Source organism: Acinonyx jubatus, chromosome E3 (assembly GCF_027475565.1).
Source record: "Acinonyx jubatus isolate Ajub_Pintada_27869175 chromosome E3, VMU_Ajub_asm_v1.0, whole genome shotgun sequence".
Classification (NCBI taxonomy): domain Eukaryota; kingdom Metazoa; phylum Chordata; class Mammalia; order Carnivora; family Felidae; genus Acinonyx; species Acinonyx jubatus.
Window position 1 is genome coordinate 23917169 of NC_069398.1, and position 144179 is coordinate 24061347.

The window sequence follows — 144179 nt, forward strand, 5'->3', positions numbered from 1 at the left end:
TAAAAGACAACTTGGGCTTTTTGTGCAGTTGTGGAAACAGCTAGGTTTCTTCCCCACTGTTTGACATTTTCCATGCTTGTTGCTAAATCTTTGACAGAAGCATTAGCTGGGCTGAAGAATAATAGTGTTGTAAGAAAGCTGATAATGGCCTAGAAAAAAAAAGTATGTATAATACATACCTTGACATTGAATCGCTGAATACTTTAATAAGTAATGCACACAAACGGAGGCCTTTTGTGTTGACATAAAATGTAAGCTCTACCTTTCTTCTCATTGAGAGGCATAAAGAACGGGCGAGGAAAATAGATGGAAGAAATTCAAATATTTTCCTTGGGGGACTTTGATGTGCCAATGTGTTATATACCAAGAGGTTCTTTTTAATTTCCTTAAGTGTTACAGAGAGAATGAGAACCAGAGAGAGAGGAGATAGAGTGTGTGTTGCATTTCTTGATGTTTTCCAGAAACCAGTTCCAGATGTGAGAATCTCCTGGTAGCATGGCTTTCAGAAGCCAGGGGGACTCGATAAGCTTGCTCGTAGTGACCACCACCAGAGCCAAAGGGACCCAGAGCCTTTGACCAAGAGCCAGGGCGAGGGCCAGAGGGAGTTCATATGACCTGAGATGGTCATATGACCTCTCGGGTGGTGCCCCTGGGCAGGACACAGGATCACAGACAGAGCCTTCAAGGTGGGGAGTGCGAATTAAAAGTAGTTGAATGTGTGAAGAAGGTTTCGGTGACCCCTGTAAATTTTTGACTTAGATCTTTGGGGGAAAAAAAATCTTATCCATTTCCCTTGTAAAGACAACCCTACTAGAATGTCAAATGATAAACTTGAAACCTCTTTATTTCTTTCTCTTATTTTCAAACCTTCTCCGGGAAAGCTGTTAATGCCTGTACTCCCTTCCTCCTGTCTTCTGCATATCCTTGGAGCAGCTATTGAAATACTTCTTCCTTGGGGCTATTTCTCCAGTCTATGGCACGAGACTCTGACCCCCAGTATGCCTACTTGCCTCCTGCAGATTATACTTAACCTTGACCAGAAATTGATTCAGTTAGGGTGTATTTTTGGCTGCAGGTAGTGGAAATCAAGGCTCACAGTGGTTTTAACAATACAGATACTTACTTGTCTCTCCTAATAAGAGGTCTGCTGTTCGTTCTGTGGTTGGACCAATGACTCTCTAATGCCGTTAAGATCTTAGGCTCTTTCTCGTCATCTCTGGTTATGGGCATTTGGGCCTTGCACTTAACACATCACGGTCAGCATGCTGTAGTCCTTTACATTCAAGAAGGGAAGCATGGGTCTGGGTGACAAAAAAGGATCCTCCCTTTATCAAGGAGGGAAAAAACTATTTCCCAGAAGCCCATCAACAGGCTGGCTTGCCAATCTCAGCGTCCAGTGCTAGATCACAGGCTATCCCTAGCTGCAAGAAGGACTGCCAAAGTTAGCGTCTTGCCAAGGGAAATAGAATTGTCCGCAATTAACTTGGACTCATGATGATTCATTGCCTGGAATTCGATAGGTCCTGCTGGCAAGAATAACACTGAGGGTGTGTAGGCAACCAGTGTCTATCTGTGTGTGGATTGTACAAAATTTTTTAATGTTTATTTTTGAGAGAGAGAGAGAGAGAGAGAGAGAGAGAGAGTGGGAGATGGGCAGAGAGAGAGGGAGACACAGAACCTGAAGCAGGCTCTGGGCTCTGAGCTGTCAGCACAGAGCCTGATGCGGGGCTGGAACTCACGAACTATGAGATCACGACCTGAGCCGAAGTCAAAAGCTTAACCGACTGAGCCACCCAGGCGGTACATTTTTATTCTGCCACAGACATTTATCTTACTCTGCAGTGTAGATATGTCCCTGGGCAGTGGCTGTAAATATTTACACATGAAATAATTATTGTTTCACTGATTTTTATGGAAAAAAACTTAGGTACGTTTATATGGAAAGTGTTTGGCCCAAGATTATACCAAATCGCATGCTTAACATGGTGATAATACAGATATTGAAATTCAAAACTCTACAGGTAATTTCCACATTTGGGCAATAGATGTGTTCCAGGAAAGTGCCCCTGAGGTGACTTTATGTAAAGTGAATCCTACATTTCCTTTAACCGTTATTATGAAATTAGAGACCTATTCCCGTTGGAAAACACTGCTCTGTAGTGGGTAGATATAGCTGAAAAATGATAGCGGGTCAGGTTTCTATATGGTGGCCCAGCTCTGAAATGGGGCTTTGTATCAGAATCACCTGTTGGGGTTTTTGAAAACTACGAAATTCCCAGACTTCTCTTCAACTTGGTGGAATCACGATCCCTGAGAAGAGAGCCTGGGAAACGGTGGCTTTCCGAAGCTTTCCAAGTGACATTGATACATACATAGGCAGGCTTAGGAGTCATTGCCATAGACTCAGGCCCGTAGAATTATGGAACTTAATTCTAGAGGAAATTCAACCCTCTAGAATATGATGTCTGTGCTCGTGCCAGGATATCACCCTAGTGGGGAAGGGATTTGACATATTTCATATGGTGCCTCCAGAATTTTATGGTAGTTTCCAAAACTACTGCTCGCCTTCATATCTCTCACTCATCTCTTTGATCAGAATGTAAGATTGCTATAAAAGTCATCAGATTCCTGATTCTTAGAACCTCTTCCTTTGGGCCAGAGCCGTACATGGCCTTCCAGAACATCATCTTGCATGATGATGGCCTTGCATGGCCTTGCATCATCTAATTCACTGGGAACTACGAATAGCAAAAGCAATCTTAAATCCGAGGATCTTAGGACATTTTATTTTTGTGTTAACAGTTTTGTTCAAAACTTTGTAAAATGAGCATATTTGCATTTGGAAGTTGTTGGTGACAGACCCATGAAGCTAGCATATTGTAAGAGAGAAGGGAAGGGTGCTAAAATTTCATTCATCAGATGAACTTCTGGGGGAATGCTCTTATTTATTTATTTATTTATTTATTTATTTATTTATTTATATTTTAGAGAGAGAGACTGCACGTGAGTGGGGTAGGGGCAGAGGGAGAGAGAGAGAGAGAGAGAGAGAGAGAGAGAGAATCTTAAGGAGGCTCCATGCTCAGTGTGGAGACTGGTGCAGGGCTTGATCCCACGATGCTGGGATCATGACCTGAGCCAAAATCAAGAGTCAGAAGCTCGATTGACAGAGTCACCCAGGTGCCCTGGGGATTGCTCATTGTCTACTGGATCCTGTTCCCCATGCTGCAATAAGGAGGGTCGTGGAAAGGTTTGGAGACTCGGGGAGTAGAGAACTATTAACAGTTCGTTAAAATATAGTGTGGTAATAGCCAATATTCAAGGAATGTACAATGCCCAGTGATAGTCTGGAAGAGGAGGAGATTGATTTCTTTGGGGATAAGGATGAGAGGGGGCTTTATACACCAGATGTGACTTCTGAGTTGAATCTGATGATGAGTAGAAATTCAAAAAGAGGACAGGGAGGACTGACATGCCATGTCTATGCAAACAACAGGTGCAAAGGCCTCCCTGGGGCTCCCTGGGGAACTTGAAGTGTCATGGGATATGACAGAAGGTGGAAATGGCAGTGGAGGGGCCAGTTTGGGAAAGACATATGTGATAGGTTAAGGCGTTTGGGCATCATCCCATACACAGTGGGGACATGTGAAAGAACTTCCAGCAGGGGAGTTCATGGAAGTGACATCGGTGGGGGAACATTCTGAAGACAGGAAATTGCTGAGGGGTTATTGCAATAGTTTGGTGAACCAAGGTAAGAGATTTTCATGGGGTAGAAATAATAGGGAGAAGGAAGAGGGAAGGAGCCAGTTGGTGTTTAAGAGGTTGCACTGACAGGACCTGGTGACCGATTGGGTGTAAAAGATGTGAAGGAGGAATAGTGGAGAGCAATCTTCATGTTTTACATATTGAGGACAGAGCCTAAGAGAAACATTTTATTTTATTTTGTTGGGGACTACAGTGAGTTTAGTGCTAGCCCTGGACTTGAGGTCCTTAAAAGATGTAGGGGTGAAATGTCTATAGGCAAGAGAGACCTTTCTGGGGCTATGGTCTTGAGATACATCATTTTTATGTTGATGTATTGATGTCCAACGGTGAGTATGGAGAGACCTGAGACCACAAACTAGGGGGCTCTGAACACTTAAGAAGTGTATTTGTCAGCTTTTGCTGCGTAACAACCCATTCCAAAATTAGCATTTGTTGTTTCTTATGGTTAGTGGTTTGGCTGGGTCGTTCTTAGAATGGGCCAGCTGGCTGTTCTATGATGGCCAACCTTACAGGTCTGGCGGTCGGCTCCGTGTCGGCTGGGCTACTAAGATGATCTGGCCGCATGTCTCTCATCATCCCGCAGGCTAGCCCAGGCTTGTTTGCACGGTGGTGATTTAAAGATTCCCAAGAGGAACAAAAGAGGAAAAAGCTCCAGTGCACACTTTTCAGGTGTCTGCTTCAAGATGCCACATTTCCTCCGTGTTGTTTGTCAAAACAAGCCACTTGGCAAGCCCAAAGCCAGTGTGGGAAGGGACATAGATATAGAAAGGGGAATTGCTATGGCTATCTTTGCCAACACTCTCTCACGTGAGCGTGACAGGTGGGAATGGAACCCGTGAATATCTGAGCGTCTACTTTGTGCCTGGTGCTGTGCCACACAATTTAGAGAAATTCACAGACACAAGGAAATCAGTTCAAAGTCATATTTACTAAGTGAGTGAGCTGTCATTCAAATCTTGCTCCATCCAGGTCTAAAGTTGATGCTTGATTGTACCCTCACGGTCTCTATTTAATCAACATAAGCTCCTTGCATCAGCAAAACTTCACCGTGCTGAGAATTCCCTTTGCTGCCCCTGCAACAAACACATAAGCCGAAAAGAACAAAGCGACCCTTTAAAACGTTCAGATGAGAGGTTGTGTGCTTGTGTTTGACCATTTGTTCTTGATTATGACGAAGGCTAATTGTTTATCTTACGGCTGTTGGGATATTAGGACCGTAAGTGCTGCTAGCACATTCTGGGGTTTGGCACATTTGGCTCGGAATGACTTACAGGGAGTGTTCGCTTGCCTTTGAAAGGTGTTTATTTTTCCTCATTAAGTCTGTGTGCAATCTATTGTTTCTGCAAATGCCGATTGCTTCCTTCAGGCTTGCTTTCAAGAGGAGTGCCCTGGACCAGGGGCTTTACCTTATCCTCACTCCCCTCACGTCACCGAATCTATTTTCCATGGTCAGCCTTAGCTCTTAGCAGAGACTCTGCATGTGGGATTTTTATTGTATGAGCGAGTGTAATATGCGAGGATCATCAGAACGCCCTGGGCAAATTGTTGCTTCCCACTGTAACTCCTTTCCTGGGTTATGAAACAAGAAGAGTTGACAGATGACGTACATGTAAGTTCGTACTCTCAGGGCTAATTGTGATTTGTGATCCTTGCTTCTCGGTCCCGGGAGAAGGTCAAGGGTCCAGGTTAGCTTATAGCACAAAAATCTGTGTGATCCTGGACCTGAATGTTTCTCTAGCATCATTTTCCACCACCGCCCTTCATGGCCATGCCATAACGCTAGCTATTTCCTCAGAGCCCATGTGCTCTCCTGTCCTCACTCTGCACTCGTGGTTCTTTTTCCTGGAGGGCTCTTCTCCTTTACAGTGATCTTTCCTTGTCCTGGAAATGCCAGCTCAAACTTCAGAAGTAGCAGCCTCTGTGAAGGCTTCCATAATCTGTAGCCCTGCACCCAGGCTCCCGACAGTACTGGGGACTCTTCTCTCTGTCCTCCGATGTCCTGCAACTATCTGTAGCAAAACAGGATCACCCTGTGTTACAATTTTGTGTCTTGTCTTTGGACTGGGAATTCCGACGTGGCTTGCTTCTCCGTGTCTCTAGCTCCCTAGTACAGTGCTTGGCGCATAAATGATGCTCAATACATGATGAGAGATTGACTAGCTTCCCCCATCCTATCCTGCACAGTCTCCAACTCATCTAGCATTGTTAAAACTAAAAAAAATTTTAAAAATATTTTTGATAGAGAGAGAGAGAGAGAGACAGAGCATGAGTGGGGGAGGGGCAGAGAGAGAGGGAGACACAGAATCTGAAGCAGGCTCCAGGCCCTGAGCTGTCAGCCCAGAGCCTGATGTGGGGCTCGAACTCACGAACTGTAAGATCATGACCTGAGCCGAAGTTGGATGCTCAACCAACTGCGCCACACAGGCGCCCCCCAGCTAGCATTTTTTTAAAAAGTAAGCTTCATGCCCAGCATGGAGCCCAATGCAGGGCTTGAACTCAGGACCCTGAGATCAAGACCTGAGCTGAGATCAAGAGTTGGATGCTCAACCGACTGAACCACCCACGTGTCCCTCACTCACCCAACATTTTCTGACAGTGGTGCTGACCTCCATCTTATAGGCTGGGAGGATATATTATAATTGCTGCTGCCCCTGTAAATATTAGGGGTAATGTCTTTAGGCTTAGCAGTTTGGTGGGGCATCTCCAGCTTCTGGGTGCCCATTATCAAATCCCAGGACAATTCTAGCTCTCCGTACCTGTGCTTTCACTGACCTCTGGTTTGTGTGACTTGAGGTCCTTGGAACTTTCTAGTCTTTGCGGAGAATGATCAACTATTGTTCTGGTTTCTGACACCTCAGATGGGCTGAGGAGTAGTTTAGTCAGGGAATGTGCCAGATCGGTTGAGGGGAAGAAAACCAGAAGGCGGGGGATAACTTAGAGGGATCTCACCGAAGTCCAGGAAGGTTTCACGCTTGGGTCACTGGGAGGATGGAGGTGGTGTCATTTGTAGAAATGCCTGCCTAACACAGGAATAGGATCAGGTTTGGGAGGTAAGGTGATAAATGTTCGATCACGCCAAGTTTGAAGTGAGTGTGGGACACCACTGTGGAGTTGTTCAGTAGGAAATCAACATGGAGACCTGAGGCTGGGGAGAAATAGCTCAGACTCATAGTGAGAAAGACAGCGTTTACTAAACTTGAGAGGGTGGATGGGATTGCCAAGCGAGAAGCTACAGACACAAGGAGAGGCTGCCGAATGGATACGTTGGAGAACATCTAGGCTAATCGTGATTCAGAAGGATGGAGAAAGATGTAAGGGTCCTGAGAGAATATAAAACCATTAAAATTTATGGAGTATAGTTTGTTGAGAGCTGGTTTGGAGACTCGTATAGATCTTAAATGAAGAATAGAATATGTCTTATGGAATGATACCCTCCTGAACTACGTAGAGCATTTGCAGGTTTACACATGAAGGCAGGTGGTCTGACCCAGCAAATCTGATTAGTCGAATCAGCTCAGATCGTAGGTAAGGAGACAGATTTTGCATGGGAGTGGGGACAATTTCAATAAGATGGGATAAATTAAGAGTGTCTATTGATGCAGAGAATCACAGGGGGTTTTTAATCCTGGCAGAATTCTTGACTGCATTTTTAAATAATGTGGGTTTTTTTGTTTTGTTTTTTTGTTTTTGTTTGTTTGTTTGTCTTACTCCTGAGTCTCTCACCAGGAGCAAAAGGTATTTTTCTGGTTTACAAGTGCAATAACCAGACCCAAATGGGATGAACTCTGTACTTGAATTAACTAATTAATTAAATAATTAATTAATTTTTGGTGTTCACTCAGGCCTCAGAGAGAGGCTGCTTTATTGGAAGCTGTTCTGTTTTTGTTTGAAATAAGCAATTAGCACTCAGACGGCCCATTGGGAGTTCTTATTTATGTATTGTGGTCACATGTACACAACATTTACAATTGGAACCATCTGTAAAATTTTAGCCAGCTTTCATTTTAATTTCAGTATAGGTAACATACAGTGCTATAGTAGGTTTAGGTGCCGTTTTAACCATTTTTGAGTGTACAATTTTGTGGGATTGAGTACATGCACAATGTTATGCAACCATCACCACTATCCATTTCCAGAAGTTTTTCATGGTCCCAAACAGAAAGTCTGTAGCCATTAAACATTAACTCCCCATCTACCTCTCCCCCCAGCTCCTGGAACCACTCTTCTACTCTGTCTCTATGCATTTACCTAGTCTAAGTACCCCTTCTGGGTGGAATCACACATAGTTATCCTTTGGTGTCTGGCTTCCTTCACTTAGCACATCCTTCGGGAATTCTTGACAGCTCTCTGGAATTTGGCTATCCCCATGTCTTCGATACGGATTTCTGGAGTATGTGACATAACTCCTCAATTATTTTCTCAGAGGTCTTGGCTCTGACCTCTCTTGAAATGGCAAATGGAAGTTTCTCTCCAAAGAAGCCACTTGGCACATTTTAAACTTGTTTTTCATGTTTATTTATTTTTGAGAGAGAGAGAGAGAGCATGCCTGCCCGTGCATGAGTGGGGGAGGGGCAAAGAGAGAGGGAGACAGAATCTGAAGCAGGCTTCAGGCTCCGAGCTGTCAGCACAGAGCCTGATGCGGGGCTCGAACTCATAAACTGTGAGATCATGACCCGAGCCCAAACTAAGAGTCAAACACTTAACCTGCTGAGCCACCCAGGCACCCCAATTCTTCTTTTTTTAAAGTACAAAATCAGTTCTTTCTTTTTTTAAAACTTTTCAATGTTGTTATTTTATTTTTGAGAGAGAGAGAGAGACAGAGTGTGAGCGGGGGAGGGGCAGAGAGAGACAGGGAGACACAGAATCTGAAGCAGGTTCCAGGCTCCAAGCTGTCAGCACAGAGCCTGAGGTGGGGCTCGAACTCATGATCCACAAGATCATGACCTGAGCCGAAGTCGGACACTCAACCGACTGAGCCACCCAGGTGCCACTACTACTTTGCAAATGTTAAACACAACTTCCATTTGCAACAGTTGTGTGACGGTAGTCCTGGGGGTAGTTTCAACTTTGGCCAAAGCCCTGCAGTGGTGGACTTGTGGTTCTACTGATCCAGCACGCAGGCACCATGCCCCATGCGGCCCTCCCCATGAAGGGGACCCTGGAAACCCTTCGTTATGTGCTAGAGCGCACGTGGGCTTCCTTATCCTGAGTAATTGCGACCCTGTCGTGTGAGCACTTGTCACATGTCAAAACACTTCTTCATTTTAATGGCTTCAATAAAATTTTTTTGCAAGCCCCAATTTTTTTTATTATTAGATTCCACAGACATAAAATTACTCTGCCAAATTGCTAGAAAAGTTCCTAAATGCTTATTTCCCAATTTCCGTAATTATCTCGTCTTGGTGGCCCAGCAGTGCATCATCCCCAGACCACACCCTGCGTTGTCCCCCATAGGGAGCATCACACGTGTGGGCAGGTTCCTGGGAAGCACACGTTGTGGATGTTTTGAAATCTCGGAGCAACATTTCCTCTGATGGGCTCTTTACCCCTTACGTGGGAAGGGATTGCTTTGCCTGAACTAATCTCTAGCTACTCCCCCGCGCCCGAGGAAGACGCTGTCCTCGGATTGTTCTGCATCGGACGGTTAGGGACTCTGATGAGAGGTCGGGAGACACCAAGGGCTGGGATTCTTGTTTTTGGAGGTTGCAGTTGTCAGATGTGGTTCTCTCAAGGCACTGCTGTGGGGTTCTGTTGTGTTCCTTCCCAGTGTGACTCACCAGCATGCCACTGAGAAATCACCTGGGCTACCTTGCCGGCTTTAAATGGCTCAGTTCTGCAACGCATAGACCAACTCCCAGCCATTTTGGGGGGTCTTTTAAATAATATTTAAATCTCTGAATGATTCCTGGTACTAATAATTGGGTATGTTCAGTAATTCAGCAACTTAATTCAGTGTCGAGTCTCAAGTGACAGGTCAGTCTCACGGGAGGCTGGGAGCATGAGAAATCTTATCGAGGTCTACGTCTGGACTCCAGAGATAGGCACTACCCTAGTACACTTCTGCGTAGAAGGTCATGATGAAAGCCAAAAGATGGCCTCTTAGCCTGTGAATCTCAGAAGGCAGGCCCTTCAAACACCCTAGCGGAGCAAAAGGTGGTGTGGTGTTACGCACCAAAAATGGGTGCTGGCTTTAGGACCTGGCTTCTGTCCTTTCTCTGCCATTCATAATCTATGTGAGTTTGAGCACGTACTTAACCTCTCCAAGCCTCGTGGATTAAAAATGTTAGGAGGATTAAATGAGAGTGTCTATAGAGCTTGGGACCTGGCGTATAGCAAGCCCTTGCGTGTTGGTTTCTGTCCCCTCTGTGATTTCTCTGCCGTAGTCTCAGAAAGCAGCTTTTGAATGCTCAGGTTATAGGTGGAAAGCGTATTCAATTGCTTCACAGTTGTGGTTGAGAACACATTTGTACTGCACACTGTTGTCCTTTTTTATTTTTTCTCCTGGAGCGTGCTGGACTCCTTTTTCTCCTGGACTACAAGTCCTTGTCTCTTAAAGAGATTGTGTGTGGTAGTAATAAACAGGCTTTTAGCAAAATGGTTCTTTAATCCTGTGCAAGCATATTCTGGACTCACAATAAAAATGCAGATGAAAACAAAAATGAACTAACGCCTTTTAGGTACTGGTTGGGCCACAATCCAGAGTTTGATAGCATGTTGGGTTAGGAAGGGTACTAGACAGCAGGGCACTGGGGGTAGGGGAGAGTAAATTGGGATGTTTACGGGGAACAATTTAGTAATGTCTATCAAAATCCCAGGTGCATATTTTACTTCTAGAAACGTAGTCATGCTTGCTTATATGCAAAATCAAGTATTCACCATATCTATCCAGCTATGATGTCATCTTCAAGGTATGTTTTTAAAAATTATTTTTATTTTAATATTTTTTATTTATTTTTGAGAGAGAGAGAGAGGGAGCGTGTGAGCGGGTGAGGGGCGGAGAGAGGGAGACACAGAATCCGAAGCAGGCTCCAGGCTCTGAGCTGTCAGCACAGAGCCCAATACGGGGCTCAAACTCCCAAGCCGTGAGATCATGACCTGAGCCAAAGTCAGACACCACTCAGGTGCCCCTTCAAGATATGTTTTTAAGTGAAAGATCAAATGGAGAGGAATGTGTATAGCTTGCTTTGTATATACCGTATTTATGTGAAATAAAAGGGAAATATTCATGTATCCAAAAACAAGTGTATCAGGCTGATCTTGACATATTTATCTGTGGAAACACAAAGGAAATGAAATAGGGCAACGGTGTCTGCAGGAAGGTGCAAAAACACGCAGTCTTCTCTGTAGGAGTGAAACGTGAGTCTTCGTAGCTCTTTTCTTCGGTGTGTTGCATGCGGCCAGGATGAGTCTGTTTTGTGGCTCTACTCTCAGCACCAAGGACAGGGTCTCTCCCAGTAAACACTGGTGAATGAATGAATGAATGAATGAATGAATGAATGAATGAAGAAACTTGACCTCTTTCCTGAGCTTGCAACTGGATGAATCCTGCCAGTAGGAACCAGGGAGGCACCGTACTGCTGTATTCACCTAATGTTCACTGCAAATTGTCTGGAAGGTCTCCAGTGTGGTGGTAGAGAAGCAGGAAGAGTGCCCATGTAACCTGGAACCATGAGACGCGATTATTGATGGCTGCAAAGACCCAGCAATATTATACAAAAGAACCTAATGCTGGGAACCATTTGAAAGGGTAACTTACATGGAAAACTTCCTGTGATCATGTCAGTTATTAGTAATTTCATAAAAAAGTTTGTAGGGGCACCTGGGTGGCTCAGTCAGTTGAGCATCTGACTCTTGATTTTGGCTCAGGTCATGGTCCCACGGTCATGGGATTGAGCCCCACATCAGGCTCTGTGCTGAATGTGGAGCCTGCTTGGGATTCTCTCTCTTCCTCTGCCCCTCTCCCCTGCTCTCTCTCTCACTCTAAAAAAAAAAAAAAAATTATAAATGTCTGTGATAGAAAATAAGGATAAGTGAAAAACAATAATTAACAATCCCATTAGCCAGGTATAGCCACTGTTAATATTCTGGGATGCATTCTTCTAGTCTCCACTTATAACACATGCACATACACACATACTCCCATTTTGTTAATCAGAAATTTTTCAGATGTCAGAGATTTTAATTAAATTAAGTCCTTTAATTTTTAAAACTGAAGTACAGGTGATACATAATGTCACATTAGTTTCAGGTGTGTGATATAGTGATTCAACAAGTGTATACCTTATGCTGTGCTCAACACAAGTGTACCTATGATCTGTCACCATACGACACTGTTACAATATCATTGATCATCTCCCCTATGTGGTGCCTTTTGCCTCCATGACTTATTCATTCAAGACTGGAAGCCTGTATCTCCCACTCACCTTCACCCATTTTGCTCATTGCCCCATTTCCTCCCCTTCACACAACCACCCATTTGTTCTCTGTATTTATGGGTCTGTTTCTGCCTTTGTGTTTTGCTTTGTTGTTCAGATTCCACATATAAGTGAAATCATATGGTATTTGTCTTTCTCTGTCAGACTTATTTCACAAAGCCTCTAGGTCCATCTGTGTCTTTCTTTGCAAATGGCAGGATCTCATTATTTTTTATGGTTGGGTAATATTCCATTATATGTATGGGTATGTGTGTATATGTGTACATATATACATCTCACATCTTTTTTTCATGTCTTTTTGCTTTTTTGTTTATTCATTTATTTATTTACAGAGAGAAAGACAGAAAGAGATGCAGAGAGGAGGAGTGAGAGAATCCCAAGCAGGCTCTGAACTGTCAGCCCAGAGCCTGACATGGAGCTCAGTCCCATGAACCCTGAGATCATGATCTGAGCCAAAATCAAGAGTTGGATGCTCAACTGACTGAGCCACCCAGGCGCCCTTGTCATGCTCTTTTTTGATTATTCCTGTTAACGTTAAGATGAATTCTCCTACAATCATGCAGAATGACTTTCAGTTCTCTGAAATGTCCCATCCTTTTCCTTTGTGGCTTCTTCTGGACTTCTCTGTGCCTTGAAGGTCTCCCCAAATCTTGGTTTCTCTCACCACTTGGTTCCTTTGTATTCTTTAGACCTTAGCTCTCGAATGTCATTTCCACAAAGAAGGCTCACCTAGCTGTCCCTTCAATTAGATGTCCCTTCTCTGCACTTTGGTTACACTTTGTGCAGACTTCAGTATCTTACTTAGCACATCCGTTGTGTACTGTCATTTTTGGCTTCCTTGTTTCTTTCTCCTACCAGACTGTAATCTTAAATAAGGAACAACGTCCTATTTAAACTAAGTTTGCGAGGACTGAGCAAATAGTAGATGTTGCATAAATGTTGGATGAATTGAGCAAAAACATAGAAGGCTTTCACATACTTTCCCTTGTTTAGCAGGCTTCTCCTAATACTTCCATTTGGGTGAAGAAAACACATCTTATGAGTCACCGTTGGATGTTCTCTGCCCGATCATCAACTCCTCTTCATGGCAGCTGAGGAGCTATCTGACTGGTAGTCTGGAAAGAATAACCTGGACAAGCTGAGCTGAGCCTGGCTCTCCTATTTCCTTTTGGGAGTGACCTGTCTACTGAGAGTCTGGGATTTCCTCTACTCCTCAAGCCCTAAGCCTTAATTTGACATCCCCCCAGCGTGTGGACACCTGCCCCAGCCCAGAGTGGCCTGAGACTGAGCAACCCGTCTGCCTCCTTCTGGGGCTCAGGTGGAAGCCCAGTTTGTCTCTCATTCCACTCTGTCGTCTCACCTGGCTTCCCTCGGGAACAAAGGTGAAAATTCTGGTCTCGATCGTCCTCTTGGTTTTGTTTTTCTATTTATTTAAGGACCTGGGTGGGGAAGAGACATAATATTTATAGAGGTGCCCTAGGGAACGCCTATAGTTGATTTGACCATTATTCCCTTTTAATTGATGGAAACCGAGACTCTGAGGGGTCAGTTGACAGGTCGTAGGTCATGTTTACTGGGACCTGATCTCAGGTACTCTGACGCTCCATACTCACGCTGTTTTGTTTTCTTTCTCTCAGTTTTCCTCCTACTATGTGGACTTGGAAGTGGTAGCCCGAATTGCCACACAGGCTGGAGGGAGGAACTCAGGAATCGTAAAGTCCCTTCCGAGTGTGCGTCTACAACGCACCTCCTGGGCCGGCATCTGACTGTCCATTTCTTTGTTATCCTTCCCATGGGGCACATGCTGAAGCGTTCAGTAAACGTACGCTTACCACCAGCCCGATTGTTTAGCATGCGAAGCCCTCAAGAACAGACACAGGCTGTGTAAACATTCAGTGCAGATGGTTGCAAAGGAGCTATGAAGTCATGTCTTCAGTATGGGAAGCACTGAGCAATGCTTTTCTCAGTCACACCCACAGGCACAGGTCATAGGGCCATCAGTCACATCATCCTCAGCAACGAAGACTGGCGTAAGCAATAGGGTAGGGGCTGGGGGACTTCCTGACCACTGACTTCATCCTCTGCTTTGGGGAGCCGAGCCAGGCTTTCTGGTACAGCATGAAGTTTCTCAAATAAGCTTAGCTTTGGGAAACAGTTTCCCTCTACTTTTTATGTGTTTTCTGGGCTTTCAAACCCATGGGTATTTTGAGGGAAACATAGCCCATATGTTTCTGATTTACTTACATTAAACTTGCCAGAAGTTTCTTTTGTAAAATCTATTTCACGTCTGGGAAACCTTCTCGGCCTGTTTTTTAAAGCCTTTTAGCCTGGATATTCACACTCAAAAGGAAGCAGAGAATTGAAACAATTATTAGGACATAATTGAGGCCAGAAAACCCCCTTCGCCTTTGTTACCTGAGCATTTCTGGGAAAAGGTAAATCTGGAAGTCCTCCGTTACTGAGGTAATTTTGCCCGAGTTATCCACTTTTCACATTTTGTGTGTGGATACAATCTTCAAAGACTGACATCTTTCTTCAAAGCACCATAGGTAAGGTTTTGGTTTTCTAGTTAAGTTAATCTTGGCCAAGTGTCCCTGGTCTGTTTCCTATTCAGGAATCTCTGAATTTGAGTAGGTTATAAATTTGACAAAGTGCTTTTATTTGTTTATTCTTTGCTTGGAGGAGAGGGTGACATAAATCCAAGGAAAAATAAATGTACATAAGACTTTCAAACTATACTACTAACTTTCAGATGATAAGTAGTATTATTTTTATTAGCAATAAATGTCAAAGCACTGAATAGTGGTTGGGAGGGTTGACATGGTGGGAGAAAGAATATATTGGGAAGAAATACGGACAATCCACTTAAGAGTCAGGGAAAGGAAATGAGAGCCAACCCACCCCAAAATACACATCCATTTAAGAAGCTGGAGCTCTGTTTTCACAGTCGTCTAAGTTCCTAACCTGGAAGGCTGGCTGCAAGTCATATGTGGGTGAGAAGCTCTGGGACCTCCCGAAAAGCAGAAGAGAGCACCTCGCCCCCACCCCCCACCCCGGGCCCGGCGTAGTTCTCACATATTGGCTCCTATCCACCATCAAGTTCCTTCACGGCATTCCCTAAGTTGAAGTTTTGATTTTGCAGTCTTATCTGCTACCTTCCTCCCCTTGCAAAATTGAATGTGTGCCTTCTCTGAAAGGTGTTTACGCCGAGACGTCCCGGAAATTCCAAGTCACGAAGGTAGAGGGACAGGTAGGGAAAAACCAGAGGTCCTTGGGAAAGAGCCCTGATTGTAAAAGGTGGGCCAGAGGTCCCGACTCCCGTAATGCATGGGATCCCCTAAAGGGGTGGAGAAGATGGGAAGGAGGGGGAAGGAGAATGTCAAAGGAGACATGAATTCCCAGGACGTCTCTTGTTCTCAGTGGAACCCCTGGCTGTTGACTTCTTCCTTTGAGCAAGGCTTCTAGCCACCCTCAGAGCTATGGTCATATCCATCACTGTCTCTATTCTTCTTGGTCTTTTGGGGAGGAAAAAAAAAGTCAAATCATGCACTTTTGATCAAGAAAGGGCTATGGAGATCACATGAGCGGACATGTTTATTTTACAGTTGAAGACATGGAGACCCAGAAATGTTAAGTGACTCTTCGGTGACCACAGAGCTGGTTAGTGGCTAGCCTAGGATTTGACTCAAAGGCTGTTCACTTCTACAAGAGCCTTTTCTCTTGCAGCAAGTGCCAGGATAGAATTTGTCCTCAGAAGGTAACAGAAGATGCTTAAAATTGCACGTTACTGATGCCCTTTATAATTTGTTACTTAGACATTCTACAAATGTGAACTTTGAGGTAATGATATATTACTACGTATTGCTTCATAAGATATCAATCTGAAATCTCGTATGTTGAGTTGGTATAAAATTAGAGATTCTCATCCTATCCCCAAGAGCATACTACTTTCCTTGCTTGCTTAAAAGGGTCTATTTTTAAATATGAGAAACTGTGCATTTCTTTTCACGCAAATTAAACCAGACACAAACCAGATGAAACCTTTTTTTTTTTTTTTGCACTTCACTGATTTTATCATTATTATTTTTGTGTGGTTTTTTAATGTTTATTTTTTATTTTTGAAATGAGAGACACAGCACGAACGGGAGAAGGGCAGAGAGAGAGGGAGACACAGAATCGGAAGCAGGCTCCAGGCTCCGAGCTGTCAGCCCAGAGCCCGACGCGGGGCTTGAACTCACGAACCGTGAGATCATGACCTGAGCCGAAGTCGGATGCTTAACCGACTGAGCCGCCCAGGCGCCCCTATTTATTTATTTATTTATTTTTCAATTGACAAATAGCTATTGAGTACTTATTTGGGCCACTTGCTTTTTTATATATATATGCTCTCACTTAAAAACCAGATGTCACCTTGGCTTTCATTTTCTCCCCTTCGAATTTTGCCCTGCCTTAGCTGAACCCTTGCTTTACCCACATGTGTCTATAAGTCAGCAAGCGGGTTCTAAGCTCGGTTCCACCGATTGCCACCTAGGTAAATTTGTACACGTTATTTATAAGCCCAGGGTTCCATTTCATTATTTGAAGAAGGCAGTATTTGGGGTCGACGGGCAAGCTTCTCTCTGGGATTATATAATCATACCCAAAACAGAGTTCCTTTGGGAAAGATGCACGAAGGAAAAAGGTTTCCGTAGTGGATTCAGAATGCTGGAAACTCCAGCCTTTCACACAGGACAAGAGAAACAATGACTGCAGGTAAACTGATCACAGTATGTTCTGGAAACCTGATGAGATGGCATATGCTGAGTTGTGTGTGATACTATTGTTCTCTGATGGAGCAAAATGAGAAGTGTTTTACCAGCATAGTTGTTTCGACACAGTGCACTAACATGTTACTGAATTCTTGACACAGGCATTTCCCATGCAATGCTAAACTCAAATCCCCTTGTAAAGAATCATTCCAGATTGAATCCACATATGGGGCTGGATGAGGAGTGTGCATGAACCCTGTCATCACGTGTCTTAGGTACAGGGGACAAGATGTTCAGCTGCTTTCCAGGGGACAAACCACAGTTTTTTTTTTTTTTTTTTTTAATGTTTTATTTATTTTTGAGACAGAGAGAGAGAGTGTGAGCAGGGGAGGGGCAGAGAGAGAGGGAGACACAGAATCCGAAGCAGGCTCCAGGCCGTGAGCTGTCAGCACGGAGCCCCGCGCGGGGCTCGAACCCACGAACCGCGAGATCATGACCTGAGCCGAAGCCGGACACTTGACCGACGGAGCCACCCAGGCGCCCCAACCACGGTTCTAAATGTAACAGAGAGAGGCGCCTGGGTGGCTCAGTCAGTTGAGCGTCTGACTCTTGGTTTCGGCTCAGGTCATGATCTTGCGGGTTTGTGGGTTTGAGCCCCGCGTTGGGCTCCACGCTGATTCTGTCTCCCCCCCCCCCTTCTGCCCCTCCCCTGCTTGTGCTCTCTCTCCCTCTCTCAAAATAAGTGAATAAAAAAAAAACAAGCAAACAAACAAACGTGTAATCTAGAGCAATGCCACTTTTGGAAACGAAAAATCGCGACTGACTTGTGAGCACGGCGATAAAGACGCCTTGTGTTAAGGCCACTTCTCCAACACGCTTGTGACCTAGCTTTCATTATTCAATGGGTTCCCTCAGTGTGTATTTCATTGTATGCAAATTCCGATCTGGAGGAACGCTTTGTAATCGCGTTTCCGTTCGTTAAGGTCTCTTGCTCAGTTGGCAACCTTCCTTCTTCCTTGACCGGGGCCTCTGTTTCGGGCACCGCCAATCCAGTGTCTCCTCGGAACAAACCGCTTCAGGGAAGGCGGGGCCACTCCTTCACGAGCTCGACTGGAAGTGGAAAATCATGGTTGCGGAGGAAGTAAGTGCAAAGGTCAGGAAAATACGGATTCAGAGTCGAATCCTCATGTTTTTGCTTTTCTGGAAGGAAACGGCAACTGGGATCAGACAATGGGATTTTGAAGGAAAACATGAGAGGCTGATATTTCAATTGTGACACGGGACCTTAGGACAATCTTCTACGCTTCCTCACCGCAGAGGGGCCAGCCATCTCTCGAAGCCCTTCAGCACCTGCTCGTCTTCTCTGAAACTTCAAGATGGAGTGAGTAAAAAAATGGCAACTTCAGAGTTAGCTGGGTTTCAGACTCCAGTGCCCCCGCGTCCTGACTCATGACCTTGAGTACGTTAACGTCTCCGAGCCTTGACTTCTTTACCTTTAAACAAAAAGAGGCAAGGGTTCCAGTTCTTCCGTGTAGCGTGACGCGTCCATGGCATAATGTCTGCAGAAGTGGCTATGCCACACTTTGCACATAGTAGGTGCTCAGTAAATGATACTTCTCCTCAATGTCTGTATCTGCCTGTATTATAGATACCAGCTACTTTTGACCTCACAAGTCTTTCTTTCTGGATGTGGATGTTGGGTTGTCCGATGTTTCGGAACATTTTTTGAGAGCCACAGAGCCTCTGGCACGGTACTAGAGGGCGTTTGCTTATCTGTGGTTTCTGTTGACTCTAATCTTTCCAAGTGCCAGATCCTGCATGATTTTGTGCATCTTCTTTCCCTTGCTTGATCTCGTGGGATTTGTCTCCTTGACTGCCTAGAACTGCCGTGAGGCCCCTGAAGCCTGACGCGTCCTCTTTCCTTCCAGCTTGGGCTTCAGCAGTACCCCCAAACGTTCTAGTTATTTCTGGTATAATCGTAATAGCTAACGTCTGTTCGGTGCTTACCAGGTGGTAGTTATTGGGTGAAGCTCATGCCATTTAGTGTCACTTAACGTGATCTCCCGGTAACCCAAATGAGGAAAATGCTTTTCTAATCTACATCTGATAGTCAGCTACCCGAGGCGTGAAGAGGCTGAGTTTTGGCCCGATGCAGGGGCAGGAGGAGGATTTGAATGCAGAGCCCTAAGACTTCAAAACCAGTGCTCAGCTGCTGTGCTGGAGGGCTTTTTCAGTACCACCTGGTCTTCGGATTGGCCAGAGGCTGTTCTTACAGACGACTTGGGAGGGCGTGAACTCCTTCCTCCTCGAGGGGGAACCGTTGGCAACAGAAGCCACTCAGCTGAAACAGTCTGTGGCTATGAACAGGATGCAATTAAGTCTATAATCTGTTACGGTCACCTGAAGGATCATTTGGAAATGAGAACTCTTTCCAACGAGCAGTTCAGACGATGTAGGTGTTCATGTTTGAAACCCATAACGTCTGTGCTTATCATTGCTCGTCATTCCAGATGGACAAGCAGAAACTATATCTGAGGAGTGTCTTCAAAATGAACAATTGGAGGAGTCAGAGCGACCCTTTGGCTCTCAAACCCCAGGACCTTGCACGCATTAGAGCTTCCAGTTCAATAGCTCCGTCCATCCTTTCAGAGCAAGAGAGCGATGTGGCTTCAGCCTTTGGGAAGACACTATTTACTGGTAGAGTGGTGACAGCTTGGAGAGCTCTTTCTGTTCTGGCCCTCAGCATGGTGACATCACCTCCTTATGTCTTAAGTTCCACAGCCCCGGGCGGGGGGCAACATGGAGGTGGGGGTGGCAGAGTTTAACTGTTGGAATAACTGAGGGAGGCAAGGCAGCCAGGTGGCCTGTTGGTGCTTACATTAAAAAAAAAGAAGAAGAAGGAAGGAAGGAAGGAAGGAAGGAAGGAAGGAAGGAAGGAAGGAAGGAAGGAAGGAAGGAAGGAAGGAAAGAAGGAAGGAAGGAAGGAAGGAAGGAAGAAAGAGAAAGGAGAGGGGTTTCTAAAATCTCTGTAATTTCTGTAAATAGAATGCATATATATTCCCCTCTCCTGCTTGGATTGGAAGGCAAAGAATGTAGGACTGTCCAGCTCACTGGGCACTTGTGACCCCACCAAATGGGTTCTTGGTTTGGAATCAGACAGGTTCTTGGGAATTTGAATTCCCATTCCATTCATTTTTAGGGATGTGTTTTTTGACAATTTAGTCATCGTCGTAACCTCCCAGTTTCGCACTGGGGATAATCACATAATGGCCATTAAAAACTGTCTCCAGATTCTTGGATACTTTTCCCACCGGGTGCCTATGTCTCCTCTCCTCCAATCTGGGTGAATCTTGTGACTGTTTCGGCCAATGGAATGTGGTGGAAATGATGCCGAGCGGCTTCTGCGGCTAGGGTAGATGAACCACCTAGCCTCTGCCTAGTATCTTGAGTCACTTATTTTGGGGAAGACAACCACCACAGAAGAGGTCCAACTACACAGGAGGGACCACGTCTACAGACCCTGTTGTGCAACCAGCTGACAGCAGCATGGAGTAGCAGCCCTCTGTGTGAGCCATGTAGGACATCCAGTCTAGTCAAGTCCTCATGGCCACAGTGCACCTGACATCTGACCCAATGGTGTAAAAGGTCCCAAGTGCAAACTGCCCACCCACGCCCCCTGCAGATTCCTGACTCACAAAATCGTGAGCAAAATCAAATCGTTGTTTGACGTATTTAGTAACTGACGAGCCTCAGTTTCTTCCACACTGGTTCTCTTCCCATCTAAGGTTGTCATTGGTGACCAGGATGACTTTGTGTCCCTAGGATAATGGTTTTTGGCAGTGGCTGGAAGGACGTGGTGAGGTCATCCCCCTAGTGACAGCCCCGTCTTGCCGTTGTGTGTCTTGAGTTTGAGTCACTGCCTTGGGGCCAATTTGTGTAAACTGGGGGCCATGTAGGTAGACTTATAAACTGTAGTAAAACCTGGAAAGATTGATACCATCACTGAGGACTCACTGCTAATCTCAGAACTCAGTGGGCTTTTCTCACTGCCCTTGCTATGGAACATTTCCACAGAAATGATCCAGACTGCACACTGACTTGAAGCCTGCTACTTTTCTGTTTTTCTGTTCACTTACTATGTTCAAATTGGCCCTAATATACCAGGGAGAGGTTGCAACCGGGAGTACAGATGGCAAGGGGAAGGCTGTGGGCGGAGCAGTGAGGGAGAGCCCTGGAGAAAGAGGAGTCCTAGGACATCAGAGCTTCGCGGACAGCCCGTCGTCCCCAAGGGGGTGCGGTGACGGTGGCCCCAGGTGACAGGAGGCCAAGCTAATTCCATGTGGCATGGATGGTGGAGGAGACTCTGAGACCTAACTGAGCATCATTTGCTTGCCAGGAACAGAAAGTCTGACACATGCTAATTGAAGAAAGAGGGTCTCTCTAGTCAGGAGATCGGGGAACCTCAAGGCATCTGATTGCATGGAGTAAAGTAATCACCCAGAGCTGCATAGCTAACATGTGGCAAAGTTGGAACTTGCATCCATGACCACTGTCTTAGTGTCCAGGGTTGGCTGCTTATCTGAAGCTCTGGATCTTTAAGATAAATTCTCTTGAAGAGTACAGCTTCTTTTTTTTTTTTTTTTAAGTTTATTTATTTTGAGAGAGAGCGAGAGCAGGAGGGAAAGAGAGAATCCCAAGCAGGCTCTGTGCTATCAGTGCAGAGCAGACTCAGGGCTTGAACTCATGAACCGTGAGATCACAACCTGAGCCCAAACCAAGAACCAGATGTTTAACTGACTGAGCCACCCAGGCGTCCCTCTTGAAGACTACAGTTGAACTAGTTGGGGCCCAGAGAGTGGTTTTGAATCTGATGTCGAGTCCTGGCTGTGACGAGTAGGACCCTTGCGGGCTCTGGGTGGGGGTGGGGTTAGGGAGTCATTCTCTAAAAAGAGAATGTGAGTCGTGAAGAAATACTGAGCATTGTTAGCAAGCCAGGGAGTGGTGAGGGGTCACAGCACAGAGCCGAGATGTCCCTGTGGCTCCTCTGTCCAGGTAATGACCTCTTGCCGGAGCTGGAGCTCCCACAAGGCTTCCCTGGCAGAGAGGTGATGTGCCAAGGACGTCTGAATCTCGGGTGTTGTTGCTTCTGTCTCCATTCAAGAGACAATGGCCCTAGCCGGCCTTGTGTCCTTAAGGCAGAGTGTCCCATCCTTTCTTAACATCAGCAGAGACCTAGAATTTTAAAAAATACAGTCTCCTTTTTTTGTTTGAAGCGTGGAGATTGACATCACAACATTGGAAGGGAGACCCAGTCCTACCTTTCTCGCCTCAAGGCCAGGCTCAGCTCTGCCCAGCTGCATGCTTAGCATCGGCACAAATGTCAACTTGTCCCATAGTCTCCTCTGCGGTGGGCTGCGTAATTTCCCGGAGGGGGCTGCCTCTCTCGTTGGTTCTCTTGACCTCAGCCAGGCTGTGTTCCTTTCAGCTGGTGCCTCGGGGAGGTGCGGGGACTTTGATAAAACACCGCACCGGACTCGGCTTCCCCAGCGAGTGAATTGAGATAAGAGGCCCCGAGAAACCAGACATTTGGATGTCAGCATTTGTGTTTGGGAGAGAAGTTTATTTGGAGACTAGAGGAGGAGACTCTGCTCTTTAGAAAATGACAGAGGGAAGCGTAGCCTTCGTGTGCGGGCAGCCTCCATCAGGGAGCAGGTGGCTTTCAAGGCACAGGAATGTTTCCAGATGCCACATGTGCCTTTGGAAGACAAAGGCGAGCTCCTCGAGGGGCCTGAGGCAACACGGTTGCCCCTGGGCCTGGGGAGCCGCGATCATTCCTAAAAAGACACAGAGTTCCCTTCCGTACCCCTCTGCGTGGTGCCAGCCTCAGCCAGTACCGCCAGCCACAGAAAATCCGGCAGGACTGATGTCGTAGGCGCACAGCTGTCAGGGACGATAGGGAAGGGGGCGGATCGGTCGGATGCTCTTGTTTGTCCTGGTGCCGGGGTGGAAACGCACGGGCTGGGGGGTACGCGGCAGCGTCGACCTGGCTTCAGTGGATCAGCTTTATCTTCGCTGCAGGCCCCTGCTGTGTATTTGCCAAGCGCGAGACCCGATTGTTGCTCCCTTGGGCTAGCTCCGAGACAGGCTGCTGAGGGTGGGTGACTCATCCGTGGGCTCCGATGGGCACTCTCTGCCCGCTTGCGGGCTGTATGGAGCCTGTGTACGTTGTGTCATGAACTTTCAGGTTGGTAAGATGCTGGAGACTCCCAGATGATGTCACCTGTCTAGTGTTAGGGCGGTAACAAGCCTCTGAGACTCCTGTCACGGTGTGGGGGACAGTAGGGATGCTTCAAGAGACTGTGCTCAGAAGCTCGATTCAATCTGCTCATCCTGCCTGGTGGGCAGAGAGAGAGAGAGAGAGAGAGAGAGAGAGAGAGTTAAGGGTGCCCTCTGCATTGCCCTCAGTCACCTTCCTGGGCTACGTGTGTGCGTATGGATGCATGTGCACACACTTATTTGTGTGCACGTGTATATGTGCGTGTGTATATACTTAGCCTGTTTCTCATTATGTTATTAAGGGAGAGTTTGTGGAGAATATGGTAATGGGTGTTTTCCTCTATGCGATGAGTCTCAGAAGTTTAGGAATGCTAAAGCAATGAGGGGAGTTAGGCATGTGGTGTGATACAAAGCGAGCTCTGGAATCCATCTGACTGGTTTGGACCTCAACTCGACTTTACATGCAAGCTATGTGATTTTGCTTCAACTTCCCTGAGCACCAAGTTTCTCATTTCAAAGACCAGGTTAATCACCGTGTTTACATTGCAGAGTTATTGTGAGGCTTAACGTGAGATAATCCATGGCAAGTATTTGGCACAGTGCCTGCCCCATCGTAAAGGATTTATGAATGTAAATTACCGCTATGATTAATCAATATCTCTAACAAGCTCTCAGGATCACATTATGGATGGGTTTCGTGTCTTTAGATCTCTGCTGAACTCATGCATACTTATGGCTTTACCAGCCTTTGGAGCAAATGCATCCCAGGTGGCTGTTCGGGGGCAGCTGGAAGCCTCTGGGTGCCACACAGCCCCTCTCCCAAGGCACTGTCTCTCATGTCAAGCTGAGCGTCTGCTGGCTTGATGTTTTCTGAGTGCCTGTCTTCCTCTCCTGGCTTCGCTCCAGCTAGGGACTGCTGGCCAAGGTGACCAGCGCAATCCTGGTCTAAACCAAAGGATTAAAGCAACTTCCCTCCAAGATAAATACATTTCCTTCCATGATTAATAAGTTCATTACCTAATTGAAGAAAACCACGCAAGTGGCAAGAGAAGCCATGGGCAAGAGTGTGTGTGCGTATGGGGGTGGTGGTGGTGTGCAAATGTGTGTGTGTGTTCGTGCTTATGTGTGCATGTTGGTGACCGTGCACAAGGGTGCTCGTGGCCGTGTGCACCCTCGTGGAGCAAGGGGAAGGAACATGAAATCCATAAATCCCATACTGCTGTTCACGGAGCATCTTTGGAGTTTGGGTCTGAAGATTACAGTTGAACTCTGCCAGTTCATTCATTATTTAATCCTTTAATTGATGACCGTGGCGGATGGATGACTGCAGCACATCCTTGGCAGGGAGGCAAATCCCATTTATTTGTTTGTTACAGTTGCACAATTTAGTGGAGAGCGGGTGATGGGAGGTCACCCGTGCTTCATGGTTCAAAATGTTATTATAAATAACAATTAATCCACTTAGATATCTGGCTCCGCTCAACCTGGAGAATCCTACTGGATATAAAAGATTCTGGAGAAGAATGCTGGGAAGGAAATGCAATTTTCCATCTCCTTGGCTCGCTCTCACTGGCTGGTCTTCCAAAGCGCACACGGTTTTCCAAGACGATACACATTCAAGAATGTCGGTGCCACCTCCTAACTCTGTTGTTTATTTGCCAGGAGCCTCTCTTTGGCAGTTATAACCACGCATAACCGTGCGATGTTTCTTAAATTGCTCCATTCAACTATTAGGATTTCTGTTATTCATCTGTTCTCTCTGTATTGTCTTCTTCAGAAGATTGCAAATTCCTTGAAGGCAGAGATGATCCCTTAGCACAGGTACAGGACAGATGCCTAATAACACAGGAAATGAACACTGATTGAGCTCCTACTGTGAGCCAGGACCCGTGTTGAGCGCTTTCGTACACGCTCAGCAAGATTTGAATGTGGAGGGACGTGGAGAGAGAGATCTACCTGAATTCCAAAAAATGACGTAAAACATGGTACCATCACGTAGCCCAGCATAACGTGACGCGATAAAAGGGGAAAATATCGGAACCGTAAAAACAATAAAAAAATGCAATTTTATAAATTTAGGGAGAAGGTAGTAACAACTCTGAGTTATGCTTCATATTTAAATTCACAGTCTGGTTTCCACCTGTATTATGGTCTCCAAATGGTTCTGCCTAAGATTTCCATCTACTTCAATGAGCAAATCCGTGGGTTCATCAGGTTTGGTGAGGAAAACAAGCTATTCTATGCATCCTGGGCACAAAGAATTTTTTTTTAAAATAGGCTTTTTTTTTTTTAAGAGCAATTTTTGGTTCAAAGCAAAATTGAGCAGAAAGTACAGCGAGTTCCCACATATCCCCTGTCTCCCGCCCCCACAGGCTCCCATACCCCACACCAGAGTGGTACATTTGTTACAATCGGTGAACCTACATTGACATATCATTGTCACCCAACGTCTGCAGTTTAAATTTTTTTTTAAACTTTTATTTATTTTTGAGAAACCGAGACAGAGTATGAGCAGGGGAGGAACGGAGAGAGAGGGAGACACGGAATCCGAAGCGGGCTCAGGCACAGAGCCCGATGCGGGGCTCGAACTCATGAACCGCGAGACCGTGACCTGAGCTGAAATCGAGTCAGACGCTTAACCGACTGAGCCACCCAGGAGCCCCTAACGTCTGCAGTTTATATTAGGGTTCACTCTTGGTCTTGTACGATCTATAGGTTTTGGCAAATGTACGATAATGTATAAACGCCGCTATCATATCATACAGAGTAGCGTCACTGCCTAAAAAGCCCTCTGTGCTCTGGGTACAAATAATTTTAGTATTATTAGTATTTAGTATTATTATTTAGTAAAATTCTAAATTTTAGGATTTAGAGATTTATTTAGATATTGGAAGACATAGGGAACTGAAGTTGGCAGTAATCCACAGTCAATGGTTTTAGCCTGGCGTATCAAAATGGGGGGTTCAAAAGAGTCCTCTGGGAAGCTTCTGGGAGCCTCCTGTCTGACCTTCTGTCCTGATTCATCTGCCCTCAGAAAATAATGGGCTTCCAAATCTCTCTTCCAATGATTGTCCTTCCTTGGGAAACTCTAACTCAGCACCATCTGGGGAAGGGGATTCTGGGAAATGCTTTTCTCAAGTGATGCTTAAGTCGAGAGACCTTCAAAGGGGCTAGTAAGTGCTGAGTTGACAATAGTCTTTGTGTAGTTGACCCTTCCATAGCGTTAAGACCTTCGTCCTCCCGGAAAGTTCACTTTCCGGAGATGTACAACCCAATGCACTGTATTTATTTATTTATTTATTTACTTATTTATTTATTTTTATTTTTAAACGTTTATTTATTTTTGAGACAGAGAGACAGAGCATGAACGAGGGAGGGGCAGAGAGAGGGGGAGACACAGAATCGGAAGCAGGGTCCAGGCTCTGAGCCATCAGCCCAGAGCCTGACGCGGGGCTTGAACTCACGGACCGCGAGATCGTGACCTGAGCTGAAGTCGGACGCTTAACCGACAGCCACCCAGGCACCCCATCACTGTATTTATTTATGGATCAAGCGTGTATCTTGAACCCCTGCCTCCTTCCCGGTCTTAGGATCCAGGCAGGACCACCTGGAAGAAAATCTAGAGCTGAGAACACGTCTAATGCAGCCAGAAACTGAGATAACCAGTTGTATTTTATACCTTCGGGATCTTTTCTCTGACTACTTGGGCTCCGTCGCTGTATATTCCAGGTCAGAAGTATTGTTTTCACCCCTCCACCATGTGTTTTTTTTTAGTTTAAAAAGCAGCAGCATGCCTTCAGGCCAGTGTCCTTATTTTGTAGCCACCTATCACGTGAGTCGTAATCACAGCACCTCATAAATGGAAAGAGTAACTTGTCAAAACCGGAGGCTTCCAAAGGGCAGGACGTGCTTTTGCTGAGATTTCCGGGGGTTAATTTTGGGAGCGACATCGCATCCAGCAGCAAAGGTGCCATTGGCTCAGCGTGTCCAGGGCTTCCCAGCCTTTTCTGCTTTGTCATGTGAATCGTGAGATGAAGCAGACACTTGGCTCGGCGCTGCATGTAAAAGAGGAATCACTTGAATGTCACGGGCATTGTCATCGAATTGAGGTGAGTCCATTCTGCGTAAAGCCTTTCCATTACTGAAACAGAAGCAGAGGAGCAATGAGCTTTCCAGTGTTGATTTAGTCAAGGAGGCTCAAAGTACAGGTGGCAGCATTCACGGCATCGAAGATCCTTCCTCCCTGCTGAATGGCTTCATTGTTTGGGGTCACACTTGGCAGTGAATGGGAGTCTCTGAAGATATGAAACGCCTAAGCAAACCTCCGTGGAAAATTAGTTTCTGTGGCGCACCACCTACTTCCAGGTTCGCGCTGTCTTTATATTTTGCTCCTGGTGTTTCTAAAGCTGCAAATAAAAATTCGTGACACGTTCCTGCGCTGCAAATGGTTCGAGGTCATAAACAGAGGCTCTCTCGAATTTGTGGCCACTTAAGTTCACTAGCCCTTGTCTCATCGAATCAAATTCAGATCATCACTTGAAGCATCTGAAGGCTGCTTGGCCCCCTAAAACTCCCAAAAGTTAAGAAAAGCAAAAACAACCGCTTTTTCTTTTTATTATAACAGCGAAGCAGATTCGTTTGAGAACATCTGGGAGATAGTGACAAGCAAAACCAGAAAGCCAATTATAATGTAGTGCCCAGAGATTACCACTAGGAAGATTTGGGTAAATATATTTTTAAGACCTCTGTTTGTTGGGGCACCTGGGTAGCTCAGCTGGTTAAGCGTCAGCTTTGGCTCAGGTCATGATCTCGCAGTTTGTGGGTTCGAGCCCCACGTTAGGCTCTGTGCTGATGGCTCAGAGCCTGGAGCCTGCTTCAGAATCTGTGTCTCCCTCTCTCTCTGCGCCCTCCCCCACTTGCACTCTGTCTCTCTCTCTCTGTCTCAAAAATGAATAAACATTAAATTTTTTTTTAAAACCCTCTTTGCTTTTATTTTCATCCTTCTTTCTATTCCAGACCCATCACTATCTGTATGTAAACGCCCCTGCACATAATGTATCTTATCAGTGATTATAGATATGTAAACTGTGCACTCCGTGATAATCCGGATTTACTCAAATATTTACTTATATATCATTCGTTATTCTGTAGCATCATATCTGATGGCTGCCGCCTCCTTTTCAATGTTCTTTTTGCAACAATGTTTCATTATATTGCTTCATAGCAAAAGTTTTCTCGACTCATCTATAGGAAAATCTTGTTCAGTCAAGCCAGAAAAATGCAGACGTCAGAGCAATTCGGCCAAGCTCCGGTCGAGGGTTATTATGTATACTCTCCCACGAAGAAAGGTGTCGCCGAGCAGAGGTCAGTGTTGGTGCCGAGGGTGTGAAATGGACCCCCAAAACGACTGTGTTTTGGGGAAGTAATTCAGCAGTAGGCACTTTGTCTGACTTGAGGACAAATATAATTTCTTTTACTCTTGTTTTTTCCCAATATACCTAACAGAGACCAGCGGGTACTTAATGAATGTAGAACCATTTGTAGGCAATCATAAACTGGTAACACAAAGTATGTACAGGAGAGTTTGGTAGGTGTGTGAAGAGAAATAAAGACAAAAATTCTCCCACCTCACACGAGTGCCAGGTACTGTGGCTAGACTAGTTGCCCACTCGGTTATCGACTGCCTTCTAACTTTTTGCTAACGGCGTCCCAATATTGTTGTGGGTATTGTCATGCATACCTTGCTCAGATGAAATACTCACTTTTCCAGGCTCTCTTGCAAGGAAGGGTAACCATGTGATAGTACCCTGGCCAATGAGTTGATATGGGAATCTACTGGGACTCTGGGAATGTTTTGACTTTTTCTACTACACGGGACTGGCTTGATTGCCTTGTTTCTTCTCTTCTTCACTTGTATTCATGCATTGAACACAGATTTGGTGTCCGGAGCCGTGGCAGCCATAGTTGCATCTTGAGGAAAGAAAAAAAATTGCTGATCTCTGGTGACATTATTGAGCCACAAAACCAAGAGAAGTAACTTCCCATCTCTGGACTTACTATATGAAAATAATAAACTCTTACTTGTTTATGTCACTATTAAGTCAGCCAGTCTTTCTGTTTGGGTGCAGAGATCAGTCAAAAAATGCAAATCATTGACGATGTTCTTAGGGACTATGAGAAGTTTTGTTTGGCTAGAGCAGAGGGCATATCAGGAATGAGGAACAGGAGTTTCCAGGGTTAGATTGGGATCGTAAAGAGGGCTTATATGTGAAGCTTACCTGGGATACCTCGAAAGTGCTGGTGAATTGATGCTCAGTTTGGCAAACAATGGGAAGTTTCTGGTGATGTAGGGGCAGAAGTCAGGAAGTATTGGGAGGCTGGGAGTAGTGGGAGAGGGGAATTGGAGTAGAGAAAGGTAGTCTACGGCCATACCACCCTCAACGCGCCCGATCTCGCCTGATCTCAGAAGCTAAGCAGGGTCGGGCCTGGTTGGTACTTGGATGGAGTGGGGAAAGGTGGGAGTGGGGGCAAGAGTCAGGAGGCTGTTGGTGCAAAGCAGGTAAGGAGCAGAAAAGACCTGAAGATGCCAGCTGCCTTAGTCTGCCTGGGATGCTATAACAAAACTACAGCCAGAGTGGCTTGAACACCAAAAGTTTAGTTCTCGCCGTTCTGGAGGCTGACAAGTCTCAGACTGGCCAAGGGTGTTAGCCACTTTGATTGTCAGTGAAGATCCTTCTGCCTTGTAGATGACTGTTTTGTTTTCTCACTGTGCCTTGACGTGGCGGAGAGAGAGAGATCTCTGGGGTCTCTTCCTCTTCTTACGCAAACAACAGCCCTGTTGGATTGGGGCCCCACTGTTATGACCTCATCATTCCTTTATCATCTCACAGGACCTGTCTCCATATAAGTCACACTGGGCATTAAGGGCTTCAATGCATGTGCTTTGAGGCGAAACGGCCATTCGACCCGTTACAGTGACCATGGGATGGAAGTAAGGGGCTGGTGTCTGTAGCATTGCAGGGATGAAACCTACCAGACTTAACATCGATTGATGTGGGCGAGAAGGCAAGTGGTGATCAAAGACGCTTTTGAGTGTCAGGCTTCAGTGACTGCGAGAATAGTGACATCGTGTAAAGATTTAGGAAATTTAGGAGCAAATGCAGCTTCTGGAAGAGGTGGGTTTTTAGGCCAATCAAACTGGAGGTGCTGTCAGGAGGAAACGATGTGGTGGCTTGTTACAAATTTGGGGGGAATGTTTCCTACGTGCTAGACAGCGGCCCTTTAAGTGCATGATGCCATTTAATTAGCAAACCACCGTATGGGATAATGCTGTTATAGTCTCCATTTTCTAGATGACGAAATGGACACTCGTGGCATTCCAGGCCGGGAAATTATAGCCCATGTTACTAAAAGAAACTCGTCAGATCAGATCACCCAAACTGCTATGGGTGGTCTTTGTGAACCACGGAAAACCTAAGTGGTTTGGAAAACTGGAGACCAACAAATGGAGTTCAGATTTCCAACCAAGAAAGAAGATGGGGTCTGCAACTGAAGAAGCTTCCAGAAAGCCTGGTGGAAGATCAAAGGGCTGGCGTGTGAGCACCTAGAAGAGGAAACCACAGACCTAACAGCCAGCGTGGGCTCACCACGAGCAAGTTCTACGCGATTAACTTCATCCAGAATGCTGACAGCACGGCGTCTGGCAAGAGAAAGGACACGTGAGTGGAGCAGCTACTGATTAAAGAGCTTTTATTTTTAAAGGGACTGATTTAAAAGTAAATGTTAATCCGGTGGAAAGTGTCTAGTGACATGCTTTGGAGCTTTGCCCTTGCCTTATGATTTTTTTTCCTTTTAATCTGTGATTTGCATGAACATTTGGAAAGAGGTTTATTAAATTAATGTACAACTTGAAGCTGGCAGCCTAGTAAGCATGATGGAGATAAAAATCAATATCCCGAAGGGTGCAAATGAGAGGGTGCGGGGTCTGATTTTAACAGAATCAATACGTTGGGTAAATGTGAGGTCCCAAGCACAGGTTCAACTGCTTCCGGCTGGGAAGACATAGGCCGACAGCGCCATATGTGAAAAGGAGTGTTGGTTGAGAGTGAACTACGTAACATGGCTGAAAAGGAGTAAGCGTGATCTCGGTTGGCATTATGGCAAGCGCAGGGGGTTCTAGAATTCACAACAAAGTCATCAGAGATATCTTTGTAAGGCATAGATTGGCTTCTAACATACAAATATTCTTTTATTTTCTTATTTTTATTTTTTAAAATGTTTATTTATTTTGAGAGAGAGATACAGAGCGTGAGTGGGGGAGGGGCAGAGAGAGAGGGAGACACAGAATCCAAAGCAGGCTCCAGGCTGTCAGCACAGAGCCTGACGCGGGGCTCGAACTCGTGGACCGTGAGATCATGCCCTGAGCCGAAGTCGGATGCTCCACCGACTCCACCACCCAGGTGCCCCAGAAATATTCTTTCTTGATGGCTATCTGCTCAGTCTAAATGCCAAGGCTTAGTATGTCTATCCCGTCCCAACACCTCACATTCTATCCCACCTTCCCCCTAGTGTATCTGATACATTGGTCTTACTGGAAAATTTTGTGTCCCTGGATGACACGAGGCCACTTCGTGATAATGGCTTTGCTTATTCTGGAATGAGCCTGGACTCCCGCCCTCTCAACCCTCAACTTCTTAGTTAAAAAGCTTTGTTCCTTGAGAGCGAGCACGCAGCATGGTCTCCTCACCTGCAAACTCTTCCCTAACTTTCGCTCCCATGTTCCAGCACCTCGCAGGACTTACTCTTCCCTCTACCAGGACCCTAGGGCTCTTCATCCAGAGACTCTCATGTCTCATGATTACTCATTTACTTTCTTGTCTCCCTTGAGAGGGATGGCCAGTTTTTACGATCATCGTTGTATTTCTTGTGCCTAGTTTGGTGTGTGATGCGGGGAGCATCCAAAATTTGTTGAGCGGAATCAAAGGGGGTGGCATAGGTCAAGTGAAAGTCTTTGTTTTACATCTGTAGGACACAGTGGGTTATTGTAAATACCCATTTTATAATTCTCCTAGTCCTTTACCCACTAATAACTTCATGCTGTAAGGGAACAGTGAAAACTGAGACAGACATGCGAAGGCAAGCGTGGGTGTGCTTTTAGAGGGAGACGGACCATGGGCAGACCTACAAATTGCATGGACAAACTGAAGTTTAAGAGAACCACCAGGATAGAGAGCCCTCGAGGTGGATTTTGGAGTCAGAAGGCCATGCCTTTGAGTCCATATTCTGCCGTACTAGCTGAGTAATTCTGGGCAAACTACTTAACCTCTCTGAGCCTCAGTTTTCCCATCTATAAAATGGGTATACCGTCCTCATAGGATGGACACGGCAGTTAACACAGAGGTATCTGGCAACCGCAATGGCACACAGTGAGCCTCAGTAGCTGGCCCTTGTTGTGTGGCGAGCGGATCAGAGAGCGGATGGTCTTTGGCCAGGAGGGAGGGCTCCAGACATGTGTTCAGTGTCTTGGGGAAGAGGGATCAGCTCTGGTCTGCATGGTTCCCAAGGGGGAAGCCAATGATTGAAAGCAGCAAGGACGCCAAACTGAGCTCAACTTCAGCATCCTGAGGGTCACGGGTCACTTGAGAAGAGCTTCTAATAAAGGAGCAAGCTCCCTGTCACTGGGGGTATTTAAGCACAGGTCGCTGTTGCCTTGCTGGGGCTGCTGCAGAGAGCACTCATCCAGGAGGGCAATAGTCAAACCAAGGCTTCTCTACGAATTTGAAATGTGACAGTCTTTAGTTTTGGGTGCTTCCAGAATAGGAACCGATGGTCTTTTTTTTAATTATTTTTTTAATTTTTTTTTAACGTTTATTTATTTTTGAGACAGAGAGAGACAGAGCATGAACAGGGGAGGGTCAGAGAGAGAAGGAGACACAGAATCCGAAACAGGCTCCGGGCTCCGAGCTGTCAGCACAGAGCCCGACGCAGGGCTCGAACTCACAGAACACGAGATCATGACCTGGGCTGAAGTCGGACGCTCAACCGACTGAGCCACCCAGGCGCCCCAGGAACCGATGGTCTCTTGACCACAAGTAGAATAGATGTTTTTCCTCTTTTCTGACGGAGCAGTTACAATGGGGACGGGCATGGTTTGTGCACAACTTGGAGCCCCCACAAGGCCAGTCCTACCTGCAGAAGCACCCTGTGCTCTGAGGAAGGACTTTTCCTCGCTCCGTCCTTAGAACCTAGAGCAGCCCGGGCACATAAAACCTGTTGAACAAATGCATGAGTCTGTGAAGGCCAACACCACGACCCGAGCCCAGGTTTCCAGCCCTGCTTCTCTTATCAGTGTCAAGGTCCTTTCCCGGAATTTCTCTGTTAAAAATTCCTCCTGTGCTCCCGGAGCATTTAGCAATCTTTCAGAATATGTGATCATTACATCTGAGTACTGTTAGTTCTTACAAGCCAGGAGGAAGCATTCGTTTTTGGCAGATATGAGTTAAAAAAAAAAAAAAAAAGATGCCTTCTGTTTAGACCCACACCTCTTGGAAGGCCCGGGCGTGGGTTGCCACGAACCCCAAACTACTAGTAACGTATTCTGCCTCCAGTGAATGATTTGTGTCCCTTTGGAAACAGCCTCCCATGGGAAGTACTGGAAACAGAACCCTTAACTCCCCCTGCTTCCCCAAGAACAACACGAGTCAACAAATCCGGAAGCCTTGCCTCTGTCTGCTTTTAAACAGTTGTTACTGAGGATCAGAGTCAGCCCGTGGTGCATGTGGCTTGATTCAAGTGGCTGCATCGGGAGAACACGGCTCCAGGAATATAGACAGCTTTCTGCTCTCCGTGCTCTCTCCTTTTGCTACTTACCACGCCATGAATCAGTAAACAGCAGCCTGTCACCCCTGGCACCAATAATCAGCTGGACAGATTCTCGTGGCCGTAATCTCATCTCTATTTCCTTGGAGCTCCTGAGAGGGGAAGGCTGTCAGAGGCTTCATTCCATTACTTTTGCTGTTTTGATGCTTGGAGGGCCAGGCTGAGAAGCAGCTCGGCCCTTAAAAAAGCCAAGTTCGGGGGGGGGGGGGGGGTTGCGCCTGGGTGGCTCAGTTGGTCACGCACTGACTCTTGATTTCAGCGCAAGTCATGATCCCAATGTCGTGGGATGAGTGGGGCTCTGTGATGAGTGTGGATCCTGCTTAAGATTCTCTCTCTCTCTCTCTCTCTCTCTCTCTCTCTCTCTCTCTCTCTCTCTTTCTCTGCCCCTCTGTTCTACCCATGCCCGTGCTCTGTCTCTCTCAACAAACGAACAAACAAAGGCCAAGTGGGGCCCCTCCCTGGCCTGTTCCATGTGCCATGTCTGCGAAGGGGCGTGGAACACTGCCGCTCAGGGCTCCACAGGACATCTTCAGGTAGACAGACTAGATGACCTTTCGAATTCCATGTGGGGCTCAGCCTAGATCACCAGGCTTTTGACCAAATGGAGCTTTGAAGCTAAATCCTCAGCCCTGGGCTCCCCTGGGAATAGAGTAGGGATGGGGATGAAGGCAGCCATGGTCAGTGCTGGCCAAGGTGTCCGGGTCCGGTCCATTTACCTTGACGTTAGCCAACATTTGTTCTCCAGCAGACGGAGGTGAGTTTACGCACAGAAGTTGGGGGTTTTGGTTTAGCCTCCAGAAGAAACTTGCGTTGTCAAGAGGAGCTCTGGTTTTCATTAGCAAAACTCAAAGAGAGAGTTTGTGCCTTGATTTTGATTAGTAGGAATCTGGGCTTGGCAGGGATGTAACCTTCTGGGTTCTTGAAAAAGCTCACTTTAAAATCGGCAGTCTTCTGGTGTAAAATGCCTTTAGTATTTGGACTGCGGCATGATTTAGTATTAACAGATTCCAATTTCACTTTATTGTCCTGTTTTTGTTTAGTTTTGTGTTTGTTTTTGTTCTTGATTTTTTTTTTTTTTCCCGTTCAGCGATGACGTTCCTGGAAATACGTAGTAGGCGGGTTCAAGCAGTGGGAGTCTGGGTTCTACTCCTGAAACCAAGAATACATTGTATGTTAAACATTGTATTTAAATTTGCATTTAAATAAATAAATTTTTAAAAGGAGAAAGTTTTTAAGTGGGTGACTCCGGCTGGGACAGATATGGAAACTAAGGGGGATGTTCTCCCTGGAGGATGACATGATGAGGCAAAGCTGAGGCATTCCAGAATGGAAGGAAGAGGCAGTTGCCACAGAAACTGAAATGTGGTCCAAGCAAGCAAGCAAGCAAGCCTTGAGAGCCTTCAGATTTGGAGAAGTACAGAGAGAAGGGTATAGTGTGCCCCTGGGTTTAGGGAAGGATACGAGGCCACAGATTTTGACGGCAAGGAGCTGCTGCTAAGCCCCCTTCAGGGAAATTTACGGCACCACGTATGCAGGGCTGGGGAGGCAAAGGAAGGAATCCTGCACAAACTGTTGAGAGAAATAAGCTTTACTGGGTGAACCTTAAAAGAAAGGTCTTGAAGGATGTGGTAGGTTGGTCCTTTATTCACTTTGCAAGAGGTATTTTGTCGGGATATGGCAAATCTGGGGTCTTGATGAGACGCTTCCTTCAAATGAGTATTACCTTTGTAGGTGCTGAGCTTTGGACACCTGGCATGGCTAACTGACTGGCATGTTTCCATCACAGGTGAACCCCATGGGATTTTCTGGCTCCTCCTTCACGTTTTTCTGGTTTGTTGGTGTTGTTTTGATCAAACTAATACGAGCTCCTTACGGATGATTGGTGGTAACAGCCTGGATGTAGATTCGATGAGATGTTGGGTTCAGGAAACATTACATCTGCTTGGGAATTGATGTTAAGATTGTAAGTTAATGGTTGCATTTGGTTTGGAGAGTAAGTGATTTTTCTCAGTATTCTGGAAATGGGCCCCACGCGATTATATTTGTTTCCTTATGATTCCCTGAGATTCTGGAAAGATTAGACATTCAAGAGGTTGGGATACCACACTGTGAAGGTGTTTAATGTTCCCGTGGGAAATTTCTCAGTCTGGGGAAAAGAAACCCAGGCCCCAAATGCAGTTCCTTTGGCTGGGGTTGAGTGGACCCAGAAGGAAAGGAAAGAAAAGAGATAACTATGTGACGTTACAGTGAGACTTTAATTGCTCTGAATTGATGTGAATGAATGAAGGAAGAAAGATGAACATAAATGGGTTTTTACATATTGAATTAGTTTTGCCTTTCTGGAATCATGCTAATTTAACCCAATTTAGTTTTCCATAATATTCTTGTGTTATCCTTTTTAACTTGTACTCTATCTTTCGTTATGTCATTTAAAAAATTTCTTCTATTATTTCTTTGTGACTTCTCTCTTTCTGCCTCATTAGAAATTTGTGTATCTTATTGATCTTTCCTTTTTTCTTTTTTTAACTTTTTTAAATGTTTATTTATTTTTGAGAGACAGAGACAGAGCACGAGTGGGGGAGGGGTAGAGAGAGAGAGGGAGACACAGAATCCGAGGCAGGCTCCAGGCTCTGAGCTGTCAGCACAGAGCCCGATGCGGGGCTTGAACCTACAATCAGTGAGATCATGACCTGAGCTGAAGTTGGACGCTTAACCGACTGAGCCACCCAGGCACCCCTTTATTGATATTTTCACACAATCAACTCTTGGATTTGTTCATTCCTTCTACTTGTCTTTGTTTTCTGTTGCGTTAATGTCTGTCCTTTCTTCCTTTGTGTTTGTCATCCCTTTCTTCTCCTTTATTTAGATGTATATTCTCGTCTGCCAACCCCCTACTCCACCCAAGTTCTTAAGCTGGAAGTTTAACTCGCTAATTTTTAGCCTTGCCTTTTTGATGTCAGAATTTGAATATAAATTCTTTCTACCTACTCCTTTATCTGTATGCCACAAGTTTTGATAGATGGTGTTTTCATTTTATTTAATTATAAATATTTAAACATTCCTATTATGATCTCTATGCTGATTCATGAGTGATGGAGAAACATGTTTTTAAAATTTCTGATTTATTATTATTTTAAGTTAATTTAAAAATTAATTTCTATCTCAATTGTACTGTAGCAAAAGAATATAGATAGTACGCAAATACGGTTTACAGGATACCCAATTCTTGAAAATACTTTGAGGGTTGTTTGTGGGCTGGTACGTGTTTATTTTTTGGTAAATATTCCGTGTGTTCTAGAGAACAATGTTCATCCTTTCGGTCTAGCTTGTGAAATGTGCTGTTAACATCTTTGTATCCCTTTCACTTAGGGTGTGCCCTTGGGATCCTCTGGTAAATGCAGGATTCTTAGGTTCCCCTTCTTTGCTTTGCGTGGACACCGAGCTTGTTCTTATGCCCTTAGGAGTGGTTGCTCATTTCCAAAATTCTAGATTCTTGGAATCAACATTTTCCCAAGGCAACTCAACTCTAGTGTTTGCTTGGAAGTCTGATGTTACAAAACAACTTCTCCTCCTTCTCCTTCTCCTTCTCCTCCTCTTCCTCCTCCTCCTCCTCCTCCTCCTTCTTCTTGCCCTTGAGGATTTTCCTTATTTTCTTGTGAGCTCAGCAATGCACTTACTTTTATTGTAATTCTTCCGACATCTGACTAGCTTGGTGGTAAAAGGCTGTTTCAGAATATCTTGGCACACCAGATTGCCAGAGGCAGAATTCTCTAGATATCCTTTACTGATAAAATAGGTAGGACTCATTCCTTCTGTCCCTTCTCACCTTTCTATCAGGTCTGGAGTAAGACATAGTCCCCAGGAATAGCCAGTGATCTGGCATCTTCTTGATGAGAAGGGGAAAGAGCTCTTTCCCTCCAACCCCGATTTTCATTGTGTGATGAGTTTTTCTTCCATCACAGCTGGAAGTATTGGTCTGAAATTTCATATCCTTTTGGTCACACCACATGCCCCTTGCTTATTCATGCAGGGAGGTGTTAAGGAGGATTTTCAAAGAGGAGCATCATAGCGGTAATGCCAGCATACTTAGAGGGAAGTGGAGGGAGAGAGCAGGAAGGAGACAATGGAATGGGGAAAGGAGACTAAAAAATAGGTCTTGGCTTGGACGTAAGTTGCATGGTTGTAAGTGAGAGCCCATTGGCATAATTGTATATTCTGGGCCCCTAGATTTTCAGAAAGGGTCTCTTTCATAATTTATTACTAGTAACATAAACAGAAAAGGAACAAAGGATTTCTTGCCTACTGTGTTTATGGTCTGATTTGGGGGATCGGGGCTTGAACACATAAGCACTTCCGTTAAGTGCTCACAATTTAGTTTGTTGGACGGGCTGTAAAGAGCACTCAGAAAAATACATGGCAGTATATGCTCCCTGCTGGAGTACAGTTTTAAAATAGGACCAGGGTTCATTTGAGGCAAGTTCAATGCGAACCAGAGGAGTCAGATAAGTCTGCCCAGAGGAATCAAGACAGGAACTGGCTTTGATTTAGAGGGGCAAGAGAAAGACAGCAGCCAGCTCTCTGCAGAGAGGACGTGCGTGTCTGTCTTCCCCGCACCTGATGCAGGTCTGCTTATGGAGCAGATTGCCCACATGGCATAGAATAACAGCCTAATATCGCTGACCTAAGAGAGCCACAACTTGGTCATTTTACAAATGAGAAAGCGGAGATTCGTGGTACAAGCTCACAGCCCCCCAGGGTTTCTGACCCTCCCATAATTATACTACTAGTTCTTGGTTGGTCGGTAGTGACTTCGGACCATAATTGGAGTATGACTAATGCACGGAAATGCATAGGCTCTGCATGGACAGTAATTACATAAGAAACAGTTATTGATTTTACTTTTTATGTAACTTAGAACGATCGAACTCCGTGAAATACCTGCAATAAATAATGAGTCATATTTGCAAATGCTTAGACCTCTTTAGAGCAAGGTGCTATCTTAGTATAAAGAAAAAGACCCTTATTGCCAAGCCCGGTACCTGTGAGGCGGGAGGTTATCAATTAGCTGGAAAAAAAAAAAAATTCCTAGAACAAAAGTTGATTTGATGACCTATCCCACCAAAGAGAGAAAGAGGTAATAATTACAGATTCTTTAGCCTGGAAAAAAGAGGGGAGACTCCATGGATCCTCAGAGAGAGAGGACTCTTGATTTTCATGTTGTTTTGGACGATAGTTTCTTACCCAGATTTGCGAAGTGGGATATGGTATGTTGAGCCACTTCTGGGCAAAGATGACAGGGGATGTTTGTCGTCCCTGTGCGTAATTCCGTAGCTGGTGTAATGCCACAGCAATGGGTACCAGCACCGAGATCTGATAGGTAAAACCTCAAGGCAGAGAAGTTGTCTTTTCAAGTAAGTGGAAACCATTTGACAATAGCCCTACGGATTGCAAACATCAGACGTATATTGAAAAAGAAAAATGGCTTTTCTCATAGGGGAACTGGGAGCTCCAAGAAGTAATGTGTGTTATGGTAACTAAATCTCATTCCTTACCCTGGAACCATCTTTCTCGAATAAATACTATATATTAGCTCTTGGTTAGTGTTGTGTGGAGAGGCCCAGTCACGTTGCTGAACCTGGGTCTGGGATTGTAACTCCCTGGAAGCTGTTTTCTTCCTGTTGGACTTGATTTTCCAACTGGCCCGTCTTCCACAATTCCATCCTGAGCTCTTGGATGCCACTTCGCCATGAACGTGCTTCCTCTATCAGATGCCAACTCCTCCTCCGATTATTCCACTTCTACTAGAAATCCCAACACATCTTTTTCTTTCTTCCAGGTCAGGTTAAGGGCTTGAACACTGCATCCTAGAGAAAGCGTTCCTCTGTATTTCTACATTGATCTCCTTTCCTTGAAAGGTGCCGTCCTCTCAAACCATGTAAGGCGACGAGGCCGTGGTAATTCTGGCCCTCATACCGGGAGCTCCCAGAGAAGACTGGAGAGGGTCTCATTAAACTGCCCCGCTTTTCAGGGGAAGCAAAAGAGGCCCAGAGAACTTGTAATTCATGTCATTGCTATCTAGATGTAAAGCAATCGTAAGAGCGCCTGATACACCGTAAACAAGCAACGCCATTATAATTTTTTCAGCTACCGGGGAGAAAGCAGGAGCTCAGGAGGTCGGAGAGGGAAGAGGATGGTGTGTGGGGACAAAGAAAACCCACCAGGGCGGCTCGAAGTCCATGCTGCCCCAATCGTGCATGCCCTGGTACACTCCGTTTGCTTGAGAGAGAGGCAGGGTCCAGGGTCTACCTGCCCCTCTGGCAGCAGAGAGAACAGAATCTCAGCTCCCTGTAGTGCACCCGTGCAAAGCCCGGGTTAAAGACTTGGGACCAGACTGTGACCGTGAATGCGTAGCTTGGCTGAAAGGCTGTGGTGGCCAACAACAAGGACGGCTCACGCATCAGGTTGGCGGTGTTGGTGAGGTCCCTGAAGGTATGGCTGGCTGTGCTGTGAGCCCCAGCTGGAGCGGGGCTGGGCCTTGCTGGCGCACGGGTGCCTTCAGGAGGCCCAGGTAGCTGGGACAGACCCAGGCAGTCCCCGAGGCCCGCGGGAAGGCAGGGCCCCATTCTTGGGGAGCTGAAGTCTTGGAGAGGTTAGCAATCCTCCTGTGGGGCTCAGTGCTCTGACCTGGGACAGAATCGGCCTCACAGCAGAGGGAGGTTTGGGCTGTAGGTGGGGCCCGTGGGGCGAGGGGACAGGCAGTCCTATGGGTCTCCATAGGATGTGGGAGACGTCCTTGTCTCCGGCTCTGACTGGTCACTGTTCTTTTCTATCACACACGCCATTTCTTTTAAGCTGCTCAGTAGGTCAAGTGGGCAGTGTCTATGTCAGCGGCACTTACAGGATGTGCCAAACCCTCCATCTGAAGGCTGCTTGCCAGCTGGGAGACTTCCCTCAAGCTGTAACTGAGCCAGACTTTCTTCCCTGTTTCTCTACAAAGCTCTGCCTTTTAGCTACAAGCAACATGGTGATTTCTAGTCTCTAACTTTACCTTTTTCTGTTTTTAAGTTTATACACTTACTTTGAGAGAGAGAGAGAGAGCATGAGCATGGGAAGGGGCAGAGAGAGAGAGGGAGAGAAAGAATCCTAAACAGGCTCTGCGTTGAGTCCGATGCAGGGCTTGATCTCATGGCCCGTGAGATCCTGCCCTGAGCTGAAATCGAGAGTCAGACGGTCAACCGACTGAGCCACCCAGATGCTCCTCGAACTTTAACTTGTTACAATAAAAACTAGCTTTCTTTTCTCTGAGTATAAATCAATCACTTTTAATTTAGAAAATGTAGAAAATGTGGCAAACTACAAAGAAGCGAATACAGGCATTCACGATCTTACCCAGTAGCTTCATTTTTCTAGAAGCCTTTCCTATGTACTGTGATGGAGTAGGTTAAGAGTCTGAGCCTGGGGTCAGGACTGAGTCTTTGCCACTAATTACACATTTCATCTCGGGCAAGTTGCTTGACTTCTGGGTCTTATTTCATTACCTATAACTTGTAGGTATCGATGCCTTTCTCCCGGGCTGTTACGAGAATTGAATAATATAAGGCATATAAAGTGCAAAGTACAGTTCGTGGTACCCAGTAAATGTTTAATAAAGGATAGTTTTTCTAAAAACAGGGATCATGTGCAACATGTGTTTTTTGAGAGAGCGTTTTTTAATTTAACAGTGTAATCTGAGTATGGTACGTATTAAATATTCTTAAAGAACAGCCATTGCAAATCTATATAGTGTTTCTAACCCCAAAATTCTTCTCCTACGACGTAACCTGCTGGGCCCGCCGTACCTAAGAGACTACAAAGTGTTAATGGTTGGATATACTTCAGCAGTCCCTTTTCTTCGTGTCTGTTATGGAGTGTTTTAGGTCGAAAATATTCTGGTTTGCGCTTAGATAAACCTGGGCTCCACGTGCCTGAGTTTTTCATTGTGAGAGTACCTGTCGTTAAAAATTCACACAGGGAATTACCAGCCATCAAATATTCACTTGGCAGACTTTAAAAATTAGACCCAACTCAAACATAACTCTGTGTAACACAAACCTGTATGACATCAATGCTTGGCCAGTTTTGCAGATGATTTTCAGATGTTTTGTCAGCACAGTGCAAATCAAAAGCAAGTGGAAATTGCAAATTTTGTAAACAACACAGGATTTCATGAGCTTGACGGACGTGACCTAGTGCGATGGTTCAGATTGCTTGAAAATGTCAACAAACAAGGATCTCCCAGATTACAACTGAACACTAGGAAATCAGCCAACGGAATCATAGATCGAGCTGTTAAGGCAGAGAAAAGCTGGACTATAAAGGAATTTAGAGGGGGCACTTATATTAGTGCCCTGAATATTTATAAAATAGTCCTCTGAATATTTCATAAAAGTTGTGCTTTTTGTGATTGTTCCCAAGGTGCTGTGAAGGGCGATGTATCTATATTAACATAAAATTTTGCTGAGAGAGTTGTGCCCCCACTTCCCAGTCAACCCTTAATCCTTTGTACTTTGAGAATATGATTAGAATTTTAACCTCCATTTTATTAAATAGAAAAGAAAACAAGATGACCTCTTCATAAATTGTCATCTTATTTTTCGAGATGAAAGGGCAGTCAAAATCGTTTCCCTCTTTACCCTGAGAGTTTTGGTCCCTGTTTCACCTGGATTCCCTTCAAGTGTCCCTTTTCTGGTGCCAATCATTCTGGGATATCCAACACCTTCTGTGTATGTTGCTGTGTTTTGGTAACAACAGTGTGAGTTTCAGCGGGGGAGGGGCCACACCCTGGTAATTGGTTCAGTGTGTTTCCTGGTTACTGGATGGCCATGGCCTCCGGTAGACTAGACCTGGAAGTCCACTTGAGTTAGTATGCTTTGAATTTTTAATGATCCTATTAACCTTGATAGTCAGCCAAGCTTGTTATTATTCTTTAGTTTAGTGCAACTAGGAAGAGTCCATGGGGGAGGTTGAGGACTTCCCTCCCTGGAGAGTTTCCAAAAAGAAAGAGATAAACACCCGTCCCAGACTCTGGACACATTCATCGGCGTGTAGGTAGGGGGTTAAACATGGTGTCTTTGGTGCATCCTTTGGTTATTCCACATTTTCTTTGAAGGTCTCCTGGCATCTCTGGGCTCGGACCTTTCAACCCCACCGCCTCTCTTTGCCATCTCCATTGACCAGGGGGAAACAGAAATGGTGTTTACACCCTTTGGAGGATGCACTGACTTTCTCCTCTCCTTTGGTTGGGATGACGGACGAGTTTATACTCAGTGGTTGAACTAACTGCTCGGTTATAGGTTGAGAGGACCCCCTTAGCTTCCTTCTGCCCCCTTATTCTTGCTCTGGCCACCATGCTGTTTGGAGCCTTTATTCTCTTTGAGCTTGTGTGTTTGCCAAATTAGTAGTTTGCTCTTGTGTGTTGACCTTTTTAATATTCTGTATTTTGATTGGTTGGTCTTACCATTCTCTCTCATTTTCAGCCTGGCTAACCCTCAAGGGAAGAGGTGAAACAGCTATCCAATAAAAATACAAAATACTGAAAAGGTCAAAATACACTATTACAATAAATTACCATAACTCAAACAGGGAAGCAGGCATTAAAATTCTGATACTTACAAGGATAGAGATTGGCATGAGAGTTGCAAATGGCACCGCATTAATGCGTTTGGATGTCAGAGTTCACCCAGAAGAGAGTAAACATTCTAAAACCAGAGTCTCAACATTATCTTGTGAGTCTCCTATGCTGTCACATCCTGCCGTTGTTAGATAATATAAATGCTGCTCTGAACTGACGGCTTTCACCGTTCCTCCCTCTTCCCCAGGAGTGGGGACAAGAGGGGGGGAAAAAAAAGAAAGAGCAAACATGGTCGGTGCGAGATGAAACTCTTAAATCAGGCTTGCGGAAGACCGGTTACGATTTACGGCCGGTCAAGACACAGAGCATCCATTTTCTTTATTTTATTATCTGGGTCCTATGGACTGTCACTCGGCAGAAATGACATGCAGTGTGTGCAAGATGGAAGCATGGTTTCCAAAGCCCTCTTATCCCCTTTTCTGTTGGAGTATCTGCTCTAGGGATACTTCTTCGTAAGGTGTCACAGAGAACGCTGAGCAGAGAGGTCGGGATCTAGCCCTCGCCCATGTCCGGAGTGCACTTGCCTCTGAATATCTAAGTCTTTGTGACTGTCGCTCAAGACGTTGGAGATAAGAGTGCCTAAGACAGTGTCCGTCACTTTGTGAGCCTCGAGCCAGACGAACCAACCACCTCTCTCCCTCCTCCCAAGCTCTGTCATCTTGGGCAAGACTGCTGACCACTCTGGGCCCTGCTCTCCGCGCGTTCCCTAGCGCTGGAAGAAACCTAGTGGTGGAGGGCATGATTCAATGACTTGCCAGGAAGCCCCCCACCAGCCCCCCACCCCCGCTTCCTCCCTCCATCCCACGTGAGGAGCAGAAGCTAAATAAATCAAATCTCCAACCTGGAAGGCCCTTTCATATTGGTTGGATCAATAAGAACTCCATTTTCCCTGAGACATCGCCAGCACACGTCACGGGTGGCTCCTGAGACAGCCTGGCTGCTGGCAGACTGTGGCCCACTCACCTCTGCTGCCTGTCACCCGTAACGATGGCAGACCCCCACAGGGGGCAAGGGGAGCCATCAAGCGCCCGACCGAACTTCAGGGGAGGGGCTCTCCCGCTCATCGGCAGTCACAATCTAATCGGCTCCGGCTTGAACAAATTCTCTCGTAAGTGGTAGCGTGAGCTGTGTTAATCTACTAAATCATAAACCTTCCCCGCACTGTGACGCCACCATTCCAGACAGATACTAATCTGCAGTCGTGCTGTCAGTTACGGTTTTGACACCAACGCTTTGAATTGCCAACAGAAAATCGTATTTGACATTTAATTCCGATCATGCAGAGCCTTTCATTGAAAGCCCTGTCAGTTTACCTTTATTGGGGAGACGGGGAGACAATATGCTCGAGTCTTGGCAATTTTTTTTCTCCTCGAAGGAGGCATGGGGGCGGGGAGGAGAAAGGGAGAAATACTGGCCCTCAAAGAACGCACCCGTTGAAGAAGGACTTTACTCCTCACGGTTGTCTGATGCCAAATCCTCTCCCACATGCCTTTGGGTCTTAATTCTCGAATTTACTGCATGCCAGCAAATCTCCATCATTTTACATGGATCAGGCATTAATTCAGGTCAAATCAGGATTAATTAGTCAGTATAAACCGGCCAGTGGCATCAATGTGCCAACAGGCATTTTAAAATAATCTGCTCTTATTTCGCATTGGTATTTTCTGACGGGGGGGGGGGCTGCCTCTGGAGTATTATAAAATTGCAATCAGGTATCTGACAGAGCTGGAAATGAGGAAAAATGTCAGTTTTAGCAGTGTTTAAATCTCACCTGCCACTGAAATGCCACCCTTCTCAAATTGGGTCCTACGGGAAATAAAAGGGGTGGAGGGTGGGCTGGAAAGAGGTACCGCGTTTGTAGGGCGGGATAACAGCCTTTAAAATCAGGGGTTTGCAAACGTGGGAGTGCTGGGGGGTCACCTGGGGCGCTTGTTAAAAGACAGTTTGCTGGTGGGTGGCCCCACCCTCAGCGTTGCTGATTCAGCGGGGCCAGGGAGGGGCCTGAAACTATATTTCTAGCAAGCTCTTCCGTGAGGCTGAAGCGGCTGCCTTGGAACCGCACTCTGAGAATCACTGCCTTCACGTAGGGCAGAGTGGAAATAGGGACCAGAACAAGAGAATGGGGCTGGGGAGGCAGTGTCCCCCAAATCGCACAGAGAGCACATCAGAGCTTTCCGACGTGGCCAGTAGGTGGAAAACATGAGCCCACACCGGCCAACGAACGAGGACCAAGGGACCTACGATGCGGGGTGGCTGATTTCTTCCCCCTCGCTTGTTGCCCTCCCAACCCTTTGAGTATCTCCACGATACAGAGGGAAGGAGGGGGGGGGGTGGTCAACGGTTCAACGGAAGGTAACCTGCTTGAAGCCCTGAAGGTGGATTAGAAGGGGAAAGTACTGGAGATGCTGATCCCTCATTATCCGTGAGACGAAACTCGGGGACCCGAGGGGGATACAGAGAATCTAAGTTACGCTCAAGTCTTGTGTTCACACCTTAATTGCTCCTGGAGATCAGTAGGCCTCAACTGCTTGACCTATAAAGATGGAGGTAGTAATGCCTCCTGACTGGCACGGCTCAGCAAGTTGAGGAAGAGCCCCCCCCTGGACAGAGTGACGCAGAGTAATTGCTCAGTCAATGTTTGCTTCCTTTCTTTGCTACCCCTGTCCGCCATCCAGGCCACAGCCAGTGAGAGGAGCTGCGTTAACGTGGACCCCGCCGTTACGGAGCAGACAAAATTGCCCGAAGTGTCCCCGTGACCTGGGCGGGGTGGGGGGGTGGGATTTAGTTACCTGCCTTTGCACAGATGAGACGCTGATCTTTAGGAGAGGAGATTGAGAAGCCAGTTGGTTATCTGAGTGTTTGGGCTTAAGAGGAAGGGAGAGAGAGAAGAGGGGGACAGACAGAGGGGGAGGGGATAAAGAGAAGGGCAGAGGAGGGGCAGGGGAGGTGTGTGCCCCCTTTTTTAGACTCAAGGGCTCCTATAGTGGCCTCTGGTGCTGCCAGATGTGGGAATGCCACTCAAGGTCATGCTTGGAAGACACATTCCTCTTACATGGATACGCCACATACGAGGCATTCTATTCCCATAGCAACAGGGACCACAAATGGCAAAACTTAGAGTCTCTTTCAGCTGGGCTTTGTGAGGCGAGAGTGTCTTTTGGCTTCTGATGGTAACTCGCCTGGGCTGATCTGAGCCTTCCAGCCCTTTGCATCTTAACCATCCAGCTGGGAGTGCCAGACCACCATGGCTGGTGAACGAGGTCCATTCAACCACTACTGACTGGGGGCCTTCTCCGGGGAGGCTGGTTGTTAGGGATACACAGATGAATAAGACACAGAACTTACCAGGTCCTTGCTCCAGAGACTGTAGGGTTTGGTGGGGGGACATACAGCCTCAAAATTTTATTAGAGTATGAAATGTGTTAGAACAGGACCGAACGCAATGACAGTGACAGGCAGGCAGGCAGTGACTGAGCAAGAAGCAATCAGGTGGATTTCTGTGACAATGAACCCGGCCTTGAAAGGAGACATTGGCCAAAACATGGCGGGTCTCTTTCCTGGGGGAGCTGGTGTTACAGGCAGTTTATCGAACAGGGTGTTGTGGCCTGGGGTAGAGGTGCCGTCATGGCTAATATGATATATCAACCTGACGGGGCCAAGGGTGTCCAGATTAAACATGATCTCTGGGTATGTCTGTGAGGATGTTTCTGGATGAGATTGGCACTTGAATGGGTGGAGTCAATAAAATAGATTGCCTTCCCCAACACGGGTGGGCGTCATCGGATCCGTCGAGGGCCTGTGTATAGAACCAAAAGGCAGAGGAAGGAGGAATTAGCCCTTTGTGCTTCCTGCCTGCCTGCTGAGCTGGGACATTGGTCTTCTCCTGCCTTTGGACATCGACTTACATTCTCAGTGTCCCCAGATCTCAGAGTAGAGCTATACCACTGGCTTCCCTGGTTCTCCAGCCTGCAGGTGGCAAATCATGGGATTTAGCCTCCATAATCCTAGGCATAAATCTATCTCATTCTCTCTCTCTCATATATATATATATATATATATATATATATATATATATATATATATAATTGGTGCTATTTCTCTGGAGAACCCTAATATGGGTGCCAGTGGAGAAACAGCTCTGTTTTAGGATTTAGGCAGAACTGCCTGAAGTCTCAACGCTCAGAGTATGGAACTTTGAGCTCCGTAATTGTTCCTAATTAAAGGCCAGAGTGGCTCAGAGGTGTGGGAGGGGCTGAGCCTTCACCCGGGACCAGCAGGCTCCAGGAGGGCTGCTCAGGCAGGGATCAAGGTGGGATTTTGTTCTCCCTGGCTGCATCCTGTCTGCAGGGGGCCAGGGTACCAGACAAGGTCTGGGAGGGCCTTGTACCACGGGGCCTGGTTCCAGAAGTGGTCTGACTCTGAAGGCAGAGTCTGGAGAAGGGAGATTCCCCTGAGGCCATTGGCCTGTTACCTGGGGCTGCAGACGTCCCCTGCTCTCCTGATGATCCCGGCAAGGAAAGAGGAGCCCTTCCTCGAATGTTTGCTGCCTCCTTCCCCACCCCTCCCCCCCCCCGCCCCCATATTCCTTGCCATTTCCGGGGAGTAGAGAAAGGGGTGTAGGCAGTATGCGTGTGTGTGTGTGTGTGTGTGTGTGTGTGTGTTTGTGCGTGCGCACACATGGGCACATGCCTGTTTCCACGAGCTTCCCCACTGGTCCGTGTCTAATACTTTTCTTGTTGTGAGAAGACTTCAAGGCGGCTGTGGCAGCGGCGGGCACCGACGTTGTTGAGAAACTCTGAAGATGTGTGAATTGTCCATTTCACACCGTTCCTCTAATGCCGAGGCCCTCCCTGGTGATAATGACACAGGAGGAGGATGGGAAGATTGTGTTTTCTGTTCCTGCTACTGTCTGGGGCAGCCCGCTGCTGCACAGTCTTGTGAAAACCACAGCCTCCCGACCGGGGTGCCGGATGCCTCCCTATCCACGGGGTGGGGGGGGGTGGTGTTCATTTCATCTTTCACCCTCATTAGCATAACGGGGGCAAGGGAGCCCAGCACCATGCCTTTCCTGGGTAGGCAGCCAGCAAATATGTTTCAGCGACGGTGACAGTGATAAGCACGAAGGGAAGTCTTGGAAATAGAGAGGTGGTAAGATTTGGTTGATAACATCTGTGCCTCCCGCCAGATCTGAACAGCAAGACTTCAACTGATTGACTCCATTAGTATTCGGAGGTTCCTTCTCTATAGAAAAAGCCTCGTCTTTATAGAGCATGGACTTTACTGCCATCAAGTCACTGGGTAACCTTGGGTCAGTAACTTTGCATCTCTGAGTCTTCGTTTCCCCGGCTTCCTGGAGGTGTTAGGGGAATCACATAGGATTGGATGTGCTTAGTGTCACAAAGCCCAACAAACGTTAATGGTTATGATAGTTGCATAACATAGCGGTCAAGGACGTGGGCTCTGCAGCTGGATAGCCTGGGTTTGAACTCTGATCTGGTGCTTGCCTGCCGTGTGACCTTGAACTCTCTCTGCCTCAGTATTCTCACCTGTGAACAGGGATAATAAGGGAACGCAACTGATGATCGTGTAAATGAATTTGCGTAAAATGCTTGGAATAGTTCTGGGCATATAGTCACTGCTATGTAAATATTCACGAAATAAATAAAATCAGGTATCGCACTGTGAAGCATCATTTGGAAGAAAATCTCCTGTCAGTGGGGCGGTTTGTAAAAATCCCACCTTTCCTAAAACTGCCGCTTTGGGGTTATTTCTGGATTGGCCTGCTTTGCCTGTGCGATAAACAGCCTCACATCTCAGTGGCTTACAGAAGCAGATAGTAACTTCTTGCTTATGTTTTAGGTGGACCGCTGTGGGTCTGCAGGTCTCTGCTCCTTGCATTTCCTTTCTCTGGGGCCCAGGCGGAAGGCGGAGTCCCGGTGTGGATGTGCCCACCCTTTGATAGAGGGGAAGATCACACGATCTGAGAAGACCCCCGCAATCCCATCTAAAGCTTCTCTTTGGCTGTGACATGGCTGAGCCCAGACAAACCACATAGCAGTGGACCTAAATGCGTGGCTTCCTGTCGGTGAAGGAGGTAGTATGTGTGGCCGAAGAATACAGCGTTCTAGTAAAGAAGCAAGGCGATGAGGAGATATGGCACCATTTTACATGAGGAGCAGTTGAAATAGGTAGCCTGGAGAGCTTCTGAAGCCGTAGAGGTCTCCAGATATCTGAAAGCTATTTGGTGACAGATTGAGGAAATGTATGCTGCGTAGCTCTGAATGAGAGTACAGAGCACGAAGCAGATTTGGCTCAGCATAGATTCTTTTTTTACAAATGTTATTTCTTTATTTTGAGAGAGCTAGAGACAGCGCGAGTAGGAGAGGGGCAGAGAGAGAGGGAGAGAGAGAGAATCCCAAGCAGGCTCTGCGCTGACTGTCGGGGCAGAGCCCGACTCGGGGCTCGAACTCACGAAACTGTGGGATCATGACCTGAGCTGAAACCGGGAGTCAGATGCCTAACCGACTGAGCCTCTCAGGTGCCCCATCAGCATCAATTCTTATAAAACGGGCTGCCAAACGCGGCCATGGGTCTCTTTACGGTCGAGCGGGTTAAGTAATTAAGTGGCGACATCAGCAGGTCAAAAGAAATGACTTAGCAGGGTTTCGTTTCATCGTATGTTCCCCCAAATCAGGTTCCTTCTGAATGAAAGTCAACCCTTCGGAAGTTTGAAAGATAGTTAGTATCAAGTCATTTGGGGTCAACACGTGTGGGCAATTCGACACCAGCTTTAGCCTTGTACAGGACGTACGGTGAGAGGTCATGGTCACTTACGCTGTTGTGTGTGTATTTCTGCCTTTCTTCTCCGCCCACCGTGAAATCAGGCATTTCCAAGGGCTTCACTTCGACTGATGAAATGTGACCACTGATGATGTGTGTCCTCCTTCCAAGAGGACGCTTTGAGAGGCACCGCGTGATTCACCATGTTCCCTTCCCGTGGTCCCAGTGACGAGGAGCTTATGAGCCAGGATGAAGCCTCTGTCAGCCTGGGTACTGCGCCGATTACAGAAACAGATTCCCCTGCTGATCGCGTTGCACACGCACTATGACTGAGAAAGAAACACTGTCGTAGTCAGTGAGATTTCTAGGGTTCCTGCTTACTCCAGCATCAGCTCACTCCTCCAGCTTGTTTGCTGACGTTTCCCCCACAAAAGCAGTGCTGTCCACGGAACCACTTATGTAACGTTAAATGTTCCAGTAGCCCAGTTAAGAAAGTAAAAAAGAAACGGGGGAAATGAATTTTAATAACGTCCTTTATTTAACCCCAAAGACCTAGAATATTATTATCTCAACATGTAAGCAATGTCCAAAATTAACGAGGTGTTTTACGCTCTTTCTTCCCATCCAAAGCCCCTGAACTTTGGGGTGTATTTTACGCTCGCGGCACATCTCAGTTGGAGCGAGCCACAGCTCAAGCCATTGCCACATCGGCCAGCCCAGATCAGAGGCTTCTAGTATAAGTCTCGGCTCTGTAGTGACTCGGTTAAAGGGATGCCACAGGCTGTTGTGCTATGGGTTGTTTAATTGGGCCCAGATTCATGTTGCGAAAGGGACTGATAAACATGTGTAAACAAAGCAGAAGGTCTGTTGTGTTGATTTTCACGTGAACTGAAGGACCACGGAACCAGATTTGAATCTTTACCTAGTAGTAGATAGGAACTATGGCGAGGGCCCTTCTGCACATATGGTTTTGTGTTTGTTTGTTTTTTAAGTTTATTTATTTATTTTGAGAGAGAGAGAGAGAAAGAGAGAGAGAGAGAGAGAGACATGTGGAGGAACAGAGGGAGAGGGAAAGAGAGAATTCCAAGCGGGCTCTGCACTGTCAGCACGGAGCCTGATGAGGGGCTTGGACTCAGGAACCATGAGATCATGACCTGAGCTGAAGTCGGACGCTCAACCGACCGAGCCACCGAGGCGCCCCTGATTTTGTGGGTTTTAAATACATGGGTAATACAGTCACGCTTATACCCAGCCTCCTGTATGTATATGTATACGTGTGTGTGTGGTTTGTAGTGAACCACACACACTTTCCAGTACTTTCCTGATTTCTCTTTTTAACTTGAAATAAACCTATATCGGAGTTCTTTCCATGAATACGTGCAGAGCCTCCTCCTTTCTCTTCTCTGTTTTTTCTCTCTGTGGGACAGCTCGCCGAATTGTTATACCATCATATCTAACTGGTCCCTTATCGGTGAAAAGAGAGCCATGCTTTTTTTTTGCAAACCGATGCTGAAATAAATGGCCTGTGCCCATGTCGTTTTGTGTGCATATAAGGATATCTGAAGGATACATCCCAGAGGTGGCTGGGTTGGGTGTGAAGGGCCAGAGATTTATGTTCTATTTTGCTGACTTGCCCTACCACGGACTGAGAGAATGAAGTTAAAGTCTTCTGCAGCTGGCAGGTTTTTGTTTATTTTTCTATATGTCTGGGTAATTTCTGCTTTAGGAATATTGCTGCTAGGTAATCGGATATATAAATATTCATAACTGTTTTATCTTAATTGCAAATTGCACCCTTTAGCATTAAAAAGGGCCCTTCTCTGTATCATTAAATACTTTTTGGTCTCACTGCCACTTTGTCTAATATTAATATCATAAACCCGGCTTTCATTTTGCGTGTAGTTGCCTGGCATACCTTTGTCCAGGCTTTTATTTTTAAAAATTGCTTTGTTTTCCATATGTCTCTTTAGAGCCTGGGGTTTGGATTTTCTTTGCGATATGGCCTGAAAAACTTTTATTTTTAAAAATAATTGAGGCTCATTTGCATACTGATATGCCTGCCTGGGTTTAGTTTTTCATATTTTATGTGTCCTTCTCGAGGACCTATAATTGCTTCTTCTTAAGTGTTTCACTCTGTGATCTTTGCTGTGTGTGTGTGTGTGTGTACTTCTGATATTTAAGAGGGTTGGTACTTTTCTAGTTGTTACTTTCACAAAATTAATTATAGCTTTATCTAATTCTCTTAGTCCCGATTTTTCTACACAGCATCTAATGGTTTCCTAGTATGTACAGTTATAAACCTAAAGTGTTTCCTATTCCTTTGTCTTTCCTTCCTTTTCCTTAATTCAGTCTTCTTCTAAATTTGGTCAATAACAATATCTTTCTTGCAGTTTATATTTGAACTGTCAACAGGCTTTTATTACCTCTCCTCCACCTCGATTACTTGATTTGGCAGCTTTATGTAATATTCTCCCTCTGTCCTCTGTTACCCATGAGGCAAATAGCAGACCTATTTCCTTTTTGGGCCTCTCTCGCCCACTTTGTTGTTACCCTGCCTCGTTCCTAGCTTGTCAGGGCATGTGACACTCACATTGTCTTCTGTCACCCAAATCCGTGTGTGTGTTTCATTTTTTCACTCTGAGCTCGCGCATGTGGAGGACCCGGCCAATTCTTTTGCTCTGGAGCCTTAGAGATTTCTTACACGGCTACAGTTTATCCTCTAGAAGTTTCCTCAAGAAGGGCTGTGGGCCAGCGATCCTTGGGTTGTGCAGGTTCACAACTGTTTGTCCAGGGTCGTTAGTTATACTCGCAAGGTAATTTGGATAAACAGAAAATTCTTGGCTCAGGGGTCGAATCCCTGGGGAGTTCTAGGCCTTTCTCCGGTGTCATCAAGGGTTGACTGTTGCTGGGGAGAAATCTGCAGTCAGCCTGTTGTTTGTTTGTTTTTCTTTTTTCCTCTTGTAATCGAACTTTTAAATGCCAGAGCAAAGGATTCTTTACCTTTAAATTTAGTCCAACGGCTATGCCAGGAGATGCCTCGGTGTTGACTCTCCCGGGTCGATTTCCCTGACCACGGTGTTCCTCTTCAACGGGCAGCGTCAGGCCTTTTCTTTCGGGACAATTTTCCTGAGTTGTATTGTTAAATATTTGTTCTCCTTCATCGTGCTGGCTCACTTTATTTTTTATTAAGGGCATCTAATATCGGCTCTCCTCTGCCTGTCTTTTACATCTGTACTCGTACCTCTCCCGGGCTGCGACTCCCTGTTTTATTTTGTGGCTTTTCTTCCAGTTTTGCAAATCTGTCTCCATGTCCCTGTTTATGTTTTCTGCAGTGTCTTCTTTTGTCCCTCGGTGTTTCGTTTTCACTTCTGTGACGTTGGTTCCAATTCCCCCCCCCCCCCGCCCCGCTTCTCTCCTGAGTTTCGCCAGCCACATTTCATTGAGAAGTTTTGGAAATCGATGATTTTTCTGCCTTTTGCCCACAGTTGTTCTTATGGAGTCTCTGTGTGGGTGCTGAATTATTTATATTATTAGTATTATATTTATATTCATTTATTATATTTATATATATTTTATTAATATTTATTTATTATACTTATATTATTATTTAAATATATTATATTTATATTATTATATTACTATGTTGTTGTTGTTGTTTTTAGCTATAATCTTTATGATGTTATACATACTATAACTGCCACCTTGACCATTGAACACTGTAGGAGTTAGGCAGTCGAAAATCCACGTATAACTTTAAACTCTTCACAAACTTAACTACCTGGGGCGCCTGGGTGGTTGTTGGTTAAGCATCCAACTCTTGATTTTGGCTCAGGTCATGATCTCACGGTTTGTGAGATTGAGCCCCGTGTCAGGCTCTGCAATGACAGTGCGGAACCTGCTTGGGATTCTCTCCTTTTCTCTCTGCTCCTCCCCCCACTAGCTCTCTCTCTCTCTCTCTCTCTCTCTCTCTCTCTCTCTCTCCCCTTCTCAAAAATGGATAAATAGACTTAAAAACAAACCAAAACCAAACCAAAATTAACTACTAAAAACCTATCGTTGACCAGAAGGAAGCCTTACCACTAACATAAACAGTCGACGAACACACGTTTTGTATGTTACATGTATCATATGCTGTATTCTGCCAATAAAGTAAGCTAGAGAGGAGATGTTATCGAGAAAGTCGTAAGGAGGAGAAAATACATTTAAAGTATTGTACTGAATCTACTGTGCAAAATTTCTCATATACGTGGACCCGTGCAGTTCAAACCTGTGTTGTTCAAGGGTCGGCTGCATCCGTATCCTTAATCCAGCAATGACTACCCCCACTAGTCCCACTGTTGTCCCTCATCATGTAATTCATCACAGCGTAGGCTGGGTTTTCTGAGTCAGCTGTTTGCTAGAAGGTTGTGTGAGGGGAGGGGCCCAGGCAGCGCCTGATGCTTCCTCTTCTGCTCCCCAGAGACAGATGGCCACCTGGCCATGGCCCAGCCCATGACTCTCTGTGCGTCTTGCCTCCTCTCTGCTGCCGTGCGCCAGCTGGGGCCCGGAGGGCCTAAGTCACCAGCTCTGTTCCCCCAGTCCCTGGAAGCAGCCCTTACCTTCTGACCACATCAATTAAGTGGCACTTTCTGAAATTTGTCCCCACTGGGCTCTCCTGTCACCCCTATTGCTTCTTAGTTTTCGCTCCCCCCCCCAATTCATAGCCCAGTCCCAGCCAACCTGGGGGGGCCCTTCCATGCGCTTTGGAATCTGGATGATCTCCGTCTCTGAATTCTGTGGAAACTAGTTGCACAGTTGAGAATTCTCCTTTTGCTTTTGTGTGATTCCTAGTGGGGGAAGAAGTGAAACGAGGCAAAGTGGTCGCCACATTCGTACCAGAAGTCTTGCTTCTCAAACCAACTTGAAATCCACGTACCGTTGGTAATTCTTTTGGCTCACGGTTGTGTGGCTTAAATTAAAGCTGGGGGTGCCTGATTGTAAGTAGAGAAAGTTGCCTTATGAAATAAGGTTTTCTCTCAGCAAGTATTTCCAAAAATGCTCGGAGGAGTGTTATTCTTTATGAATATCTACCAAGTCTGGTTATCTTCCTCGGGAATCCAGAAAAGACGGTTTTAGAAAACAAGCAGCAAACTTGTATAATTTACGTCTGCAGGCTCTCAGAGAGGTCGTCCTTTCGTATTGATTTCTGATCCAAAGCTGGAGAAAGAAGGGCATCTTTCTTGAAGTTCTGGCATCTTACCGTGACGGCAAGTGGTCCTGGGTCACCGTGCAAAGGGCGCTGTCATATACAAGGTTCCTGGAGGGACTCTGGCAATCTATATTACAGAAACTGAAAAATATTCGTACCCTTTCATCCAGCAAATCTATTTTTAGGGATTCGGCTTATGGATGCAATCAGAGACACAGAGATCAATGCCCAAAAATGATCACCAAAAATTGAAAACTACCTAAATGTTTAAGGGTGCTGGTTAAGTCATGGTACGTGCATATGACGGAGGAGAGATCATTCGCTGAAACAATCCTTCTGTTAACATTTTAGTGTTGAGAGAAAATGCTTATGCTATTATGTTAGGGTAGGATAGAAATCTATAGGCCAACTGATCTCAGTTATACAAAATATGCAAAGAAAAAAACCAACTGGGAAGAAACATATCAAACATCAATAATGATCATTTCCAAAGAAGTCATGTTCATCTTCAGTGATGAGACTATGAAGTCATGCTTATTTTCTCTGTATACTTTGCTGTGTTTGAATTTTTCCACAAATGAGCACGCCTAATGTATTTTATATTGGCCTTTTATTTCTAATTTAATTTTTTAGGAAATGCATTCATGTTGGACAAAACTCAAAAGGCATGGGGACGTAGAGTGAATAGTCAATTGCCCACTCTCTTTTCTCATTCATTCACCCCTCCATTGCCTAGGTCTTCTCCCTGGAGGCAACAAGATTATTTGGCTCGTGGGTATACGTTCAGAGACATTCTGTGCAATCCAAGTAGCCCCTCCCGTATCTTCCTTTCCTCTCCCTTTCTTACACAAATAGTAACAAACGTACCATTCTGTTCTTTTTTTAAACTTCATCTACTTTGGCAATGATGCCACTTCAGTACACAAAGAGCTTCTTGGAGTTTACGAACTGTTGCCCAGAATTCCATCCTTTGGAGGTATCTTGATTTGCTGAAATCCACCCTGAAACTGTTATCAATCTTTTTTTTCTTTAATGTTTATTTATCTCTGAGAGAGAGAGACTGAGTGCAAACAGGGGGAAGGGCAGAGAGAGAGAGAGGGAGACGCAGAATCCGAAGCAGGCTCCAGGCTCCGAGCTGTCAGCACGGAGCCCGACGCGGGGCTCAAACTCGCCAACCCTGACATCACGACCTGAGCCGAAGTCGGACGCTTCACCGACTGAGCTGCCCGGGCGCCTCTATCAATCTTTTTGTTGTTGTTGTTATAAACAATGCCGTGATAAATAACCTGGAACATACGTCATTTCAAACATGCATGATGTTTATAGTCTGTGATGGCTCGTTGCACCTGTCAACAGGGCTCCAGGAGACGTCTTGCTGTCCATGCCCGGCTTGACAATGTAGTGTCGATTGAAACAACACTAGGATGGGCGGAAGAGGCAGGCAGGTGGGCAGGAAGCCCTTTTGTGGCTGAGGGGGGCAAGCTGTGGCAGAAGTTGGTCTTGTCTCCCACCTAACTTACATCCGTGGGACATCTCACGCGACACTCCCTGCTGATGGCTTCTTGCTATTATTTCACACTTATGTGGGGCTTATCATTCTCTAAGTGTCTAATGCAAACTCTTCTCACTGGACTCTTGTTACCCTGGGGGACAGGGTAGAGCGGTTAATCCCCCGTGTCACGGCTGGAGGAAGTTAGCGAGTGCTGGGTCGCGCATTTGGTTGCTACTCTAGCGCAGCCTGGAGCCACCTCTCCCCGGCTCCAGCCCCTTGTCCCTTTCTTCCGGTGCACGAGGTGCACCACAACTTGAACTTTCTCGCCTTTCTTCTGACAGCCGTCTATCGCAGGACCGCCCCTTTACTTACGTGGGGCAATACTTTACCCCCCAGCTTCTCTTGCAGATGTTACCGGGATGTCACATTGCTTAAAACTAGACCTTCTCTGTTTGATTTCTTCATTGAGGTTTTATGGCTCTGGTGGGCTATTTCCAATGAAAAATTATCGCAGCTGTTCTCATTGGCATTGAACTTTAGGGCTTCTGTCTCTAATTTATCTCGGTGCTGGAGCTGACCCAGAGCTGTTTTTTGAGGACAGGCTTGGCCCTTCATAGGGCTACTCACTCACCTCAAGCTTATATCCTGGTTGGGCTCCTTAATTTATAGACCAGAATGTCACATATGCTCTTTGCTCTGCAGGCTGTAAAAGCATAAAGATCAGCCTTTAATCTGCAGCATGGAGAGTCTGTCCTCTGGGTCCTTGTTAGAGGGCAAACCCCTGAATTCTTTGTTGCCTATTTCGTAAGCAGCACTCAGCAAAACCTAATCTTCTACCGATTGTCTATATGTCCTTTGTTGACATCTACGTAGAATGCCTTCCTCTCCTCTAAAGTCAAACTTAAAACTTTCATCTACTCATTAATCCAATCAACAAATAGGCATAAGGCATTACTAGGTACTAGATGCTGGGTAGTCGTCAAGGTTTTGGGAGTATAGCAAACTTGTTACTTTCAAGGAATTTATGTTCTAGTTGGAAGAGACACATGGATAGACATTAAACAAATACAACAAGTAAACGCTGCGGAGCCTCGGGGGCTCAGTCGGTTAAGCATCCGATTCTTGATTGCGGCTCAGGCCATGATCTCATGGTTTGTGGGCTCGAGCCCCATGTCGGGCTCTGCGCTCTCAGGGGAAGATTCCCTGCTTGGGATTTTCTGTCCTTCCCACTCCCTCTGCCCCTCTCCGCCTTGCAGGCTCTCTCTGTCTCTCTCAAAATAAATAAGTAAACTTAAAAAAATGGAGTAAACATGCAGTATGGCAGATATTGATAAATGCTATAGAGAAAATTAAAGCAATTTAAGGGAAATAAAGTGGAAAGGCGTGTGTGTGTGTGTGTGTGTGTGTGTGCGCGCGCGCACTATTTCAGGTACGTGCATCTGGGAAAGCTTCATAGTCATCTAATAGTTGGCAGAAAGAAGTGAAAGTGTGAGGCACTCGTATCCTGGAGGGAAGAACATTCTAGGAAGAGGGCTTCTCATGTTTGGGGGGCAACAAGACAACACGGCTGGAACAGAAGGAGAGAGAGGGGGATAGGAGAGAGAGGAACGGTGGCACAAGGGAGGGGGTTGGGATCGGGGCAGCTGGCGGACCACCCATGGCCTCTAGGTGTATTAGGCATGGTCCTCCAGAGAAACAGAACCATTAGGATCTATATCTGTATCTACACCGGAAGAGATTAATATATATAATAGTATAATATAAATATAGGTAATACATATATAACTAAAAGAATTGTGAAGAATTGGCCTCACACAGTTATGGTGGCTAAGGAGTCCTGCGATCTGTCATCTGCAAGCTGGAGACCCAAGCCAATCTTTCAGTTGGAGTCCCAAGCAGAAAAAGACCAACATCCTAGCTCCAGTCAGTGTGGCAGATAGAGTTCCCTCTTACTCAGTCTTTTGGTTCCATTCATGTCTTCAACTGATTGGACAAGGCCCACCCGCATTAGAGAGGGCCATCTGTTTGACTCGGTCTACTGATTCAGTGTTAATCTCATCCAGAAACACCCTCACAGACATACTGAGAATACGGTTTGACTAAACGTCTGGGCACCCTGTGGCCCAGCTGACATGTAAAATTAATCATCATGGTATGGCAGTAGTAACTCTGTTTTTTATTTTTATTTTGAGAGAGAGAGAGAGAGTGAGCAGGGGAGAGGGGCAGTGGGAGAGAGAGAATCCCAAGCAGTCTCCACGCTGGGTATAATCCCACAACCCTGGGCTCATGACCCAAGGCGAAGTCAAGAGTCAGATGCTCAACTGACTGAGCCACCCGGCTGCCCCGTAACTTTGGTTTTCACTTGGAGAGAGTTGGGGGGGGGGGGGGCGGGCACTGGAGATTTTGAACAGAGGAGCGACAAGGGCCGACTTACATTCTAGCAGGATCCCTGGCTGCTGGGTTGAGAATAGACTGTAGGGGTGGGGGGAGGGCGTGGGGGGGGTAAGAGAGAAGAGTCGGCAGGACCACTGAAATAACCTGAGAATGTGGGTGGCCTGGACTAGAATAGGCCCAGTGGATATGATGTGCAAAGGTTGTAGTTCTAGATACGTTTTAAGAGAGAGAGTCTGGGGCCACACGGGGCCTTGTCCTTACTTCTGTGACAGCCCCTCTCACTTTGGACGGTAACTGTTTACTTGTTTGTCTCCTACACTGAGGGCTGTTTTATTAATCTTTGTAAGAATAGCAACATGAGAATAACCGCTAACCGCCGAGCTGTACTCTGGGTCAGCGACAACAAACGTGTTATTAACCCAATGCTATCTAGGGTGTTCTTTAAAAAATAAAATTTTTTTAAAACATTTATTCATTTTTGAGAGACTGACACAGACAGAACGCGAGCAGGGAGAGGGGCAGACAGAGAGGGAGACACAGAATCTGAAGCAGGTTCTGTGCTGTCAGCACAGAGCCCGACGCGGGGCTCGAACTAACAAACCTCGAGATCGTGACCTGAGCCGAAGTTCGGAAGCGTAACCGACAGAGCCACCCAGGCGCCTCTAGGGTGTTCTTAAAGTCTGGAAATCTTGTTATTTTCTATTTTAACCCGTCAGAGACATCCTTGAGGGCATTGTGGAGACTTGTCTTCGTTTTTAGACTTATGGACATCCTGTAAGTGAGGGTGAGACACAAACAGGTATAGAAACCAGGCGAAATTAGCGCACCAGTCGCCACCTGGCACGGTGTTCAGTACCCAGCACGTATTGAATGAGTGGCGCTCATTCCTTCACAGGTATTTCCAAGGCCCGCCGTGTTCCAGGCCCACAGGGAATAGGGACAGAGCACTGAAAAGATGCTCAAAGCCGCCTCCCTCGTGAAGCTCGTGTTCCAAGGGGCCATCCCGTTTGGGCGGACTGGAAGCATGGGAAGAAGCCTTGGAGGGCTGAGTAGGGATGAGGTGGCCCAGAACCTCGAGCGAACGCAGGGGAGGAGCTTTACTTAGAAAAGAAGCCACGCCTCCGTAGGCGAGGTCACGGAGAGCGCTGGGTGTGGCCGTGACCACCGGCTGTGTGTCACCGGCTCACCTGTCCTTTCCCTCTTCTCCTTCTCCTGCAGTGCAATTTCGCGGGACTGGCCCTGGCTGCAAGCCTTATTCCTCTTGCCTGACGCCCGGCCCAGGGGCCGCCTCCTCGGTGGGACGTCAGAGCAGCCACTGAGCAGCAAGAGAATCGCCTCCAGAAGCTGGGCGAACGTGTCGCCTCTGCTGCTGCTGTTGCGAGGAGACCCGGCGGCAGACAGCTGTGGTTCGCGCGTGAGCATATGGCTGGGCCCGTGTGGCCCAGATTTCACTCGAGTGCCCTTAATGAGCCAGCAGCTGCTTCTGCCGCTGCCTCGCTGTCCCTGTCCCCATGCCCCGGCCCCGCCCCGCCGTCTCCTCGACAATCTGCTCAGCAGGCAGAGCCGAGTTCATGTCTCTGGCTGCTGGGGACAGAGGCGGGGGAGGACCAGACGCAGCCCCCCTTTTCTGATCCGACATCACCCGTTGGCACCTGGGCCCGCCAAGGTGATGGGCGGCACGCAGAGCTCCCGGACTGGCCGGCCCCCTCCCTTGGAAGTTGGCAATGGCTTCGGAAACACAAGGCATAAAATCGGGGCGCCTGGGTGGCGGTTACGTCGGTTAAGCGCCCGACTCTTGACCTCACGATCGTGAGTTCGAGCCCCGTGTTGGGCTCTGTGCTGACAGCGTGGAGTCTGCTTGGAGTTCGCTCTCTCCCTAGCTGTAGCTGCCCCTACCCCCTCTCAAAATAAATAAATAAGCTTAAAATAAAGCATAAGATAGAAACAGCCTTTATGCGGAAGTTTGATTAACACATTTTTTTTAACGTTTATTCATTTTTGAGACAGAGAGAGCATGAGCGGGGGAGGGGCAGAGAGAGGGGACACAGAATTGGAAGCAGACTCCAGGCTCCGAGCTGTCAGCACAGAGCGGGACGCGGGGCTTGAACTCACGGACCGTGAGATCATGACCTGAGCCGAAGTCCGACGCTCAACCGAGGGAGCCACCCAGGCGCCCCCGGAAGTTTGATTTTAATGTAAGTCACGGTATTGTCATGCGACAGTTAAGGCCTTGGTGACGTAAGGCAGCTGGTGGCATTAACCATTGGGGGGGGTGGAGATCCAGGGTCCCGGCTGCAGTAGTCGCTGTGATTGTACAGACCCGGGTTCTATTATTACTGATCCTCCTGCTAAGAGCTGGATGCCGTTGGATGAGTCACTCAACAGCACTGAGCAGTGGTTTGTCATCGGGGAAACGAAGGAATCGGAGCAGGGTGATAACTACCACAACCACTTCCACGACCGCGTCTTATTTTCATGATGTGCCAGGCACTGAGCCAACCAAGTGTTTTCTGTGCTTTGGATGCGCAACTATCAACTTCCTCTGTTTCAGGTTGCTATCTACCCCCCCACCCCACCCGCCCCGTGCAATCTTACATGGAACCCACATTGAGAACAATGGATTTGGATCCATTTTAGTCCTTCGGCGCCCCTCCCGCCCTGAGGATCGCAGCTAGGAGACCACTGGTGTGAGCGTGTTGGTTCCCGAGGGCTCTCTCACAGTTCTGGAAGCCAGAAGCCCCAAACTGGTGTCACGGGGCCCACATCGAGGCATTGGCAAAGCTGGTTCCTTCCAGAGTCTCTAGAGGAAAATCCCTGTGCTTGCCTTTGCCAGTTTCCGGAATCTGTCTGCACTGCGGGCCTCTGGGCCTTCTCCCGTCCCCGCACCCGCTCGCTCCCATCATCACCCGCTCTGCTGCCCTTCCGTGGCCACATCCCCTCCCGGTCTCCCTCCTATGGGGACGGCGGTGGGTACACTGGGCCTACCCACGCGGTCCAGGAAAATCCCCCCCTCTCAGGATCTTTAATTTAATCACATCTTCAAAGTCCCTTTTGCCAAGTTAAGTAACACTCACCAGTTCCGGGGATTGGGGGCCATTCATCCTTCACCCTCCCGGGGGAGCCTCTAACTCCCCTTGGCTCTGTTAGCTCTGCCACACGTGTAGAACTGGGTAGTAATAATAATGCACACTTCTGTATCGATCGCTCCTTTTCAAAGCCCCCGCTCCCCCTCTGCCCTCTGCTTTGATCTCCTCTGTAATGCGGTGCAGTGGGTTTGTTCTCCGAGCCTGGACCCGGCAACAACAGGAAGAGGTAGAGGGTCCCAGCTTGCAGGGTGTCTGATCATTGCGGCAATGTCAATAATAATCATTTCCCTCTTCGTGATTAGCTCCACTCAAGCTGGGTCTCAATGATATCCAAACAGCCAGTCGATGTGGTCAATGTACTCAGTCTGTCAATTTAGTAGAAAATAAAAAATCGATGAAATTAGGGGTTTGAGTGAATTGACAGGTCGTCTCACTGACTCGGTTGGGTCAGGGAGCCTTGGGTGGGCAGCTCCAGAGACGAGGGTGTCACCACACTGAAGTGACCGCTTGCCCCGTGGCCCCCCCACTCGGGGATCGTGGTGATGAAGACAATACCCCTTCTCTGCATCCTCGGGAGATTAGAGCTGCTTCAAGAAATTTCGCGGCGATGATATGAGTTTGTTGTGCCGACATCCTGAGGGGGTCGGGACCGCCGAGGAACCGGGCAGGGAAGCCGTATCAGACATTTAAAGGTTCACGGCAACAACAGCAGCCACACGAACCTCTGAAAATGTGCTGAGAATGAATTTAAGCACCTCGCCTGCGTCAGCTCGTTAAACTCTCTCCACCATCTGTGGTGTAGCTTATTATCCAGATATTTTATCCGGATCTTTCTATCCAGCTTTTCCAAGGGGGACATTAAGGGCAGAGCTGGGACCCAAACTTAGGTCTCTTAACAGCCTGCTTTTCTCTCTAGATCAGAAGTTCTCAACCCTGGCTGCCCGTCAGATCCACCAGGGAGGCAGAAAATAAAAGTCATACACATAAGTTTCCATACTTCAGCTCTATTTGTACTAGCGAAAAACTAGAAAGAGCCCAGAACGATCCGTGGCCCATCCCCGTGATAGGGTATCAGGCACCTGTGGAAAGGAGTGAGCCTCTCTGTAGAGCAGGGGTGGGGGGTGGGGGGCGGAGGGAGAGCAAGCTCCAGGAATCAGTGAAAAAAAGCTAAGAGCGTGTGGGGTGTGGGGCTGGCTCAGTCGCTAGGGCATGTGGCTTGATCTCAGGATCTTGAATGTAAGCCCCACATTGGACACAACATTTCTTTAAAGAAAAAAAAAAAGCTAAAAGAGTGTGGTGTTCTACATTTGTTTAAGAAAAGAGGGGACAACGTGCTTTCTGGTGAGAAGTTGCACAGGACACCTGTCTTCATTTCTTCATTTAAAAAAAAAAAAAAAAGGAGGGGCGCCAGTGTGGTTCAGTCGGTTGAGTGTTCGACTCTTGATGTCAGCTCAAGTCCTGATCCCAGGGTTGTGGGATTGAGCCCCTCACCAGGCTCCGTGTTGAGTGTGGAGCCTGCTTAAGATTCTCTCTCTCTTCCTCTGCCCTCTCCCCGCTCATGCCCTCTCTCTAAAATAACAAAACAAAACAAAACAAAACAAAACGGAGGGGCGCCTGGGTGGCTCAGTCGGTTAAGCGTCCGACTTCGGCTCAGGACATGATCTCGCGGTCCGTGAGTTCAAGCCCCGCGTCGGGCTCTGTGCTGACAGCTCGGAGCCTGGAGCCTGCTTCGGATTCTGTGTCTCCCTCTCTCTCTGCCCCTCCCCCACTTTCACTATCTCTCTCTCTCTCTCTCTCTCTCAAGAATAAACATTAAAATTTAAAACATATATCAAATGAGAAATTAGATTTTGACAGATTATCTGAGGAATTACTATTACAGAGAGTTTGTTTGCTAATTTTTTTGGTGTGATATGGTATTGTGGTTATTTTTTTTTTACAGAACCATCTTTAAGAGAACATTCTGAATGTGGCATCTGGGATTTGCTTCAAAAGAATTGTATTTTGGGGGGCGGAGAGAGGATGGAGGGCAAGATTGGTCCTGACCGATTAATTAATTATGAAAATTGGATGAGATTTGTGAACCTTGAGCATAGTGTTCTGTGTACGTTGCATTTTATTAAAATGTTCTATGTAAAAAGCTACAAAAGTAACTTTTCATAGAGAAGGAATTCTTTTGAATTGCCCATGGTAGTGCCTCGGCTCAGGTTTGCTTTAGTTTTGGTTTAAAAGCTCCCAACTTGAGGGGCACCTGAGTGGCTCAGTCCGTCAAGCATCCAACCTCGGCTCAGGTCATGATTCTCGGTTCATGAGGTTGGTGAGTTCGAGTCCCGCGTTGGGCTCTGTGCTGACAGCTCAGAGCCCGGAGCCTGCTTCGGATTCTGTGTCTCCCTCTCTCTCTGCCCCTTCCCTGTTGGCACTCTGTCTCAGTCTCCCCCTCTCTCAAAAATAGAAACATTAAAAAACATTTTTTTTAAGCTCCCTGCTTGATTTTAAGGTGCAACCCGATTCCAGAACCCTCTTTAATTCTCCTTAACCTTTCCCCAGGGGGATCCGGAATGCAGTCCCACTAGACAGATGCTGTCCGAGGGAAACGACCCTTCCCCTGTGACTGATCTCCTCTTTTCCATTTTTGAGTCGCCTCGGTGTCAGGGTCGCAAGATTTATTTTTCTATTAGTTTTCCTAATTTCCCCAGCTGGTCTGCAACTTGGGGAAGTTAATAGCCGTTTTGTATTTGACTTATTTTCCCCTTGAGGCCTCTGAGAATGCCTGCCGATAACGAGCTGACCCATTTTGAGAATCGGGGTGTGGTTCCCAAGACTTCACTGTTTTCCTTCACCGGAAGAGGAAATGCCCATCTCGGCGGGCACCTGCGAGCGACTCCGTTCAAGTCCATTTGACGACGCCCACTGCTCTGGAGGGAGAACGAACACCATTTCTGCCAGGAGTCAGCGGTTGAGGCGAGGCGGGGAAGGAAGGGGATGCGAACCGCCCCCTGAGGGGTTTCTTTTAGCCACCTGTTTGAGTATTCTATCAGGTCAGGGAGGGCCACTTGAGAAGCTACTTCAAAGGGACCCCACAGGACTGGCGGGCAAGAAACGCTTGTACTGGAAACCGAAGAACGCCCAGGAGGGAGATAAATTCAAGGGCCACCCTGTAAGGGCCTTAGACAAAATGTCAGATGAGGACAGAACTCCCTCAGAGTTGGGGCGGTGGGTAGGATGTGGAGTCTTTCTGCTCTGTGCAGAAACTTATCCAGGAGCCCACACGTCAAGGGTCCTGCATGTGCTTTCATGCTCCACTGTCCCTGTCCTGACATTCCTGATCACTTTTGAACCTAAGGACCCCCTTTCTCATTACGCGCTGGGCCTTGTCAATTAGGTTCCCGGCTGCGAGAAACAATGTTGAATGTGACACAGTGGGGAGGGTCACACGCTCTCTTTGCAAAGTCCAGGGGATCTCGTGTCAAGCGTGAAGCCTACAGGAGGGTGTGTAAAATCAGAAGATCAAGAAACACCAGGAATGGAGAGAGAGAGAGAGAGAGAGAGAGAGAGAGAGAGAGAGAGAGAGAGAGGCTACGGTAAGGGGGAGATCAATACGAGTAGTTTTTATACTGCTGGAAGGACTTTTCCACTTCCCTGGGGCTCTTCTGAGCTGGTGCCAGCAATGAGCACAGGGCTGGGGAGGCCAGATGCCTTCTGTTGAGGAGCTAAATGTACTTACAGAAGGGACCCCGCCTGGGGAAGGGGGTCCTGTTAGGATAAGGAGCAATGGTATATCAGAGATTTCCTGCTCAGGGCTCTGAGCCCTGAGTGGCACAGCCAGTCTCTATGGTGGAGCAGGGGCCTCCAGCCCAGGTGGGCCATCTCTGAGCCCATTCTCCTGCCCATTTCATGGCAGTCTTATTGTACAGGGCAACCTATCCATTCACCGGCTCATTCGTTCACCAGGCGCAGCACTCACACACGTTTTTACATTGTGTGAGTCTATATACACGTACAGACACACGGGCGCGCGCGCACACACACAAATTCCAGATAGAGTTTTAGCTCAGAGTTCCAATGGAAAGCAAGACGGACAAGATTTTGCTCTCATGCAGGACGAGGAGGCCGGTGGGTTAGGACCGTGGCGGGCAGGGATGAGAGTTCCAGACGGTGTCAGAAAACAGGGGGGGTGGGGAGTGCAGTGGATCATTTCCAATCGGTCATCCTCTGAAATCTTGACTCGACCTCGAAAACAATCGAACCACCATTGTTTCCTTCATTTTCAAATGTGCCGGATTACACAGTTTAATTAAAAGAGACATGATGGAACATCAGCATAACAGCCAAATTAACCTTTGATCACTGCAAAGAATTTGCGAGAAGCAAAGGTCCTTCGCGGGAGGTCCCTGGTCCAGCAGCAGCAGCGTCTGAGAACTTGCCGGAAATGTGCATTCTCGGGCCCTACTTATCGAATCAACAGTCTGTATTTTGAGAAGCCATCTGGGTGATTCAAATGCACAGTGAGGTGGAAAACCACTGGTATAAGCCACCTTCCCTGGGCCCTTGAACTCTGTTCAGTTATGGATGATTCTGACACCTTCCCACCTTTGAGAACCTCACTGTATTTCAAGAAACAGCCTTCACACCCACCATCTCATGTGTCCTGATTCACACCTGGGCAGTCAAGTGGCCTCTTCATTACTTTCTTGTTTCCAGCCTTTAAAATTACCTCATGGAGTTTTCACTGAACTAGCAGTAAGCTAGCACAGAGATGAAAGGTGGAGGGGGGAAATGTTACTGAGAGGGTTTCATGAGAAGATGGACAAAAAGGTGGAGTGAGGTATTTGGTTAATTTTTTGCCAGCTGCTCAAGTCCCACTTCTTCCCCCTGTCTATTTATCATCCATCCATCCATCCATCCACCCTTCCATCCACCCATCCACCCATCTATCATCTATCAACTGCTCAGTAGATCTACCCATCCATCCATCTGTCCATTCACCTACCCGTCTATAATTTATCCATCCATCCATCCATCCACCCCTCCACCCATCTATCATCTATCAACTGATCAATAGATCTACCCATCCATCCATCTGTCCATTCACCTACCCATCTATAATTTATTCATCCATCCATCCATCCATCCATTCATCCTTCCATCCACCCTTCCATCCACCCATCCACCCATCCACCCATCCACCCATCTATCATCTATCAACTGATCAGTAGATCTGTCCATCCATCCATCTGTCCATTCACCTACCCATCTATCCATCCATTCATCCTTCCATCCACTCTTCCATCCACCCTTCCATCCACCCATCCATCCACCCATCCATCCATTCATCCTTCCATCCACCCTTCCATCCACCCTTCCATCCATCCACCCATCCACCCATCCACCCATCCACCCATCTATCATCTATCAACTGATCAATAGATCTACCCATCCATCCATCTGTCCATTCACCTACCCATCTATAATTTATTCATCCATCCATCCATCCATCCATCCATTCATCCTTCCATCCACCCTTCCATCCACCCACCCATCCACCCATCCACCCATCCACCCATCTATCATCTATCAACTGATCAGTAGATCTGTCCATCCATCCATCTGTCCATTCACCTACCCGTCCATCCATTCATCCTTCCATCCACTCTTCCATCCACCCTTCCATCCACGCATCCATCCACCCATCCATCCATTCATCCTTCCATCCACCCTTCCATCCACCCTTCCATCCATCCACCCATCCACCCATCTATCATCTATCAACTGATCAATAGATCTACCCATCCATCCATCTGTCCATTCACCTACCCATCTATAATTTATTCATCCATCCACCCATCCACCCATCCACCCATCTATCATCTATCATCTGATCAGTAGATCTGTCCATCCATCCATCTGTCCATTCACCTACCCATCTATAATTTATCCATCCATCCATCATCCATGTATCATCCATCCACCTATCCATCTATTTCTATATCACCTATGTCTTTGTGTGTCTCCCTAGCTTTCTTTTACTATCTAACTATGCTAATGTCTGCCCTTCTGTCAGTCTGTCTGTCCTTCTGTGTATCTATCTATCTATCTATCTATCTATCATCTATCTATCATATGTGAAGGAGAAGTGGAAAAGGAGAAAAAATAAAGTAGAAATGAATGGGCTTGAGTAAATTTTCTAACCTCTAGGAGCCTCAGATTCTTAAATGTCAAAGCGTGTTTGTGTGTGTGTGTGTGTGTGTGTGTGTGTATAGTGTGAATGAGTACATGTGTGGTTGTGTGTGTGTGTAACACTATTATTTCTTGTGATTATTGTAAGGCTTATAAGTACATATGTGAAAACACAGTTCCTGACCCACAGAGAAGGGGGTGACAATAGTCGCCGGGTCTGAAAGGGGGAGAAATGGAGAAGAGGGAGACACAGGAGAGGCCTGTCCATGGGGAGTGAGGGGCGAGTGGGGGGAGCCACGGTGCCGGGGAGCAGGGTCAGTGAAACGCTGGGTGGGGGTCGTGCAGGGGGAGGTCGAGGCGGGGAGAGCCAAGAGGCATTAGAATAAGGTGCCTCAGAAGTGAGAGGGGAAAGCGGTTTTTATGCAGCAATTAAGGAGCCTGAATGATCGTGCCTTTAAATGAATTGCGTGTTTATGTTTCGGGAGCGGAGATGTCCCAAGACTGCCTGGGGATGATTCTCCCACGGTTCACCCACCCACTCCCGGCCAAGTTGTGAAAATATATACCTGCTTCTCTCTCCAAGTCACCCTACTAGCTAATTATCTGTAAAGATTCAAATCATGAGCTGAAACTCCAAAGCTTTTTATGGGCATTAGGGGAGTATTAAATAGGAAGATTGGAAGCAAAATTACAGTTCCCCCAATAGATTTTGGGGGGGGTTGATAAAAATCTGCTTTTAATTAAAAATATAAAGCAACGAGGCCCCCTGTGCACAAACAGGAAAGTCTTTGGGGCTTGGTCCCAGTTGCAAACGTCTTGGGATGTCGGATGTCCACTGCCGGTCCCGGCCTCTGCTGCCTCGGGGCGAGGGGCGGGGGTGGGGGAAGTGATTGATGGAATGGTTGGATTTTCGGCTGAGAGGACTGGCTAATAGATACACGAAAACAGAGGCTGTAAGGCAGCTCCCGAGATGAAGTAATGGGTTGTCTCTGTCTAGGTAGGGAATTCTGCCAAGCCCCGTGTTTTAAATAAAATGAGGCTTTTGTGGTTCTTGGCATGGGCCTGCCAGTGCAGGCTAACCTTGGCATCTGGGCGCTGGCCCTTCTCTAGAGTGGGGCTGAGGGTTGGCGCGGGCTCAGAGACTACCCAAGGGCAAGGATACCGGGCTTGGGGACCAGCCCCGCCAATCCTGCTCCTCTCTCAGTAAAGGCATCACCATCCACTCTGTTGCTCAAGCTCAAAACCCAGGAATCAGACTTGATTTCTTCCAGATCTCAAATCTCTCTTAATTCCATTCATTTTCCTCTGTTTTCGCTGCTACCACCGCGGGCCTGGCACCACATGTCTTACCTAGACGCTGCAAGACCCTCTTAATTCGGCCATCTGTTCTCTCGCTTCACCCCTCCACGATCCACCAAATCAGAAGGCTTGTTTTTGAGATTGTACCTTTTCTTTTCTTTTCTTCTTCTTCTTCTTTTTTTCTTTTACTGTGTATCAATAGTCTGTTTCTTCTTGTTATTGATATCCCATTATAGGAATAGACTGCGATTTGTTGATCATCTCCCCTAAGCGGGACGTTCACATTGATTTTAGTTTCTGGCTACTGTGAAGAAGTACAGACACGCCCTCCAAGTTGGTAAGTTGCTAAGAACGTTCGTGTTCGAGTATTTCTGTAGGCATGCATTTTTACTTCTCTTGGGTAAATATCTAGGAACTGAAGGGCTGCGTCATTTGATTTCCGTATCCTGGACTTCTTCTAAGTTTCTGTTTTTTCAAGAAGTCTTAGGTTCACAGCAAAATTAACAGGAAGGTGCGGAGATTTTCCTACTTACCCCCCTGGCCTCCCCCATGCCTGGCCTCCCCATCACCAACATGCCCCCCCGGAGTGGTGTGTTTGTTACAATCGATGACCCTCCATGGACACGTCATCATCACCCATAGGTTGTCTTGGCGGTGTGCGTGCTATGGGTTCAGACAAGTGTACAAAGACATGTATCCATCATATGGTACCGTACCGGGTGTGATGATCCTCTGTGCACCTCTTCATGCCTCCCCCCGCCCAGCACACCCAGAGTGATCTTTTTGTGTCAAGTCCTCAGGAAAGGAAGTACAGCCCCCGTGCTTAAAACAGGGACTGCGCAACCAGATGGCCTGGGTTTGAGTTCCGGCCTCCACCACCTGTTAGCTCTGCGTGTTTGGCAAGTGACCTAACCTCTCTGTGTCTCAGTTGTCTCAGCTGTGACGCGGGGAGAAGGGTACCTACTCACACACAATTCTGAGAGTTAAACTGATGTAAATAAAGCACTGAAACAGTATCTGATACCATACACGCAAGTCTCGGTACGCACGCGTCACCGCGCATAGGATGGTCAGCTCTGCGTTTCTCTTAGAAACCCCGCCCCCCATGTCCTCTCATGGCACCAAGGTCACACGTAATGCTGGCCTCCCTCTGTTTCTTCAGCTTGCTAAGCTCTTTCTTCAAGCCTTTGGGCTTCTTCTCCCTCAACTGGGAGCATCCCGCCCCCCGGCCCCATAGTTCGTCTCCTTCTTCAGGGGTCTTTTCAAATAACACCTCTTCCAAGAGGCCTTCCATTGCAGTGTCAAGAGGGGTGTGGCTGATTGGCGTCCTCTTCTGTCCAGATCACATAGAAACCAGTGTAGAGCGGGGACTGGAGAGGAAGTACTTCCAGAGAAGGTTTTCCAAAGCGGGAATGCAAGTGACCGTGGGAGACTTTCCTAAACCCGAGGAGGAGGTCCCTGCTCACGGGTCCCTTCACTGATAGATTCCCCGGGACCTCGCGTCCCCTCCGACCTGGGGGTTCACCTGGACACGGATTTCCCAGGTAAAGCTAGGAAGGGATAAGCGGGCCCCATGGTACGGTGAGGGGGGGCTTTGGAAGCTGGGGTGGTGTGGGAGGCTGAATACGCTACACGAACAAACGAAACCAAACCAACAACGATTTCCCCCTTGGAGCTTCCAGAAGGAACCAGAGCTCTGCCAGCGCCTTGACTTTAGGCTGGTGAGACTGATTTCAGAATTCTGATCTCTATACTTGTAAGATGAGAAACCTTGCTGTCTGAAGCCACTACGTTAGTGGTACTTTTTGTTATGGCAGCAAACAGGAAACTCGTACATGCAGGTGGCACCGTGACCCCGAGGGCCCAGGCCTCTCTCTGCCTCTCCTCCCCAGCGCTGACTCTTTGTGTCCCCTTGGCCTTCTTTATTCAAGCCCAGGGGGCTTTTTCCGTCTCTTGGCTGGTGTAAAGGACGTTGCAATGAACATGGCGGCACGTACATCTTTTCGAATTCGAAATTTTCTCCGGGAAATTACCGGAATTACTGGATCATATGGTAATTCTCTCTTTAATTTTTTTGAGGAACCCCCATACCGTTTCCCACACTGGCTGCACCGATTTGCATTCCCACCACCAGGGCACAAAACTCTCTTTGTTCCTGGTCCCGATTCTTGGCGTGGGCTTGTGAGAAACACGGAGTGGGCCCCATCCAGGCCTGCAACTCCGCTTTCCACTTCCTCGCTTCCCTCCAGCTTCCCAGGACCCAAGTCCACGCGGTGGTGAGATGCTGGGTGTCGAATAACAGTAGAACTCAGAATAAAAGAGAGGCCAACTCAAAGGAGTCCGGAGTCCACAGGACGGGGCTAAGGCTGGGATTCTAGATGCAGGAGCACACCAGGGAGGTAGGGATACCAGGGAATGGTGAGCCTGGAAAGCAGATGAGTGGTTGGTTGATTATAAACGGAGGAAGAAAGGCAGGACCTGGATACCTGCCTAGTTGTGGGCAACATGGAGGCCAGCATCCCTGCCCTTGCCCTGGCCTGGGATGGGACAGGCAGCTATGGCGTCCTGAACTTCAAAAGCATGCGCAGGGAGCCTACTGCAAATCAGATTGGTGGTTCTCTTTGGGAGCTATTGACCTGTGGGTCTTGGTGTTTCAGACACCAGTGGCCAGGCAAATGGAATCAGGAGTCAGGCACTGGGAAAGAAGAAAGAAGGGCAGGAGCAGAACCCAGAAGACCGGAATTAACGCCCAGAACCGGGCTCTGGGGACAGCACAGCAGGAGGCAGCTGCTGAAGATTGGAGGAAAGGGTAAGAGACAGCTCCAAGAGAATGGGCCAAAAGGTCAAGACCAGCCACCAACAGGTGCGGTTGCTAAGGTTAGAGTGGGATGTGAAGCAGGATCAACCCGAGGGCTGCAAGCTGGGGTCCTTGCCTGCAGTGAGAATTGTCCCCAGAGCAGGGGCAGGTAGAGAGCAAATAAGCCCACCTCCTGGCTCGGATGGACGTGAGGACAGGGTGCCAAGTAAGCCGTGAACGTGCCTTCTTCCTATGTCCATCCATGACTCTGGTTTGGTCCGAAAAATGCAAGCGGAAAGACTGAGGTCTGTACCTGTTTGTCCTGGGCAGCTGTCACCAGAAAGTGGACTGGATCGGCATTGAAGTCTTCCCATCAGTAATCGATAATTAAACACCTATGATAAGCAAAGCCTTAAGCCAGGGCTGAGGACTTCCAACTCATCATTTTATTCATTCATTCCACAAATATTCACTGAGCATCTTCTCTTACCAGGCCCTGTTGTGGGTGCATGGGATATGGCGGTGAGCAAAATGAAGATTCACCAGGAGCTGCAGCGCAGTGGAGGGTGACGATAAGAAGCAGTCAATATCTTAAATGAATCCACTTATAGCAAATGGACAAAATATAAAGTACAGCGGAGTAACAAGAGTGTAGGAGTCACTTTGAGAAAGTGACACTTGAACGCATTCTAAAAGGAGGTAGGGAAGTAGGCCACTGCTATACCGAGTTGGGGCATTTAGGCAGATGCAACAGCCGGTGCAAAGGCCCTGAGGCAGGAGCATGCTGGAGGTCTGGCAGGTGGCAAGTGGTGGGCGGGGAGGTCACAAAGGTAAAGGGGACCAAACCACACGGGGCCTTAAGGGGCGTCACAAGAGTTGTGACTTTCACTCCCAATGCCACGAGGAGCCATTGGAGGGTTTTGAGCAGAAGAGTGACATACCGAGACATTTTTAAAGATTGTTTGGCTGCTGTGTTGGGACATCCTGGTCAGGTGATTAAGAGATAGCTCTTTGAAATGTGTACAGTCTTATCCTGGAGCTAAGTATGTGCTAAGAGCACATACATAACAATAACATAGGGGCACCTGGGCGGCTCGGTTGGTTGAGTGGCCGACTTTGGCTCAGGTCAGGAGCTCGCGGTCCGTGGGTTCGGGCCCCGCGTCGGGCTCTGTGCTTGCAGCTCGGAGCCTGGAGCCTGCTTTGAATTCCGTGTCTCCCTCTCTCTCTGCTCCTCCCCTGCTTGCGTTCTGTCTGTGTCTCTCAAAAATAAATAAATGTTTTTTAAAAATTAAAAAACAAACCAACTAAAAAATAGCAAATGCAGTGGAAACACCCAGAGCCTCTGATGGTTCCAATAGCAAAAGAAGAGAGTCGGATCAATTTCAGAGGGGGTGAGGGGTGGGTGGGAATCATAGGAAGAACCTGAGACGGGCCTTGAAGAATGGGCAGGATTTGGAGATGAAGACCTAGTGGGAGGGTTGGCATGTGGGTCCCTTGTGTGGAACAGAGTGAACTCCAGCCTGGCAGGACAGCCAGGTCGCGGGGCGTGGCGATGTGTAGTTCCCGAACTGTCCCCTAGGCCAGTGGGTATCAGACCGTGGACCGCATGCCGGTCACCAGGGAGACGGTTCAGAGGCAGGTTCCTGGATCCCACCTTCGGGGATTTTGATTTGGAAGGTCAGGGGAAGGTGCATTTCGATGGGAGCACACGAAGTGACTCAATGCAGGGCTCAGAGCGGGTCGCCCGCTGAGGAATGCTGTCTTTTCCCTGAATGCAGGAGTGCAGCGGGGAGAATGTTTGGACAAGTAGGAACCAACAGGTCTAGGCGAGCCCAGAGCTCCAGAACTGGGGATTTGGCATGCTATCTTGTAGAGAATATTGGAGTCTGAGCTCCAGGCGAAGGCGCTAGCTAAGACCTGCTCTGAGGTGGGCTTATGTAAGATTTATTTGTCAGCCACGTGCAGAGAAAGGCAAAATGCACAGCGGGGAGCGGGGTGGGGGGCGATTCCACCGATGAGTGTGCAAATCAGCCTGAATGGGGGCTAGGGCAGAGGGTAGAAGATATAGGGGTAAGAGGCACAGCGACTGGACAGAAAGAACCCCCTGCATGGGACTCCATCGATCACGTTCCCCTACTGTGTGCTTGGCACATACTAGGTGCTCACTAAATATTTCCGAAAGGAATGGATCCACAGGACTTGACGACTGATTGGAGGTAGGGGGCAAGAGACAGAAGAGAAGAAGTAAGGATGAGGCCACTGACTGTAACATAGGGTCAAATCATGAGCGACACTGGGGATACAGAACATAAGGAAAAGGTGCCAACACAACCCACCAAAACCCAGAAAGTGAAAGGCGATGCAACCAGAAGACCAAGGATCAGCCACACAAGTTTCACACGAGACCCAGACTGCGGGGTTCAGATCCAGGGGCCCCCTCTTCTTCCCAGCCGTATGATCTTGTATAGATGATTCACCTCTATGCGTGCCTCTGTTTCCTGGAGGTGGTTATGAGGGTAAACAAAATAAAACTTGCATAGGCGTCCAGCGTCTATCACATAACAAATGCCTGGTACATTGAGCTGTAATTGTTAAGAGTTATTTACAAGGGAAGGGTGCTCAGTTCAAGGGGAGAGGCAACATACAGCTGCACGGGGACCAGGGTGGGGCTGGTGGGCACCAGAGGCCGTGGCTCCAGCTCGCATTGGCTCTGTCTACCTTCAAACCTAAGGTCTCAGGACAGAACGATGGGGCTGGGCAGTCTGCGGGACTAGGAGGAAGGAAGCAGCTTTTTGGGGTGACAGGAGAGAGGAGAGAGAGACAACGTGATTGTTAGCGAGGAGAAAACGGCCAGACTTTGGGCTCTAAGGATACCAAGAAAACGAGCCCACAGCTTCCGCAGTGCGGGTCCTTCTGGAAGGGAGCACAGCGGACGTGCCCGGGGAGGAAAGCAGCTAAACCTGATGCCCAAGGGGGGCTTGGCGAACACTCCAGAGCTGTGATTTCAACCAATAGCCAGAGCAGATGGGTTCAATAAAACCAATGGTTATTTACATCGATGTGAAGACTGTGTGTGTTTGTTTCTGGCTCCTGGGGTCTGGAAAGGAAAAGGAGAGACTGAAACGGGCATGCGTGGAAAGGCAAGCATGGACGATCTAACAAGAAAAACATGCTGACGCTTAACATAATTCCTTTCATCCCAGGACCTCTGCGGGCTCAGCAAGGGGATCCCGAGAGGCCTCCGCAGACCTCAGACCCATAGCAACTAGAGTCCAAGGTGAGGGCCCTGGCACTCGCTGTCCCGGGGTGCAGGGCACAGAGCCCCTGCTGGGGAATGAGGAACAGCAGAGGGGCGCCCACCCCGTGCTAGCTAGCTCGTGACGTTGGGGAAGCCCAGAACTGAGCTGCACTTCATTTCCCACATCTGTGAGCGGGCCAGGTGCCCCCACTCCCCTCGCTGGGTGTTGGTGAGGAATAAATGAGTTACAGTGTAGAAGGGATTGGAGCAGGGCCGGGCCTTAGGAGCGCATTTGCTATTACAGTCAGAGAAGTCCCACTTGGGTCTTTGGTGGCGGGACCTTCAGTGCAGACATTGTGCCATAGCAGGCATCTTCAAGGGAAGGTAGGACCCGCGGACCATCATGGCACCCGTGTTTGGCGCTGTGTGCATGTGAATGAAGGAAACCTCGTTCCCAAGGCAGTGGGGAAGCCAGGAAGGCAGATCTCTCAGCCACCTCCCTGGATCCCGCAGGAAGAAGGGTTTTCTCTCCGCCCTGCAGCAGCCAGTAGCCAATGAGAAACCGTCACCACCTGTAGCTCTCATTTCCCTCCTGTATCAGCTTTTGTTCCAAACCAAACCCCTCCCTCCCAGCTCCTCCTTTCCTCTGTGGAAGGACGCTCTCCGGCTCTGTTCTCCAAACGTGCCTTGGTTTCCCCAAGCGTGCATGTCCCGGGTTGCAAATTCCTCTGCTCTCCAGGAACAAGCTCCACTGCCACTCAATAACCTTTGTTCAATCGTTGAGGTGGACATCTCTTTCCAGGGATGGGGAGTAGGTGAATCCAGCATGATACTGTTCAGAGCTGAGATGGCAGGTGGGGAAATCCAGGACCTTAAGGGACAGGATAAGCCAACTGGAGCCCCCTCTACAGGGGCTGGGCTCTGCTGGTTTACACGGGGAATGGATCCCGGCTGGCTGCAGCCCTCGTCCCAGGCTCGAAGGGGGCTCTCTTGTTGCTTGTGGCTTTAGAAACCGCTGTAGGATCTCTGGCCAAAGCCTGCCTGCTTGTTCAGGGGACTGCCCTCTTTGTCTCCAGGGAAGGGAGCCTGGAAACACTGGCTGCCGCCCCGGTGAGCCTCGTACTTTGGCTGCTGGACAGTGGCAGGGACGAGGGCTGCTTCAGAACCAGCGGGAGCTCCAGGAGAATGGGGAAAGGGCCCGGCTGAGGCCCCCTAAACCTCTTCACTTCTGCTTTTCTGGGGAGAGAAGAAAACAACAATTAAAAGAGCACGTAGGTCTGTAAACGCCCTTGTCCACCGCCCTCAGGGGTTCCTGTGAATCAGGCCCCGCCAGACTTCACGCCAAGCACATGGCGCTTCAGATAAGACCCGGCTGCTTGTCACACTGTGCATTTTGAGAGCTCTCTGATGCTGCGAACACTTCACCAGAGCCTGTCCACGGGAAAGCAGCCTCCCACTGGTGCGTCTGTGCTCAGATTCTGGGCGCTGGGAAGCCGGACCCTCCTCCTTTACCAGCTCGTGTTGCCGGGAACCCCTCCTGGGCTGGGAAGCGTTAGCAAGTCAAGGTCTGGTTTCCCCCCTCATTTTGTCTCCTGCAATCCTGGGTGGGAGAAAGGCTTCTATTTTTTATTTATTTATTTATTTATTTTGCTGGGTAAGGACCCTGACGCAATTACTCGGAGCCAGCTGCAGAGCTCTCGCGGTGAGAAAGTGAGAAAGTGCTGTTGTGTGCATTCTCCCTGTTGTCTGCAAAAGTGCATTGCCTTTTCCAGACGACAGGGGTTTCTGCCCTCTTGCTCCTGAATCCCAAGCGGTGCCTGGCACGGCACGGGGTGGGTGCTGGTGGCCCAGGGCGGAATGGAGGAGCGCACCAAGGAACCAAAGGCACGCACAGCTAGACCACACTGGAGACAGACACGGTGGAGACCGTCGGAGGTTAGACGTGGTGAGCCCAACAGCCGGACTGGTCCCAGTAGGGTGTGGAGATGGGGGAGGGAGAGCCTGCTGCTCAAATGACAGAGCCTAAGAGACTCAGGTAAACTCTGGCTCCATCCAGCTGCCTCTAGTTTCTGGAAAAACCCCCAAAGGCAGGGCCCATGTGGCTGCGGGAGGAATCTCCCGAGAGCGACATTTCTCAAAGTTGGGTGACGTTGTGGGGCTTTGGTTATAGAGGATTTATTGCACCTGCAGGAGTCTGAGTGGCACCAACGTTTCAGGGCAGCGTCTTGACTTCAGAAATACGGGTTTGGCAAGAGTTAGGTAAGGAGGAAGGGATTCAGCTAAGGTGGTTGGTGTTCAAGGAGAGGGCTTATTATGGACTAGAAGTGTGTGTCCCCTAAATTCATATGTTGAAACCCCAGTCTCTAGGGTGATGGCATTTGGAGGCAGGACCTTTGAGAGGTAAGATTAGGGTCTGTTAGAAAAGAAAAAACAAGCCCAAATTGGAGTCATTAACCCTCCACGACAGCAAACCGAGACTTAATTACCGCTCCAATCTCCCCAGGAATAAGACTTTTTGGCAGTCCATCTGAAATTTTCTTGCACTTGTGAGGTCATCGGCAGGATCAAATATGCTACATTCCCAGAGTCACCTCGGTGACTCAGTCGGTTGAACATCCGACTTCGACTCGGGTTATCATCTCCAGGTTCGTGAATTTGAGCTCCGCATCAGGTTCAAGGCCGTCAGAGCAGAAGCCACTGGGGATCCTCTGTTCCCCTTCCTTTCTGCCCCTCCCCCCCTTCTCTCAAAAATAAGTAAACATTAAAAAAAAAAAAACCACCTTGCATTCCTCTCACTCTAAAAGGACGATGAAGCAATCCTTTCTTTGGCTGCGAATGTCTGGCCCTCTACAAACCCTCTGCTTCGTACACCTGTTTGGAGCATCTCTCCACTTGTTGGGTGGGATGCGGCCTGACTGATGAATCGCTTCATAAAGCCAATTCAAGTCTTCAAATTTACTTGGTTGGATCTTGTTTTTTTAACAGGTTAGATGAGGTCACGAAGGTGGGTCCCCCCACCCCCCGCCCCCCCGTCATGGGATTAACGCCTTTAGAAGAAGAGAAAGAGACAGGAAATCGGTCCCTCCGCCACGTGAGGCTGCAAGGAGGAGACATCTGTCCGAAAACAAAGAAAAAGCAGTGCTCTCTCCAGACCCTGGGTCTGCTGCTACCTCGATCTTGGACTCTCCAGTTCTTCAGAACTGAGAGACACGTGCAATTATTGTCGAAGCCCCTGGGTGTAAGGTGTTCTGCGAGATCAGCCCGAATGACCAAGACGAGTCTGGTCCTCATGGCGGAAGCACGTTGCGGATCAGCACATCGGCAATAAGGGCAAGTCGTGGGTTGGGCTGGGACAGCGGGGGTCAGGGAGAACGCGCCTGGGGAGGCAGGTGGGTAAGCCCACACCTGCGGACTCAGGACACTGAGACCAATGGCAGACTCCACTCTGCGGCGTGCGTGTGTGGACACGTGTGCCTCACACCCCTTGAGGGGTTCACGGCCCCCCACCCCTCGGGTTCCTCTGCTCACGCCAGCGTGCGCTCCCCAGATGGAGCCAGAGTTCAACCTTACTTCTTCGGACCGTATATCTTCTTGCTCCAGGCCACCCTTCTGTCCTCCCCCCTGCTCCGCTTCCCCGTCTGAACCCCTGTCCTCGTTTTCCTGGTGCCAGAGACACGGTTGGCTGTTGCCCACGTTCCCGTGGCCTGCGGCGTTTCTGGGCACGGTGGCCCTAAATGAAAGCACCCTGGGTGGCTGTCTGAGAGTTTTCCCATCGGGGGCCCATCTAGGCTGCCCGCCCCCCACCCATGTGTCAGGCAGGCCGTAGGAACTTCTGGCCGCCCTCCCCAGCAATCCCCAAGCAACACCCACAGACCTTCACCCCCGGGGGCAGGGGGACTTGGGGTGTCTCCCAAAGTGGCTCGGCAGGATTAAGCTTGAGTTGCCTGATGACGTTTCCTTTGCGGGCTTCCTGCTCTCCTACCTGTGCTTCCTGAGATCACCCCCTCAGGGGATTATGTACGTTTGAATCTCTGTGGCAGGCCTGTTGCTGGGGGGAACCCACACTGAGTTACCCGGTTTCAGCGTCTCCTTCCCCCACATCAGCCCGGCTCTGGCTCGGGGCCCAAGCAGGGCGGAGCCGGAACCGGTTTCAAGGGGTAGAGGAATAGACTCCACCCCTCGATCCTGGTGGGAGCTGCTAAGTCACTAGGTGTGTAGGGGTGGGGGTGGGGAACACAGCTCTTTCTGCACACTCTTCAGAGCCATCTTCAACTCCTTGTCCCTGTCACGTGCGATTAGTTGCCAAGCACTACTGGCTCTTGGCTGCAGATTGTCTCCCAAACCTCGTACCGATTTCCGTTACCCCGGTCCCTTATCTCTTGCTTAAACTTGTGCGGTAGCTTTCCGACTGGACTCCGTTGTCTCCGATCGCCCCGTCTCCCCCAGTCCACCTTCCCGGGTGCTTCTGGAGCGATCTTTCGAAAGCACGCCGACCCAAACACGCGTGCTCAGAGCTCTTGCCGCCGTCCTATGGCCTACGGGGAAACCACCCAGATTTCCCAGCATGACATTCAAGGCCCTCTGTGATTTGCTTTTCTGGCATCATCTCCTGGCATTTTCCACCCACGTATTCCCCGAAATACCGAGCTTCTTTCCATTTCCTGAAAGTTCTCATCTCCTTCCCTGTGGCTAGATGCTTTCTTGACTGCTTTCTTGACAGCCAGATTCCTCAGAATCCTCGGTGGCTGAGCTCAATCACAGTCCCCGATTGCTCAGGTCTGGGTGCCTGTAGGCAGGCTTTGTCTCCGGGTCATTGAGTAAACATTCATTCAATCCCTTTTTTGCATGCGCTGAGCCCTGGGGTTATAAGGTGTGTGTGGTCTGTTTTGTTCATTTGTTTCTTTATTTGCTTGTTTGTTTTTCCTTCACCGTGAAATTGTGAGCTCCCCGAATAGATGGAAAATACCTTTCCCGGGTACCCTTGGTGCAGGGTGTGCGGTTAGGTGTTTAGTAAACCTTTGTAATTCAAGTTGAACTAAAATGAATTGCCTTCTGGGCAAGAAGAGAGTCACCTTGTGCCTCACGTGAACCGTCAGATCCCATCGATGTGGAACACAGTCTAAGTAAGATGCACTTAATGCTAAATCGCTACTGAACATAATCTAATCTTTCTTGGATGATTCAAAAGCTCTCCAGAATCCTGTAGTGCTGCGGGATCATCAGCACAAGCATCATTCTCATTGTGTGGTGCTGCTGGGCAGGGGAGCTCAGACTGAGAGAGTTCTGGAAAAACGAGAATTCTTTTTTTTTTTAAACCAACAATTTGCTAAGGGTTTTAAAAGGCCGTGTTATAATCAAATCCTTGATTAATTTTGTTTTTTTTTCCCCTGGACAGAGCGGGTTAATTCTGGTGAGCTGTTGGGTGGATGAGAGTGTAATTAATAGCGATTCTCTGGGATTCTCTGCTCCTGCATTGCAGTCCCTGCTTGCGTATGGACGGTAGGCGATTGATGTTTGTGCGCGGAAAAGCGTCAGCCACATCCTGGAACAATCACAGCAGTGTCGCTAAGATTGTAAGCTAGCACGGGGCAGGGGCGTGCTCGTTCTTGCCTTGTGCAAGTAACACTGTGCCCGAGGGGCTCCTCAGATCAGATCGGAACATGGAGCGATCTCTTGCATCTGAGTTAGGAACCGCCTTTTGTCTTTAGTACAGAACTGGCCAGCTGGATGGCGCGTGACTGAGCTAAAGGTGCTGGATGCTGTAAAAAAAAAAAAACCCAGCAAACTCGGGGCGCCTGGGTGGCTCAGTCGGATCAGCGTCCGACTTCAGCTCAGGTCATGATCTCACGGCTCGTGGGTTTGAGCCCCGCGTCTGGCTCTGTGCTGACGGCTCAGAGCCTGAGCCCACTTCGACTTCTGTCTTTCTCTCTCTCTCTCTGCCCCTCCCCTGCCCCTGCTCACACTCTGTCTCTCTCTCTCTCTCTCTCTCAAAAATAAATAAACATTAAAAAAAATTAGAAAAAAAAAACCCAGCAAACACAGCTATCACCTCCGTAATGTGGAATCATCTGCTAGGGTTCTCGTAGCTCAGCCCCGACACTGGAGGAGCTTGGAAGTCACCGCTCTTGTCCTTTACCACAAGAAAAAGTAGCACAAGCTGAAAATCAATGACTTTCCCGGACCCCTCGGAGAACTGAGGTTGCACACTGTCCCCTTGAAATCTGGAGAGAAAGGCAGGCCCAGAGGGTCATTGTCAAGACCTGTCCATCTGAACCTCCAGCCACGCGCGCCACGAACGGGGACACTTAAACGGCAGGTTTGAAGAGTTGTTGGAGGCTGAGTGTGTACTTGCCTGAGAGTGAGGAAGTCCAGCACTGGGATGAGCACAGCACGCAGGGGAGGAGGCGAATGCCAGCGATGTCATAAGAGACGTGAGGGAGAAGTTGGGCACACTCTGTGACAAGGTGCCTGTACTACCTGAGAAGTGGTATAGTGTGATTTGAAGGGGGGTTTAGAATAGTTAAAAATGTATATGGGAAACTCTAGGGAAGCCACTCTAATTTTTATTTTAGAGTAGAATTGATAGGCTGAAGAGTCAGATAAGATGAAATCATATTAAATGCTCAAGTGAACCAGAGAAGGTAGAAAAAAGGAAGAAAAACTCCAAACAGATGTGATGATTAGTAAACACTAAAATCGTTATAAGTGGGGCAGTAACCCAACTCTATCAATAACCGCTTTAAATGTGAATGGTCTACCTTTACTTACTTATGTCTACAAAGACTCTTTTTCCAAGGAAAGCCTGGAGCCTTCTCTGGATTCTGTGTCTCCCTCTCTCTCCGCCCCTCCCCTGCTCATACTCTGTCTCTCTCTGACTCTTAAATATAAATAAATGTTAAAAAGAGAAAAGAAAAGAAAGAAAAGAAAAAAGAAAAGAAAAGAAAAGAAAAGAAAAGAAAAGACAAACCCAACGCTGGCAAGGATGTGGAGAAACTGGAATTTACACGAGGACCTGACATTTATTTATTCCCAGGGACCGGCTGGTGGCAGGCACTTATTGTATTGAATTGTGGATGCGTGTATTAATTGGTAAAACTCTTTGGGGGAAAAATGTGGCAATGGATTCCAAGAACCTTGAAAATAAAAATGTCCATTGGCTGGAAAAAAATGTGAGTGGTCTAAATACACCAACTGAGAGACAGTTTTGGGGCCCCTGGGTGTCTCAGTTGGTTAAGCATCTGACTTCAGCTCAGGTCATGATCTCGAAGTTCGTGAGTTTGAGCCCTGTGTAGGGCTCTGTGCTGACAGACTGGAGCCTGGAGCCTGCTTCGGATTCTGTATCTCCCTCTCTCTCTGCCTCTCCCCCGATCACACTCTGTCTCTCTGTATCTCTTTCTCAAAAATAAATAAACATTAAAAAAATTAAAAAGAAAGAGACAGTTTTGCCAGAGTGGACAAAAAACCCCCCCAAGACTCAATTATGTTGTTTAAAAGAAATCTACTTTAAATATAAAGGCTCATGTAGGTTAAAAACAAAGGTGTTTGTGACAACATGAATGGACCTTGAAGGTATAATGCTAAGGGAAATAAGCCAGAGAAAGAGAAATGCATGTGATTTCCCCTATATGTGAAATATAAAAAACAAAACAAACAAACAAAAAAATGAAACAGTCTTAAATATAGAGAGGAGGTTGCCAGAGGAGAGATGGGTGAGGGGAGTGGGGGAAGTAAGAGAAGCGGATGAAGAGATGTGAACTTCCAGTTATAAAATAAATAAGTCACGGAGATGAAAAGTATATAATACAATAATACTGTCATAACATTGTACGGTGACAGATGGTGACCACACTTACCCCGGTGAGCTTTGAGCAACGTATAGGATCATTGAATCACCGCGTTGTACGCCTGAAAGTTGTGAAACATTGTATATCGATTATAGTTCCATTAAAAAAGGTAAATGAAAAAAAAAAAAAGGCACCGGGAAAGACACACGGAATTAACACACCAGTGGGCAGAAAGCGGGGGCAGCTACGTTAATTTCCGACGAAAGCAGACTTCAGAAGAAGGAAAATTACCAGGGGTAAAGGGGGCCGTCGCATCACAATGAAGAGGTCAATTCTCCAAGAGGATGTAACAATCTTAAAAGTGTATGTACCAAGTAACCCGTCAAAATTCGTGAGGCAAAGCCGACAGACATGCAAGAGGCAGACAAATCCACCGTTACAGCTGGAGACGTCAACGTGCCTCTTTCAGTAATTGGTAGATCAAGCGGGCGGAAAATCAGTACGGACACCTGCCCTAAAATAACCTGCTGAGTTACGCGGGAAACAAACTTTTCCGTGGTCTTTCATTTATTTCCTTAACCTCTTCATTTTGTTGTCTTTATTGCTTTGGCCTCTTTGAAACGACCGAAGAGAAACCTCAGGGGGAGTCTGAAATGCTATTGGAGTTTAATGTGGTTAAAAAAAAATGGGTCCTATCAAAGCAAATAATGACCTCCCCTTTGTTTTATGAGATGGAATATCGTGGCATTTCTATACATGTTCCTTTGCATAACCGCTGCTTTATTTCAAGTTATTTTTTTTGTGCCTTCGTTCCTTTGACCCTTTACCACCCGTATCTGTAAAATGGGCATGAGAATACACACCGGGCAGGCAGAACAGGTGTCTTCACTTCTATTTTATAGGTTTTGTAACCCAAGATCCAAAGAGACGCAGTGACTCGGCTATGATCGCCCGGCGAGGAGGTGACAGATCGGGATAGAAAATGCAATTCTTTCAATTCTTACCCCACTATTTCTTCCACTCCGCTAGAGTCCTCTCAAAATAACGGGGTTTGGGAGAGATTTCTTTGCAGACTGCGATTTTGAACGTTGTAGACGCAGCGTTAGGGGAGACACCCCCCACCGACACACTCCAACATTTGTACAATATTCCCTTCCAAAGATGTTTTTTTGAGAACAGCAGCTACTGTTTATGAAGCCATTCCGGATTTGACAGGATGCTGTCAAGTGTTCAATACCTCCCGCCCTCCCTCCCCCTCTCTCTTCTCTTCTGAACCACTCCCTCCACCCCCAGCTCCTACAGACCCCTGTGACTGAGGCTTCCATTGCTTCAAGAACAGAGTCAGAGAAAAAAAGACTTCCAACGCACGGCTTTTAAGATGCAATCCTGGTGAATGTCAGAGAGATGTGGGAGAATTCATGCTGTACCAGGGTTCGTTCCGTCTATTTAAGATGAGACTGTGAAAGAGGGGACTCCTGGTCCCTGGGGTGGCGGAGGTGGTTCGTAAAGCAGCCAGGAGGGTAAGCTGGCACTGCACCCTGCCCCTCCGCAACCGTCCTTGTGCCCCGTTGCCAAAGGGAGAGGGGTGACAGCATTCCCGATGACTTTGAGGACCTGAGCCCGCAGGGGGCGGCTGCTTCGCAGGAACGGCTTACCAGGGCGTCGTGCAAGGATAATGGCAGGTGGCATCTGGGCTGGAGGACGAGAATCCAAGTTCCTGGTGGCCCTGAGCCAGCAAGGTGAGAAGAGCAGGAGCTTTGGGACTCCAAAGGCAGGTGGCACACCCAGAGGGCGTCCTGCGTGCGGAGCACAACAGCTCTGGGGCAGAAACTGATGGTTGGCTGACCCGGCAGCCATTGCTGTCCCCACTCCCCTGCCACCTCCGCCTACGGGGGACCAGAGTGTTAATGGTGTTTCTTCAGTGTGGCTGGCAGTGGCCAGCCTCCAGACTTCATGGTTGACGAGGACAAGAAACTCCTTTGGAGAGGTTCTCAAACTTGAGCATGCGGGAGAACCACCTGGGAGGCTTGCTGGCTCACAGATTGCTGGTTCCGATGCAGTAGGCTGGAGTGGAGCCTGAGGGTCTGTAGTTCTAGCAAAGTCCCCAAGGGACGCCGGTGCTGCTGGTGTGGGGACCAGACTTTGAGAAGCACGGCTGTAACTCGCGGCAAGTCGGGACCACACTTGCTGGGGAACAGAGTCCTAACCCAGGCCACATCTGACACCGGTCAGGGACACCTCAACCGAGGTCAGCACGGAAGGTTGACCACACGTGAGGGTTTGGCAGAATGCTTCATCTTGGAGGCTGGCTTTGTAAATCTGCTGAGAGTGACGTGCTGGAGCCCAAGTACCATGTCCGGGAACCGGGGTGGGGTGAACACTAACTTAACTGAGTTCACTGTGCATTAGCAAGATCACGTTTTCGGCTACAGGGGAGAACGGGGGCTCAGGATAGAAATGAAGTTCAGCCTAGAAAAGTAAAGTTACAATTTCCTGGGAATTTATACTTACTCATTCAATAGGGTCTGAACTTGGGGAGGGGAAAAATGGAAAGCCCACAGGGGAGTATTAAATGAATGATGTTCAATTTAATTTGCTGTTTATGATTTTTAGATGAGTGAAAATTGACTGTAATTGGCAGCCCGAAGGAGGATAGTTTCAAAATTCATTAAAGCGTGTGCGGGTCAAATTCACAAAACAGGGTGACTTCATAAGCTAGGATCTCATGGTCCCGAGCCTCTGTCGTCTCCCTACTTCGAACCATCTGATGCAACAGAATGCCGTATAATAAAAAGCACCCGTGCAGTTCTTTACGATAGGGTGTGACCTGTATGATGTGACAATGCGCGCATACTTTCCGAATCGAAAGACGAGACTCAGTGAGACACGGCATAATGAAGTGCCAAGTAAATAGCGTAAATGTGTTGTACCTGGTTGTAGGTTGGGGTGTGCGGGGCGGGTGCAAAGGAGACTGTGAAATCTCCCCGGATGGATTCTAAGTTCCTTGCATAGAGGGATTGAGACAAACCCACAAATGTCTTTATGATTAGGTGGGGTCAGGCAAGTGCATCAAAGCTGGTTTACAGGGGCACCTGCGTGGCTCAGTCAGTTCAGCGTCTGACTCTGGATCTCGGCTCAGCTCGTGATCTTATGATTCGTGACTTTGAGCCCATACGTGGGGCTCTGTGCTGACATCGTGGAGCCTGCTTGGGATTCTCTCGTTCTCTGCCCCTCCCCCACTGGCGCGCACGCGCGCTCTCACCAAATAAATAAATAAACTTCAAAAAAGATTTTAAAGAAGTGGCTTACAAAAGGGCAGATGGGAGGCGCCTGGTCAGCTCAGTCCACAGAGCATGTGACTCTTGACCTAAGGGTCATGAGTTCAAGGCTCACGCTGGGCATAGAGCCTACTTCAGGAAACAAAGAAACAGAAACAGAAGGGTAGACTCATGGGAAGCAGACACTTGGTAAACTGAAATGCATGCTAACATCTGAAGGTCCCTTCAAGTGTGGGTACGGTTTTTGATAGAGCCGATGAGGCACTTTGGCCTTCTAAAGAGCCTTGAAGGTCCATCGGTCCAACTGCCCAAGCTTTTCATGGCCGCCCAGCATTTGTCCAAATAATTAATGTATCGCTTGTCTCGTCTGTTCGTTCGTTTGCTCGCTTAGCACATATTTGACTAAGCTCTTGTGCTCACCAGACACTGTGTTCAGTGCCCAGGAGGCCAAGAGAGGAGGAGCAAACCCAGAGGCAGCGCCCCCCCCCTTGGTGCTTACGGTCTAGTAAGGGAGACGTCAAGCAACGTAACGCATGTAAAGATGTAAGATTCAGAGGCTGCCCGGAGTGCTGGAAGCAGGGAGTCACCTGGTGCTGAGAGAGCCTGGACTAAAGGCAATGATCTGCTCTCTGAAGGGGCAGAGCCTGTACCTATGAGGATCGGAGGCAAGAACTAGGTGAAAGAAGGGAGGGGAGAGCATTCCAGGCAAAAGGAACTGCCTGGATTAGGGTCTTGAGGTAGGAGAGTCTGGTGACAGGTTATGAAGGGGGAAGAGGGAGCAAGGAGAAAGATAGCGGGGAGAAGGGGAGGAGAGGAGCCCAGCAATGAGCAGAGCATCGGAGGCTGCGCGGAGGATCGTATTTTTGTATCCCAAGGACACTGGGAAGCTTGTAGGGGTTTCAAGCCAGGGTTTGAGCAGGGGTTGGGTAGTAGGACAGAAAAGTGTGGGATACAGGGAGCGTGAGGGTGAACGTGTGTGTGACATAACCACGCCTGTGCTTTGAAAAGATGATTCTGTGGGATTCTCAAATGCGTCCATCAGAAAGAGACTCCTTAGCTGTCCATTGTGGACAGTCCTATGGGATCAGAAAGTAATTCCTTACAATAGGCTGTGCGGCTTTGGGTGCTTAGAGATAACTAGTCTGAGCCTACATGCTTCCTGGAGGCCGCCCAGACCCTGATCCTCCCTCCATTCTCACTGGGCTTTTGCTTGAGGTCCCTTCACCAACCTGACCTTGTGCCTCGGCACCTGCTACAGCCAGGCCCCTGGTACGTGAAGTTCAGAAAGAACCCAGATCCACAGCATGGTCCGATGGGAGTACGCCCATCACCTCTCTCACTCTAGAAGCTGCGTGTCTAGTGTGAACTCCGATGGTGTTAATTTTTTTGGCAGTCAGATCACACTGTTGACCCGCACTGAGCTTACTGACAACTCTAACTCCCTAGGCTTTTCGCATAAACTGCAACGACACACCGTTCCCTCTTCCTGCACACGTGCCTTTTGGACCCAAGGGCAGAACCTTACATTTGTTCCAATTAAATTTTATCTTGTTAAACCCAGTTCATCACTCTATCCTGTCAAAAATGCCTGGAGCCCTTATTAGGTTTTCCAAAATATATGCTGTACTCCCACAAGGTTCCACCCATCAATCTACACATATTTGAATGCCTTTTCTGTGTCAGCTCTGTTCTCAGTATTGAGGATTTAGAGATGTTTGAGACGCTGTCACTGCCTTCAGAGAGCTCACAGACGTGTAAAAAGGCAAATAGAATGCAATGCTTTGGGGGTAATAAAAGAGGTACTGAATTTGATGGTAGCAGGTAGAAGTCCCTAATCTAGACCTGGAGGATGGCATGGAACACGAGAGAAAGCTCTCTGGCAGGAGTGGCACCCTCAATAAATCCTGCATGAAAAAGCAAGAGAGCAGAAAGAAGACGGTGGATCCATGACATTTCAGGCAGAAGGTAAAGGCTCAGAGGCAAGAGACAGCATGGTGCATTGAAGAACCTGAAAGCAGTCCAAACAGTGGGAGTATAATGTCCTGTGGGAATAGTGAGGCGGATCATGAAAGACTGAGGGCTTTGAACTTCATCCTCATTCATCCTCATGGCAGTGTAACACCATAGATATGAGTTGAAGAAATACCACTCAGGTTGGAGATGGAGAGCACTAGGCACAGCCAGAGGTGGAGAGGGCACTGGAACAGTTGCAGTGTCCCTGGTGAGGACTGATGGGGGTGGTGTTGACATATAGGTAGTATATAGATCTGGCATTGAGTCAAAGGTCATGGTAGTGTTTGAGAGGAAGGAGTGAAGGTTGATGTCCAGAATCCCAGCCTTGGCACCTGAATACATAATGGCAATCTTTATCTGGATAAGAGATTAAGAAGAGGGCTAGTTTTAGTTGGGCATTTGAGGTTGATCCACTGTGAGGCATCTGATTGGAGATGTCCAGAAGGCAGCTGAAGAGCATAGAAGGCACCCATGTGGTCCAGAGAGAGCTGGACTGGAGATACAGATTTGGGGACCCTCAGCCCAGAGCAAGAGTTGAATGTGGAGTGGATGAGAATGTTCAGGGAGAGCACGTAAAGAAAAAACTGACATGGAGTCTTGTGAGGTCAGCATCCATCCATATGCCTATCTATCCATCCATCCATCCATCCATCCATCCATCCACTTATCTGTCCACTTATCCATCCATCCATCCACTTATCCATCCACTTATCCATCCATCCATCCATCCATCCATCCATCCATCCATCCATCCACTTATCTGTCCACTTATCCATCCATCCATCCATCCATCCATCCATCCATCCAACCACTTATCCATCCATCCATCTAACCGAGTATCTTCACTTGGCCAGGGAGAGTGATAGATGTCCTCAAGGAGCTTATATTGAGGAAGATATAATAAACACATAGCAAAGAGGAGAGGCTTGAGCACAGAGCAGGCTTTTCTTTTTGTGGGACGCAGGAACAAGTGGTTTGCCTGTTGCCAAGTTCGATTTGAGCTTTCTCTTCATCATTCAAATGGCGATGTGGGACAGGCAGTTGGAGGTATGAGTCTGGAGCTGAGGAAGAGGTAGGGCTGCAGAGACACATTTGAATGTTGCAGTCACATTGCGGCAAAATTCAAAGCTGTGAACAAACAAGAATGGATGCACATCTGTAGAGTGACAGGGAAGAGAAAATGACCAGCAGGGCACGGGGTCTGTCGAGAAGGCCAGGGAAGGAGATCACGAGACAGTAAGGGTGGAGTTTAAGAAGAGAGGTCAAATCAAACAAGGACCAAAAGACATTCACTGGCTTTATCAAAAGACAGGGCAGTGGAGATGTTTGCCAGGATGTTTTGGTGGCATTGTGGGTTGAAGAGTGAGTGCGGAGAGAGGATATGGAGAAGTTATTGCACATCTTTTTCCGTGGCCTTTACTCTAAAGGGCGGCAGAGAGATGAGGTAGGAGCTAAGGGAGGAGCCCTAGTGTGAAGGAGTTACTATAAAAATGGTACTGTGTATGTATGTATGTACATATGTATGTTTATTTTGAGAGACAGAGTGCACGTATGTGCGTGCAAGTGGGGGAGGGGCAGAGAGAGAGAGAGAGAGAGAGAGAGAGAGAGAGAATCGCAAGCAGGCTCCCCGATGGCAGCCCAGAGCCCCATGTACGGGCTGGATCTCACAAACCCTGAGATCACGACCTGAGCCAAAGTTAAGAGTCGGACGCTTAACCAACTGAGCCACCCAGGCGCCCCAACAGTACTATTTCTTTTTTTTTTTTAATGACAGAGAGTTGAACTTACTTAAGGGCAATGAAAATGAACGACGGGGTGGGGAGGGAACGAGAGTTTCAGGAGACTGAGAAGATAACCAATGGGGTGAAGGCTCTGAGGAAGCTAGTGCTCTCAGGTGCTACATGGTAGGATAGCCTCCTAGAGCCGGGGGAGCTCACCCACCAGGATGGAGGGGAAGGAGCAAAGTATGGATATAGATGTCACTAAGTTTCCGTGATGGGTCCTGTGTTTCACTGGGACTAGCAAGCAAAGCCATTTCCTAACAGGAAAGGGGAAGGCGGTGGGGGGAGGGGGCATGGGGAGGGAGCAGAGAAGAGGGTCTATATAGTAGAGGGACCGTGGGTCAGTTCTGGATGGGGACCACAGTCCAGGGGAGGTGCAATTTCCGTTCCGTGGAGTTTGACACGTGGTGAGGGTGGGAGACAAGGAAAACCATAGATACGGATGAAGGCACGCCCAACATTCCTAGCTGGGTTAGGTCAAGGACTCTAGAGAGGAAAAGCCAACGACACCCTTGCCAGCGTGCTCCTTCAGACTGATTTAATTCAGAAGTAGCTATTCTTCCAGAGTCTGGCAGTCTCTCACAAACGCTAAACACAGGGTTACCATATAACTCCGCAATTCTACCGCTAGGTGTGCACCCAGGAGAAATGAAAGCATACGCTCACATAAAACTTGTACGTGAGTGTTTGTAGCAGGTTATTCATAATAGCCAGAGAGTAGAAATGTCCATCGGCTGATGAATGGATAAAAAAAAAAATGTGCTATATCCGTACAATGGACTATTATCCAGCCACAAAGAGGAAGGTAGTTCTGATAGATTCTATGGCATGAATGGCTCTCGGAAACGTTAAGGTGAATGAAAGACGCCACGCACAAAAACCACGTATCCTATGATTCCATTCGCCTAACATGTCTAGAACAAGGACATATAGAGAGACAGAAGGTGGGTTAGTGGTTGCCTAGGGCTGGAAGGGATGGGCGTGGTGATGGAATGGCAACTAATAGGTGTGGAGTTTCTTTGGGGGATGATGAAAATGCGCTAAAATTGAGTGTTGGTGGGGACTATACAGCCCTGAATATTCTGAAGGTCTTCGAATTGTACACTTTGAATCCCAAATTGTGTGGTATGTGAATTGTATCTCAATAAAGCTGTTCAATACATTTTTAATACTCATTCAATGAGAACAGAAATTACTTTCTGTTTTAGTAACTAGCCTTTCTTATGCTTTGAAAGACTCCGAGCGACCTTGATGAAGCCAGTACGCCATGTTGACCGAGGTGAGGCTTTTGCCTCTGGGCAGCACTGGTTCTGGGCACTGGCAGAGAGAGGGGAGCAGGTGGGGGCAAAGTGGACTCAGCCGTGTGGAGAAGAACGTCTCCAAGTCAAAGATCACATGTAGCCTGACATCAAGGAGACCCACACCTACTGGGGAGATCGGTCGCGGGACTGGCACCGTGAGTTCTGAACAAATCCTTGCTGCCTCCTTCTTAAGGCTCAAAAACCATCCTTCCTAGAATCTTTCCTGGATCCACACGAAGCACTCTTGTTTGCATTCCTCTTGGTTTTAGAGGCAGGATTCCAATCTTTTTTTTTTTTTTTTTTTTTATCTGCCTCAGAAAATTGGCAAACGCGAGACACGTTCTCAGTTGTAAGGGTGGGAATGAGGGAAGCTTTCAACAGAGGAACGAGGCTCCCCTGGAGGACCCCTGTCCCCACCCCCATCCTGGCTCCCCTAACCTTTCCCCCCAAAGCTCCTTAGATGTCCCCAAGCTCCTCGGAGGGGCTCCAGGACCCTGGGCCAGTGCGGCCTTCTGATTGATCAGTGCCTTTGCCCTACAGCTTGTCAAATACGCTTGCAAACTGCTTTTGCACTTTGAGGAAGCCTAACTCAACCGGTCCGTCTTCAGGCCTGCTCTCTGCTGGTCCTGCCACCGGCTCAGCAGTCCCATCAACAGGATCTTAGACTCCCTCTGGAATTCCTTCCATCCAGGACACTTGCACTTTCCAGCGCCCGATCGCTCGGCTGCACAGCGCACCTCTCTTGAGTGCCGGTTCCAGCTTCTCGCTGCTCATTCTGCCTCTCTCACGACAAAGATTACCCGCCCTGACCGGTTCCAAAGAACAAAATGGGAGATGGGGCACTGGGGTGAGCGGGGCTGGCGGTGGGGTGGGAATCAGGGACTTTCGTACAAGACCAGGAACGGACGGGCTAGAGAGGCAGAAAGAGGGCACGGAGGTGACATGAGCTTTTGTTTAGGGTCACCGAACGTGAGGACGGACGCACTTCGTCAGCCACGTGCTCCTGGCAGTGCCCACTTTTGCTGCCCGGAAGCCCGTGCCGACGTTGTGTCTAAAATCCATCCCGCGTGAGCCGGTTCGAAACTGTGTTTGGGTTGCGACTTCGGATTTCCAACGAGTGGCTTAACTCTTTAGAGATGCTTAAACGTTCCTCTAATTTTCTGCAAGCTTCCTTGAGACCCTGAGAGGACTTACAGGCATAGTTTGAACTCTGTGTATAGTTTTATGCTGGAAAAAGATTCACTTTTTTTTTTTTTTGCTGGTGTTGGGATGCTGGGACGAATGCCCTTTACTGGGTTTGAGGCCTCTGAGTGGAGAGGGTTCCAGGACCAGAGGCTGAGAAATCTGTTCTCCACATTCTTGCAAAGTCTCGTCTGCAAACCAGAAGCATCAGTTCTGCCCTAGAATGTGTAGAAATGCACAATCCCAGGCCCCGACACGGACCTAACAGGACCAATATGTGTATTTTAACCATTAAAATTTGAGAAGCAGACGATCTCCATTAAAAAAGACTCTCTGGGGGGCGGGACCCGAACATTACTAGCAAGCTCCCAGGTTGCACCAGGGCGAGGGACCAGGGCAAGGGACCACACCTTTAGTGGCAGGGTTCTAGAAGAACGTACTGGTCTCTGAGTGGCAGCGGGGACCCTGAGTGGAGTTCTGGAGGCGTCTGTACAATGCCCAGCACCTCTGGCCGGGCTGAGAAATGGCAACCCTGGGAGCTTCCCGAGGAAACACCTGGGAACCTGCATTCGTTCCAACTGGTGACATTCCAGCCCTTGAGGGACCGTGCCCCGTCTGTGGGCTGCCGGAAATAACCGCAGGATCCCTTGGCAAGGGTTACTCTTCCTCTGGAGTAAGTCGGGGGAGCTTGGATTCATTGTAACGTGACCCCATTTTACCCTTCCCCAGTGGTAAGGCCTGACCTACTGGGTAGAGATTTTTATATATCTACTGATCGATCAAGCAATCGATGGGTCTATCATTCACCTACCCACACTCCAATACACAGACACAGTCTATCACTTTCCTCGTTGGCAATGACGTTGGCCTGCTAATTTTTGTTGTCCAGAATAGCCTGGGATCGGCCGTAGGTCGTTAAACTTTCCCACGAGGGTGGAAGGCAGGACCCTACAGAAGGCATATGGGAAGGAGTGTTCGTTCGTTGGTGCTCCGAATGGAGCTGCACCTACAGAGGTCAAATCCCTGGTGCCATTCAGAAACACCCAGAACGGCCGCTCACGGGAGGCCACAAAGCCCAGCCCTTTGCTGCCAGTACCCTGGATGCTTTACGATTTGTGATGTGGGGGCGCCTGGGTGGCTCACGTGGTTGAGTCTCTGACTTCTGCTCAGGTCAAGATCTGGAGGCTCGGGAGTTCGAGCCCCGCAAGAGGCTCACTGCTGTGAGCGTGGAGCCCGCTTGGGGTGTTCTGTCCCCCTCTCTCTGCCCTTCCCCCACTTGCACTCTCTCAAAAATTAAAATAAAAACATTTGAGGGTTTGTAATGTGATTCAGAAGCTATGTCGTGAAAGGAAGTGGAAATTCACCGAGAATCCCGTGCAGACGTAATGTCCGTCTGTGGAAAGCACTGATCCTCGCCAGGGAGGGCCAACCGCCCACGAATGGCCGCACATCGGGAGCTCCTGGGCTTGGCGTGGTGGCGGAGCGGCCCCGCCGGGAAGGCTGGCGGGAATGCGTGGCTCTGTGTCCCCAGCCCCGGAGTCGCAGACGCCTCGGCTCCCCGCCCCCGAGCAGATGCGAGCCCCGCGTGAGCCGCTTGGCATTCTGCGGTGCAGATGGTTTGACAGGCACAGCTGCCTGCACGACAGGAGTGGCGACGCCTCGGATCTCACCCACCCAGAAGCCGGGGAACAAAACGTCTCCATGCCCTTGCGGCGACTCTGCTTCTGCCAGCGTTCATTACTCCTCCTCTCACGCTGGAAACATCGCTGCTTGCTCAGGCGCTGCTGTCACCGGCCTCCTTCCCGCAGCCTTGGTTTTATCCGGGGGCCTGATGGCCTTGAGCAACACTGGGTCAGCCGGGATGGGACCGGAGGGGCACCGGACACACGGGGCAGTCGCCTCGGATAAGCAGGCGGGGAGCGAGAGCCGAGCGAGGTGTCGGGCGCTGTCTGAGAGCATCTGGCAGGGCCGTTACCAATTCTAGAAGGGCTGGGCTCCGGAGAACCCATCAGTCAGGGCTGCCCAGGGGCGGGGCGGCTGGGTGGCAGCCAGTATGTGGCAGTTGGGTTAGGCAGAACAGCGCGACGGCCCCCCGTGGGCCAGGCTCCGACCCGAGGCAGGCCCGGGGGCACCCGCCGGGGCCTGTGATCAGAGCCAGGCGTGGGGCCTGTGATCAGAGCCAGGCGTGGGGTCTGTGAGCGGGCTCTGCGGAAGGGGGGCCCTGGGCGGGGAGGGAGGCGACGCTGCTCCTTGGGGCCTCTCTGCGGATGGCGGGTCCGGAGGTGCCCTCAACTCCTCACTTCTGCTGCCCCCACTCTGGCACCAGACCCACCACTTCGTACCCTGCTGACTGCCCTGGGCATCCTTTTCCCAAGAGGCCTCCCCGGGAGAGGCGGGGCCGGGTAATCACTAAAGAACAAGGACTTGACATTCTCGCCCTGCGATGAAAGTGGGCAGGTGGTTTAATGGCACTGTGCCTCAGTTTGCTCATCTGTAAAATGGGCACCGCTGTCAGCACCAGCAGCGTCATCATCGTATCTACTTCGTAAGACTGAAGTGAGGATTAAATGAGTTAATACAGCAAAGTCTTTAAAACAACGCCTGGCACATAGTAAGTGCCTTGTAAGTGTTTGCCCTGCTGCCACTGCCATTATTATGCTTCTGGGGGAAACACCGCCATCCTTGGAAACCTTCCTCTAGCCTCGAGACGCAGGCGCTCAGCAAATGCTGTGGTTTCTACTCTGTAAGTACATTCTCTCCTCTATTGTCAACTGTCATCCGTCATTTTAGCCCTCATCACCTCTTGCCTAGAAATAGCCCTCAGATCGGCCTCCTTTGATGGGCAGTTAAGTCCACCTTTGAGCCCTTTCCCACTGTGTCTCCGAGAGAGCTATTTTTAGGAAGTGCAAATCAGATCACGTCATTTTTGTCTTATTTGCAGTAACCCCACGTTGCCCGAGGAATGAGATGCACCCTTCCGCTGACCCCCAGTCATCTTCTGGCCCTCTACCTGTGTGCCAGTGACATCCCGATTCTCGCTCTGTGCCAGTCTGCCTCCTTCCGTGTTTTCTCTTCTGCCTGGAGTTAATTAACCTTCCTTCTTCCCCTCCCTCCCTTCTACCTCTTCTCCCTCCCTCTTTTCCCCCTTCCTTCCTTCCCTCTCTCCTTTCTTCCTCCCCTCCTCCCTCCCTCCCTTCCTCCCTCCGTTCCTTCCTCCCCTCCTCCCTTCCTCCCTTCCTCCCTCCGTTCCTTCCTTCCTTCCTCCCTCCCTCCCTCCCTTTCTTTCTCTCTTTCTTTCTCTCTTTCTCTCTCTTTCTCTTCTCTTCTCCTTCATCCTCTCCCTTTTCTTCCCCCCCCCCCGCCCTTCTCCTTCTTCTCTCTCCCTGCCAAGTAAACTCTTAGTCCGACTTGAAATCCCAGATTGAGGGAAGTCTTTCCCAGTTCCCCCAGTGCCCATACTCAGTAGACTGTGGTCCTTGCAGGTAGGGATATAATCTTACTCACCGTGTGTCTCTCAGACGTGGTAGGACCCCCCCCCGACCCCCGCCACGGGCGGGACCACAATGGCGAGTTAGAGAGCCCTGTCCTGCCACCACAAAGGTGTGAGAGCGAGTTATGGCAAGTGAGGTAGAGTCGGTAATTATGAAAGCGCAGGAGACTCTTCAAGTAGCACTAAGCAGTGTCCAAAATGTCAGGTGCCTGGCAACACCCAGGGACAAGGCATTCCAGATGACGGTTCTGGGTACGGAAGAGTGACATCCCCCAGCTTCAGCCTGGCTGGCAGGATGCACGTCCCGGGGAGGGTTACCCAGAGCAAGAGACTCCAGTCTCAGACCGGCCCCAGCTCACGCTGCTGTGGGCAGCCAGGGACAGAGATCCTGGACTTCTCTGAGGGGAGGGTGTCCGCCCTGATGCCAGGAAATGGCTGTAAGATGTGAAACAGGGGGAACCAGCAAGGGAGAGCAAGGTTGGGGGACCACAGGTGAAAGGCCCCACGAGGGGCGGAGTGAGCTGCTCCTCGGTGCCAGGAACTGCGGTCTGGTCACCAGCGCGGCTGAGCAAGCGTCTCAAACCCTAACGGGGGCTCGCGGACTTGCAATTTCGTGCCTGCGTCTGCAGGGGGATGGCGGGGAAGGCTGGTCGTTGCTCCACGTGGCGTCAGCTCGGATGATGTGACCGGAGGCTGGGGACGGATTTCAAGATGGGCCTCCTCCCGTAGCTGGTGAGTCAGTGCTGGCGGTCCCCTGGGAGCTCAGTGGGGGCTGAGGCCCAGGGCTTTGGTTTCCTCCGGGGGAGGCGGGGGGGGGGGGCTCTCAGCTGGCTGCTAAGACCCCCTCACAGCATGGTGGCTGGGCTCGCAGAGAACCAGGGGGGCGGCGTGCTGGGAAATGTTCCCCAACTGGCTTCCCAGATGGAGAAGCCCTGATTTTTAACATTTGCTGATTTCCATGGTGTAAACAGTCCCGCCGTGGCCCATTTCAAGCCACTGAACACAGTTGGGATGAGATGGGCCCAACTGGCTTTGGTTGCCCGTACGAGCCGGCTCCCGGCCCCCATGAGTGGCAACTGCCCTGGCCTCGGTGGTGACAGAAGCGTCACCCCTGCTGTAGTCCACGGCAGGAAGTCCCAACTTCAAGAGGGAGGAACGTGGACCCCATCTCTTGATGGGGGGGTATCTTCTCACACTGTGAGAAGAGCTGGTGGGGTGGGAGCTATTTCTGCTGCAATTTTAGAAAGCACAGTAGACCCCAAACTATAAAAGTGCAAAAGCTGAGAGGAGGCAGGTGGAGAATGTAAACCAGTGCAGGGCTCGGGTGTCAGGTGACGAGAGCAATTGACACAGGTGCCCTCAGTGGAGAAGGGGGGGGGCAGGGGACAGGGAGAGGTGAGGGTGAACTGGAGACCACCCACGTTGGGAAGGCAAAACACTCTGGGGCCGGAATCAGCCCCCAGGCCATTCGTTGGCAACCTTGGGTTTGAGGGCTTCCAACTCAGGGGGGATTAGAGGAAATAAATTCATCCTTTTATATGTATTTTTAAAGCACATTAACTTCAAAAAAAAATTTTTTTATATATTTATTTTTTGAGAGAGAGCAAGCCGGGGAGGGGCAGAGAGGAGGAGAGAGAAATCCCCAGCAGGCTCTCTGCTGTCAGTGCAGAGCCCGATGCGGGGCTCAAACTCATGAACTGTGTGACCGCGACCTGAGCCGAAACCAAGATTCAGATGCTTGACTGACTGAGCCACCCAGGTGCCCCAAAGCACATTAACTCAGGTTAAAGCAATAACCGATTGTTTCTTGGCTATCCTTTAGAAAGTCACCTGAGATGTTAGACCCAAGTATGTTTGCATTCAAGATTTTTTTTTTTTTAATTTGAGAGAGAGAGAGAGAGAGAGAGAGAGGGAGGGAGAGGGAATCTTGAGGAGGCTCCACGCTCAGCACAGAGCCAAGTGTCAGGCTCGATCCCACGACCCTGGGATCATGACCTGAGCCACAACCAAGAGTTGGATGCCCAATCGACTGAGGCACTCAGGCACCTCTTTTTTTTATTCGTTCACATTCAAGAGGCCAGACAGTAGTGGCCTTAAGGAGAGGTTCTCCAATTGGGCCTCTATCTTCCTGAATCTGTTTCATTTTTCAAAGTCACAATCAATGCCTCACACACATGCATGAGACGCTCACCCCCATATGTGTGTAACCGGCACATGTCAATTCCATGACATTGGCTGACTGAAGTAGATCTCAGCCGAGGGTCACGCAGAGCCGGTGACCATGAGGGGTCAGGATGTTGCTGTGGTCGGGGTTCAGGGTGAGGCCCTGTGACGCCACTGTGTTCTCGGTGGTGTGTCAGAAGGTGCTTCCTATGAAGAGCAGCCAGGCTTCATATTCTGAAGGCTGATTAGCCAGCCTGCACATTGTCTAGACCCTGGGTTTTCCTTCTTCCTGCTGACGATGCCTTTCGGCAATATTTGCCCCTGCCAGCGAGAGAGGAGGGGCTAGGAAGAGTGGACATATTCACAGTGGGAAATTTTCATGCTGGCTGGAAGCAACTACTAAAATTAAATGTATGGATTATTTGTGGGTTTCATTATTCAGACTATTCCTGTTCCCCACTGACACAGATAATTGGAAATTGACTATACTAGCTCTTTGAAAAGATTATGGAAACGCAGTGAATGATTTATGTAGCAGAGTGAATCGGAACACGAGTCTTCTGATTTTGTGTGTGTGTGTGTGTGCGCGCTAATAAAGGTTTTCGGTATACAGCTTCCGATTGATCCATTAATATCTACCGGGAACTTCCAATGTACGATATGAAGTTTGGGAATTTGAAGTGGGCCGTGGTCTTTGATTTCCAAAAACCCATCATCTACCCGTGAAAATGTGTATAGCGATATAATGAATCGGTGGCCACTTGATATGATGGTTGAAGCCGCTGATGGCCACATCGCGCCTGATTCTCCCGCGATTTGCCTCCCTTTACGCTTCTCCATAGTCTGGAGGGATGGGGATTATTACCTCTACTTTATTGATCTAGAAACGAGGCTCAGAAGGTTAGGCGATTTGGCTATGATGCCTCACTCAATAGAGGCGGGATTCGATGGCAGTGCCTTTTTGACGATAATCCAGCTGTCTTGGCATCCGTGAATCTTCAGATTGCATCCACATTGATTGAAAACCGGGTGCTATCCCAACTGTGCTGTTTTCTTTTAGCTTCATTCCTTTGGCCTGGGAAGGCTCGGTGCTGGGGCGTGTTGAGATCACAACAGCATGGGGAGGAAGAGAAAGGATAGGCCGGGGCTTCCCTAGGTGGGGCTGGGAAAAGCAAACTAGTTGGAAAGGCATAACAAACTGACCAACGGCCTGTAGGATCTATAGCACTGGGGGAAACAGTGGGGTGAGGGTAATGGGGGTGTCGGAAAGAGTACAGAGAAGTGGGTAGAGCAACAGAAGCAAAATTGAAGTAGGATGGCATAGCTTCAGGTGTATGACATATCGATTTGACAATTCTATACATCACTCACTGCTCACCACGATGTGTGTGGTCCCCATATGTCACCCTACAACGTTATTGCAATATTGCTGATTGTATTCTCTATGCCTGCACTTTTCATCTCCGTGACTTATTTATTTTGTGACTGGAATTTTGCGCCTCGTAATCCCTTTTATCTCTTGGGCCCACCCCCCACCCACCTCCCCTCTGGCAACCACCAGTTTGTGTTCTGCATTTAAGAGCGTTGTTTTGTTTGCTCATTTTTTTTTTTTATATTCCATGTGCAAGTGAAATCATATGGTAGTTGCCTTTTTTTTTTTTTTTTGCATTTGTGTCTGGTTGGGTTTTTTTTTCCAGGGTTTTTGAAATATGTATTTATTGGCCCTAATTTGATTTATTATATTGATGTGTCTGTAAAAGAGCATTGTCACTGTTTTCAAAAATACAATTAGGGACACCGGGGTGGTGCGGTCGGTTAAGTGCCCGACTCTCGATCTCGGCTCAGGTCATGGTTTCACACAGTTCGTGAGTTCGAGCCCCGCATCGGGCTCTTGGGATTCTGTCTCTCCTCTCTCTGTACCTCCCCCGCTTGTGTTCTGTCTCTCTCTCTCTCAAAATAAATAAATACAACTTTAAAAAAGAATAAAATGAGACTAGGAGACCAGAGTGGCCGGAAAGGAGGGTTCTGGAAGGTGGGTAGTACGCAGCAAGGTTGGATAAATGGGGAGACCTAGGAGCCCGGTCAAGAAACAAAACCTTTTTCCGGGGCGAGATGTTGTTTTCAGGAGAAGACAGGAATGCTGACTGATTTGTTTATAGTGACGTGTTCTGTGGAAAAATCAATTAAATTGCTTCTTTACTTTTTCTTTAAAAAAAATTTTTTTTTTTTTACCTTTATTCATTTTTGAGAGACAGAGAGAGACAAGCGGGGGAGGGGCAGAGAGAAAGAGGAAAACACAGAATCCGAAGCAGGCTCCAGGCTCGCAGCTACCGGCACAGAGCCCGACGCGGGGCTCGAACGCATAAACCGTGAGATCGTGACCCGAGCCGAAGTTGGATGCCCAACCGACTGAGCCACCCAGGCACCCGTACTTCTTTACTTTTTCAGTCCGTGTATGTCACAAAGCCCCGAAAGGTCCAAAAGACGTATAGTCCAAATTAAGTCCCCACCCGGCTCTTGCCCCCCACTATCCATCCAATTCTCCCTAGACAACCACTCCTGGCCACTTCTGTCAGGAGTTTTTGTTTTGCGTGATTTGTTAAGATCAGAAGGGTCTCGTGGTTCAGAAAGAGCCACTTCTACATGCATTGCTTCAAGTCGTGTTCAGCATTTTCATTGGAATCCTCACCTAGAACCCAAAGCCATTTCTTTGTCAGATGAACACTGCTTACATGACTTGTGAACACCACTCGTGTGGCATTCAACACACGAGGACACGAGGGTCTTTCAGGGCTTTGGGTTCTAAGGCGTAGCACGTAGGCAAAACCACTCAAACACAAAAGGTCTTTACTGTATTGTAAGGAGAGATCCCAGAATCCAAGAAAAAACTCAAATAGAACCAGCCGTTTGGGAACTCTGGCTGGGAACCAGAAAGGCAACTGGGGTTTTGTCCTCTTCCCACCTCTGTCTGTCTTTGTGGCCACGTGCTGCCGGTTTGCACAACGCGACTCCTTCTGCAGACTGACTTTTTCTGGAAAGAACGATGTCGGCTCCGGCCCCTAAAATCAATATGACCTTTCTGCCCCAGTGCTTATTGCCCATGTCGGCAAAAGCTTCCGTGTCTTTTGGTGAGAAATCCGGTGAGCGGTCAGATTGGACCAGTTCATCTGCCTGAGCCGGGTGACACAGCCGTGGGCCGCCCTGGCTGTCTTTGGGTCACGTGTCCATCCCTGTTCCCCGGAGCTGTGACTTGAGAAGGTGAGAGGTGAGGACTGACGGCTGTCGTGGGGTGGGCTTGAGGACAGAGAGCCTGACGGCACTTGGCTTGGCGTTCAGCGCCTAGCGTGGTGCTCGGTAAATATTTGTTGGTTTGTATTGATTTCGGCCTCCTTGTTGGAAGGGGCTATCCTTCAGAAAGGACTAGAAGTCTGCGTCTTAGATATTTATTCAACTGCCATTAAGGAGTGTGGTCAAGCAGAGAAGACTCAAAAATTAGTTACTGCCAGGAGGTAATGATTTGGAGCTGTGTGCTCCTCTTACGAGCAGGATCAATAGATTATTTTCATTAGAAAAACAAGACCAAAAAAAAATCCCACAGAAGCAGAGCAGCTATAGCCTAGGATATGTCCTCTAGATAGAATTTAACTATATGTCGACACAGGCCCCTGAAAGTGTGACAGAGTAATAAACTCTTAATTGGAATATCTTGGAGGGTGGCCAGCCCTAGTGAGCGAAAATGGTAGAATTATGACAAACGCTTAGCCAACTGCAAGGCCTACTTTAATGACTAGATAAGAATCATTGATAAGCATAATGTTTACACACAAACAATGCTGATAAAGTGGTTGCCAAATACCCAGAGTTAATTTTCTTAAGTAGATTAGACATCCCCCTTCCAATTTTGTTGAATTGATAATTTGATTTGCAAACATATTTCTAAAATCACTACAAATCCCAAACGAGCTGATTCTGAATGTATGTTTTGCTGGCTTAAAAAAAAAAAAAAGAATTTACTATCAACTTGTGTATTTATAATTGCCCCAAACGGCATTAAACTCTAATTGTTTTCTTCGGGGAAAATGTACAAGGGATGCCTGTAAGCTGTGCACAAAGCACTTAGGTTCTGCTCAGGTGAGTGGATGCCCACCATTTATGTTTGGTACGTATTCGGAAGTATTGTCTGTTGGGAAACACAAAGGAATAGGATTCTGGAAGTCAAAGTTCTGCACTGTAGAAAAGGTAGCCAGAGAAATCTCTCATCTCACACACTTCCATGCCATGTGACTTTTTCCTACTCCATCAAGAAGAGCGGGGGCGCCCGGGGTGGCTCGGTCGTTTAAGCGTCTGACTTCAGCTCAGGTCACGATCTCACGGTTTATGAGTTCGAGCCTCATGTCGGGCTCTGTGCTGACAGCTCGGAGCCTGCTTCAGATTCTGTGTCTCCCTCTCTCTCTGCTCTTCCCCCAGCTTGTACTCTGTCCCTTTCTGTCTCTAATACATACATAAATGTTAAAAAAAAAAAAAAAAAGAATGTAGTGTCGTCCTACCCCACTTAAAAAAAATATTTATTTGAGAGAGAGAGAACAGGGGAGGGACAGAGAGAGAGGCTCCGTGCTATCAGCACAGAGCCCGATGCGGGGCTCAAACCCACGAAGTGTGGAATCATGACCTTAACCGACTGAGCCACCCAGGTGCCCTCCCTCCTCCTTTAGCTCGACTCCTTTAACAAGTGGAGTACAATGGGGGTGTCTGTCTGCTGGTTCCGGCATGGCTCTTCACTGGCCCAGCTGCTTCCACTTCCTGCCTGTGGGAGCCAGCCGCCATCCAAGTATGTCTCCCATGAGGCCACCGTGCTGTGAAAAGTCCAAGCCCTGCGGAGAAGTCCCGGAGGACGTGACACCCTCGGGGTGAAGAGGGCCATGGAACATCAAGGCACCGCACACATGAGTGAAGGAGCCATTGTGGGAGTGGATTCTCAAGTCCCTGCCTCCCCAGCTGGTGCCACACGGAGCAGAGGTGCACCGTCGGCCAAGGCTCCCTGACCCACGAATCTGCGAGCAACGTAAATGGTTGTTTTGGGTGCCGGGGTAGTCAGTCTCTTGTTCCTTCGCTGCCTCATTGGTTCGTCAGAAGGACGACAATGGCACCTTTTTCTCTGTCTTGTAGGGTTAGTATCAGAGTTGTGGGCTCATGTTGAGATCATGCCTAGGAAAGTCCTTTTACAGGTTAAGACTGCTTAGAAATGTAAGCCAGCTGGTAAGCTGGAAAATGTGACGGGCCCCAGAGTGCCCTCTGCTTGAGAGGTGTGCTGATTGTTTCCATAGTCACAGCTTCAGAAGACCCCCACGCCCCCATCATTCATCTCAGGTCCTTGAGGCTCCCTTGCTTGCTTAGTCTCTGACCTGGTTTCCTACCATATGTCAGAGGCCCTCAGGGAAGGGTAGATGAGATCCTGATTCTACAATTCTGCTTCATGAGCCCCGCGCTGTCGGTTCATTGACAACTCTAAGACACAAGCGCCGAACTTACAGTTTTCAGTTTCCTTGAGGACTCAGTTTGGATAAATGTCCATACACGCAAACTTGTTGGAGGTGGGGGTAAGAGGTTACCTGGTTGGCAGGACTCCTCATTGGACAGCAGAACAGTTAATTATGCATCATCTCCTTGTAAAGGAACCCGAATCGAATCGCTTCTCTTCCATGACCTCCGGATTCATCTGCAGGTGCCAAAATATCCCTCTGGTGGACATGTGGGAGGGAGGAGTGCTTGACCTAATGACTGACAACCGGGGTTGTCAGTGAGGCCGGCGGCATTGGCAAGAGCTACAGCAAAGGATCTACTCAAAATGCAAGAGGGGAAATCGAAGGGCAAGCGCCAGTGAGAACAAGGATGACAACCAGGGGCAGGGGATTCAAAATGGGCTGGGAACAAAACTGAGATGGAGTGAATGTCCAGATGAGAGAGGGCTCACGAGACATGGGGGCGGCAAACACACTTGGAGCAGCCCCGGTCTGTCTCCTGGTTGATGTCCTCTTGGCCATCTACCTCGCAGTTGGGTGAGCAGCTGTCCCGATTTTGCCTGGGGCCGTCTCCAGGTTTCGCGCTGAAAGACTCATCTCCTGGGAGACCCCCCAGGATTGGGCCCACTGAGACCACTGGTCACCCTACGTACCCGAGTTTTTTCCTTGACTTAAAAGGTCAGGGGGAGACAGACACCTTGGGTGGGGACCCAGCACAGTGTATACCCATCGTGGGGGGTGGGCAGAATGAGGAGCTGAATCAGCTTGTGCTCTGCTCTGTGACATTGCCTGTGGGGGCACAGAGGGTCCCAGCTAATTGAACCAGGCAGGGCTGGTTCAGCCACTTCCACATATCCCCAGATGGTGCACATGACTCTCTTTACTGCCTCCCTAAGTAATCTGCCAGTGCCTTCCGCAAGAGCGGTCTGTGAATGGACCCTTCAGACCTCTTCCTGGGGTCTAATTCTTGAGAATCTGCACGCTCAATAGTACGGAGCACCGGTTCCCTGCTGATGGCAATCCCGTGTTTCTTCTAGAGACTAAATATTTCCCGACCTTCTATTAGGTCAGGTTCTCAAATGTGAGCATGCATCAGAATTGCGTGGAGGGCTTGTTGAAACCCAGGTTCGTGGGCCCCATCCCCAGAGTTTCTGAATGCTATTATAATATATATCCCAAGTCATAACAGAGGCTGTCCATGCTGTTGGGAATCAGTGCCTCATAGAACTTTCTCCTTGCTCTAGTGATTACCGCAACATAGAGATGATGGCTTTTAGCATCTTGGTATTATATTACCTGGACTTCAGAATGCTCAAGTGGAAAGTATAATCTCACTGGCTTTTCAGAGTCAGCTGTCCTAGAGCATGGGCGGGGCCTTAATGATTAGAGTTCATTATTCTTTCCCTAAAGTTGAATTCTTGCCTTTTTTCTAAGATAGGTTTTTGTTAAATGAGATTGTACAAGAAACAGCACAGCCTTGTAAACTGCACAGCCTCGTATCAAGTGCAGGGTATTATTATGTCATTAGTAATTGCATATAAATACATTCTGGAAATCGCTGACCTCTAAAAACACCGCAAGATGTGTTCTTACCCATGGCAAAGAGTCCTGCTCTCCGAAGAGAGCTGCGAGTCAGAGGTTCAAGGGAAATGCTGTGTAAGTACACAATTTTAAGCCAGCATCATGAGCTTGTAGCAAGAGAAATGATGGGCGACGGGAAAAATACACAAATGCACTAAGAAAAAAAGGGATCTTAAACCATCCTCATTTAATTCTTTTGATGGGATCCCTGAATGTGTTGGATCGTGAAAGTATGGAAGACACACGGATTCTACCAAGGCATTGGATATCCCCGTGAGCTTTAAATTCAGGTTGGGTGGCATTCCAATCAGACGGCTTAAAAATAGATTGAACTTCTGGACCCCAAATATGTTGCTTAACAAATTAACCTCAGGCCAGAGAGGGGGTTCAGGAGAATGAGCTGCTGGGTTCCACTTAGGATCGTCCCATTCCATGGTTTGGAATCAGTGACTTGGGTGTTCTAGAAAGGGTAGCGGCAGTCAGTATAGTAGGTGACAATGGGGAGAGTCAGGTCCATCTCATGAGGCCAGAGTGCTGGGCTAAACATAAGTCTATGGAATTTAATTGGGATAGTGGAGTTGTGCATTTGCATTGTATTTGCCAGGGCTCTCCAGAGGGATGGACCAAGAGGAGAGATTATAAGACTAGACTAGAATAGAATAGAATGGAAATTTATTATAGTAATTGGCTCATGCAATTATGGAGGCCAAGAAGTCCTACAATCTGCCATCTGTGAGCTGGAAAACCAGGACAGCTGGTGGTATAATCTCGTCTGAGTCCAAAGGCCCCACATCCAAGAGCACCAGCGTCCAAGGGCAGGAGACGATGCATGGCCCAGCCCAAGCAAAGAGAACAAACTCACCCTTCCTCTGCCTTTTCGCGCGCTTATTGGGAGAACTGGTTTAGCCAGTGTGGAAATTTAGAAAAAGGTTTTAGTTGGCTACGATCTTGGTACGCGTCAATGTCACGAGAAGTCCGCCGAGGAGAGAAGGAAAGGAAAACAACACAACAAAGCAGCTTTGGCTTGGATTCATAGAGGAAGACTGTCTGGAATGAGCGAGGCGATGGGTTTAGTCTGCCCGCCCTGCGTGAGGCAGAGCTGTCCTGGAAAACGGCACTCAGTTCTGGGCAGGGCTCTGAGCCCGGCCTAACCTTCTAGGGCACGAGTTGTGCCTCGCTCCCAGTTGTCTGGATGTTCTAGAATTCCGGCTCCCGGCCCAGGCTTCCCTATTGAGAGGGAAGCAAACAGTAAGCGACTCTTCAGATCAGAGAACAAACTGAGGGGTGGTGGAGGGAGGTGGGTGGGGGATGGGCTGGATGGGCGAGGAGGGCACTTGTGATGAGCACTGCGTGTTGTAGGCAAGTGATGAGTCACTAAATTCTGCGTCTGAAATCAATATGACACTACATGTTAAGTAACAAGAATGTAAATAAAAATTGGGGGAGAAAAAGCATTTATTCACTCAGTACTTATTCTCTGCAAAGCATGGGAATGTATCCAGAGGTAAATTCACTTTGATGAAACTTAAGCTTTTTTTTTGTTTTTTGAGAGAGAGAGAGGATGCAAGTGAGCGAGGGCATACAGAGAGGGAGAGAGAGAGAGAGAGAATCCCAAGAGGGGCAGGGGGGGTTGGAGAGAGAGAGAGAGAGAGAGAGAGAGAGAGAGAGAGAGAGAGAGAAAGAGAAGCGGATCTCACCCAAAGTGGGGCTTGAGCTCACCCAGTGTGGGACTCGAACTCACGAACTGTGAGATCATGACCTGAGCCAGAGTCAGATGCTTAGCTGACTGAGCCACCCGTGCCCTAAGAAGCTTAAACTTTAAGCTCCTTTCCTGCCTGGGTCCCTCCTAAGGCAATGGACAAACCCTGGTAACGTGTTTGTATGCTTGTATGTTTTGCTAAATTTGTGAACCTAAGATATGGTAACTGTAATCGGTTAAGACTGTTACCTCTCTCTCTTCTGGCCTCCCTTCCATGTTTCCTCACGTGTGTGTTGGGTGTTCTTGAAGGGGGCTGCGGCAACGGGAAGAGGAAGTTGAGTGGCCTTTTGGGAACTGAGTTCGGTGGCACGGATGTGTGTTGTTGGCTGACATTCCTAAACATATTTCGGTTCTCGCTAGCCTTCCTCGTGTGGGTATGGCTTCCAGGAATACTCTTAACCTCCATGTTACTGACTTAGCTGGTGTCATGACCAAATAGGGCAAGGGCAGGGTCAGAGTGATAGGAGTGGACCCCACAGAGCCCAGAACCAGAAGCAAGTAGGTGATGTAGGAGGAACAAGGTTTGAAGGGTACAGAGCCATAATCTCCTCTGGGGAAAGTTCTCCTGAGTATCAGACAAGTAAAGCTGAAAATCGAGGACCGAATCCCATCTCTGCTTAGACGAAACAGAATTTTCTTCCCGTTAGGCAACCTAAAACATACCACGGCAATGCGGACGTCTATGACACATTGTGAATGAAGGTCACCAAGTACTTAAGATTTGCTCCTCAATGAGAATGCTTGAAATGCCCCCAGCCCTTATAGTTTTCTTTATCGGAAGTAACTTGATAAATATTACATCGCTGTTAAAAAGTTGTGATGTGCCAAGAAGCATCTCAAAACTCTTAATAATCCCGAACAAGTTTTGTCTAACCATGCTTACTTTCAAAAAAGGTATTACAGGGGCGCCCGGGTGGCTCCATCGGCTGAGCGTCCGACTTCGGCTCAGGTCATGACCTCGCGGTCTGTGGGTTCGAGCCCCGTGTCAGGCTCTGTGCTGATGGCTCGGAGCCTGGAGCCTGCTTCCGATTCTGTGTCTCCCTCTCTCGCTGCCCCTCCCCCGCTCACGTTCTGTCTCTCTCTGTCTCTCTCTCTGTCAAAAATAAATAAACATTAAAAAAAATTTAAAAAGAAAGGTATTACAAAATTTTCGTTGTATGAAGAAGCAAATAAACATGACATGGCCCCCAAAATTAGAGGTTGAAAGTATTTCAGAGGGGTATTGGGCAGTTGAGGAATAAAAATATACACTAATTTTCTGGTTTTATTTGTCGGTCTTTAAAATTGGCATTTCGCCCTGAGTTCCTCCTTCATTCTGGAGACACATTCACCGCGTACCTAATCTGGTATTTATGATTTTATAGTGTTTTTCTTAAAGAAGGCCTTCTGAATTGGAGAAACTGTAGGATCCACCCTGGCTGGGTTTCAGAGAGGTTCACACATGAAATGTGGCCAGATTCTGGCCAAAGAGTTTATCATATCGAAAAGGAGAGGAGACAAGCTTGTACAGGAGGAACACTCCAGAGAATGCGACAAGGGCCTCAAGAGAGATGCCACCCAATTGCTCTGAGGGTTCCGGGGTCTCTGGGGACACCTTTACCAACACCGCAGCTCGGAAGCCTGTCTTTATCCTGGGATTCACGACTGTCTTCCTAAAAGACAGATTCCCTTTTAAAAAAACCTAAACAAACCCATTGTCCCTTCTAGAAATCACATGCTGGGAATAGAACACTGGTGTCTCTCTTATACAGCATTCTTGGCCCCTAAGTGACTTACAGCGTGATCCTTCAGACATGTCATTGCGGGTCAGCTAATTCCAGACTAGGGTCCTGGGCTTCCTCACTCACTAGCATCCTGAGCTTGGTGAAGTCATTTGACCTTTCCTCACCTCTACAGTCGGGATCAAAATGCCAACTTCAAGGGCTATGAAAAGTCACTAAATAAGTTAATGCATGTAAAACATTGATCAAGTTTAAAGCTCCGAACACAGGTTAAATATCACTAGGACCCATCCTTCAAAGCCCAACTCAAATGCTGCCACCTTTATAAAGTGTCCCCCTATGAGGCATTCCCTACTTTGCACATTACACCTGCTCCTTTGTTTTCTCTGGGTCACCTCCCTGTCACTTTCCCAAGCACCGTCTACCATTGTGAAGTCATTCGCTTATTCATTCATTCATTTATCTCCTAAATATTTATTGAGCTCCTCTCTGTACTGGACACAAGCTTTCGCCCTCACTGCATATGAACTGAGCAGAGGCTGTCTTATTTCATATGTGTTCCCCAGAGCACTTGGCTCATTACTGTGCACTCACTACAGGCTCAGGAATTGTTGTTTTCCTGGGGTGACATTTGAGCTGTGCGTGGAAGGTTGGGGAGGGTTAGATTGCAGGGGCGGGGCCGGGGGGATGTTCCTGGGAAACAGAACACGAACCCTTCTTCTTCCACGGCAGTGGTTCCAAAGTAGTGACTAGATGTTATGATCGTTTGGGGTAGCTTTATTTATTTTTGAGAGAGAGAGAGAGAGACAGAGAGAGAGCAAGTAGGGAGGGGCAGAGAGAGAGGGAGACATAGAATCTGAAGCAGGCTCCAGGCTCTGAGCTGTCAGCACAGAGCCCGACACGGGGCTCGAACTCACAAACCACGAGATCATGACCTGAGCCGACGTCGGATGCTTAACGGACTGAGCCACCCAGGTGCCCCGTCATCTGAGGGAGCTTTAAGAGGAAAGGGGGTGCCTGATCCCTGCCACCTTCCCCCAACCCCCAACGTGATTCCAGTGTTTCCCATGTTTCCAATGTTTCTCTCCCTCTTTCTCTCTTTCTTTCTTTCGTTCTTTCTTTCTTCTTTCTAGTTTATTGTTCCATTACTCCACTGGAGTTTGTAGCAGGTGGGTCTGGGAGATGTGACCGTGCCAGGACTACACGTTTCTTACCTTTCTAGAACCTTCACCCCCGCCCCCCCCCACCCCCGACAAGGAATGAAAATCAAAAAGACTCCGACCCACCCCCAGGAGAACTAAAGAAGACTTCAGCGTCCTGTCCCTCCCATCCACGTCCTGATTTCCTCTCCCCTTCCCTATGTCTCTAATCGAATTTTTACACCTCATTTATGTGTTTTTAGTCAGCTCATCCTTGTGTTTTCTTTCTCCCCTCCCAGTGCACAGCTTCCCCTCCAGGCCTACCACCTGTGATTATGCTCCGTGCAGACGTGCCGAGGAGCATTTAATAACAGGGGTGCTCCCCTGACAGCGGTTTTGATAAAGGTGGCGGGGAAGGCTCTTTTCAGAGGCACAGTCAGCAGAGAAAGGCTCGCCTGGTGTCACAATCCGAGATGCTCCAGCCTCCCCCTGTAATTATACCTTCTCAGCCTCACCTATCCACCTCCCTTTCAGGCGAAAACTATAGTGGGTGACACTCACCTCTGTGCTGGGGGGAGGCACCAAGCCCTTAAGCAGAGCGAGCAGGGGTTTCTGTTGGGAAATTGGTGTTTCTTTCTTTATCTGCCCTGCGGGTGCCGTCAGTACGGGAGGAAGGGTTCTGACTGCGGTTGGAAAGATCGTGCATTCAGGCTGTAAAAATAACAACCTTTTACCTTTACAGGGGGTTCGTTCCCCAAAGAAATTATGCCTCCATTCCGGGCCATTTTAGACCATTAGTGATAGGTTTGCATTTCCCCAAGAATGTTTACCTTTCCCTGCAGGGAACCGAGGCCAGTCCCGGGCTGTTCACCAGTTAGTAACTGTGATCAAAACCCAGGACTTAAGCTCAAGGAACAAACGGTTAGGTTTTGGAGTTGAATTTCAACTCACAAATTGGCTCTGCAGGTGCCTTTGTTTTTCCTTTCCACTCCCTAAGTGCCCTTGTCTGTCTGGAGCTGGCCTCCCCGGGTGCTAGAGAATTCTAAGCAAGGGAAAGGGAGCAGAGCATCCCAGGAGCGGGCCGTCTCTCTCCATAAACTCAAGGGTTGCTGTCGAGATTCCCGCCAAGAATCTTTTGTCAGCTGGATGTTAGTTTACTTCCCCGTGCCTCGGATATAATTATGGTATCTACCGATGAGGGTTATGCGAAGATGAGGTGAGATAACGCAGATACACTCAGCAGGTGCATGGCAGAGGGTTCCTGCTCATTAAATGGGAGCTGTTTTTATTTGGCGTTCTTTCCTCTTAATATACAAGTGGTGACCAAAGTGCAACCTGGATGACCTTTCTCCGCCATATCCCCCCCCCGAGAAAAGAACCAATAAGGGAATCCAGAGAAGCCTTCTGAAATCTCCTTCACCATCGGAATTAATCGTTGAAGGGCCCCCTTGATGCTCTCCATCTATGATCCCACCTATCGCAGAAATTTCCCCAAGTCATTTCTAGTGGGAGAAGCTTCCACCTTCTTGACATTTCTAGTGCCAGAGATTCACTACTTTTCAAGGAGGCCTATACCGTCTCTAGAGGTTAAAAGTTCTTGTCCGTGTTAGACTCAGAACTATCCCCTTGTAACCTTGACCTGGATTGTGGTGGATGGGATTCTAATCAAGTCAGACATTAGGATGGAGATGTGAATTCTCCTGCCTCTGAGCTTCTTGGAGTCTAGTCTTTTCCTCGTTTGTAAAGCAGGGGTAGTCCCTACTCCCCCTGATTACCTTCCGCCACTCCTGTGAGGATTGATTGGGACCACACTGGTTTCAAAAGCGCTAGGCAATTTCAGGGGTATTCATTAGCCTTTTGGGCAACGCACAGTACGTTTACTTTGTTTTCCTCACGACCAACTCTTGACATGACTTAGGGAAGTTTCCAAACACAAAAATAGAACAATATGCTCGTCTGCTCACCATGTACTCTTCGCTCAGCTTCAAAAATTACCAATATTTGGCTGATCTTGTCATGTGCTCTCTTGAGCTGTTCCCGCCTGCCTTCCTCCTGGGCATTTTCTAGGTTGCCGAGTGTCCCCATTGAAATGAAATGACAACAGATTGTTAGCTGTAAGGGCAGAGAGTGTGTCTGCCTTGTCTGTCTTGTTTCCTATTATATCTCTAGTGCCTGGTACTGCCTTGGTCACGGTAGGCTCTTAACAGTTGTTAACTGATTGAACGAAAAGAAGAAGCATTTGTGTGCTGTAACACACATATATGTGTGACTCACATGTATGAGACTTGTCTTGGGCGTCCATGAGATGAGTAGGTCTCCACCTGCCTGCCCCATCTTAAAAGTTCATGGAGTAGCCTATATGGAGTTGAGTACTGAACTGTGTCTCTTAAAGTACACAGTCCAGAAGGTTCTCAACAACACCTTACCTCTCAAGGCTGGATCCTTGGAACCGAACCCCACGGCGGGAATGGAGGGCAGAATATATATTCCAAGGACAGGGGAGGGGGTGAGTAGCCTCCAATTGCCCAGGGCCAGCTTGCGGGCCAACCAGTGGTCACAGCCCCCCCATGACCTCCTCTGGCAGACTACCATCGCTCCGGAACTGTACAAACTCAGACCGTATCCATTAGGATAACGCAGCAGTGAGGAAGCTCCCGGTGACGCCCACGCTACTGGGATCCAGGCGCAGAAGAGTAATGAGTCTCAAGAAACAGCTTATCGACCGCTGAGGAGTGAAGTGAACGCGTGGGTTCCCCTCTCGGCTTTCTCCCTCGCCGCGTTATTACTGGGCTGTATTTGTTCCCTGTGTCTCAGCTGCTTCCAGAATCAATAGCCAGCAATGATTTCCTCCAACCAGTGCAAATTATACACAGGCGTGCCGGGGGCCTTGGGGCGACGGGGCAGGCAGTTCCCAGGCAATCTGTCCCTGGGGCGCTTTCATGACTCCAACCCTCTTGGATAATCTGACCCCCGAGCCTGAGAAATGGTAGCATGTGTGCTCTTTGACAGCAAGAGCTTCTTCTCTCTAGACCTACAGATTTCTGGAGCGACCACGGAAGGACAAAGCACACCCGGAAGCATGAGTGTTGCCTTGTGGAAGAAGGGAAGCCAGTGTTAATAGCATGAACATCGGTGTCAGCCAGACCTCAGTTCAAGTCCAGCCCTGTCTCTCCTTGACTGTATGAACTTGGTGAGTTACTTAACCACCGAAACCACGTTTTCTTCATTGGAGATGAGAAAGACCTCACTGGCTTGTCATGGGGATTAAATGAGATAAAATATTTTCCTGTACTATTCTTAACGCAATTCCTGGCAACTGCTCAACAAAGGATAGTCGTTCCCGTTGTTGTCTGGTGTACTTTCTTCCCTGTATCATTTTTAATTGTCAGTATTCTCGTGGATAAGGTTCTAGGGGAGAAAGATGTGGAAAGTGGGACTTTGTACAAATAAGGAGAGGAAGATTAATGAGTTGAGGGTGGCTTATTCCTTCTGCCTGTCCGTGTTTCTTTCTGCTGCAGGAATGAGCTTGTCTTTTCAATCGTTGCTCCAAAGGGGAGCAGAACAATCCCCAGAGGTTCCCCCCCCCCCCCCAGTCAAGGCTCTGACACTGGCCCCTCTTGACTTGGTTCTGGGGCCCAGCACCCATTGGGAACACTAGTCTTGGCATCTTCCCAGGCAGAGGACCACAGCCTGACCATTGGATGTATAGATCTGAATCTCAGGAGAAAGGGATTGAGCTGGGGACCTGCATTTGGGAATCTATAGGTGAAAGGCCTAACTCATGACGGTGGGAATGCACAGGGAGTGTGTATGGTAGAAACAGGACCTGAGTGAAGTTCTGGGAGCACCAACATTTAAGGGACACAAAGATCCACTGATCCTTAAGGCAAAATGGTCAGGGAGGGAGAAAGAACTGGAGAGAGAGATGTCAAGGTCACAGAGAACTTGAACCTAATCCCAGAACCTGTGGGTATGGTACCTTACATAGCAAGAGGGACTTTGCAGAGGCGAGTAAGTTAAGGAACTGTAGATGAGTTGGTTTGGGGTGGGGCCAGTATAATCACAGGGGTCCTCATAAGGAAAGAGGTGTCTGGGGAGAGAGAGAGAGATTGAGAGAGAGATGTGAGGAAGGAAACAGAGGTCAGAGTCATGTGATTGCTGGCTTTGAAGCTGGAAGAGGGACCCAAACCAAGAATGCGGACAGCCCCTAGAAGCCAGAACAGACAAGGGATGAGTTCCCCCTAGGGTTCTGGGGGAACTGGCCGACACTTCGATTTTAGCTTGGGGAGACTCTGACCTCCAGATAATAAAGATTCACTTATAAATAAAGATAAACTTACATTGTTTAAACCACTACGTTTGTGGTAACTTGTTACAGCAGCAAAAGAAATAAGGAAGGAAATAAAGTGCTCAGTGGCGGTGGGAATGTTCAACGGTGTCTGAGCCCCAGGGGCATGGGTGGCAGAAAGAATGGGTGTCCCTCCGAGTCAAGGTAGCACAGGCATTTTCTAAAGGGAATGGAGATGACAGGTTGGAGGGCCAGGCTCGGCATGGTGCGTGGGGCTTCATTTACCCAGCGTGTGGGGGATGAGCCGGGCCAGAAGAGGTTGAGACTCAGCACCAAGCCTGCCTGCTAGGGACAGCCAGGAACCCAGCTGCAGGGACTGCGGGGTCAGATGGAAGAAAGGCCAGGCAATCCCTGGCTGCTTCCCAGGCACCGCTGGCAGGTGGGCAGAGAGCCACAGTGGGCACCTGGGAAGGGGGCGGGGCTCGCCTAGTGGGACGGCCTTGCAGGTTCTTGGCACCAAGACCGCCTCTCAGGGGTGTCTGGGTGGCTCAGTCGGTTAAGCATCCGACTCTTGATTTCGACTCAGGTCACAATCTCACGGTTCATAAGTTCGAGCCCCGTGTCAGGCCCCGTGCTGCTGACAATGTGGGGAGCCTGCTTGGGATTCTCTTTCTCTCTCTCTCTCAAAATAAATAAATAAACTTCAAAAAAGTAATGCTTCTCAGTGGGAAACATGCAAAGTGACCGACCGGGCTGGGGTTCAGGTTTAGGGCTTCTGTCCAAGACGGGGCCTGAAATATGCCATAGGTGTCCAGCAGCTGGACTCCAGCAGAAAACAAAGGAAAAGGTGAGATTCTAGGTAGACCGGGTTTGGGTGAGCCAAGGTGCTGGTCTGGGTTTCAGAACGGGCTCCAGAGGAGCCCAGGACATGGGAATCAAAGCTCAGCGTCAGGATGCTGGCTTGGAGGGGTTCGGTTCTCTTTTCGGCTCCAGTTCCGGTCTGGGGTCGGCGGGACGGTGGCACAGGTTAGGGCCGGGTGGGGCCTGCCAGACGGGGAGATGCGAGGTCAAGCGACTGGGGTCGACGGCAACCAGGGGCGAAGCTCTGCGTCACCCACAGGCTCCCCGGATGTTGCTGGTTGAGGCTGCCGGTCTGAGGACGGAGCAGAGTAGGTGCCGCCAGGCACGAGGGAAGGTGGGTGCGTGAAGAGTCACCTACGGATGGGCCAACTACTTTTGTTACAACTTTGTTTCACTGGTGACGACGCCGGGGCCCCAGGGAGACGTGGCTTGCCCAGACTCCCGGAGCTACTGTGGCCAAAGCAGAAACAGCCCGTGGTCTCCGAACTCCCTGGCTTGGGTTCTTTCCCCTGCACACAGCCAGCTCTCCAAACAGGGCCAGGGCATGATTTGCATTTGGCTTGGACCCACGTGCTCATATGTTACAAGGATCCTACAATCTCGGCTCCCCTTTGGTAGGGAAAATTCTATTTATGTGAACACCCGAGACCCGGACACTATATTTTGGTAAAGCTATTGCCTTTTCCCTATGGGCACGAATCAGCTGGAGTTGAGGCAAGGTGGGAAAGGACTGGTAATAGGGTTAACGGATTCCGTATGGAGACAGGACCCTTGCCTTCTCTCCCTCTTAATTTACGATTAGATGTCCTCCCATGGAATATCTCTGGGATGGAAACCTCTCCCAAGAAGAAATCACTCACTGTCGCAGATGGCAGAGTAAGACGTAAAAAATAAATGAATCTGCAAACCATTCTTGGCTGAGGACCTGTTGTTCCGCGCAGGGTGGGGACAGGGGCACAGCTGACGTCTGGTGCTATTAACAGCCAGGCATGCCTGGGTCCCGTCCTCGGAGATTCTAACCGGATAGCTTTGCAGTGGGGCCCGGGCATCCAAAAGTAGTTGGATCCAAAGACTGAGAGCCATGAAGGTAATGTCCTGCCCAGGACAATTTCACTTCTGGGGGTTTGATTATCCCCGAATGGCCCCACGGCCCCCTGGCTTGCAGAAAGCCTTGGGGAGGCGGGAGTTGGAAAGCCGGCCTTTTGTGAGGTCAGCAGGGGGCGGGCAGTGGCAGGCAGACTCCCCAGGGTTTGAGGACAGCTCCACTGGTCTTTACCTACCTGCCTCACGAAGGGTCTGGAGTTACGCCCCGCTTTCTGGAGAAACGTGTGATGGTGCTGTATTCATGAGTTTGAGGATGTGAATGTTCCCCCCCCCCCCCAACAGTGTTAAAAGCCTGTCACCTAAACCTTTCCAAGTCCTCTCCCCCTCACCGGCCACATGCAGGTTTCGCTTCCAGAATAAGTCACCGGCTCGTAGAACATGGGATTCCCATTAGCCCGCTGGCTTCCTCTGATGGGGCTGTTCTGGATGTGCAAACGCAGCCTTCCCTTTCTCGTTTTACTGGCTTGGCGCAGGAGGGAAGAGGCAGGGTACAGATTTTGGTCTACGATGATAGTGGAATATTTCCAGATGCTAAGTGTATAATCCCTTTGGTTCCGCTGTGCCTGCCAAGGGAGAGCATGACAACTGAGCTACAGAATACAGCAGAATAAAACAAAAGTGTAACACGATTCCTTTAGCACGCTGCGCTTGAGAAGAAACGAACACAGTGTCATTAGCATGCATGCGGACCCGCTTTTTTCCCCTTTGTGTGTATCGTTAAGGAATTTCGCATGGAAATATAGTTGAGGGGAAGAGGTAAGAATGGTTTGACAGAACAGCAACAACAAAATGTCTATTAATGGTGTCTTTCTCTGGTTCTCATTCAAAGAGAGGCTGAAAAGTGTTGCCCGTGGGGAAACCTCTCCCAGTGATCGGAGGCGATGGGTCATAGGCAACGATACACAAGGAGGGAGTAGAAAAGCAAGGAGCTGAATGTGTGCGTGAAACAGAATCTGTCGGATTTCTCAGCGTGGATGGTCCTGGAATTCTTCGAGGTCTCTTGTGCTCAGAATACTTGCAGCCCTTCTGGAAGCTGGCTCCATGACCTACTGATGGACTTTCCAGATCCTGGACTCTGCCTTTCTTCAAGACCTCCGATGATATGGCTTCTTGCCAGACTTCCCAGGGACCAATTGCCACCTGCACAGACTGACTGTTCATTCCGTTGCAACCCTGTCCAACTGTCCCTGCCACTGTCGATCTGTTCGGTCTCTGGGTCTTGGCCAAGTCCATTCCTAAAAGACGGTCCACAGCTATGCCAGCATCCTGCATACAAACCTACTTTGTTTCCTGTTACACCACCAATGCTAATGCTTGACCTGTGTGGTTTCTAGCTATCTCCACAGAGTCACAAAACTGTCCTGGAAACCTGGGTTCCCATTTTGGAACCCTGGGCATGTTGCTTAACTGCTCCGCGTCCTTGATTTCATCCAAAAAAGGGACGGTGGAAGCTGCCCCTTAACACCTTTGCAACTTGGAAGACCAACTAGCCCAAAGATGCTTTATCAAAATGAACCACATTTTCCTGGTGTCTTCATTGAGTCTGTGCTGTTTATTCAGAGTGTACTTAACCTCTCTGAGATGGCAGGCATCCTCGGGGTGGGGGCGGGCGGGAGGCTCGAGTTTGTGATTCAGTTTGGAGACTGCTTAGGATATTTTGGAAATATTAGAGAATGCCGTCGGGACTCTTTTTGCTCACAAAACAATTTTGTTCAGACTTTTCACCTCCATTTTCAATGCCACAGTCTTTTCTACCATACATCTACTTTTCGGGCTGTTCAATAACAAATATTTTCAGAGCCCATTATCACTTCTGTCCAACTCTCGATAACTACTATTCAATAGTGAGTATGGTTCAAGGACGGGGATGTAACAAGAATCCCCGGGCAGCACTAACTGAGCGAAGGCAGTGGGAAATGCGTGCATAGGTTTTTCCAGAAGTCAAGAGCATAGCAAGTTTGGGGTTAAAGCACTGCTTGAACCACGTAAATAAGAATATCTTCTTGTTGGTTTCTCTTTGGCAGGAGTGACACAAAATGATGACAAAAGCAGCTGAGTTACATTTGGAAGAGGTCTTGTGTATTTTTTTTTTTAAATTCTCTTTGTATTTTAAACGTAGAGAAATTCACCCTCTTTTATTTGAGCCCACACCTTTCGTGAAAATAAAACTGGCAACTTGGTGTTTATCCCATTAGTATTCAATTATATTTCCCAGATAAACAGCTGGAGGCCATCTCTTCAGTGACAAATGTGTTTGATTTGACTTAATCACTACCACCAGGCACATCATTTACCAACATTTGCTCTAGTACAGTTTTAACAAGTAGGGTGATTCACCCTGGGAGAGGAGAGAAAAAGAATACAAAACACCAAGAGACGGAGAAGAAAAGGCAAACGTGGAATCAGAAAGGTATCCGGGCCTTAAAATAATTCCCACTTTTATCGAACCCAGAATCTTGACACAGAGAAGCGCCCAAAGCCTAAGGGTACATTCGGTCCCGGAAACTATGACGGTTTGAAGGGATCCGTGCACCAGCCCCCAGGCCAAGAACTAGAACCTACCAATGATGCAGAGCTATCCTTCCGTACCCCTTGCCTGCCTCACTTCCCCAAGGTGACCAATATCGCTTATGCTTCTGTTGATAGTTTTCAAGGGTCTTAGCCGCCTGTCATTCTAGAAGTTTCTTAGCCATCTCTTAGGAGGAAGTCCTTGGTATGCTTGTCGGCTAAGGTTTCTGCGAGGCAGGAGCTCGATTTGAGCACTGTGTCCCCAAGTTGACTCGTGGCTGGAAGGGGAGCCAAACGTTGTGAGGAGGGACATGAATCTACTGTCTTTTTCCTTCTATGAGCTGGAAAGCCACAGCACTCTCTTCCCTTCTGCTACTTACCTCTTCAGAACGGACACTGGAGGACACCCGATCTACCTCTCTGGGTTGCAGCGGACCTCTAATGACATAATGGATGTGAAAACACTTTGAGCAGGAGAAAGTACTGTACAATTATTACATCCCTTACCGAATGTGATGGAGAGACACTGATAGCATAAGGAGTCATTTTGAACTAGAGGAAGACAAGTACACATGTATCCAAACCAAAAGAGCTACTGATCCTAATGGTTTTAAATGGCCGTAAATGTTTCTCCGAATCTGGAGGAGTGCCATTAACTTAACTCTTCAGGGCACAGCCTTAATAAGGCTGGAGTCATGTAGTAACCTCCCATGACTTAGAGCATTCAAGCTGCTATCCCCAAAATACCATAAACTCGGTGGTTTATAACACACACACACACACACACACACACACACATACACACACACAGCAATTAATTTCTCCCAGTTCTGGGGGCTGGGGAGTTCAAGATGAAGGCCCTAGCGGATTTGATGAGAGCCTGTTTCCTGGTTCTGAGACTACGGTCTTCTTACCATAATCTCACTTGGTGGGAGCTTTCTGGAGTCCCCCCCACCTTTTTTTTTTACAAGGGCACTAATCCCATTCATGATGGCTTTGCTCTCATGACCTAATCCCTTCCCAAAGGCTCTGCTTCCAAATACCATCTGATTGGGGATTCAGTTTCAACACATGAATTCTGGGGGACACAGTCAGTCCCTAACAGTCCATATGATCTAATTGACTTTATTCTGTGGCGTGTACGTTCCTATTTCCCCAACTGCATCCAATTTATACAGAAATGTGAACTGTTGGATATTAATCTGATATAGATTATGATTCGATTATCAGAGCATTAGGGGGAAAAGATCAAGGTCTATAACCTACTGATAGAGAACTACTTTTTCACGAACAGCAACCTGTTATAATCTTTGCGATGGGAAATAATGGTCCTGTGGTGTTTTTCTCATCTCACGTAGTTCCCTTCTAATTCTGCTGCGTTTTCGTCTCTGTCTGCTCTTTTTCTTTCTTTTTTTAAATGGCTTTCCATTCCTGGGACATAGAGATCAGATGTGGCCCGTCGAAAAGAGGTTTTCTGAAATTCCCTTCTGTATTTCAGTGATTTGCTGCTTCTTTTGAGTCCAAGTAATGAAATTCTTTCCCACTGGTTCTACATTTTTGTTTCGCTAGGTCTTCGATGGTGATGATGATTATGTTTACTTAGTGGGGGGCGGGGGGGGTGGCTCTTATCCTTGGCAGAGGGAGACACGTTTTGTCACGGTTCTTCCTAATAGTTGGATATGTGCACCGCCTACTGGGTTCACTTTGCACCGGGTCAAACATACTTCTCAGAGATTCGGCGAACGCAGCTCCCAAGACCAATTCCCAATGTATGGCAGATTTACTCCAGGAGGGTTCTGGTAGTGAAGGAGGGTGCTTTCAGTCCCACAGCCTGCGGTTTAACACGTGTAGGAAGTGAAATCCATCCCTCCCAGAATACGCTGCTCCAACAGCTAGCTCTTTAATGGCTCTACCTGGGAACCTCCCTCCCCAAGCTGTTACCTTCTGGAATGCTTCGAACCCCTGTGTTCTCACAGCCATTTCATCTCCTATGACCAGTTATTTTCTGGGAGTGGGGGCTTCTAACTGAACGTTGAAAAGAGCTCCCAATTTGGGCGAGGAGTGGTCGAGTTCAGAGGAAGGGGACTTGTACTCTGATGGTCTAAAAAAAAAAAAAAAAATCAGCATTATTACAGGAGAAAAATACTGCCTAGGTTTCAGATAACACAGATCTTGAACCAGACAGCAAATAGGGGAGAAGGGGTGAAGGATATATATCTGCTCTCACCCCCCAGTGAGCCCTTAGTCGTGTTTCCCCTTCCATTTCCATATCTTCTTCAGAAGGGAAGATTCTCCCCAGTTCGATGGAGACATGGGTTGGCTATTGGTTCCGGTTTTCCATGGAGTTGTGAATTTTAATTTTTCTGTGTGTTAAAAGACATTTTAATTAAAAGTTGGGAAAGGCCCTTTCAGGGCTGCTGAATAGAGGATATTTAAAACTAGGAGCTGCATGCAACCTATTACTGCTTAATGGCATAATCATATTTACCCTTTTCTCCCTCAACCTGTCTTATTTTCTACTTAATGAAGTTCTTTATTTTCTCTCATCACAAATAGCATTTCTTTTAAATACCTGGAACTTTTCTATCTCTATTTGAATATAATCAGAAGGACACTTTCCCCACCCATCTCCTATTGTTTCACCATTAAACCTATTTAGATCAAATCGTGGTGGGTTTTTTTTCTTCTATTATTGATACATTTGAACCTACAACTCTGCTTTGAGCCCAAATGTCAGAGTGGGTAGGAGATGGACTTAGACTCCCTCCCTCCCGTCTTCCCTACTCCCTACTTTTTATTGTACTCCTGTGTCTTAGAAACTGCACCTTCATTTTTTTTCTTCTTTTCTTCTTATCTTTTCAAGTTCTTACGGTAAAATGACACAGTGCAATATTTAAGTTACCTATGTAGGTAACCGTCATCCTTTTAATGTGTGGTCAGGTGCTATAGGTTAAAGAGTATAGTTCTTTTTTTTTTTTTTTTGAGTTATTTGTTTATTTTTAGAGAGAAAGCATGTGGGGAGGGGCAGAGAGAGAGAGAGAGAGAGGGAGAGAGAGAATCCCAAGCAGGCTCTATACCGCCAGCGAAGAATCCAACACGGGGTTCCATCTCATGAACCGCGGGATCATGACCTAAGTAGAAATCAGGAGGCAGATTCTTAAGCGACTGGGCCACCCAGGTGCCCCTAAAGATTATACTTCTAGAGTAGTCTTTGATAATTGCTGTTGACCCCTTCTCCACTTGTCCTTATTCCCTAGAGATGTCTCCAGGCCCTCCTGCCCCCAGGATTCAGTAGCATCCAGATGGGCTCTGACCAGCCTCTCCCCTACACCCAGGCTCACGTGTCCAGCTGTCTGGCTGATGTCTCCTCTCCCAAGTCAAGGGGACTTCTCACAGCTAAAGGCACTGAAGCAGAGCTCTCGATTCTTCTTTCCCCGCCCCAATTCCCCTGTATTACGTCCCCCCTGTTCTCACCTCAATAAGTCCATCCCACTGGTCATCTAGTTAAAAACATTAGGATCACCCTAGAGCCTTCTTTCTCACATCATGTTCAATCGACCAACAAATCCTGCCGCGCGTCTCATTGAAATATACATCTAGGGTGGTGTCTGCGTGGCCCAGCTGGTTAAGCATCCAACTCTTGATTTCCACTCAGGTCACGATCTCACAGTTCACAAGTTCGAACCCCACGTTGGGTTTCATGCTGGCAGCATGGAGCCTGCTTGAGAGTCTCTCTCTCCCTTCCTCTCTCTCTGCTCCTCCCCCTCTCAAAATAAATAAATAAACTTAAAAATAATTAAAAAAATAAAAGACGTCCCGGATACAGCCCTGCTCACCATCAACACCTCCACTTCTCCGTCTCTGTTCTTATTTCCACTCTGATTCTGCGGTCTCTTCTCCCACCCGGCAACCAGAATGATCCATCTAAAAAGCAAACAGGATCACGTCCCTCTTCTGTTCCAATCCCCGCCTGGCAGCTCCTTAGCTCACTCGGAATGAAATACCTTGTCCTCTCCATGGACAGCAAGGCCCTATGCCATCTCGTTCATACATCTCATCTTGATCTCTCTTATCCCTTACCTTTGTTTGGGCTTGAGACATTCTTCCATCAGACACCTGCACGGTTCAGCCCCTCCTTTCAGGTCTGTTCAAACATCACTTTGTCAGCAAAGTCTTTTTTAACCACCCTGTGCAAAGAACACCCTCAACCACCCAATCCTTTGACCTCACTTCGTATTTATCAGTTCCTGTGTTTACTGTCTTCCCCATCGTTTTGCTCACTGCCGTCTCCTTCGTGCTCAGAACAGCTCCAGGCCCGGTGAGCATCTGGTGAAAACAGGAAAGAGTAGAACCCCATGGGTTTGTACGTTCTGTGCATCAACTCCCTTCACCTCTGGTTAGCAGCTTTCATGCTTTTCCCCACTACAGCGGATTCTCTGCAACCAAAGTCTTAGGAAGAAGATAAATACGGGCAGCTGGTATAATTGGAGTCATCTGACTGGGAGAGGGAGAGCTGGCACAGGGAGGCTCCCCTGTCTCTGAGCCCCCTTTACCCTTTGCCTGCCAATGGCAGCCCCTGAGTGCGTATGAAAACCACCATTATGGGTTATCTCGAAATCAATTCCTATAACTATTATCAGAGGCAGACACAGTTACCCCCCATTTCCCAGATTGGCTGAATAATGATATAGAGTAAACTGGCCACGAAAACATGGTGGGATGAAGAGGCCACATGGCCACAAAGTGGCAACTCTTTGCGGACTCCACATCCTGCTACCTTCCCTCTATACTAGTTGCCGGCTCCTTCTCAATTCATCATCCTTTCCTCTTGGCACCCTGTTCTCTTTCTGTGTCTTTCCTTCTGTTTACCCTGTTTAGAATGGCATGATTTGGGTTTTTCTTTTAGGGACACTTATGGCCAGAATTCTGTAAATTCTTTCCATTTGTCTGCTGAGGTCCCTTTAATAGATCTGAGAAATGTTTTCCCACTTATTTCCTTAATTAAGATTTCAAGGTTACTTACCTTCCTTGTTCCTCCAGGGACTCTGAGTTGGGATCATCTTGATCTATTTTTAGGGCCATCACTCTTCCCCCCGGCCTTGAAAATGGAGAGCTATTTGTTGAAATCTGTTGTTTTGCATGGAAAGTGTTAGTTCCTTTTTAGCATTACTGATTTCTTTTCCTTTCTTTTCTCTTTTCTTTTCTTTTCCTTTTCTCCTCTCCCCTTCCCTTCCCTTCCCTCCCCTCCCCTCCCCTCCCCTCCCTTCCCTTCCCTTCCCTTTCCTCCCTTCCCCTCCCCTCCCCTCCCTTTCCTCCCCTCCCCTCCCTTCCCTTCCCTTCCCTTCCCTTCCCTTTCCTTTCCTTCCCCTTCCTTCCTTCTTTCTCTCCCCCTGTCTCTCTCTTTCTTTCCTTTTTACTGTGTTCATTATTCCCTAATCCACTCACAGTGTGGTCTTAGGACCTCTTCCCTTGGCCTCTCCTGACCAACTCTTGGCGTGTGTCTGTTTGTCTGCTGTGCAGATGTGTAGAAAGATTACACTTCAGGTAGAAATTATCAATATAAATCTCTGAAAGATCTCCTTCTCCTCAAATAAGGCTACTTTTCTAGAATCAGTTGATTCTTTTGTCCAAAAACTGCAGCTTTTCTAAGCCACTCATGTGATATCTTTTGTAAACTCACTCTGTTTAAAGTGTTTCCACATTTCTTTTGGTAGTTTTGGCCTCCAAGAGAAATTCATAGCCAGCATATGCGCTAGTCTCTTCTTGGATGTTCTGATAAGGAAAAATCTTTTTTTTTTAAATGTGTATTTATTTTGAAAAAGTGAGAGAGAGAGAGAGAGAGAGAGAGAGACAGCATGCGCACAAGCAAGGTAGGGGCAGAGAGAGAGGGAGAGAGAGAATCCTAAGCAGGCTCCACATTGTCCGTACAGAGCCCAATGCAGGGCTCAATTCATGAACCGTGAGATCATGGCCTGAGCCGAAAACAAGAGTTGGAAACTTAACCAACCGAGCTGTTCAGGTGCCCCAAGGAAAGAATCTGAAATCTACCCACACATGATTGGACAATTTAGAGACATAAATCTTTAATTGTGAACTTGAGACCATTTTACTTTCTAGAAACCCAATTCACCTCTTGACCACGAGGTTTTAGGCTTCTCCTCTAGATTTCCCCAAACATTGTACGCTAGAAATTTTTGCCACGCTGGAAGAATTTTACAGTGCCCACCCATATATACCCACACTTAGATTCTACAATTAACATTTTTTGTACTTGCTTTATAACCTATCTATCCATCATCCAGATGAGTTTTTAAGTATCAGCAGCGACTGACTTCCAAAAGGCGACAATCTTCTTGTGGAGTCTTTGAGCAAACTACTTCTCTCTGAACCTCATTTTCCCCCCTCTGTAGAATAAATGTTTGGGGTAAGTGATGGCTTTCTACCTATGCTCACAGAGCCCTCCAATTCAGTGAGGGGTGGGAGGGCTGGTATGTCGATACAGCAAGGACAGTATGAGGTGATGTAGATCATTGGAGCAGGCCAGGCTTCCAGCTCCTCGCCAGCTTCAGCCAGAACAGCTTGGCCTTATTTGTTTTACATTTTGGGTTTCCATGTGTTTGCAAAGGGGACTTGCGCAGACGAATCCATTTTTAAAATGAAAAGCATGATTTGAAAACTCCTTCTCAGCCCCCAGAAAAGATGCGTCTGGTCTTTCTAACTAGCTTATACAATTTTAGAGAGGATAAATGAACTACCATATTTGAGACCCTCCTATGTGCCGGGCACCTTGCCAGCCACTCTTACGTGGGCTACGTTTACTTCTCACAACAATCCTGTAAGACAGGGATTGTTAACCCTCCTTTACAGGTGCGAAGACGCAGGGTTTAGAAAGTTGACTTGTTCAAAGTTGTTTGGCCTATAGCTGAAGGGATTGAGGGCAGAATGATGCACTGAGTATCCACCTTATGGCAAGAAGGCATTTACGTGTTGGCATAGTTTGAACCCAATGGGCTCTTTAAGGTGGGCCATGAAATTCCCGGTCAAAAGATCTTCTGTTGTTCCTCGGTACGTCGCGAATACAGAATTCTCCTTTCAACCACAAAGGCTGTCAGAGGAAAAAAAAAATCCTATGGTAGGAGAATCTGAGGCTGAGAATTCCAGCTGTGAAAAAAATAGAGCAGGGATGGGAGGGGGCAGGGTCAAGGTCAAAGCAAACCCACGGAATCCCTTTGTGAACATATTTGTCCTCTTTATTTTTGCTTTCTAGTATCCAGGCCGTTTCCTGTGTCGGAGAACTCTCTCACTGAGTGTGACGTTGGAAGATCCAAGGGCATCGTCTATGGAGAATGGAAACCCTCTATCTCTTGGCTCCTCGGTGGCTATGTTATAACGTGTGATTTCCCTCCCCTCCCCCGTCTCTGTATCTATTACTTTTTATTAAGTTTTTAATTTTAATTCCAGTGCTGTTACCACGCAGTGTCATGTCGGTTTCAGGTGCACAATATCGCGACTCAACTGTTCTATGCATTACTCAGTGCTCATCATGCACCGTTTAATCCTCTGCTCTATTCTCCCCATGCCCCACCTAGCCATCAGTTTGTTCTCTAGAGTTACGAGTCTGTTTCTTGGTCTGTCTTTCTCTCTCTTCTTGCTTCTTTTGCTCATTTGTCTGTTTTTTACATTCCACCTATGAGTGAAACCATATGGTATTTGTCTTTCTCTGACTGACTTACTTCACTTAGCATTATGCTCTCTAGCTACATGGGTGGTGTTGCAAATAGCAAGATTTCATTCTTTTGTGTGGCTGAGTAATATTCCAGTGTGTGTGTGTGTGTGTGTGTGTGTGTATCACATCTTCTTTATCCGTTCATCTGTCGATGGACAATTGGGCTGCTTCCATAGTTTGGGTATTGTAAATAACGCTGCTACAAACATACAGGTTCACAGATCTCCTTGAATTAGTGTTTTTGTATTTTGGGGGATAAATACCCAGCAGTGCGATTACTGGATCATGGGGTAGTTCTATCTTTAACTCTTAGAGGACCCTCCATGCTGTTTTCCACAGTGGCTGCACCAGTTTTCACTCCCACCAACAGTGAACGAGAGTTCTTGCTTGTCTGCATCCTCGCCAACACCTGTTGTGTCTTGTGTATAAAATATGACTTCTGCTCAGCCAATCGGGTGCCCTCTCCTGGGTCTTTGCCTCTAGAAACAAGTGAAACAGAGATAAGGATCACTGGAATTCGTGCTTGGAAGCAGCCGTCCAAGTGTGCAAGCTGCAGTGAGCTCAATGAGCCGTGGAAACATCCTGGTCTCATCATCCCGTTCAAAGATGGTGGTTTTACCTGTTTTTCGATCTTCAAGGGTATGATTTTCTTCCCACTCTGCTGGGTATGGTGGACAATACCACGTTTTGTCGCTACAGCAGAGTTACTGGTGTCCTCGGATGTGAAAATAGAGGGAATGCCCATTCATCTACTCTGTGTTACACTTTGTCTTCTGCTGTGAAAACGGCACATTTTTATTCCACAGTCTCACAAGGATCTTTGTGCCAGGCAAGTGAGGTTAGTTTATGCTGTAATAACAAACACTCCAAAATCCCAGAGGCCCCAAACGGCAAAGGTTAATTGTTCTCTGACTACATGACCGTTGCAGATCGGGAGCGGTGCCCTGTTCATCTAATCCGGTGAGGGCGCAGGCAGATGGAGCGGTTACCATCTGGAATATTGCAGGTTACCGCGACAGAAGGAACGTAGGACCAGGCAGATCTTCACCAGGGATTCAATGCTCAGCCCTGAAGTTGGCATACATCACTTCCACTCCAGGTTCATTGGTCAAAACCAGTCACATCGCTAGACTCAGATAAAGGGGATCCAGGAAGTGCAATCCGACCATGTATTATGAAACACAACCTTTATGGAAACAGCTTCTTCAACTTCCGGTCCTATGTCCTCTCCTTCTAGGGGTTCAAAACGTATCCAGGTGGCCTGGGTGGGCCAGCTCCCATGTCAGTCTACTCATTACCCTCCTTTCCACCTACTTCTCCACAGGAGAACTTGGACAAAGGTTCTCCCTCCTTCTCCTGTCAAAATTATAACCCCTACGCGACTGCTTGGCAACTCATGTATAACCAATTTCCAGTGAACCAGTCGCCGAAATTGCTAGGCTCTGAATTCCAGTCCGGGCTCATTTGGAAGAGCCGCTACAGACGCGTGCACACAAATGTGTCCAGCAGGTGTGCATTGCACATACGTGTGAGCCAGATGTCAGCTACCGTCTTGTTCCTTGGTCTCTTGGACAGACTGACTTTCCCAACCCCCCCTCCAGTCACAGAATTTCAAGTTCTCCCCAGATGATCCGGCCTCTCGGAAGTTTAAGAAGGGATGCAGGCATCAATGAAGATTTTCTAGGGGGAGTGGGGGAAGGGATGTTACAGCGATTTTTAGCCGCAGACCACAATTTGGTCTCCTCTTCACATCTGGTCGGTCCTCCATAGAGATCTGAGCCTTCCAAGCGTTTGTGAACCCAGTGGCGTGCTTTTGCCATTGGAATGTGGACGGGAACGATGCGTATCATATCTGAGTCTGAGTTTTAAAGGAGTGGGCGTGCTTTCTCCAATGTCTTATTCTGTTGCCACCAGCTGGAAGCAAAAACTCAAAGGGCTGAGAGGGTGGGAGACCCACAGGGTAAGAGAAGCCTGAGTCCCCAAACGCCATGTGGGGAATAGTTCTCCAGTGACTGGGAGCATCTGCCCTAGAATTTTACATAAGTGAGAAATGACGGTCAACACTGACCTTTGGGGGTTTGTTTGTTTCGCCGGCTAACCTTGCCCTAACCAACACAGTTTATATCACACGCAGCACAGCCAGTAACCTAAGAATCCCTCTGAGACACTTTCCTTCCCCAAAGTTCGTCTCCTGCAAAGCTGCTAGTGTCCACCCTTCCTCTCCAAACAAGGCAATTTTGCTAGTTTCTCTTCCTTTCCACGAGATTATGACCCTCTAATCTGAATTTCACTTTGCTGACTACTTTGTTAAGCATAGCTATTCTGTCACAGTTTCTGACACTGAACTACATCCCTGAACTCAAGAAAGAAGTCCATAGATCTCCAGTTAATAAGACCCGGTCTTTGAAAATAGCTGAGAAACAATCTCTAACTCCTTGGATTTACCTTTTGGGTTTTAAGTTGTATTCTCAATGCATCTTCAACTATTTCTTTCTTAACATGTAGTCTACTGATCCCAAGGGACCTCAGGGGGAACATTTCATATTCGTGTTCCGTACGCATTCACTAAGATGCAAAATCCCTGTGGGGCACTAGACGTAGCACTGACCAGGGAACTGGGAAACCTGGAGTCTATGCCCAGTTCAGCCTCTTAGCAGCTGTATGACTCTGGGTAGATTGTTTCCCTTCTCTGGACGTCAGCTTACAAAGATTAGGAACAGGAGAAACTTTTCCCTTCTTAGTTCTTCACTGGTTCTATGCTTGGAGGTGTGGTTAGCACTACATTTTCCATTATTCTGCTTTCCCCAAACAAACAACCCAAGTGGACCTAACCCAATGGACTGAAACTCAAGGGGCTGACTCATAGACTATTATTCTGATGCACATCGATTTCTTTGCTTCAAGGGAAGTTTGTAAGAGCTGTTTTATTTTTTCAAGTCTCAGTTGGCTTTTTGGGGTGTCTTGGAAAAGCAAAATTACAAACCTTGTCTCATTCTCTCTTTCTCTCTCTCTCTCTCTCTCTCTCTCTCTCTCTCACACACACACACACACACACACACACCATAATCCATTAGCTTAGTATGAAAAAGACAGGTTGGCTCCCTTGAAGCCTTTATTTAGACATGCTTTTGATGAGTATCTGATACTGATTACTGATTACTGATATTGCAGGGGGCTTTCTGACAAGATAGGATGAATAAAATTGGCGAAAAATTGTGAATAATGACAACCCTTTGGAAAGTTTTTAAGTAAAAAGTTGCTCTCTCGTTTGGGCCATGTGATCTTTCTTGCCTATGGGGGACACTGTGGGGACATGATATTAAAGATACTGAGGAGACAGCCTCCTGAGCATGGCTGGCATCAATGAGACACCCACAGCTACAGCCGCATTTCACAGCTTGATGAAAATGAAACATAAAAGGCTCTTCCTCCTCCACAGAAATGGAAATATGTGCTGTTTTGAGTGGAGAGGTGCTACCTTTAGTAATTGAATTACTAGCTTCCAGCCCTGCCTTGCTTCTGAATAATGGTCCATGGATTCAGCGGCATTTCACTCATCGCTGAAATTAATTGCTCATTACATCTCAGAGAATTTGCAAAAGCATCTGCCTCGAGTCTCAAAGCCTTGTCGACACCACCTCAGGAAGACCCTGCACCACCGGAATCATTCTGATTCTCCATGGGGTCATTGACTCCAGTATTTAGTTGGCTTTGTGATCCTGGAGCAGGAATCGTGAAAACCACGCGTGGCTCTGTTAGGCTCGGTCGAAGGTGCGCTAAAGGGGGACTGCAGGTGGAAGGAGGAAGTAGAGAATTGCTCCTTCCTGCCTGTGCCCTGTGGACTTCCCGTCTGTGCCCTGAGGACTTCCTGTCTGTGCCCTGAGGACTTCCCATCTGTGCCCTGTGGACTTCCCGTCTGTGCCCTGAGGACTTCCCGTCTGTGCCCTGAGGACTTCCCGACTGTGCCCTGCGGACTTCCTGTCTGTGCCCTGAAGACTTCCTGCCTGTGCCCTGAGGACTTCCTGCCTGTGCCCTGCGGACTTCCCGTCTGTGCCCTGAGGACTTCCTGTCTGTGCCCTGAGGACTTCCTGTCTGTGCCCTGAGGACTTCCTGCCTGTGCCCTGCGGACTTCCCGTCTGTGCCCTGAGGACTTCCCGTCTGTGCCCTGAGGACTTCCTGCCTGTGCCCTGCGGACTTCCTGTCTGTGCCCTGAGGACTTCCCGTCTGCTCCCTGTGGACTTCCATCCTTGTTAGTGCCACCCAGGAGTGGTGGTTTCTTCTGGTAGTAGTAGCTGAATCCAATTTGCAGCTCCTCGAGCTCCTGCAGATGAGCTTCATTATGCCTCCTCAGAAGCACCAGCACCAACTGGCCGTTCTCCCCTCCTCAGGGGTTGGGGGCCCCATGGCTACTCCTCTAAGTTCTCTTACATTTTAATAATTCCAGTTTCTTCTCTCTGTTCCTGCAGCCCTGGAGGTGGTGGCTGCTTCCTGTTGTTGCTACCCTGGTCGTAATTTCCAGTTACCCAGTTGACGCCTTCTTGTTACATTCTCTGTGTTGAAGCCACTTTTGTGACTTTTGATTCCTGACTGGACTCTGACTGATACACCACTTTCAACAGGTTGATTTTTAAGTTTCTGATTTTTTTCCCGTGTGTTTCTACACCCACGTGCATACACACATGCGTTTATGGTTAATCATATGTGCGTGACTTTATTTTTACAAAAGGGCGTTACGTGCTTTGCCCACCGTTCCACAACTTGCCCTTTTCACCTGATTTAAAAAAAAAAATTTAATGTTATTTATTTTTGACAGAGAGAGAAAAACAGAGCATGAGCGGAGGAGGGGCAGAGAGAGAGGGAGACACAGAATCCGAAACAGGCTCCAGGCCTCAAGCCATCAGCACAGAGTCTGAAGCAGGGCTTGAACCCCGTGAGATCATGAGCTGATGCAGCCACCCAGGTGGCTCACGACAGACGTACTCTTGATCCACTTCTCTTTCACGCATCACTCCTCTGGCAGCTGCCAGTTCTCTGTATTTAAGAGTCTGTTCATAATTTCTTTAGCAATGACCATTCCTATACCTTTTGGGTGTTTCTAATTTTTTTGCAATTACAAGACAATGTTTTGGTGAATATACTCCCACGTAAACACTCACAGGTAATTCTTTGGCACACGTTCTAGCCTGTATCGTTAAGATAGATTGCCCAGACTGTCACCCGTGTTTCGGACCAGCCAGCTATAGATTGGAAACTTCCATTGATCCCCTCATGGCGTGCAATTACCTTGCTAAAGGGGCTCACAGAACTCAGGGAAGTACTTAACGTAGGTTTACTAGTTCATTAAAGGACGTGATCAAGTATACAGATGTGCAGCCAGATGAAGAGATATGTAAAGCAAAGTCTGGGAGGGTCCTGAGCACAGAGTCTCTGTCCCCGTGGCGTTGGGGTGCATCACCTTTCCTGTCTGGATGTGTTCATTCATCCGGAGGCTCTCTGAAGCCCCTCCTATTGGGAGTGTATGGATGGGGATTGACAAGGGTTTTAGGAGTTTTGTGTCAAGAAACTGGGGACAGCGACCAACACAAATATGTTCTGTTATCTACAGTGCCCATATGCTTTCTCTCTCTCTCTTTTTTTTTTTTTATGAACTCCCGAAAGCCTTTGGTCTGCTGATGGCACACTTTACTTTCTCATATTCCGGTGATCACATTGATTTTCTATTTCTTCCTGCGTAGGAAGAGTGACCAAAGCATGTGCTCAGCTGCCACATTGATCCAATTTTCCCCAATATCACTTTTCTCCAGCGGCCTTGATATTTTCCTGCCAGTAAATCTTAAAATGGTCTATTGCCACTTATCTTGCGTCCAGGGCAATCTTTTTTTTTTTTCCTCACCCAGGTAAAATGACTTGACCATTGTTCTCTAGATGAGTGAGTTTCTCTCTCCTTGAATAAGGAATCCTCACAAGGAGTGTTAAGGAGGAGATTTATGGCCAAGAATTTATAGTAACTATAATAAAAAGTGGCCAGCATTTGTTGAGCACTTATTATATGCTTCACATCATGTTAAGTGCTTTTACATCGAATATGTGATTTGATATGTAAAGCGATTTTATTTTATAGATGTGGAAACTGAAGTTTAGAGAAGTCAAACCCCTTGTGAAAACTACACAGCTAACGAGCGTCAGAACCACAGTGTAAATCCAAGAACTTAGACTTTTTTTTTTTTTTTTACTATTGAATCATGAGTGTTCACCAATATGCAGTAGTTAGCCCTTGAACAATGCACAGGTTCGTGGCACCGACACCCCACACGGTAAAAAATCTGCACTTAACTTTCAACTTTCCCCAAACTTAACTACTAATAAATAGGCTACTGTTGATGGGAAGACTTACCAATAATATTAACAGTCAATTAACACATATTTTGATGTGTTATACGTACTATATACTGTGTTATTACAATAAAGGAAGCTAGAGAAAATAAAATATTATGAAGAAAATCATCAGGAAGAGAAAACTCATTTATAGTACTGCATGGTATTTATCCAAAACAAACGCACGTATAAGTGGACCCATGCAGTTCAAACCTGCATGTTGTTCGATGGGTCAGCTGTATATTAATTGAACACCTAGTGTGGGAGCCAGCTTCCAAGATAGCCTCCTGGTATTCACCAGGACGTTGTCCTCTACCAGAGTGAATAGGACTAAACTATGTAACCAAGAAGATATCATAGAAATAACACTATGTGACGGTCTCAGGAGGGACCTTGAACAAGAACAACTCCCAAAGTTCTGACACCCATAAACTGTATGAGAAAATTCATGTTTCTTGTCATTTTATGCTACAACCTCTGGAATAATTTGTTACACAGCAATAGGTAACTGTTGCATTTCGTGTGTGTCAGGCATAGTCCTGAATGTTAGAGATACAGAAGTCAGTAATACAGATAAAGTTCTTGCTCTCATGGGACTTGAAGGGCTCTGCAGGAAAAGGGTAATAATCCAAATGAGATGGTTAATTTTATGTGTTAACTCGACTGCACGTGGGTTAAATATTATTTCTGGGTGTGTCTGCGAAAGCGTTTCTGCATGAGATTAGAATGTGAATTGGAAGACTCAAGAAGGTACATCTATCTTCCTCAAAGCACGTGGGCATCGTCCAATCCATGGAGGGCCTGAACAGGACAAAAAGCAGAGGAAATAGAAATTTGCCCTTTCTTTGTGTCTCACTGTTTGGACTGGGACGTCTCACCTCATCTTCTTCTGTTCTCAGACTGAGATTTACACCCTTGGCTCTCCTGGCTCTTAGGACTTCAGACTTGGACTATCTGTCTATCTCTATCTATCTATCTATCTATCTATTATCTATCTATTTCTATATCATCTGTATCTATCATCATCATCGTCATTGTATCTATCTATCTATCATCATCTATATCTATTTCCTATTGGTTCTTTTTCTCTGGAGAACCCTAATATACCATAAATAAGTAAATAAAGGATAAGTAATCCAATAAGTAATCACTTAAGACAAAATTTAAGCTTTATGCGGATATTTCAAATACGGTGAGTTGATGACGTCATATAATTTGGGTGAGTGACAGAAAGACTCACCAAAGTGTGAACATTTAGGCTGGGATCAGCAAGTTAGAGAAGAGCCAAGAAGGTGGAGAGCATATAGGGAGAAAGAATGACTAGTGAAAACACCCAGGTGAAGGACGGAGCTAGGCCAGTGTGGTTGATCAATAGAAACAGAAGGGCAGGGTGGAAATGAGGTCCAAGAAGAGACAGAGGCAGGTCATAAAGGGCCCGGGGCACCATCAGGAGTTTGGATCTTTTTAACTGAAGTATATTTAACGTACCATGTTGTATTAGTCGGGCGTACAACATTGATTTGACAATTCTGTGCATGACTCAGTGCTCACCTTGATAAGTGTGGTCTCCCTCTGTCACCCCTTATTTATTTTATAACTGGAAGTTTGGACCTCTTAATCCCCTTGACCTATTGTGCCCATCCCCCCACCTACCTCCCCTCTGGCAACCACCAGTTTGTGCTCCGTATTTAAGGGTCTTTTGTTTTGCTTTGCTTGTTTGTTCATTTGTTTTGTTTTGTTTTGTTTTGTTGATTCCACATCTAAGTGAAATAATACAGTATGTGTTTTCCTCTGATTGACTTACTTCACTCGGCCTAATACTCTCTAGGTCCATTCATGTCGTTGCAAATGGCGAGATCTCATTCTTTTTTATGGCTAAGTAATTGTCCTCTGTGCACATATATCACATCTTCTTTATCCATTCATCTATTAATAGACCTTTGGGTGGCTTCCAAATGTCTGCTAACTATTGTAAATAATGTTGCAAGAACACAGGGGTGCATGTATCTTTTCAAATTCGTATTTTCATTTTCTTTGGGTAAATACCCAGCAGTGGAATTTCTGGTCAAATGGCATGTTTATTTTTAATTTTAAGAGGAGTCGCTGTACGTTTTCCCCCAGTGGTTGTACCAGTTTGCCTTCCCACCAGCTGTGCGCAAGGATTCCCTGTTTTAGGAGTCAGGGCTAGAACCAGATTCAAGAGAGGCTGTTCTTAACCAACAGACTGGGAGTTGCACAAGGGTTAAAAGGGGTATTAAGGTCATTGTCAAAGAACAGTCTCCATTCGTGGATGGATGAGTCAGGGAGTAGGTGAGTCATTTGCTTAAAGTCATACCTGGCTCAGTATTGACAACTGCATTTTAGAGTTGTCTTCTATGTCTCTGGGGAAAAGCAACTTGTCTATTCAACTCGAGTGCCCAGCGCTTCCAGGGAGAGAGTATGGCTGCAGCATGTTAAAATTTTCATGAAGGCATTCCAGAAGGAGGAGATGCGAATATAACCTTGAAACTATCCAGAAGGAACGTGTGGTTCTAAGGTACAGTTTGTAGTAAGGTGCTTAATTCAATAAACATACGTGCCAGGCTACCCTCTCCCTCTCTTCCTTCCTCAGTTCTTATCTTTCTTTTCTCCCTCCTATCTCTCTGCAAGTATTTATACAGGCCCCACAATGTGCCAAGTGTTATTCTGGGCGTTGTGGATACAGCTATAGCGACTATTCTTACATTTCAGCCCGGGTACCTACCTCCTGGCGATGGGGTCATGAGCTTGAGGGCATGGACCCAATGCTGCTTTTCTTTTAATTGTGGTAAGATATACACAGCAAAAATGTCACCATTTTTGCGATTTAAAGTGTATATGCAGCGACGTTTAGTGCATTCTCAACGTCACGCAACTATCACCTCCGTCTTGTCCCAAAGACTTTCCATCGCCCTTAAAAGAGAGCTCATGCCCATGAAGCAGTCACGTCCTGTTTCTCTCTTGTCCCGGCCCCTGGCAACCATGAACTTGATTTCCATTCAGTCTATGAACTTACCTATTTTGGATATCTCATGTAGATGGAATCACAGAACACGTGGCCTTTTGTGTTTGGCTTCTTTCACTGAGTATAATGTCTTCAAGGTTTGTCTGTGTTGTATATATCAGTTCTTTGTTCCTTTTCGGCTGGGTAATACTCCATGGTATGGCTATACCACATTTTGTCTATCCATTCATCAGGTCTTAGACATTTGGGTTGTTTCCACGTTTTGGCTATAGCAGATAGTGCCACTATGAAACGCGTGTACAACTTTTTGTTTTGAGCATCTGTTTTAGCTCTTTGGGGGTTAGGAATTGCTGGGTTATGTGGTAATCGTTGTTCAACGTATGGACGAACCACCAACCTTTCTTTCCACACTCTCACATCATTACATTCTTGTGCTTCCTGGCAGTGAGCTGGCTCAGTCTAGGACACAGTATTTGAAATGTGAATCTTTTAAGGCATGTATTTTCTTGATATTTCTCTCTCTCTCTCTCTCTCTGCCTGTATGATCCATACATATCGAAAGATCTGAGTTATAAGTCTTTGAAAATTGGGTCTTATGATGGAGACTGATGGCAAATTTGGTGGTGCTTCTTGGCCCTTAAGTCATTCTGCTAATAATGTTTAATTTGAAATTTAAACAACATATTTTAAAAAGGAAGGAAAGTCAGTGATAATTCTACCACCCTTATTAGGATAACAATATTCAATGTTCCATTCTGTTCCAGTAGATCTCTATACACTATATACTTACAATCAGAGTATAGACGTAAATGTAAATTCTCAATTTCTTAATTAATGCTTTACTAGAAAATTTCTATGTGACACGTTCTTCATAATTATTGTTAGTGACTGTATAATATATCATCAAACGCATTTCTCATACCTGACTTAGCTATTCTAAGATCATCAGGTATTTAGATTATCTGCAGTTTCTCAATACTGGACATTATTCGGGGCGTCTGGGTGGCTCAGTCGGTTAAGCATCTGACTTTGGCTCAGGTCATGATCTTGTGGTTTGTGAGTTCAAGCCCCACATCTGGCTCCGTGCAGACAGCAGAGCCTGCTTCCGATCCTTTGTCCCCACCCCTCTGCCCCTCCCTAGCTTGTGCGCTCTCTCTCCCTCTCTCAAAAATAAATAAACATTAAAAAAAATTTAAAAGTATTGGACATTTTTCTGAGATCCGTATTCTAATGCATATAGATTTTTGTGCAGAAGTTATCTCTTGAAAACAAAGCCTTTGAGTGAAAAGGTGTATTTACTTGTATCACTTCTTTCTTTCTTTCTTTCTTTCTTTCTTTCTTTCTTTCTTTCTTTCTTTCTTTCCTTCTTTCTTGTTATGTTTTGTTTTAAGTAGGATCGGAGCTTGAACTCATGATCCTGAGATCAAGACCTGAGCTGAGACTGAGAGTTGGAGGCTGAACCACCTAGATGCGTTAACACAAACCTTACAGGGTCTAAGGGGCTTCGAGGACCAGGTAACCCAGAGGCGGGTGAATGCCAGCCCTTGTCGAAGGCCGACCCTTCCTGGGTGCCCCCCAGAGCCAGGTGTCACGAGCCCTGCCTTGTTCTCATGGCAAAAAGAGGAAACAGAAAGGAGAGACGGGGCTTCCTACTTCTTTCAATACCTGATCCTCATTAGGTTTGAAGCAATTCTTTGTTGTTGTTGAAACTGGTTCTTTTGTTCAGCGTGAAACTTTCTGCGGGAGGAGAAGGACCTTAAGGCCGGCGGTAAGTTAGACGTGTGGGATCCTTGCCCCCTGCCTGGTGTGAATGCAGGATTGGGTGGCAGGCGACGAACGCGTGGCCCCTGCCATGGGTATGGACTCACCTGCCTCTTCCCTCTGGGAGAGCTGTTCCGGGGACTGGGCGGAAGGTCCCCGTGCTGTCCTCGTTTGATTCTAGCCAGGAGCACGGAGAGGTCAGGGCTCAGCTTCTGTGTTAGAAAGGCTCCCTTTTCCCTTGCTAGATGCAAGTTAATGCAATCCAGCCCTCACATCAGTTCTTTCTTTTTTTTATTGTCTAAACCATACACAACCCAAAATTTGCCACCTTAACCATTTTTAGGCGTGCAGTTTGATGCTATTAAATACAAGTCACCTCTGTCCGTCTCATGCGCTTTCCATTTGATGCAACTCAAACTCTTACCCTTAAAACAGGAATTCCCCATTCCCCATCCCCCAGCCCCTGGCACCCTTCACGCTACGTTCTGTCTCTATGAATCCGGCTACCGTAAGCACCTCCTGTGAGTGGCATCGTATGGTATGTCTTTTTGTGACTGGCGTATGTCACCAAGCATCATGCCCTCGAGGTCCAGCCGCCTGAGCAGGTGTCAGGATTTCCTTCCTTTTTTAAGGCTGAATAATACTCCATCGGATGTATCTGTCATTCTCTCTTTGTGCGTTCGCCTGTCACGGACACGGGTTGCTTCTGCCTTCCGGCTCCGGAGATTAGTGCTGCCGTGAACACCGACGTGCAAATATCTCCTTGAGCCCCTGCTTTGAATTCTTTTGGGCGCGTACCCAGAAGTGGAATTGCTGGATCCTATGGCAATGCTATTTTTATTTTTGGAGAAACTCCATGCTGCCTCCTCTAGCAGCTGCAACATTTACATTTCCACCGGCAATGCACCGGTAGCTACCCCGTCCTTTCTAAGTTACCGGGATTACGTAAACGTGGCAAGATAGAAAGAGGCTGACTTTTCCAGGTAGCCTTACAGAGCAGGCAGGAGAAGTTAACCCCTAGCCAGCCACGACAGGCCAGATGAACTGGGTCGGATTGGCTCTCTGTTTCTGCAAAGGGCTGGAGTGGTACAGAGGTTCCGGTACAACGTTGTGTCTCTAACGCGGAGACCTACAGCCACTCTTGGGAGGCCCGCAGGGTCTATTTTTTAATAACCTGATTAGGGCTTTTTAATATTTTAATTTAGTGTGGCAGCAAGGTTTATGAGCTTATTTTAGACTGCGAAGAAGGAGGCCTCTTTTTATTTGTCTTAGAACCATTTCAGCCTTCAGTGGGTACTCCAAATTCTAGCGGTTGCCAAAAATGTGTTCTCCACGGTTACATATCTAATGAGATTATAAAAATAGTGCTGTCTGACTGCTGCTTCTTCCTAGATAGTATGTTCTCCTTTCTTTTTTTTTAATGTTTATTCATTTTTTGAGAAAGAGAGAGAGAGAGAGAGAGCAGGGAAGGGGCAGACAGAGAAGGAGACACAGAATCGGAAGCAGGCTCCAGGCTCCGAGCTGTGAGCACAGAGCCCGACACGGGGCTCGAACTCATGACCGCAAGACCATGACCTGAGTCAACGTGGGAAGCTCAAACCACCCGGGCGTGTTCTCAAAGTATGTTCCTTAAAAACACTAGTTCCTCAGGATATTATTGGACAGTACATGTAAAGAGATTCGGATTTCTGTCTAATTACGTGAGCGATCATGTGACTTTCAAAAGGGGACCCTACCTTATATCAGCTCTCATGCTTATTTACCTCGGGGTCATTATTTTGGGGGACCATCTCAGAATACTAGTCTTGCTTGGGACATATTTTGAGACACATTCCTCTAGGCAGACAGAGCCTCATATTTTTATTTTTTCCTTACATGGCGATTTCTGTATTCCACAGGGAAGCAACGTGACTGTTTTAGACTCCAGTGGAACTGGGTCCATATCCTGTCCCTTCTGTATGTTAACCACATGTGTCTGAGAGAGCTCTTTAATCTCACCAAGCCTCAGTTTCCTCCTTGGTAAAGTGGGGGACATTTTAACCTCCTCACAGAATTAAGTGAGATAAAGAACAAGGGTCGTCATTGTGCCAGCTGAGTCATTGGCCCTGTTGGTTGCAACCCTACATCTTCCATTGGAAGGTAATGCTTTTTGGCTGTTGCTGAAGATGCTATGCTCTTTTCTTGGGTGGCAACAAGTTCCTCCAAGTCTATTAGCTAAGTTCAGACTGTTTTCTGTCAGATGCTGTTGTGACACAACTCATGAGCCTGGGCCATCACATCCACGAGCTCAGCCATCTGGTCTGACACAGCACCAATATGGTAGAAGGCCATCCCGTACGTTCATCTGCACATTGTGGAAACCCACAGAAGTCTGTTCCTTTGCTTCCCCGTCAGTCACTGTGCTAGCTCTTGTCTGACATTGACCCATGGAGTCTGATTCTCGTACTTGTTCTGAGGATATTTGGTGTCTCCTGGCATGCAGACCTGGTATCTGATCTCCCCTCCATTTCCCCTTTGCAGCCTCCTGTCCCCAAATGACTTCATTGACTGTGTTCCTGGTGTCTCTCTCTTTCTGTGCTCACCCGGAACCTGTGCATTTCTTCAGCTCCAACGGCACTTTCTTAGTGCCGACAGCTCGTGGAGACCTGGCCTCCCTCCGTAGATAAGCGTTTCCTTCTACTGTTGTACCTTTGTGGGCTCTCCTGCGTTCACTCAGCGAATATTGGCTGCATACTTTATGGCGTAGATCCCGAGATGGCCATGCACAGTTTCTGCTCTCGCTGTATTTCCAAGGTGCTCCTTCCGAGCGGGAGTGGAGGGTTGCTCTCCTTCCATCTCTACTGACTTGTGACCTGCCCTGGCCAACAGAACGCAAGGGTGTTCTGGACCTGGATCTTGAGAGGCTTGGTAGCTTCTGCTTCTGTTCCTTCTTGGAAGTTTCAGTGAAGACAGTTGGGATAGACGAATGAACGTTGAGAAGCCAGAGAGAAGTTGGTTGCACGGAGGAAAATCAAGATGCCCCAGCCGAGAGCACTAAGGCTTTAGACGCTCCAGTGGACCACCTGGGATGTTCTAGCACCGGGCTGGCTCTCAGGAGAAAGCAGCCTCATCAGTGGTCATGCAGAGGAGGAAAAAACCCTGCTCGGCCGAGCCTGGCCAACCGCAGAATTGAGAGAAATAATAAATCATCGCTGCATTAAACCAGGGGCTGGCAAACTTTTGGTTAAGGATCAGATGGTAAATAGTTTAGGTTTAGAAGGAGGGCTTCATAGTCTCTGTGGCAACCGGTCAATTCTGCCACTGTAGCCAAAGCAGCTGTAGACAATATGTAAATAAATGAGCGTGGCCGTGTTCCCATAAAACTTTATTTACAAAAAGAGTTGGCAGGCTGGATTTGCCTGCGGCCCATAATTTGCTGACCCTGTGCTCAGCCACTACATTTTGGAGTGGCTTCAAGAACGTGATAGATAACCGAAGCAGCCTACCCGTAGGCTCCGGGCACCGTGGCTGTGGTTGAAACACAACTGTCAAAATGACAAACTCATTCCTGCCTTCAGGGAGCTTGCAGCTTGTGCTAGTTTTATGGAAAAGGAAATCAGAGCCCGTTACTCCTGGCCAAATAACCCCCAAGACTTCAATCCAACTGGCAGGAGCTCAGCAAAACAGACAGGCATGAAAGGAACGGGCCGACATCAAAGCTGACGTGCGCGCTGACGACCACTGAGGCCCAGTGGACCGCTCCAAAACTCGGTGGCACGAGGCAACCGTTACATTATGTTTATGAAACGTGTGGGTCAGGAATTAGAGAGAGGTGGCTTGTCTCTGACCCACGGGGTCTCCGTTCCAGCCGGGAAGACTCCGTGGCTGGGGGTGGCTTGTCATCTGGAGGCTACGTTTTGTACGGAGGCATCGTCGCTTGAGCGTGTGGCGGTCAATGTTGGCCGTTGGCCGGGTTCTCAGCAGGGGCTGTGAGCTGGACCACTTTCTCGTAGCCTGAGCTTCTTCAGTCGGGGTGGCCGTAGGTGCTTCCAGACTCAAAAGGGAGTGGCCCAGTGAGCCAGCTGAAAGCCTTGGCAGGGTATTGTTTTTAGTGCGTTCTGCGTGTTCCGTCACTAAGACCGGTTCAGCTTCAGGGGAAGGGGGCACAGATACTACGTCTCCATGGGAAGAAAGTCGAACAATTTACAGACATGTTTACACCTCAGTATCTGATATCGGTATATAAAGAGGATCGAGCGATTCGATTTTGAACAGGCCTGTGAGTGCCGAACATTTCTTGTGAAACCTGATCTGCATTCACGATGATTTGCTCATTACGGCTTTGGAGAATAGATAGCATGGGGAAATTGCGCTCTCAGATGTCGTGCTAGGTCCTTCCTGGATAGGGCCCGAGTTGTTTGCCTTTTTCACAGCAGCTCAGTACAATGACGGAGAGCATGACTCGAACTACTGTCCCAGCTCTGCCGTTCGCTTGCCGTGTGGCCGTGGGCTGATTTCTTAACACATCAAAGTGTTAGTTGCCTCGTTTAAAAAACGGAGGTAAAAAATATACTTCCAAGAATTGCTGCAAAGTTCCAACAAGACCAATCACGTGGGGCACCTGGGTGGCTCAGTCGGTTGTGCCTCCGACTCTTGGTTTCAGCTCAGCTCACGATCTCATGGTTTGTGGGTTTGAGCCCCACAGCTGGCTCTGCAGCTGACAGCAGGGAGCCTGCTTGGGATTCTCTCTCTCTCTCTCTCTCTCTCTTCCTCTCCCCTGCTCACACTGTCTCTTTCTTGAAATAAACTTAAAAAGAATTAAAAAAAAAAGACAAATCATGTAATAGCTGGCGGGTGCACAATAAATAGTGTTATCTTAAAGCAGACTATTTTATGAATTTTGAGCATTTAGTAAGTCTTAAGGATAAGAATAGTGATAAAATAATATAGAAAAGAGCTACAAGTTAAAAAACATCACTGAAAAATCCACTTATTCTGAAAGCAATTTTAATTTTGGTAAATATATATATTTTTAAAATTTATTTACTTTCAGAGAGAGAGCTAGGAAGGGGTGGAGAGAGGGAAAGAGAGAGAGAGAGAGAGAGAGAGAATCCCAAGCAGGCTCCACACTTCCAGCACGGTGCCCGATGCAGGTCTCGAACTCACAAACCGTGAGATTACGACTTCCGCCGAAATCCAGAGTCGGATGCTTAACGGACTGAGCCACTCAGGTGCCCTGGTAAATATAATTGTAAGTTGCTAGAGGTCTCAATACTCCTTTTATATTTAGAGACATAAAATTATGTACATACACACATTTGTAAGCACACACATATCGACACACACACAATTTTACACGAATGGCATAATATCCATGGCATCTTGTGACCTTTTAAAATATATACAAATTGTTCCATTTCTTTAAACAAAACAAAACTGTTCACTAATTTCTCCCACCCCTCCCCCTCCCCCTCTGGCAAGTACCAATCTGTTCTCTGTATCTACGAACTTTTTTTCCTATAGACATTTTTTTTTTTTTACAACTTCCGAAAAAAATCGGCACCGCATCACGAATGTCTTCTCAGAAAGGTGTATGGGTCTCCACCACCGTTTGAAGAACCAACAGTTCGACCAGCCACTGTACGGACTCACAGTTTAACTTT

At 47.7% G+C, this 144179-nt stretch overlaps 2 long non-coding RNA genes across 2 annotated transcripts; one reads left to right on the top strand and one right to left on the bottom strand.

Moving 5' to 3' along the window:
• The first annotated feature begins 17668 nt into the window (after positions 1 to 17668).
• LOC106977507 (uncharacterized) lies at positions 17669 to 114784 on the top strand. Its single transcript, XR_008294607.1, has 8 exons — positions 17669 to 18326; positions 30574 to 30939; positions 70422 to 70522; positions 72843 to 72994; positions 76186 to 76259; positions 77993 to 78165; positions 79206 to 79557; positions 113969 to 114784. It is a non-coding gene; the product is annotated as an uncharacterized LOC106977507 (long non-coding RNA).
• On the bottom strand, positions 29880 to 36037 carry LOC113594486 (uncharacterized). The gene is made up of 3 exons (XR_008294608.1): positions 35823 to 36037; positions 34816 to 35248; positions 29880 to 30920 (listed from the first exon to the last, which is right to left on the bottom strand). It is a non-coding gene; the product is annotated as an uncharacterized LOC113594486 (long non-coding RNA).
• Positions 114785 to 144179: the final 29395 nt, after the last annotated feature.